This window comes from Gorilla gorilla, chromosome 14, assembly GCF_029281585.2.
Source record: "Gorilla gorilla gorilla isolate KB3781 chromosome 14, NHGRI_mGorGor1-v2.1_pri, whole genome shotgun sequence".
Taxonomy (NCBI): Eukaryota; Metazoa; Chordata; class Mammalia; order Primates; family Hominidae; genus Gorilla; species Gorilla gorilla.
The window spans coordinates 22,042,073-22,185,418 of NC_073238.2; the positions used below are offsets into that span (position 1 = coordinate 22,042,073).

General features: G+C 48.7%; 1 protein-coding gene and 2 pseudogenes across 1 annotated transcript; 2 read left to right on the forward strand and 1 right to left on the reverse strand.

Moving 5' to 3' along the window:
- The first annotated feature begins 7,788 nt into the window (after positions 1-7,788).
- On the forward strand, positions 7,789-53,659 carry LOC129526951 (uncharacterized). Its single transcript, XM_055362949.2, has 14 exons — positions 7,789-7,881; positions 25,889-25,947; positions 26,416-26,440; positions 29,387-29,473; positions 36,017-36,078; positions 36,540-36,573; positions 38,786-39,141; positions 39,614-39,635; positions 39,911-39,952; positions 44,111-44,463; positions 44,936-44,957; positions 45,233-45,274; positions 47,953-47,994; positions 52,579-53,659. The coding sequence occupies exons 4-14, from the start codon at positions 29,458-29,460 to the stop codon at positions 52,602-52,604; spliced, it is 1,017 nt and encodes a 338-aa protein (XP_055218924.2). The 5' UTR covers positions 7,789-7,881; positions 25,889-25,947; positions 26,416-26,440; positions 29,387-29,457; the 3' UTR covers positions 52,605-53,659.
- A 17,511-nt stretch (positions 53,660-71,170) lies between these two features.
- On the forward strand, positions 71,171-74,621 carry LOC129527190 (palmitoyltransferase ZDHHC8-like; annotated as a pseudogene).
- A 2,772-nt stretch (positions 74,622-77,393) lies between these two features.
- LOC129526960 (coiled-coil domain-containing protein 188-like) lies at positions 77,394-79,624 on the reverse strand (annotated as a pseudogene).
- Between the last annotated feature and the right edge of the window lie 63,722 nt (positions 79,625-143,346).

Genomic DNA, 143,346 nt, shown 5'->3' on the forward strand with positions numbered 1-143,346 from the left:
CAGACACTTCTCAAAACAAGACATTTATGCAGCCAAAAAACACATGAAAAAATGATCATCATCACTGGCCATCAGAGAAATGCAAATCAAAACCACAATGAGATACCATCTCACACCAGTTAGAATGGCGATCATTAAAAAGTCAGGAAACAACAGGTGCTGGAGAGGATGTGGAGAAATAGGAACACTTTTACACTGTTGGTGGGACAGTAAACTAGTTCAACCATTGTGGAAGTCAGTGTGGCCATTCCTCAGGGATCTAGAACTAGAAATACCATTTGACCCAGCCATCCCATTACTGGATATATACCCAAAGGATTATAAATCATGCTGCTATAAAGACACATGCACACGTATGTTAATTGTGGCACTATTCACAATAGCAAAGACTTGGAACCAACCCAAATGTCCAACAATGATAGACTGGATGAAGGAAATGTGGCACATATACACCATGGAATACTATGCAGCCATAAAAAATGATGAGTTCATGTCCTTTATAGGGACATGGATGAAGCTGGAAACCATCATTCTCAGCAAACTATCGTAAGGACAAAAAACCAAACACCACATGTTCTCACTCATAGGTGGGAATTGAACAATAAGAACACATGGACACAGGAAGGGGAACATCACACACCGGGGACTGTTGTGGGGTGGGGGGAGGGGGGAGGGATAGCATTAGGAGATATATCTAATGCTAAATGACAAGTTAATGGGTGCAGCACACCAACATGCCACATGTATACATATGTAACAAACCTGCACGTTGTGCACATGTACCCTAAAACTTAAAGTATAATAATAATAATAATACATTTTAAAAAAGAGAATTTCTTTGTTAGTTTTCATCACAATGATTGATCTGTCTAAAGCTGTCAGTGGGATGTTCAAATCCCCAACTATTTTTTTTTTAATTATACTTTAAATTTTAGGGTACATGTGCACAACGTGCAGGTTAGTTACATATGTATACACATGCCATGTTGGTGTGCTGCACCCAGTAACTCGCCCCCACTATTATTGTGTGGCTGTCTAAGTCTTTTTGTAGGTTTAGAAGTATTTGTTTTATGAATCAGAGTGCCCTAATGTTGGATGCCTATATTTTCAGGATTTTTATGTCTTCTTGTTGAACTAAATGCTTCATCATTATGTAATGCCTTTTATTTTTTTTTTTACTGTTGTTGGTTTAAAGTCTGTTTTATATGACATAGCAATAGCAACCTCTGGTCTTTTTGTTTTTCATTTGTATGAGAGATCTTTCTCCAACCCTTTCCTTTCATCCCATGGATGGCATTACATATTAGATAGGTCTCTTGAAGATAGTATATGGTTGAGTCTTCCAACTTACCACTCTGTCCCTCTTAAGTGGGGTGTTTGGACCATTTACATTTAAGGTTAATATCGATATGTGAGATTTGTATCTTGTCATTGTTTTGTTAGCTGGTTGTTTTGTAGATTCAACTGTGTAGTTGCTTTACATGGTCTTTGGGCTATGTATTTAAGTGTGTTTTATGTTAGCAGGTTTTATTTTTCATTTCGATAAAGAACCTCTTGTAAGGCTAGTGTAATGGTAACAAATTCTCTTAGCATTTGCTTGCCGGGAAAGGATTTTATTTCTTCTTTGCTTATGAAGCTTAGTTTGGCAGGATATGAAATTATTGGTTGGAATTTATTTTCTTTAAGGATGCTGAAAATAGGCTCCTAAGATTTTAAGGATTGTAAGGTTTCTGCTGATAGGTCTACTGTCAGCCTAATAGAGTTCCCTTCGAAAGTGACCTGACCCTTTCCTCTAACTCCTGTTAAGGCTTTTATTTTCATGTTGACCTTGGAGAATCTGATAACTGTGTCTTGGTGATTGTTGTCCTGTATAGTACTTCACAAAGGTACTCTAAATTTCTTGAATTGGCATGTTGGCCACTCTAATGTGATTGAGGATATTTTTGTGTGGATTATATTCCCAACAACTTTTCCAATTTTTTTTTTTTTTAGATGGAGTCTCGCTCTGTCCCCCAGGCTGGAGTTCAATGGCACAACCTTGGCTCACTGCAACCTCCACCTCCCAGGTTCAAGCAATTATGCTGCCTCAGCCTCGCAAGTAGTTGGGACTACAGGCATGCACCACCACACCTGGCTAATTACGTACTTTTAGTAGAGACTGGGTTTCTACATGTTGATGAGGCTGGTCTCGAACTCCCAACCTCAGGTGATCAGCCTGCCTCAGCCTCCCAAAGTGCTGGGGTTAGAGGCATGAGCCACCATGCCCAGCCTGTTTTAACTCTTTGATTATCTGAATCTTCCAATTCCCCCCAACCACCAGTGAATTATTTCTGCTAATTATTTTTTGTTTTTGAAAAGAGAATGATGGAAACCCACCCTGTTCCAGTGGGAGAGTACAGGGATTCCCTGGAAAGACTCTGGCTTAGAGCCCTCAGACCAGAGTTTAGGTCCAGGGGTCCACTTGGTGACTCAGGAGAAACCCTGGACCCCACCTCAAGGAATCTTGGATCCCCCGGTGGGGGTCTCAGAAGCAGGAGGCTGCTGGGCCACGGCAGGGACAAGGCTTTCTCCGGCACCCCCATGCAAGGTTCCTCCATAGAAAGAAATCATGTTGCCCGTTGCGCAGCAGGCATGCCATCCCAGGCCCCTGAGACCCCCAGGGGACATCCCCGCTCTGCCAACCGTGTGAATACACTCTACCTCCCAGCCTCTGCCATGTCACAGATGACTTGAGGCTTCAGATGAGTGACTCCCCAGAGTCACATGGGCCTATGCTTGGGTCCCAGCCTCTTCTATGACCCTTGAGGTGGCTCTCAGCACAGGAGGCTGATTTCTAGGCCTCTATGTGCTGTTCTGTGAATGGGACAGGTAACAGACCTCTATGGCAGGCATGAAATGCCAAGCGCCCACCACAAGGCCTGGCAATAAACTCTCAGGAAATTCAGGTCATTCTCTGGGAGTGGCCACAGATGCTTCTCAGAACCCCAACCTCTGGCACTGCTCCAGCCCATGCTGGACCCTTCATCATCCAGGTGTCCCAGGCCCACAAGTATCTGACACCTCAGGTGGCACTTGTGGCCCACTATGTGACCCTAAGCATACCTCCATGTTCTCTGGGCTGAGTCTCTGAGCCAACACAGCTCTGCAGAGCCCAGGCTGTGGGCTCCAGCCCCTGACCTCCAGCTTGACTTACTAAATGTAATCTCCAGGGCTAATTTTAATCCTGGGCAGGAATTGGACACATTCCCATGGCTAGGATGAGTCTCTGGAGGCTGGAGGTGACACCATCCCACAGGACCCAGTGCCAAGATAATCCCCCAAATGACCCCTATGCCTGTGGTCTCATGAGAGCAGGGACTGGGGCTGAGCTTGGGACTGAGTCTCTTGAGCATAGAAGGCTCAACTAAACCCCTTCTCAATCTGTCTCAATCTTAGTTATAGGGACACTATGGCTAGTGCAGAGGTCACGTGACAGGGGAACCCCAAGAGGCAGGAAGTTGGGGGCCTTTCTGGACTGATGTCCTAGAGCTGAGACAGGAAGTGAATTCCATGCAGAAGAAGCAGCAGGTACAAGGATCCCAAGGGGGAGAGAAACAGCAGTGAGGTTGGAGTGGGTGGGGAGGGCAAGAGGCCGCAGAGGCTGGGCCACACTGGGCCTTCTGAGCTGCAGGAGGCTCTGGGTTTTAGTCTAAGAGCAAAGACGAGCTATGAGAGGGTTTTGAGGAGAGAAGGGATGGGGCTGATTTATCATTTTAACACGCAGCTCATGGCTACCGTGGAAAGCAGGACTATCAGGGCTGGGGTGGAGATGGCAGGAGGCTGGAGATGAGGTCAGGGCTGTGTCCATCTGAGCAGAGCCTGTGGCGGTACCCTCTCTGTGCTGGTCTGTACCTCACACTGTAAGTCACTGGATCCCACGGCTTATTTGGCCCTCCAGAACATCAGGAGGTCCCCCACCAACTCTGGTGCGAGGTGACAGGTGCAGATGAGTTGATGCGGGGCTTAACTCTCCTGACCCCCCATGACACGGGAACTCTCCTGATCCCATCACCAAAGAACCAAGCTGTCCCCCACTCTGCCCCTGAGAGATCAAGCTCTAATCATGGCCTCCCTTGCTCACACATTCTCCATGGTTCCACATTGGCCTTGTGAGAAAATTTCTGCATCCAGCCTGACATTCAAACACCTTGCCCTAATCAGCTCCTGCCTACTTCTCTCTATCTTTGACAAATATTTCTGTCTAGAAGGTCCTTTTTTCCCTTCTTCACATAGCCAACTCCTATTCACACTTCAGAACTCAGCTCAGGTCAGACGAGGTGGTTCATGCCTGTAATTCCAGCACTCTGAGAGGCCAAGACGGGAGGATTACTTGAACCCAGGAGTTTGAGACCAGCCTGAACAACATGATGTAAACCCATCTCTGCAAAAAATACAAAAATTAGCTGTGTGTGGTGGCATGTGCCTGTAGTCCCACCCTGAAGTAGGAGGATCAATTGAGCACGGAAGGTCAAGGCTGCAGTGAGCAGTGATTGTGCCACTGCATTTCAGACTGAGCTACAGAGAAAAAAAAAACTCAGCTCAAGAACAAGCATTCCTCCAAGAAGCCTTCCCTGTTGTTCCTCTGGAATCCCACAGTCCCCATCCTTCCCCTGTAGTTCTGACCCCATGGGGCTGGCAGTAGATATATCCAACTTTGTCTCCCCTAGACTAGACAGCCCTCTAGATCAGGCCTAGGAGTGGACAGTAAAATTTAGAGAGTGCAACAGGTGAAGAGAGACGTGACTGACTCCCTCCTCTTTAGCTTCCCTTGACAGCTTCCTCTTAGACTGCCCCAGCTGATATCCTGCCCAGAAACACACATGCTCTGCAAATCCAGCCACTAACCATTGACCTGTCTTGGACTCAAGTGTGAAGAGCCAGCCAAGGAATGCAGACCTGGAAGCCTAGGGTGTATGTGTGTGTATTTGTAGTCAAGTGACAATCCCACCCAAGCTCCAGACAGACCCCGGCGACCCATTCTGCAGATGTTGGTGAGGTTGGTATTTCTGTGGAGGTGTCAGCAAAGGTTGAATGTGCCAGGCATGAGGCAAAGGCCAAGGTTTAGGGGGACTTCTACACACCCACCTGCCCCCTTGCCTTGTCCAGCCAGAAAGCAGAGAGCAGTGGCATCTGCCCAGCACAGAGGCAGATGGGTGGATCCACTCACCTGAGGATAGAGCAGGGAAGATGGGACAGGAGAAATCCAAGAGGGCTTCTCAGGGGAGGAGGCGTGTAGTTTGGCTTAGATACAGAGGCTAGACAGGGGCCTGAGCAGATGAGTAGGGGACTGGACATTTGAAGTCAAGAGTCTTGCACCTCCTTACCCCTTTCTTTGCACCCTCATACTCGAGCATTTATTAGCAACTTGTGCTAACCACTGAGCTAAGCTGACCTCCAAGTAATTAGAAAGCTTAAGTAAACCAACATCTGTAGATGAGAAAGGTGAATGAGGACCTACTGTTACAAAGGCAAGGTAATTTGAGGCTGCAATGAGCTATGAGCAACTGTGTTCCAGCCTGGGAGACAGAATGTAAAAAAATAGTAATAACAGAAAGTATACATCAATCTCAATTTTTTTTTAAAAAGGCAGATGGTTTTACAGCTGTTTTATCAAAACTCAAAGAACAGGAAAGCCCAAATTATTTCAACAAAGTCAGACCTTTTAAACAGATGATAGCTGCCCAAGTCATTTTTATGAAACTTCTTTATATCAAAACCTAAGTCTAAAAAGAGAAAAGTGTTGACCTTGATACGGGCTGTGTTAGGCAGAGATTTCAATGAAGTCCTCTCTGAAGAGGTGACATTTGATCTGAGTCCTGAAGCACCAGAAAGAGGCAGCCAAGCCAGGAAGAGGCAGGAATGGGAAGGTCTAGGGAAAGACTGGTCCTGGCAGGCGGAACTGCAGTGGCAAAGGCCCAGCGGTGATCAGGAGCTTGGCATTTGGAAAAATAAAGAGTGTGTGTGACTGGACAGCGTGAGCAAGTGGGCAGAGGAGGGGATTGTGATACGGTGTGCACTGGTCAGGCCACCTAGGTCCTGGAGCCCACAGTGAGAAGCATGGGCTTGACTCTGAGGGCAAAGGAGAGCCACGGAGAGTTTGGGTAAAGGGGAAAGTTGGCATTTAATTTTATAGCTTTTTGAAGTTTGTTTTGTTTTCTTAGAAACAATGTCTCAGTCTGTTACCCAAAATGGGGTGCAGCTCAAAATATTTTCCAGTTTATCTTGTGATTTTTTTTTGATCCAATGATTTAGAGGTGGGTTGTTAAATTTTCACATATTTTCAGATGTCCAATATTTCTTACTGTTGTTAGTTTCTAATTCTGTTTCAGTCAGATAACTTACTTGTTTTCCCTGTCTCTCCTGTCTTCTGATCCTGTTTTTCCATTGACTACCATTTTTAAAATAAACTTATTTCAGTGTGTCATTTACAATCCTATTTTAATTTTTTGCTCTATCTCTGAAGTGGTTGTTCCAGGGATTATAATGTGCTTTTCCATTTTTCCAACGAATGAAGAACGAAGTGATGGACTTCTTGCCTCTGCCGGGGCTCTGAAGCGCTGCTCCGAGGCGGTGGATGGAGGGTGTCAGGCGTGACATCAAGAGCTCTGCAGCCAGGGCCTGGGGCAACCTCCCGCTCCACCTCCCCGGAGCCTCGCAGCCAGCATCCCCAGGGGCCCGTGCGCCCCGGCCAGGCGGGACCTCAGCGCTGTGGCGGCCGCAGACCTCACCTGGGCAGGCCCCGGGCTGCATGCGGACCGCCGGGCGCCCAGGACCCTAGAGGCAACCAGCGGTCTGAATCAGCACAGCGGCCCTGGGGAATGGATGGTGTACAGGGGACAAAGCTAAACATGTCTTTCATTTTGGAGTGGGGAAAAAAGAAAAAACGGAAATGAAAGATAGAAAATGTGTGGGCTCTCCGTCCTTTCCTTTGCTCCTGAGCGCTCTCTGGGGTGGGGGGCTCAGCGAGCTTCAAGAGGTGGCCGAGATTCCCCCACCTCGCCCCCAGATCCCCGGGAGAGGTCAGCACGGCCCCTCCCGTGGGTGTCACAGAGACCGATGCGGGTCCCGCTCCCCGGGAAGGAGTGGGTCTGGATCCAGTCCGCAGGACCCCCTCGCGGACGCTGACGCAGAATGGAGTTGAGGTGGGGGCAGCGCTGGACCCCAGGGTCCCTGCCTGCCTCCTGGGGAGCCCGGTGACCCAGGCAGCCCTGGTGAGGCCGCAGGAGTCTGGGCCCTAGCGACAGCCCCGGGCTCCCACAGGACGAATGTAGACGGTGAGGCCAAGGACGTCCTGCTGCCCTCGGGAATGTCCCTCCAGCCCCCAGCTTTCCGTGGCTATTGGGCCCCCTCTGCAGAGGCGCAGGGGAGCCCACCCTGGATCCTGAGGCGCCGAGCTTGAGGGACCCCAGAGCTCCAACCAGGCCGCTTTTTTTGCGGATGTGAAGCTGAGGTCCCGAGGAGGGCAGGGGCAGGTCCCGGGCACTCCTCAGACAAAGGGAGCCGATTTAGTGGCTGGGGTCACAGGAGGGGCTTCTGCGACCTCTAGGGCCCTAGTGCCCGGGAGAATGAGAGACTGGGGGCCTTTCGTCCACCCCTGGGGCTGGGCAGACGCTCAGCCTGTGCAACCCGAAGCTGCTTCTGCCCAGTCCCAGCCGCGGCCCCTTTAAGAGGGGGTGGTGCTTCAGCCTGGCGCCAGGGACGCTGCCAGCACGCAGGCCCCGACGGAAGCCGAGACTGCGCTTCGTGCGAGGCCCGGGCAGCATCGGCGGCGTGGTCAGAGCGAGTCTCGGAGAAGATGTGGTGGCTTCCGTTTGTTGGTGGAGGAGGTGGCAGGCCTCGGCGGTAAGTGGAGGGGGATGAACCCCACCTGGAACCCTCTGGGTCTCCCTACTCCTTCTCGGCCGCTCCCTGCTTTCGGGCCCTGACTTCTAAGTGGGCCATCTGGGCCCGAGTCGTCAGGGTCGGGGCGGTTGTGGGATCCTGGCCTCGGCAGCGTCCACACCCCCGCCGGGAAGGCTATGCCCCTGTCCGACCCGCGTCCAGCCTATAGGAGCGCCCTGGCCCAGAGCCGGCGGTGAAGCGCTGGGCTGGGTCCTTCCGAGCCCCACGGGCCTCTGAGCTGGGGTGTAGGGTTATTTTTTATGCCTCAGGACCTTTAGAAAGAGACCTCGCTAGAGCAGGGGACATCTGTAGTTTCAATTCTTTGAGGAGCTTCCAGCTATTTAACTGTTTTCCATGGTGTGTACCCTAATTTTCATTTCCACCTACAGTGTATGAGTTCCCCTTTCTCCAAAACCAAACCCCCATTCCAATTTGTTTTTGTTTTTGTTATTTTGAGACGGAGTCTCGCTCTGTCTCCAAGGCTGGAATGCAGTGGCGCCATCTCGGTTCGCTGCAACCTCCACCTCCGGGTTTCAAGGAATTCTCCTGTCTCAGCCTCCTGTGTAGCTGGGACTACAGGCGCCTGCCACCACGCCTGGCTAATTTTTGTATTTTTATTTTTAGTAGAGACGGGGTTTCACGATATTTGTCAGGCTGGTCTGAAACTCGTGACCTCAGGTGATCCGCCCGCCTTGGCCTCCCAAAGTGCTGGGATTACAGGCGTGACCCACGGCTCCCAGCCCCTCCTATTTTTAAAAAATTTTTCTAGGAATATTCAATAAGTGTGAGATTATCTGCGTGTGGTTTTGAATTACAGTATTCTAATGAATAGTTAATTTTGAGGACCTTATCTCTTATCTGTTGTTCGATTTTATATCTGTGCAGAATTGTCTGTTCAGGTTATTTGCGAAATATTAGATTGGATTCTTTTTCTACTTTGTAGTGTTTTTTGTGTACACGTTAGTTGACAACTCCTTATTAATTACATGATTGCCTGAAATTTTTGCATAATCTATGGGATGCTTTTTTATTTGGAAAGTAGTTTTCTTTGCTATGCAGAAACTTTTCACGTTGATGTAGTCCCATATGTTTTTTTTTTTTTTTTGCGTTTTATGCGTGTCATAATGGTCACCCATATTAGAAAATATGCATCAGTAACAAAGCATTTAATTGTCAATGAGGTTTTTCTTCCAGGGTGTTTGTTTCTTTTCCTGTTTGCAAAGGTTAGCAGAGATTCAAGTGACCCAAAATATATGCTCAACCTGTGTTTTACTTAAAAACATTTTGTGGTTTATGGTATTTTGTTTTGGCCTTCAGTTGATGGGGGGGGGGGGGCGGTTGATTTTCATACATCGTGTAAAATAAGGGTCCTGTTTCTGGCTTTTGCATCCGGATATCATTTTTCTCAAAGGTATTCATTGATCAGACTCTGCCTTCCACGTTGTGGTGTTCTTTATCAAAGTCAGTTGACTGTGTCCATATTTGTATTGTTTTTGTCCTCCCTGTTTTTGTCCATAGTTCTAGGTATTTCTTTTTATGCAAGTACCATATATCTACTGCATAACTACAACTTGGCAATTTAATTTGATATCAAGGATTGTGGGTTCTCACTTTGATTGTATTTCTCAGGATTCCTTTAGATATTCATTGCTTTTGTGGTTCCCTGTGATTTTTAGCACTATGTATTTATTTCTGTTAATTTTTTTACAACATAAAGGGCCATAATTAGGGGTACATTTTTATACATATAAATTGGGTAATGATCAAATCAGGGTACTTAGGATCTCTATTCCCTCATACAGGTATTATTTTTGTGTAAAGAGAACATTCAAAATTCTCCTTGCTCTTTAGAAAAATGTAATACGGTTAAGTCCAGTCACCAGGCTGAGGAGAACACTCAGATTTATTCCTTTAATGTTAACATAACTTTGTTTCCATAACCAATCCTTCTCCATTCCCCTTCTGTCTCCCAGACTCTGGTAACCAATATTGTGCTTTCTACTTCTTTAAGATAAACATCTTAAGATTTCACATGAGTGGTATCATGCAGTGTTTGTCTTTCTAGGCCTAGCTCATCACATTTAACATAATGTTTTCCAGGTTCATCTGGGTTGCTCTAAATGACACTGTTTGATTATTCTGATAGCCGAAGAATATTCCCCAGTGTATGTATGTGAGAGTTTCTTGATCTCTTTATCTGTGGGTGAACAGGTAGGTTGAATGTATAGCCAGTAGTGGGACTGCTAGATGGTATGGTATTTCTTTTTTTTCCTATTGTTTGCAGGACCCCCAACTGTTTTTTATAGTGTTAATACCAATTTACATTTCCACAAACAGTCCCCCTTTCTGGAAATTCATACCAGGAATTTTCTTTTTAAATATTTTAATCTTTTTGTGATGTTCATTCTAGTTGGAGTGAGATAAGATCTGAGTGTGGTTTTGATCTACATTTTTCTCATGAGTAGTAATGTTAACCACGTTTTTATAAATGTTGAATCTGTTTTCTGTCTTCTTTGCACAAATATCTACTCAGGTTATTTGCCCAATTTTGGTCTGGTTATTTCTCTGTTGTTTTGGTTTTTTGCCAGCTGTTAGTGTTACTGGCTTGTGCCTTTTCAAAAGTAACCTGTTATCCACTGTATGTTTGCCCAAACTTTTCTTATAAGTTTTAGTATGCCTTTTCATTTTGTTCGTTGTTTCTTTCCTTTTTTGGGCACAAATTCTTCAGTTTGATGCGGTCCCACATGTGTATAATTTCTTGGTTAGTGTGCTATTGGTTACTAATCAACACAAAAAAATCAGTGCCAAAGCAGTCCATTGTCAGTGATTTTTCCCTTGTATTTTTGTTACTTTTTGCAAACCATGAGCATACATCCAAGTTTCCCTAAATAAACACACACTCGAGGTTGTGTTTATAAGAGCTTTATGGTTGCAAGTTTTGTGAATTATTTCTGTATTATTTAGTACCACACTTTTTGTATTATTTAGTACACTAAATATATTTTGTATTATTTAGTATAAATACAAATAATACAAAATAAAAATATTTTTTATTATTTAGTACACACTATTTGTATTATTTAGTACCACACTTTTTGCAAACCGTGAGCATACATCCAAGTTTCCCTAAATATACACACACTCGAGGTTGTGTTTATAAGAGATTTATGATTGCAAGTTTTGTGAATAATCTTTAATCCTTTTGAGTTAAAGTGTTTTTTTTTTGGTACCACAAGAGTCCTGTATTATTTAGTACCACAAGAGTCCTGTATTATTCTTTTGCATATGGATATCTAGTTTTGGAAACCTTCCCCATTGTGTTGTTTTGGTGGTGTTTCGAAAAATGTGTTCACTCTGTGTAAATTTGTGTTTATTATTGAGCGCCCTCATTTTGCTTACTGGTCTGTGTTTCTCTGTGTATGCCAGTAACATATGGGTTGGTTAACTAGGGATTTTCGTTTAATTAGAACTCAGGGAATGTGATGCAGCCCATATGGTTTGTATTTCTCAGGATTGCTTTAGAAATTCAGGGTGTTTCATATTTCCACATAAATTTTGGCATTGTTTCTTTGTATTTCTTAAAACACTATTTGCCGTATACTAAGTGTATATAAGTAGAGGGTACAAGGAAGATTTCGATACATGTATATGTTGAGTAATGAAAAAATCAGGTTATTTAGCATCTCTTCACCTCATAGTTACTACTTTTTGAGTGGTGACAACATTCAGAATCTTTCCTTCTAGCTACTTTGAAATATATGATACATTTTTATTAAGGCTAGTCACTCTGCTGTAGAATAGAAGACCAGAATTGATTACTGTCATCTAAGAGTAACTTTGTACCCATTACTGATTCCTTCCCAGACCCTCTCCACCTCCCCAGCAGCCTCTGGTAATCCCTATTGAACTTTCCACTTCTAGGAGATAAAGCTTTTTTCAGTCTACATGTCTGAGATCACGTGGCATGGGACTTTCTCTACCAGGCTCATTTGTTGGACCTGATGTTCTCCAGGTTTTTCATGTGGCTGCAGATGGCAGGATTTCCCAAAGCTTTATGGCTGAAACATATTCCGTGGTGTATCTGTATGGCAGTTTCTTCATCCCTGCAGCTGTGTACGGACAGGTAGGTTGGTTTTGTACCTTGGCCACAGTTAGGAGTGCTTTAGTACCCATGGGAAGGCGGGTAACTGTCTTCAACCTAGGGATTTCAAGTGCTTTAATTGTGGAACCAGTGATGGGGCTTCTAGCTGACATGGTAGTTGTACTGTGAATTTTTTCAGGAACCTCTAGCTGTTTTTCATAGTGTGTATACTAATTTACATCCCCACCAATAGCATTTAAGAGGTTTCTCTTCTGTAAGTCTACACTGGCTGTCACCTTTAAAAATTTGTGTTTTGTTTGTTTTTGGTAGTATTCATTCTGAGTGGAATGAGATGGACTCTTAGTGTGGTTTTTGTGGACATTTTTGTGAGGATTGGTGATGTCGAGAAAGTTATTTGAGAAATCCCCACATCATTTTCCATGGTGTCTGAACTAGTTTGCATTTCTACCAACAGCAGACCAGCATCCTCTCCTCCTCTGCCTCGCTGGCATTCATTCTTGTGGACTGTGTCATAATTGTCATTCTGACCAGTGTGAAATACTATCTCATGGGCCTTTTGCTTTGCATTTCTCTGATGATTACTGAGGTAGAGAAATGTCCTGTCCGTTGGTTGCTATAAACCTTCCTTTGAGATGTGTGTTTTCATGCCCTTTGCCCTTTCTTCACTGAGTTTTTGTTTTGCTGATTTATTTGCTTAACATTTTTGAGGTAGATCCTGGATATCAGACTTCATGAGATGCATACGTGGGGACATTTTCTCCCATTGTGTAGGCTTTCTGTTTACTCTGTTGGTAATTTCTTCTGCTGTTCAGCAGCTCTTTTGTATATTAGGTCCCACTTGTCAATAATTGTTTTAGTTGCACTTGCTTTTGGGGACTTAGGCATATCCATGCTGTGCCAAATCCTCTGTTGGGAAGTGTATTTCCTAGGTTCCCTTGCAGGCTTTTAATAGTTTGAGTTCTTGCATTTACAGCTTTCATTCATCTTGAGTTAATTTCTGTACATGGTGAGACACAGGGGCCCACTGTTTTTCTTCTGCAACTGGCTAGCCATTTTATCCCAGCACCATCTATTGAGAGGGGGGAGTTCTTTCTCCAAAGCTTGTTTGTGTGGTTTTTGTTGAAGATCAAGAAACAGTGTCAACCTGGTGTTTGATGTCCAATGTTCACCAGGCTCCAGGTGGACACCTCTAGAAATAGATCTTTACAGATGAGAATTTGGAACTGGTTTGCTGACCTGTTTTAGTCGGAATGAATTCCTGACCTTCTTGTCAGGAGGAGACAGAAACCTGATCATCTGTAGTGTACGGTGGTGTTGTGATTACTTAAATCATCAAATGTGGTTATTGGGAATGATGTGTTTTTTCAAGTGGTATATGAGAGGTAAAATTGCTATTGTAGTTGACTGTTGCAGTTATAATTTTGTCAACATGGTCTGTAAGAGTGCAATGGAGTCGGCCCGGCGCGGTGGCTCACGCCTGTAATCCCAGTACTTTGGGAGGCCAAGACGGGCCGATCATGAGGTCAGGAGATGGAGACCATCCTGGCTAACACAGTGAGACCCCGTCTCTACTAAAAATACAAAAAATTAGCCACGCGTGGTGGCACACGCCTGTAGTCCCAGCTACTCGGGAGGCTGAGGCAGGAGAATCACTTGAACCCGGGAGGCAGAGGTTGCAGTGAGCCGAGATTGTGCCACTGCACTCCAGCCTGGCAACAGTGGGAGACTCAGTCTAAAAAAAAGAAAAAGAAAAAATAGAATCTAATGCCTGATGATCTGATGATCTGAGGTGGAACAGTTTCAGCCCAAAGCCATCCCCACTCCGTGGAAAAATTATCTTTCACAAAACCAGTCCCTGGTGTCAAAACTTTGGGGACCACTGCTGTAGGCAGTTATATCACAATAGTAATATCTAAACATGGGAAAGATACAGTAAAAACATAGTACATTGGGAGACCGAGGCGGGCGGATCACCTGAGGTCAGAAGTTCGAGACCAGCCTGACCAACATGGAGAAACTCCATCTGTACTAAAAATACAAAATTAGCTGGGCGTGCTGGCGTGGGCCTGTAATCCCAGCTACTCGTTAGGCTGAGGCAGGAGAGTCACTTGAACCCCAGAGGCAGAGGTTGCAGTGAGCCAAGATCGTGCCATTGCACTCCAGCCTGGGCAACAAAATAAAACTCCTTCTCAAAAAAAAGACAGAAAGAAAAAAATATATGTATATTACAAAAGTTAGAGAGAGTGGTACACCAGTATAGGACACTTAGCATGAACAGAGGTTGCAGGACTGGCAGTTGCTCTGATGAGTCAGCGAGTACTTGGTGAGTGAATGCGAAGGCCTAGGATATTACTGTACATAACTATAGACTTTATATGCACTGTACACTTAGGCTACACTAAATGTATTTAAAATTTTTCTTTCTTTAACAAGTTCATCTTAGCTTATCGTAACTTTATAAACTTTTAATTTTTTTAATTTTTTGATTCTTATAATAACACATGTTAAAACAAAAACACATTGAACAGCTGTACAGAAATACTTTATATCCCTATTCGATAAGCTTATTTTTATTTTTTATGTTTTAAACTTTTTTCTTAAAAACTAAGATACAAACACACACACTAGCTTAGCCCTGTAAGGGTCTGGATAATCAATATCACTGTCTTCCATCTCCAAATCTTGTCCCAGTGAAAGGTCTTCAGGGTCTTCAAGGGCAATAACATACATGCAGCTGTCATCTTCTATGATAACAAGGCTTTCTTCTGGAAGAACTCCTGAAAGACCTTCCCGACGCTGTTTTATAGTTAATTATTTCTAATGAGTAGAAGTACTACACTCTAAAATATGAATAAAATGTATAGTATTGTAAATACTGTTGATCCTTGAACAGTGCAAGGGTTAGGGGACCAGCTCCTGTGCAGTTGAAAATCCATATATAACTCTGGGCTATCCCCAAACTTAACTACTAATAGCCTATTAACTGCAAGCTTTGCTGATCAAATAAACAATTAATGCATACTTTGTTAATTGTATACTGTATTATAATAAAGAGAAAAGAAAATTCTATTAAGAAAATCATAAGGAGGAGAAAATATGTTTACTGTTCATTAAGTGAAAGCGGATCATCATAAAGGTCTTCGTCTGCATATTCATGTTGAGCAGCCTGAGGAAGAGAAGAGGAGAAGTTGATCCTGTTGTCTCAGGGATGGGAGAAGCAGAAGGAAATTTGCATATAAGTGAACTTGTGCATTTCACATCCATGCTGTTCAAGGAGCAACTGTACATAAACTAGTCACGTGGTCATTTATTATCATTACCAAGTATGACATATGGTACATAATTAGATGTGCTAACCTTTAATGCCACTGACAAATGTAGTGGGTTTGCTTATACCAGCCTCACTGCAAACACATGAGTAATGCGTTGTGCTATGATGTCATCATGGCCACAGTGTTACTAGATGGTAAGAATTTTTCAGCTCTGTTATCTTAAGCGACCACCATTGTATGCAGTATAGCATTTACCAAAAAACCATTATGCCACACAGGACCATATTTGGGGCTTTTAGTGTCTCCTGTCCCCAAGATCCTTCTATTCAAAATGTGAGCTCATGCATGGTTTAAAATTTGTGATGGTGTGCAGTGGACACATGGGGGATTGACATATTTTTTTCTTTACTTTTGAATAGTTGGATTTTTTTTTTTTCAAGACAGAGTCTCACTCTGTCGCCCAGGCTGGAGTGCAGTGGCGCGATCTCAGCTCACTGCAAGCTTGCAAGCTCTACCTTCTGGGTTCATGCCATTCTCCTGCCTCAGCCTCCTGAGTAGCTGGGACTACAGGTGCCCACCACCAGGCCCAGCTAATTTTTTATATTTTTAGTCGAGACTGGATTTCACCATATTAGCCACGATGTTCTTGATCTCCTGACCTCATGATCCACCCACCTTGGCCTTCCAAAGTGCTGGGATTACAGGTGTGAGCCACCATGCCCAGCCGAAGATGACTTCTTAAAATAGACACAAAGTATGAAAATACTTGTAGCCCAAGTAAATTCTTATTAGAGGGAATCCACTGAAGAGGAGTAATCATATGCATACAATGACATGTTATATAATAGATGTTAGTCAGCTGATACTTGTTCAATGGGCTCATGGACAAATGCACATAATATTAAGGTTAGAAGGTATTCATGACTTTACATAATCAAATTGTATCTGGACCAATGTAGAACAACTAAGACTAATATGACAGCCTTCCCTCAGGGGCTACCCAGTCAACTTGCAGATTGACGACATTGAAACCCATCCCTCAGGGATTTTGTTCTCACCGAAATAGACACTTATTCTGGGTATGAACTCACCCTTTACATTTGCAATTGTTCTGCTGGTACTACCATGAGTGAACTTAAATAATTTGTTATTCACCATCATGATATCCCATACAACATTGTTTTTGACTAAGGAATTCATTTCACTGCAAAAAAAATATGGTATTAGGCTCATGTTTGTGCAATTCATTGGATTTACAACATAATCCCCATCACCTAGAAGAATCTGACATGATGGAATGGAATCATGTAACTCAGTTAATGCTTCCAGCTGGTAAACAACACATAGTGAGGTTGGGATGTTGTCCTACAGTGTGTGATGCTCATATGGCCGTTCTGGAGACTTGTGTCCGCAGTGAGGTGGATGGGGTTGGGGGCCTCTCGGCTGTAGTACTCATGGATCAGCACAGAGTGCTCTGTGATGTCATGGCCTGCAGCGTACCACCCCAAGATGAGCTCATTTGGAGAAACTTTTTATGCAGTTCATACATGTTCTTAGCAAATTCCATGTCAACAGCCAGTTCATCTGACTCATTGTGTGACACTGAAAAGCAATTGGTGACCTCCACTGAGTGTTTGTTGACAGTTCCCAACAGGGTCCCGATAACTCGGGCAGCACCCTTGTTGTGTCTCTCGTAGCTGTCCACAGTGGAGGCGAAAATGACTGGGTGCAGCCTGACCAAACGGCCACCAGGGAAGGGCCCTGGAAGAGCAGGACCAGGCAGAGCGGGTGCTGGGGTCTGTGCTGGAGCTTGCGCTGAGGCCAGGGTCTGGCTTTAGATGACAGGTTTCATTAAGTGGAAGCTGAAATACCATTTGGGGATATTTAGTTCTTCTTGAAACTAACGGTAAAGAAAACAGCAGACCTATTAACAGGTAATTGATCTAGAGATAGCCAAGGTGAAATTGGGTTTCTCTATTCAGTAGGGGCAGGGACACTATGTGTGGAACACAGGATTATCTCAGTCATTCCATGTGTGATAGTACATGAAAGAGATGAGCAGTTGTAGTGCTGTTCACTGTGCAAAAGTATCCCTTCTTCCTAATGTGGGAGGGCTGCTTTTGCAAATATGTCTGTGCTATTTCTCACTGGTCCTGTCTCTTCTGTTCTTGGAATCAAACTCAGTCCATGACAGATCCCACTACTAGCTGAATTTCTTTATTAGTCCTATCACAAATGAAATTTTGTATGAGCACCTCAGGGGATTTCTTTAATTTTGCAAAAGTATGTCATCCTAATTTATTATTTTTTTCCTAAGATCTGGCAATGAGCATCGGTTCTCTGCTTCCTATCTTACCCTGCTCACTCACAGCTGCTTCAGGTGACCTCCTCTTTAGGTTCAGAGTTATGGCTGACCTCTGCTTTAATCAAAACAAATGTATTTTGGTTTCTCATTTTGTTTATTGCTTCTATCTTCAAATTAGAAATCCTAGAGCTCATTAGATTTACTTTTATGTTTATTTTTGAAAGAGCATCCTGCTCTGTCACCCAGGCTGGAATGCAGTGGTACAATGACTGCTCATTGCGGCCTTGACCTCCTGGGCTCAAGTGATTCTCCTGCCTCAGCCTCCCGAGTAGCTGGGATTACAGGCACCTGCCACCACACCTGGCTAATGTTTGTATTTTTAGTAGAGACAGGGTTTCACCATGTTGGCCAGCTGGTCTCGAACTCCTGATCTCAGGTGATCTGCCCACCTTGACCTCCCAAAGTGCTGGGATTACAGGTGTGAGCCACCGTGCCCAGCCGATTTTTATGACCATGAATGGGGACAGATTTCTTAAACAGATCACAAAGAGCCATAGTTTTAAGGGAATAAATTGATAAATTAGACTATATTCAAATTAAGAATTTCTGTTTATTAAGAGACACCACTAAGTGACAAGACAAGTTGCAGAGTGGAAACAGATCTATGAACACATAGAACTGACAGAGGGCTCACATCAACAATATGTAAAGAGCTCTTAAAAATCACTAAGAGAAAGAACAATGGGTAAAACACTTAAACGTGTAATTTATAAAAGCAAAACTTGAATGTGTTCAGCTTTCTTAATATTCATGTAAATGCAAATTAACATCACAACAGGATAACATATCCTCCAAAACGGCTAAAATGTAAAAGATAGAACACCAAGTGTTGGAGAGAATCTGGAGCAACAAGAACTCTCATCACTGCTGGAGGGGATATACTGTGTTTGGCATTGAATAAAGGTTCTAGAAAGGAACACATTTAGGACTCAGGTATTTCACTCTTAGGATAACAGAAACGCATGCACATCTGCATCAAAAGACATCTATGGAAATGTGTGTGGCATCATTCTCTGTCATTGGAAAAATATCTTGAAACAAAACCCAAATGTGACTTCTGTTTTCCAGCTTGGAAGCTGTCACTCCTGTCCTCACAACAACAACAAAAAACACCTTGAACAAACTGAAAATTACAACTTTTCTTAGATCCATCAGAGACTTGAGGTTAACAGGGCAAACCATTATCCCCCAAATTGGAGAGGCAGTGAGTCCCAGCCTAACAGGATCGGAGGCTGGCCACTGGAGCCAGAACCACGGTGGGAAGACTTACATGTAAACAACAAATCGCTGGAGGCTCCATGCACATAAACTTGAGAATTAAGAATTAAGGGAGCCCAGTCTTAGGGGGCCCTACACTTTCATGAACCTCCAAGGGCTCTGCCAGACGCTCTTATGCACATCAGAGAAAAATTCCCTCTTGCTTCCCACAGGGAAGGGGAAAAGTAACTACTTTGAAATACGCCCTGGGTGTTCCGTTCTCCTTAGCAAAAGCCTGCCCCAGGGAAACTATTTCACAAGAGTCTAACCACCTTGGGCTTTAGCAGGGCCTAACACATGTTAGAATAAGAATAAAAATTGCATCAAACTTTTCTTCAGAACCCATGCAAGCAAGCAAGAAAATTCCACCAACCTAAAATTCTGTATCCTGCAAAATTATCTTTCCAAAGTGAAGAAAAATAAAGACTTTCTCAGACAAACAAATTTGCTGTCAGTAGATCTGTCAAAATGTTAAAAGAAGTTATCCAGAGAGAAGAAAATGATACAGGCTAAAAACTTGGATCTACATAAAGAAAAAAGGTTTTAGAGAAGGAAGAAAGGGGCTTCCTGCCTCCCTCCTCCATGGGGCACTGGTGCTATGCCCAGCACCCAGATACCCCTACCCAATGCTGAATAAGAACACAGAGCACCGTGAATGGCTGGCTCTAAAAGGAAAAGTGGAAGACTTGTGTTCTCAACCCACAGCTGCTACTGCTACATTTAAAGACACTGCAGTGAACATTGTAAGTTCTCTGGCTCATGGAGGGAGGAATCTATTCCAAAGACTCTGAGAAAAACTGTAAATTAAACAAAAATATGGTGAAAGCTGGTTCCTGAGCTTTATTGATGTTAATAATGCACCTTATTGGCCAGGCACAGTGGCTCATGACTGTGATCCCAGCACTTTGGGAGGCCAATGTGGGAGGATCACAAGGTCAGAAGATCGAGACCAGCCTGACCAATCTGGTGAAACCCTGTCTCTACTAAAAATACAAAAATTACCTGGGTGTGGTGGCACGTGCCTGTAATCCCAGCGACTCAGGAAGCTGAGGTAGGAGAATCGCTTGAACCCGGCAGGTGGAGGTTGCTGTGAGCTGAGACGGCACCAATCCACTACAGCCTGGTGACAGAGGAAGACTACCTCTCAAAAAACAAACAAACAAAAAAACAAAAACAAGAAAACAAAAAACTGGTCACCTTTTCACCATATACAAAAATTAACTCAGGTTGGATTAAAGATTTAATTTTAAGACCTCAAACTACAATAATCCTAGAAGAAAAACTTCAAAAGTACCATTCTGGATATGGGCTATGGGAAATAATTCATCACTAAGTCTTCAAAAGAAATTGCAACAAAAGCAAAAGTTGACAAATGGGACCTAATTAAACTAAAGAGCTGCCCACAGCAAAGGAAACCATCAGCAGAGTAAACAACCTACAGAATGGGGGAAATTATTCACAAACTATGCATCCAACAAAGGTCTAATATTTAGAATCTATAAGGAACATAATTCAACAAGCAAAACACAACCCCATTTAAAAAGGGGCAAAAGACATAGACACTTCTCAGAAGGAGACATACATGCAGCCAACAAACATGAAAAAAATGCTCATCATCACTAATCATGAGGGAAATGCAAATCAAAACCACAATGAGATATTATCTCACACCAATCAGAATGGCTATTTTTAAAAAGTCAAAAAAAGAAAAAACAGCAGATACTGGCGAGGATAAGGAGAAAAGGGAATGCTTATACACCTTTGGTGGGAATGTAAGTTAGTTCAGCCACTGTGGAAAGCAATTTGGAGATTTCTCAAAGAACATAAAACAGAACTAACATTCAACCCAGCAGTCTCATTACCGAATATGTATCCAAAAGAAAACAAATCATTCCACCAAAAAGACATATGCACTTCTATGTTTATTGCAACACTATTCACATTAGCAAAGACATGGGATCAACCTAGGTGCCCATCAACAGTGGACTGGATAAAAATGTGGTACATATAGACCATGGAATACTATGCAGCCACAAAAAAGAATGAAATTATGTTCTTTGAGGGAAAATGGCTACAGCTGGAATCCAGGAAGTGAACTAATGTAGTAACAGAAAACAAACGCCTCATGTTCCTATAAGTAGGAGCTAAATTCTGAGTACCCATGGACATGAAGATGGTGACAATAGACACTAGGGACTGCTAGGAGGGGGAGGGAGGAAGGAAAAGGTTGAAAAATTGCTGAGTACCATGTTCAGTACCTGGGTGTTGGGATCATTCACACCCCAAACCTCAGCACCACACAGTACACCCAGGTAATAAACCTGCACATGTAGACCCTGAATCTAACATAAAAGTTGAAAAAGAAAAAACAGAATGGAATCTCTGTTTATTCTCAGCGTATCAGTTGTGCCTCTCTTCAATTTGAAACTCTCACTATTGGCTACATTTGGGGGTGCCCTATTTCCCATCTCATAACTTATTTTAAGAAGCACAGCATAATAGTGTGTGGGCTTTGGATTCAGTTTTTGAAACAAAACACTGAGCCTTCAATGACCTTCCTGTACATGTAAAAGCACACCTGTCTGCATGGTAGCAGTTGGACCTCACAATGTGGATTGTGCCTTCACCCTGGAATGTTTATGCCCTATCGCCATGGTGATGGGATTAGGGATCTCCTGCCCTTGGTCCTAAGTGCCACTGTCTGTGCTGAGTTTTTCAAAGGTCAGAGCAGATTGAACCTTTGTGGTTTCATTTACCCTGATTTTGATTTTTCTTATGGGGAACCTGTGTTGCTGCATTCAAGGTATGTTCATACTGGCCTGTCAAATGTGATCTTTTCAAATTACTAGTTAATTCTTTCAAAATATATTATTTAAAAAATTATCGTCTGTATTTTCCATCTGCAGTTATAAATATGTTTCATGGTTATGTTTTATTCCTCAATTTATATATTTGATTATTGTACCAAGCAGAGTAACTTTGAAATTTTTCTTCATTTAAAAAATATGTGTCTTGGCTCAGGCCTGTAATCCCAGCTCTTTGGGAGGCCATGGCAAGAGGATCACAAGTTGAGGAGATCAAGACCATCCTGGCCAATACATTGAAACCCTGTCTCTACTAAAAATACAAAAAATTAGCCAGGCATGGTGGCAGCTGGTGTAGTCCCAGTGTGAATTGGGATTCAGTTTATTCTCAGATTCCCAAATATTATATATATATATATAAAATATATAAAATGTAATTATATATATAATTATATAATATATATGATATATTATATAATTGTATATATAATATAGATTATGTAATATATATATTATATATATTATATAATCTATATTATATATTATATTATATATATTATATAATCTATATTATATATTATATTATATATATTATATAATCTATATTATATATTATATTATATATATTATATAATCTATATTATATATTATATTATATATATTATATATATTATATAATCTATATTATATATTATATTATATATATTATATATATTATATAATCTATATTATATATTATATTATATATATTATATATATTATATAATCTATATTATATATTATATTATATATATTATATATGTATAATATATACATAATTTCCTTTTACATCCTGCATCCTTCAACGTTCCATCCCCCACCCCACAGATTAATTATTCCCTAGGGGAGAATATGGCAAAGTCTAACCTAATGCAGTTTTTAACCTAATTAAGAACCTATGAAATCATTACTTTCCAAAACTTTGGAACAAAGCCACAGTAGTATGGATGGGTTGGAGGCTTTTCCCACAATAAAATGTACCTGTCTTTGTTTTTAACATGTTTTTCCCTTCCTCTCTTCTTTTTTTGTGAAATGTATATTTACTTTAATAAATTTGTAGTAATTCATTTCCATTCACATATTAATTTTTTAACGTAATAAGAATGTGTATTGTCTACGTGTGAAATAAAACACAAATTTATTTTTATGCTTTGGGAGTTATCCAAAATCATGGAATTGTCAATCACAGTCAATCACCCAACCTACTCACCTTTCCAGTGTAATCTTAGTCCAATTTTTTTTGTTATCCAATGAGATGCAGTATTTCAACTCAGAAAGATAAATAGAATGAATTGGTAGAGACTATTAACTAAGAACATACAGTTTTATTTATACTCAGAAGCAAGTAGATTATGTACATATATATATGAAGATAAAAATTAAAAGGATAATTGTGTAAATTTGCCTGTAGAGAGCTTTGAAATCCTGTTTACTTGTTAATGCTGTTTTGATGTATTGTGTGACTTTGTTCTCCCGACCCATCATCCAGAGCTCTCTGCAGGAGCTAAGTGCTCATCAGTTCCATGACTTGGAAACTGTCTAAGTTTAGAGGCACTTGTATTTGTTAGTAAATAAGGCAAGATGATATTGTTTCACAGGTTTTAGTGCAGAAGACTGAATAGATAAGCTGCTCCACCCAGTACACTGGTGTTCATTTCATGGTCATCTCATCTGTTAACCATGGATATAAAACACTTATCTTCAATGATCTTCCTGTACATGTAAAAACACACCTGTCTACATGGCAGCAGTTGGACCTCACAATGTGGATTGTGCCTTCACCCTGGAATGTCTGTGATGCCCTGTCGACCATGGTGATGGGATTAGGGATCTCTTGCCCTTTGCTCTGCCACTGTCTGTGCCAGCCAGGCCACTGGGCCATTGTGGCAGATGGTGATGCCCTTTGTGTGGAGTGCACTGAGTGTGCGCTGAGGTAGACACAGTACTTTTGACAACTTTATCTGCTTCTTTCAAAACTGGGTCTGTATTATGATAAAGTGGTCGGTTTTAGGCCAAGCAGGTGTATGTCATAGAACAATGGCTTGGGAGTTCAGAATCCTGGGTGTGAATAGCCTCTGAGCCTTATTAAGCTGTGAAATCTAAAGCAAGACATTTCCCTGATAAGCCTCATGAGCACTTATACTGTACACTTTACCTACATCAAATCATTCGGCCATCACCACAGACAAATGGCATGATTGATTTACTATCACGTTTCGCTGGGCAGAAAAAGACAGAGATGAATGTGCCCAAGCTTATGAGCCCCTCAGCAAAAGAGCCAAGATGGGAACCCAAGCATACAGCCCCAATGCTGAGGCTCTGAACTACTGACCTGCCCTCAGCACTCAGCCTTGGGATCATGAGTCACTGTGCAAGGGAGTTCCAACATCTGCCTGTATGTCTGGAATGATCTGAGCCTGTAGAGTTCCTACACACTGGCCACATTATAGGGTGGTGTCTGTGGTCACACAGCTCAGGGCAGGTATTAGTACATGAATAGCTTAGCTGTGTCATAGTCTTTATGTGAAAGGCACATAAAAGCCCAAATGCTTTTGAACTGTTCACGGATTTTGAGTTGGAGGACAACACTTGGGACAACCGGTCACATTCCTTCAGTGCGCGGCCACTCCTCAGCACATATCCCAAAGCCGGTAAATAATGGGAAGACCCTGTACTGATGTTTGATGGTGTTATGAACTTCAAGTGACCCCTATAGAAATGTTAAAAAAAAAAAAAGTCTGTGAGCTACACAACCTGGGGACAAGACAAGTAAGAACACAAAATACCACTAAATAATGAGCCTCATGTGTCACCCTGCTTGCAACTCCCTTGGCAGCTGGTTTGAAGAGCCTCAGTGCTCACCAGGGGCCATCTCCCTGCTCTGCCCTCTCTCGCTGTGGGTTGCCTGGGCTGAACATAGTCACATGATGACTGCAAACACAGGGCAAAGGAAGACTGAACAGAAAATGTATGGTTATAGTGGTTATTTTAAAATATAAGTATTTCAGTATTTTCTAATCTTTAATGATTATTTTTAGGGGAGGTTTTTTTTTTTTTTTTTTTTTTGAGACAGAGTCTTGCGCTGTTGCCCAGGCTGGAGTGCAGTGGCATGATCTCAGCTCACTGCAACCTCTGCCTCCTGTGTTCAAGCGATTCTCCTGCCTCAGCCTCCTGAGTAGCTGGGACTACAGGCACGTGCCACCACGCCTGGCAAAGTTTTTGTGTTTTTAGTAGAGACGGGGTTTCACTCTGTTAGCCAGGATGGTCTAAATCTTCTGACCTCATGATCCACCCGCCTCGGCCTCCCAAAGTGCTGGGATTACAGGCGTGAGCCGCCACACCTGGCCTGATTTTTTATTTTTTATTTTTTTTGAGATGAAGTCTCTGTCACCCAGGCTGGAGTGCAGTGGTGCAATCTCAGCTCACTGCAATCTCTGCCTCCAGGTTCAAGGGATTCTCCTGCCTCAGCCTCCTGAGTAGCTGGGGTTTTTTTTTTTTTTTAGTTGAGATGGGGTTTTACCATGTTGGTCAGGCTGGTCTCGAACTCCTGACCTCAAATGATCCGCCCCCCTCCACCTTCCAAACTGCTGGGATTACAGGTGTGAGCCACTATGCCTGACTGATTATTTTCATAACCAAGAAAAGAAATAAATACAATTAATGCTGCTGCATGGTATTAAATCTAGTTTTTAAAAAATTCACACATAAACAAGGCAGAACCCTATACCCTCCATGATAAATGCAGTAGCAGTGTATGTGGGTCTGTGGAGGTTGAAAGGGACTTGGTAGATGTCAAGAAGGTAGTGGCAGTCCTGCTGGGCTTTTAAAGGGTCTGAAGAAGTGACAGGATGCTGTGGTTGAATCCTAGCATGTATTTTAGCATTTGTTCATTTGGAGTTTGATTATTTCACTTTGCTTTCATTTGCCATTACCTGGAAAGCCAAGGGCTCTACTCTCATTTCCTTGCTGCTGTTTCTTTGCCTTCCTTGGTCCGTGAAGAAGATGGTCCAGGAGAAGCTCATTCCATGCTTGTTAACCAGGCACACCCCTAAGTTCCAGTCCCTGAGTCATTCATGAGTAGCACTGCCAATGAACTGACAGCCATGCTGTGTCCCTCCACATCCCCTAGGTGACTCGAAGAAGCCTTCCAAAAAGCGTGTGAAAAGGGAGCCCTACTCTACTACCAAGGTAAAGTAGCCTGTCTTTGCCTAAGATGTAAATGTTGTTTTCTTGGATCCTTTATTTTTCAGTTGATATCAGCTATGGGAAAATTATCCACTACATTATAGATGTTAGATAATATTTCCTTGGGGATGGAGGAGGTGTATTTTACCAACTGACACCTGATTCCAGAGGACGTGCAAAATTGGCAGCGTCAGATAGTACACTGCGTGTTAAGGGATGTTTTCTTCAGGAACAAGCTTTCCACTTTAGATAAGAATTCTGCAATTGCTACTCAAAAATTACCTAGACAGAAACATTCTTCAAGAAAAGCTCCTGTGCTTTCCTAAGGGAACTCTACTCTAGAGTTGGGGCTTTTGACTTGAACCTTATTTCCAATCTTGGTTACCCAGAGTTTCCAAGTGAACAAAAGACCTGTGTGAGCCATCCATAGCATAGCCTGATTCTCAGAGTGTTTTCCTTCTCTAATTACAGGTGACTTCAGGGAGCACATTCAATGGTACGTATTCTGGAATCACTCACTGGTTGTTAGAAAAGGGTTCTACAGGAAATCTGGAGCTTAACTGCTGGCTTTTGTCTGGAGAGCCTCCATGATCCAAGACATCTGGTGGGAATGAGGATGTGGGGTATAGTAAAAGAAACTGGTTTTCCAGGTGACATACTCTTTTTATCTATGTATAGTTTCTGGGAACGTGTTCACATTAGGTTGTGTGTGGGTATGTGTGTATTAGGGCGGGGGTGGGGTGAGGTGGTCTGTGTGCAAGTCTGCATGATTTGCTTGTGAATGTGTGTCTATGTGTGTTTCCCCTAGGAAAAAAATGTTGTGTTTACCCAGCACAACTCTCAGTGCCATTTTTCTTAATTTAACAAGTCAGACCACATACTTTACTTACATTAGTTCACACCTCATCATCATCATGCCCATATGTTGTGAGCTTGTTTATTGAGCCCACATGCCAGATGGAGAAACTAAGCCACATAAATAAATGTGCCCTGGTTCACTTGCTGCATAGTGAAGAGTCAAAATGTTTACTCATACGATGCTAATATTGAAGGCCTGAACTACAACCTCTATTTATCAGCCAGTGAAGAGATCACTATTCACCATGCAAGGGAGTTCCAGCACCCTCTATGCCTGGAATTACCCATGCCTGCAGAGATCCCAAATGCCATCCCTCACATAAGAGAGCCTCATGATCTTATAATCCAGGTAGCTATGTAGACATCTTCCTGCAGGTGTCACATAGTCCTTAGTGTGAAACCAACATAGAAAGCCCATGTTTCTGATCAGATCACAGGTTCTGAAACACTAAGGGAGGCACTAAGTAGGACAATGTGGTGCCTGTGTGTCATAGCTGGGTCTCCTCAAGACATGGATCAAGTCCAGTAAGAATTGGGGAGATGCTTTAGAGTCTTGATGGAGTTATCACCACAAGCCCTCTGAGCTACACACTTTAGGGATCATGACCATTAAGTACTCAAATTACCATTTGGTTGTTATCCGGGTATCCGTCATCCTTGTGGCAACTCTCTTGTGAAGCTGGTGTGGACAGCCTCAGTGCTGGAGCTGTGCCTCCCTTCTGAGTGGACCCTTTCTGTGTTAGCAGGTGGGTACAAGCATGGGGGTCAGCACACTCAGTGGATTTACACACACAGCATTGAAGAGTAAGGCTGGGCTTCGTTATTTATACATTTTCAATAAATGATGATCTTCATAACATAAAATCAATGATGTAGTACACTAGAATACTGTCCCTAGTATTGAATATTGTCTCTCAACAAAGGGTTGCTTAAAGTCACATGACAGATTCCATTCAACTGATGAGACATGCTGTAGCAGCAGTTAAAGCAGTCATTTGAAAAGGCTTTTACTATAAACTTATGTGTGAGCCTGAAGTGGGGGATAAAAGAGGTGATTAGCTCCCCTGTGCCATGTTTCTATTATGTGCGTGGTGGAGGAAAATTACACAGGAAGGTGATGGAGAGAACAGAGCAAAGGATTGGACTGGTCCATTGAACCCATAAGACTATGTTGAGGTTAGTGAATGAGACTGGTCATTTTAGGTCAAATTTTACCCAGAGCTGGTGCAGCCACTGCCCATTCTTAGCCAGACCTTATTGCAGGCAGCTCTGATCAATAGTCAAGGAGGCAGTGGGGGTTGCAGACTTAATTCATTAAATCACCAAAGCACCAGCCCACACGGCCACTTTTCCAGTTAATTCACAGTAGCTTGCATATTCAGGTTTGATCAGTGGAAGCGAAGTTACTCTTTGCAGACCCATCTTTTGACAATCATTTTGCAGTGTCAGAAGGTCTGAGCAGCCTCGGGAGGCAAGCAGTCCCTGGTCCCTCTGTGTAGTCACTGGAGGAGACAGTCACTGAGAGGCAGCTGGCAGGGTGAAGGGAAAGGGGAGGCAGGCCACAGAGATGACAGCCTTTAAGCTGTCATACTGGGGAGGTCAAGGATCTGAAAGAGGAAGGAGAATTCTTTATCATTAAGGACCTGTCCTTATCTCAGGCATTTCCTCCAGAGCATCACCTTTGTCCACCCACACACCTTGGGCTAGGAGGACTGGAGAAAGACAGTGAAGGGTCTCTTGGGTCTCTGGCACTGGGCGTGATGAAGAGGTGGCAGTCTTTCAGGAATCTCTCTCTCTAGGGAACCAAATACATTTCCCATCTCAGGTCCTTCACTCAGCGGGGTTGAGGTTCTGCTTGTCACTTATCATCTCTGAATGTCAGCACCCTCAAGTGTAAAATCTCAGCCACAGCCCCTCCTCTGCACCCCCTGCAGGGCTGATGTTCTCCATAAACCATAAGGCATCATGCCCACGGAAAAGCTGAACAGGAAAGCATGCTCCACTGCCCCGGAGCCATCCAAGTTCCCCCTCCATATTCTGCCACTGCTAAGTGTCCAGCTTATTCCTCCTGGTATGTAGTAAACACTTAGAGAACATTACTGAAGTACCAGTCCTCTCTAAAGTTTTCCTGTATTTAGTGATTTTTTAGCCCTGTACTGTGATACTAGAAGTAAGGCCTAAATATGGCCTAAAAAGTATTGCTAAAATTACATTATGACAGTGCAGAGAACTGAGGGCAGAGGGAGGACATGAGCTTGCTAGGTCCACATGGCTTAGTGGAATTTGAATCCGGGCCCCCACTCTGCACCAGCCCTGTACTCACAGTCATCCTGCTGTGTTCTCCTTTCCAGGAAGGCACTGCCCACACAGTCTGTCTGATAGAGGTGTTGAGTGCTCACTGAACTCTGTGATCTTCCTGAAACCCAACTTTGATTCAGTGGGCTCTGCTTGGAAGCTTGTAAAGAAAAGGATCATAAGTTTAAACTTAGAACAGATTACCACTATTTTCCCTCTGGTCTTCTGTCAGCAAGATGTCAACAGCCCTATCTATTGTAAATGCATTAACCAGCATCTTCTCTGATAGAGAATACAGGAAGATATGCTGTGCACACCAACCAGTGTCAGAGACCTCATGGCTCCCCGGTAAAGAAGAAGATGTACCCACAAGAAGGTACTGTGGAAGTTCATTAATTAAGTTGGTTCAAGAATTGCAATTGCGGGGAGTATTCAGTGTCCCATATGTAAGAGGAAACTATGAAGAGACTAAGCCATATTTTTTAATATGTCAGGATTCTAATTTGCCTGGTCAGTAAATATTGTTACAACCACAAAAGTAAATATCTACTTAAAAGTCAATTTGGGTTCATGTTTAATGATAGACAATGTTTCAAGTTAATGTCTAGAACTTACCTGGTTGTTAAACATAAGCATAGATCTCCCTGAAAGAGTAGTGCTATATTATTATTTTTCAATTAATATATTTCTTTGGAGAGTTTTAAATTGACATAAAAACTGAGCATATGGCCAGGCGTGGTGGCTCACGCTTATAATCGCAGCACTTTAGGAGGCCAAGGCAGGTGGATCATCTGAGGTCAGGAGTTGGAGACCAGCCTGGCCAACATGGTGAAACCCCATCTCTACTAAAAATACAAAAAAATTAGCTGGGTGTGGTGGCAGGCGCCTGTAATCCCAGCTACTCAGGAGGCTGAGGCAGGACAATCGCTTGAACCCGGGAGGCAGAGGTTGCAGTGAGCCAAGATCATGCCATTGCACTCCAGCCTGGGTAACAAGAGTGAAACTCCATCTCAAAATAAATAAATAAATAAATAAAAATTGAGTATATAATACAAGAAGTTCCCATGTTATTCTGTCTCCTCACCCTCACTTCCTAATTTCACCTATTAGTAACATCTTACATTACTGTGGTACATTTGCTAGAATAATGAGAAAATATTGATACATTATTATCTGAAGTCTATATTTGCATAATGTTCATTCTTTCTGTTATACATATATATGAATTTTGAAATATTTAAAACATTAGTTCACCCTTACGGTCTCATAAAGAAAATGTTCACTTCCCTAAAAATCCTCTCTTCTCATTAATCTCTGTCCTCTTTCTCCAGAAACCTTGGCAACTATTAATATTTTTACTATCGCTTCAGCTTTGCCTTTTCCAGAATGTCATATAGTTGGAATCATATATTATGTAGTTTTTTCAGATGAATTTATTGCACTAAATTGATGTACGCTTTAGCTGCTTTCATGTCTTTTTTATGCCTTAATGGCAAAAAATGGCACATTAAATCACCAAATAATATTGCATTAAATGAATTTTTGTCTTTTTATTCACCTGTTGAAGAATTCAGTAGATTTCATGAGAGAAACCATCTGGGCCTGGTGCTTTCTTTTTCGAAATGCTCTGAATGTGAATTCAACTTATTTAATAGACATAAGTTTATTCAAATTAGGATTCTACCGTGACCTTGGGAAGATTGCCTTTCAAGGAATTGATACATTTCACTGAGGTTATCAAACTGCGGTCATAGAACTGTTCATAATATTCTTTTTAATGCCTAACAGTTCAGTAGAGATGGCTCTTCTTTTATTTCTGAAATTGGTCATTTGTGTTATCTTCTTTTTCTTGGTTAGCCTGCATATCAATTCATTCATTGTAATGAGCATATCAAAGAACCAGCTTTTGGTTTTATTGATTTTCTGATGATTTCAGTGTTTTAATTTTATTGATTTCTGTGATGTTGTTTATTACTTTTACTTGCTTTCCATTGCATTCCTCTATTTTCTACAGTTCCCTAATTGAAACATGATATTACTGATTTTAGATCTTGTGATTTTTAGTATATTGCATCCAATGCTGTAGATTTCTCTCTAAGGACTGCTTTTGCTACATCCAGAAATCTTGCCAAGTCACATTTTCTTTTAATGTAGTTAAAAGTATTTTTAATTTTCTATTGAGACTTCTTCTTTAACCCATGAGTTATTTAAAAGTGCATTGCTAATTTGCAAATATTTGGGGATTTTGTGGCTCTTTTACAGTTGTTGATTTGTTGTTGTCAGGTATGTGTTGCAAAAGCAGTCATCTACCTCGTCTTGCCACCACCCAAGATGGCCCAGGATTTGGGCTCTCCCTGAGTGAATCTTTGGCAATCTGCCAACCTGATGTGGTCGGCCTCCTTCTTTAGTCTGAGCTTGCTTTCTGCTTAGAAAGGGCCATTCTCAGTTCTAGCAGGGAGTTTTCCCAACATTGAGAAGGTGGCATTCTTACTCCCCAGTGCAGCCTGCACCTCTGACCAGTGGTCAGCAGACAGGACGGAGGTCCTCATTAGACAGAGTTCAGCGGGGTCTCTGACCAAAGTGCATCTTCAGAGTCTGCACCTACCCACTGTGACCACGGGCAGGCTCTGAGTCCTAAAGCAGGAGGAACTGTGCGACCATCCTGATTGGAAATTTGTGAGGATAACCGTGTTACTCAAGTAAGGTCTTTGGAAAGTGTCGTATTACTACTGTTTGTGAACTGCTTGTTGGTGGCCTGGCTGAGCCACACACTTTATGAAAACCAGGACCCCTCAGCTGGTGTGGGTGTCTGTGCAGCCTGAGACCCTCATGTGAACAGCCTCGTGGCAGCTGTCTTTGCCCCTTGCCACCATCAGTGTCTCCTTGTTCCTGGGCACTGCTTTCTCTGATGGTGCTCCATTGTTTTCCTGCACCTCAGTGTCTACAGCTTGATGTCTCTTCTGCAATCTAGGTGAGGGGGCATCAATAACAGTTCTGTGGCACTGCCCTCCTTCTTAGCTTGTCTTGCTCTGTCTTAGGCTCCCTCAAAGATCCCACCCTTCAGGTTCTTCCACAGGTTTCTTACTGAAATCCGAGCAGAAATCTATGACCAATATGACCAATCCTATACCCACTGAAGACATGAATGAAGAATTAAAACAATTCTCCATGGACTCTACCATATAGATCCCTAGAAGTAATTTCTAAAAAAAGAAAAAAAATCAAGGAAGATGTAATAGTTTTCCATAAATTAGAATACCCTACATGTACAATTAAATGAAATGGCTAGTATAGTCTTGAAACCAAAACCAGATAAGGTAAATTAAATTCTGTGATATTTTAAAATACTGTAAATTCTGACTAATGTGCATTAATCTCAAAATATGAAATGGTGGATTAACATTGAAAATGCAATAAATAAAATTAGCTAACTCAAAAGGTTAATGGAGAGAAAATGTGATTATTGCGATAGATTCAGGAAGTTCATGGATAACATTCGCTATATATTTACAGGACAATTATCTTATAAACTTTAAGTGACCTGTGACAACCATTTGAATTAATGCTGTTGTAACAGCATAACTCTTGGCTTGTTAAAAACCTGACAAGAATTTCCGTAACATTAATTTATTTTTAACACCTATATTGGGTGTGAACCCACCATAAAGTTTGCCCACTGAAAAGGTCTACAATTTGATGCTTTATTAAATTGATACTGTGTGCACCCAACACCATGATCTAATTTAAATATGTTTCCCTCACCCAAGTTCTCTCTTGCGCACTGGCAGTGAATCCCCACTCCCATCTCCAGCCCTAAGCAATACTGCTATGATAGTCCATCTCCATAAATTTCCCGCTTGTTTAATAGAAATGGACATATATATATGTATTTGGAACCTGACTTCTTTCATTTAGCATACTATGTTTGAAGTTAATTGACGTGTTAGCACGTGCTGGTCATGTGTTTTCCTTCATAGTCTGCTGTGTTTACTCATACAGATAGTGTTTATTCATTTATCAGTTAATGGACATTTAATTATTTTTGTTTTTTTCTATGATGAGTAACGTAGCTTTGAGCATCATACACATGACATTTTGGTCATTATTATTATTTTTTTTTGAGACCCAGGCTGGAGTGCAGTGGCACAATCTCGGCTCACTGGAACCACCGCCTCCCAGGTTTAAGCAGTTCTCGTGCCTCAACCTCCCGAGTAGCTGGGACAACCGGCACACGCCACCACACCTGGATAATTTTTGTGTTTTCAGTAGAGACAGGGTTTTGCTGTGTTGGTCAGGCTAGTCTCAAACTCCTAGCCTCAGGTGATCCACCCACCTCTGCCTCCCAAAGAGCTGGGATTATAGGCATGAGCCACTGCGTCCGGCCTAATTTTTTTGAGAAACAAGAGAACTGTTTTCTAAATTAGCTTTGCCAATTTATATTCCTACCATGATGCATAGCACTAATTTTACTGTACAATGTATGGTAGGCCCCAACATGTAAGAAATGATGAAAGTAACACGTAAAGATTAGTATAAAACAAATGAGATTATCATTGTTGCTATCATCTTTGTCAAATTCTGAAAAAAATCTGAGTATATTTTTACATAAATATGCTTGGCAACATAGCTGACAAAAGCATTATCAGTTATATTTATCAGTAACAAAGACATAAATCTGAAGGGGAAAACACTTGTACTAACCATACAATGTCAGAATTAACATAAAAATTCTGCTGGTCACTTTGGACTACTTAATTGTCTGAGGCAGTGTTTTGTAGACAAAGGAGCATCTATGGAGCACCTGAAGTAGGGGATCAACAGAACTTGGGTTTCAAAAGTTATCTGGGTTTAGAGTGTGAAACTTTGTTGGAGGACACACACCTTGCGTGAGCGAGGTGCCTTGGTGTGTGTGGACATGTTGGAGGTACAGCATGATGGCCTAATCTTGAAGGTAAAGGAAGGCTGCTAGCAAGACTGGCATCTGGGCTTGGCTGTGTGTGTTTTCTATTGTGGGAAAATATGTATAATAAAATAATCATTTGAACCTTTTAACCAAAGTGTGCACTCAGTGGCATTCAAAATATTCACAGGGTTGCATACCCAACACCACTATCTACACCCACAATTTTGATGATTTCTTACAAAAACCTTGTCCACAGTAGGCAACATAGCACCTTCCCCCTATTTCCAGCCCATGGTGATTCCTATCCTATATTCTCTTGTATGAATTTGATTATTCTAGGCACTTCGTATAAGTACAATTGGACAATATATTCCTTTTGTGTCTTGTCGTATTTCACTAAGCATAATGTTTTCAATGTCCACCCATGTATCATCTATCAAAATTGTGCTCCTTTTTTACAGATGGATGATGTAACACTGCATGCAGACCACCTTGCTTTTACTACAATCATTTGTTCATTGATGGTTGGATTATTTCCACCTTTTGGCTCCTGTGAAAAGTGATGCTACAAACATTAGTATACAAACATCTGTTTGATTTCCGTTCTCTATTCTTTAAGAGTAGAATTCCTGGGTCTAACAGGAGTTCTGTATTGAAACTTCTGAGCCACTGCAGACTGGTTTTCACAGTGGCTGCAACTTTATCCATTTCTAACAGCAATGTATCGGGGTTACAATTCCTTTACATCCTTGTTCACACTTATTTTCCTTTAAATAATCCTAGTAGGTGTATATTGGTGTCTGCTTGTGTTTTTCATTTGCGTTTCCATAATGACTAATGATCCTGAGCAGTTTTTCCTGTGCTACTATCTGTGGCTGTATCTTCTTTAGGGAAATGTATGTTCGAGTCTTTTGCCCATTTTTAAAGAGTCATCTGATTTTTATTTAGTTTGTTGTTGTAGATTTTTGGGAGGTTTAACATATATTCTAAATTTTATTTTCTTACATAATAAATGATTTGCAAATATTTCCCCCTTTGTGTAGAACTTTAGATTCACAAACTTCATTAATTTGTATGAAATCCTCAGCAGTTGACCCCAAACAGATAAGACTGAAGCAGTATTTTAGGAATAGTTGAAAGTATTATCACCACAAAACATAGGTGTAATCAAATCCTGCAAGCTACACGTAAGGCACAATGATAAAGCAGCAAAGGGCTGTTTGGTGATTAGTTCACCACACTTGTTGGAACTGTTTGTGCTGCAGAGTTAAACCATACCAGCATTCAACCCATGTCTCCTCTCTTGAAGTAAACTGTCCTATGTTGGCTGGCCTGAACAAGCATAGATAGTCTCCATCCTCAATTAATATGCATGCATGACAAAGAAAAGGAGGTCTGGATGAAAAAATATTGTGTGATTATAATTATGCTTTAATTAATTTTAAAGGATATAATTTTGGTATTTCTAATTCTCTCATCAGCGGTCATAACAAAGGATTAGTGAATAAATACAATAAACTGTTTTGCCTAGAATTGAATCCAATTTGTCTGTTAAACTTTGCTTTTGTTCAAGTGCAAAATGCTAAAACACATAATAACTGCAGTGACAGCCACTGTGGATCCACAGAGGTAAAAATGGTCTTGGGACATCAATCCTACAAGCTAATATTGTTGTATAGGGTTTAGAAAATCATTTAGCTGGGTTTCAAACCTCACAGTGTCAGCGGTGGGACTGTCATCAAATTATAGCGTGTGCTTCAGTGCCATTTGTAGACTGACTCATTGCCATTGCCTTAAGTTGCCATCAGCAAAATGCCAGGGACTCCATTTCTTGCTCCTCGGCTCCTCGTTCTTGCCTGTCTTTCCATGAGGGAAGATTTTCTAGCAGCAGCTCAAGCTGTGCTTTTAATGAAACATATCCACACACACTGTCCTGTTGTCCACATTAAGCAGAGCTCCCTGAATAGCTCATGAATAAAAGCATCTATGACTAACCGTTGCTCTGTGTCCTCCTAGCCTCTGAGGAGCCTCCAGCTCACAAGGACAGAGGAGATGGAGAGAGGCCGGTCGACGCGAGGGTAAGGTTGCCTTGCTTTCCCTGAAATAGAAATGTTCCTTTCTTGGCATCTTTCTTTTTCAACTGACTTTACATGTGAAAAAATGACAATGTCCATGACAGGTATTAAATGCAGTTTTCTGAGGGGGTGGAATAAGTGACTCTTAGCAACTGATATGTAATCTAAAACGGCATTTAGCTGTGACGGCTTCAGGTTGTAGACTGTATCCTTGGGTCCTTGTCCTTGGAAGCAATGTCTTCTTGGATTCAGTATTTTGCACTGGCCAACCTATGTGGACCTGAGAGATCCACCATCCAGAAGTTGATGTCTTTTACAGTGTGTATCCTACCCTTGTTTGGGGAGCCTTGAAGTTGACTACACTTTCTGATCAAGTTTTCAATATTCATTGAGAGAAACAGAGCCTTGTGCAAACAATCCACAACACGACGTACCCCTCATAAAGTCTTGTTTCTGTATTGCAGGTGGTGCAGGTGGCCCCTCTGAGGTTTGGCTCTGGTAAGTATTCTGGAATTACTTGCCAAGAAAACAATCTGGATGCCAAGAAAAGTGTGACATCTTTGCAGGTTTCAATGTGAAGAGCCACCCTGATCCTGGGATCGTGATAGGAATAAGCATAGGGGAAGTGTTTTTTTAAAAACCTGAATTCCCCAGGGAAAAGTTAAGGCCAATTTTTGAGGAAGCAGCTGTGCTCCCTTTTGGGTGGTGCTGAGTTGGGTGCTTGAGGATTGGTGGTGTCTTGTGTGAGGCTGCATCGTGTGGTGTGAATGTGTGTGTTTCTGTACAGGTGAGGCTGTGTGTTTTCTCAGGAGAGATTTCCCATTTATACAGCACAATCGCCAGTGTCCACTTCTAACAATAAAATCCACCCTCACTCTACTCTGTCTGTACAGTGACTCCTCCACCCTCAACAGAGCCATTCCTGGGTCTGGCTTCTTATCGCCACTGCTCAGGTGGAGAACCTGAAGGGCCAAGGGAGTGGCCCCAGCTCCAGAGTTCCTGAATGAAAAAGTGAAAACACAAACCCAGGAGTGTGGGCCAGTGCTGACGCTGGCATGCACTTAGTCATGGGGGTGTTCACCACCACACAGGGAGTCCAGCATTCATGTATAAGCCCTAAAGCACCGAGCTCAAAAGGCCCCAGACACTGCCCATCATCATAAAGGGGCCTCCGTGGTCACACAACCCAGGGCAGTTATAGGCTCATCTCCCCACGGACTGGCATGGTCATCAGTGTGTGAAAAGCACAAAGATCCCGAGGTGTTTGGGTCAGCTCACAGATCCTTTTTTTTTTTAACTTTTATTTTAAGTTCAGGGGTACATGTGCAGGATGTGCAGATTTGCTACATATGTAAATGTGTGTCATGAAGAGTTTGTTGTACAGATTTCATCACCCATATATTAAGCCTAATATCAGCTATTTTCCCTGATCCTCCCCCTCCTCCCACCTTCCACCCTCCAGTAGGCCCTACGCTCACAAATTCTAAGAGGAGTGGGGGACCACGAAGGCCAATGTGGCCTACTTCAGTTGTGAAGTTAATTTGCTCAGCAACTGGACAAAGCCTATAAGGATGGGTGATGTATTTTAGTAGATTTAGTAATATTACCTTCCCAAGCCCTAAAATGCTCAAATCCTGCCAGCTGAAAATGGTGAGGAGGGACAGATAGGAACTCTTTGCGGCACTTGGTTATTAGCCTGGCTTCCATCCCCTCATGGCAACTGTCTTGTGCATGTGGGTTAAAGACCCTGAGCCTCAAGCTAAGCATCCTCCATGAGGAGCCATCTCACTATTGACTGGCTAGTGCCGTGTATGGCCACCAGCCCAACTGAAACAAAATGTTGCTTTAAAACAAGTGTAAATCTCATACAACAGGCAAATGCAGAAGCAGTGTGGTCTTGCAAGTTGCAAAGAGGACAGTTACAATTTTGCTGGACTTCAACCTGGGTAGAAGACATGAGCGAACTCTCACTGAATCATGGCAGAGTTGAAGGCCACTTGTAGACTATTGCGTATTACACAAGGTGACCTTTAGCTAGTAAGCAAAGGCCTCTGTTTCTCATTTCTTCCCTGTTCATCTTCTTGGTCATCCTTCTTCTGCAAGGGAAAAGAGCCCGAGCAAAAGGCAGTTTCAATATTAATCTGATCAAGGTTTTGTACAGTTTATTATCATCCAGGTAATCAGGTGCAACCTGCTCTGCCTACCAGCCCCCCACCCCTGTTCTGTGTTTTCATTTAATAAATATTTTGGTCTACTCACTATGTGCTAGATTTTCTGGAGACCGCAAAGTAAATGAGATAGAATCTCTATGTTGACAGCTAAGTTAGATTTAACATAACTGACAAAAATTAAAATTTCTGATGTCTTGTCAAAATATTTTGTATGTATGAATGCATACTGAATGTAAAGTGGTTAACAAAAAAAATCACACTTGCACTCATGGAAGGCTTTTCATGAATTTGTCAATTTCTATTTTTTTATATTTCCCCACTTCACTGGATAATGCATATCTGAACCTGGAAACTGATTCCCACTGCAGAAAGTGTTCTGAGTCATGTCTCTTGGCTTCACTAGTGCAGGTCCACCTGGGAGGATGGCCTAGCATCAGCTCAGCCCATGCTGTGATCAGCCACCTCCATGCACCCACACCAAGCAAGCTCCCTGGGTGATTCACCACCAGGGCACTGACCTTTACTCTGTGTTCTCCTAGCTCTTTGTTGGGGTGCTGTACAAGACATCTCTGAAGAAGACACTGTATACGACATCTGTAATGAGGATGCTGTAGACATCTCTGATGAGGACACTGTAGATATCACTAATGAGGCTCCTGTACATGACATCTCTAATGAGGCTGCTGTATGTGACATCTCTAAGGATGCTGTAAACATCTCTGAGGCTGCTGTACGTGACATCTCTAATGACGCTGTAGACATCTGTAATGAGGCTGTTGTACATGACATCTCTAATGAGGACACTATAGAAGACATCTCTTATGAGGACACTGTATACGACATCACTAATGAGGATGCTGTACAATACATCTGTAAAAAAGAAGATGCTACCAAGGTAAGACACTTTCCTTTGTCTTGAACAGAAATGTTGCTTTCCTGGCTTCTTTCCAGTCAGATGTAGACATGAACATCTGCCAATGTGGGTTATTTATGCCATCTGCAATTCCCTTGGTGTGGTGCTATTGATTGGCAACCTCTCATCAACCCATGCCGGGCACACTGGGGCATGGTAGATGGCAGCATCCACGATCCACTGCAATGTAGAGGTGTTTCCCTCCACAGCAGTTTTCCCCTGTGGATTAAGAGTTATGAAACTGCCAATCTAAATGCACTTTAAAGATACATTCTGTGGGAAAAGGTGTTGTCTTTTCCACAGGTGTCCTCCGTGCTAGTTTTGGGGGACTTCGATCTTTGACTCAATCACTATACCCCTTCTAATTTTCTCAAGTTGTTGAGAGAATATCAGATCTGTGTGACGTGCATGGCAACATTTCACCCTCCTAATGTTTTCTTTTCTGTAACTGCAGGAGCCATTGACACTGGAGAACGGTACGTACCCTGAAATAACTCACTTCCTGAGGGAAAAACTTTGTCTCTAGGGTACAGAAACCTGATTCTGGGCTCCTTTTGGGAAGGAGGATTTGGGGTCTGGTGAGACAAATGATTTTGCAAGAATAAAACAATGTCCAGAGAGGCTATAGGGATGTCTGTGAAGCAGAGGAAACATCAGGGGATCCTGTGTGAAGCACCCGGGCTTCAGCTGGGGTGGGAGGAGTGGATGGGCCTCTCTCTAATGACTTATCTTGATGTTTGTGTTTCTACAGATTTGATTGTGGAGAGCATATCTGATGATGAGGATTTTGCAGGTAGGTAACTACTTTCCATGTAAGATCCAATGGGAGAGAGTTCCCAGGGGCCTTTGGGGTATCCATGCTCCTTGGGACGTTGAGGGAGGAGGCATGAAATCAAAACAAAAAAGGAAATATGTGTCAAATTGTATTTGGTCTTTTCCAGGTTTATTGGCATAATAGTAAGAACTGTCTCTCTGGGCTATGAGGGTGCTGTGTTATGTGAAGGTGGTCTTTCCCAGAACACCTGGCCTTTTCTTTTCTGCCTCTGCCAAACAGCCTTTAACAGCCTTTGGGTTGGATTAGTCAGCACTCCTTGGGATTGTGCAGAAGAGGTTTGGGGTCACATCGAGTGTCACCTGTGGTGAACAGAATCTGAGGGACACAACTCTCTCACAGGCACTTCCTTCAACCTGGAGACAGAGTTCTCCCGGTGTGTGCCCAGGGGTGGAGGAGAAATTGACAGTCTGCCTCTGAACTTTTAGGACTTTCAGAAGCACTCATGTTTCCATCCTCGCTGTTGACTCCTAGCTTAAAGGGAGCTCCCGGAGTGAATGAGGAGGCAGGATGGGACCCTGGCAGTTTGACGGCAACACCTGTTTTCCTCTGCACTGGGCCATGGAGGACATTACACACCTTGGTGAGAATCAGGAAGTGAGGCTAATCACATCTGAAATTGAGATGGGCCTTGAGTCATATAAATAATTTGGAAAAGATGCATTTTATTACCCTATTGAAAGAAACCATTTATGGCCAGGTGCGGAGACCTGTAATCCCAGCACTTTGGGAGGCTGAGACGGGCAGATCACAAGGTCAGGAGATTGAGACCATCCTGGCTAACACAGTGAAATGCCATCTCCACTAAAAATACAAAAAAAAAAAAATTAGCCAGGCGTGGTGGCAGGCGCCTGTAGTCTGAGCTACTCGAGAGGCTGAGGCAGGAGAATGGCATGAACCCAGGAGGCGGAGCTTGCAGTGAGCCGAGATCACGCCACTGCACTCCAGCCTGGGCAACAGAGCGAGACTCCATCTAAAAAAATAAAAATAAAAAAGAAACCATTTATTTCTCACTCCAGCAGGATAAATGGTTTTCAGTATCCACTTAACTGCTCATTGACTCTTACTGTAGATGAGGAGGTGGCCAGCAGCCCCTGCCCTCCCCCCATCATAGGCCCAGGGTAATCAACAATTGACCGGATATAATGGAAGAGTGGTGCATTTGGAGGTATCTGTATTAATGGGACCCACATGATGTGGGTGAGAGCTATTAGGGTGAGAAAAAACCTGGGAACCCAATGAAATATTTAAACATTAAACAAAACATTGTTGAAATCTCCATTGTACTTTAGTAGTTGAAGTCATGCTTGTGGTCATCACTGCCCTTCCCAAACATAACAAGCTACTTAATATCACATGGACCCGTGCCTTGAGGAATGATGATCAGTTTGTAAAATGTCAATAAAACAATTGTTTGCCTCTATAAGCCACAATATTTCATCCATATATTTCAATTTCCATGTGTAAGTATAGTTCAAATGTCAGAAATTTATTATTATCTAGTAGAATATGCATGGTATATCAATGATCAATAATTATCATACTATTTCTATTAACAATTATTTGTATGATGAAAAAAGCAGACTCCCATTCTTGGATTTTTCTCAGTTTGCACATATTAGCACGACAGGGCCATGTCCACATGATATGTGCCAGCAGGAGGCCAGGACCAGAGGCTTTTCTTGTTAGCTAAGATTTCTAAATGTATTACATATTCACGGTTAGAAATAACTCTAAATATCATAAAGGGTTAGCAAGGAAGTTTCCCTTCCACTCTGAACTTCCAAACACCAAGTCAACATTTTTGCTTGCATATCATTTCTACAATCTATGTGCAAGTAGAAACATGCGCCTGGAATGCATGCTGATGCATGATCATGTTTACACAAAATTCTCTGCCCCCTGCATATATATATATATTGCCCCATATATAACTGGGCAATTCACCTTAGTTATCATTCCACATTTCAAATGTAAATGCATTGTATTGTTTCAGAGCTATAAAGTACTGCACCCTATGACTATTCCCAAAATTACTTAAGCACCCATTATGGGTATCCATTTGTTCTGCTTCCAGTCTTGCTTTTACAACTAATGTGGTAGTGAATAGCACTATGTTGAGTAGAAGTGGTGAATGTGGGGCCAGGCGTGGTGGCTCACACCTGTAATCCCAGCACTTTGGGAGGCCGAGTCAGGCGGATCACAAGGTCAGGAGATTAAGACCATCCTGGCTAACACGGTGAAACCCCGTCTCTACTGAAAATATGAAGAATTAGCCAGGCGTGGTGGCGGGCGCCTGTAGTCCCAGCTACTTGGGAGGCTGAGGCAGGAGAATGGCGTGAACCTGGGAGACGGAGCTTGCAGTGAGCCGAGATCATGCCACTGCACTCCAGCCTGGGCGACAGAACAAGACTCTGTCCCAAAAAAAAATAAAAAAGAAAGAAATGGTGAACGTAGTGGGCATCTTTGTCTTGTTCCAGTACTCAGGGGGAATGCTTTCAACTTTCCCCCATTCAGGATAATGTTGGCTGTGGGTTTGTCACAGATGGCTTTTATTACCTTAAGGTATGTCCCTTCTATGCCGATTTTGCTGAAGGGTTTTAATAATGAAGAAATGCTGGATTTTCTGAAATGCTTTTTCTGTATCTGTTCAGATTATCGTGTGATTTTTGTTTTTAATTTTATTTATGTGATGTTTTTTTTTTAACTTTTATTTTAAGTTCAGGGGTACATGTGCAGGATGTGCAGGTTTGTTACATATGTAAATGTGTGTCATGAAAGTTTGTTGTACAGATTATTTCATCACCCACATATTAAGCCTAGTATCAGTTATTTTTCCTGATCCTCCCCCTCCTCCCAACTTCTGTCCTCCAGTAGGCCCCACACTCACAAATTCTAAGAGGAGTGGGAGACCACGCAGGCCAGTGTGGCCCACTTCAGTTGTGAAGTTAATTTGCTCAGCAACTGGACAAAGCCTATAAGGATAGGTGCTGTATTTTAGTAGATTTAGTAATATTATCTTCCCAAGCCCTAAAATGCTCAAATCCTGCCAGCTGAAAATGGTGAGGGACAGATAGGAACTCTTTGCGGCACTTGGTTATTAGCCTGGCTTCCATCCCCTCATGGCAACTGTCTTGTGCATGTGGGTTAAAGACCCTCAGCCTCAAGCCAAGCCTTCTCCATGAGGAGCCATCTCACTATGGACTGGCTAGTGCCGTGTATGGCCACTAGCCCAACTGAAACAAAATGTTGCTTTAAAACAAACGTAAATCTCATACAACAGGCAAATGCAGAAGCAGCATGGTCTTGCAAGTGTAAAGAGGACAGTTGCAATTTTGCTGGACTTCGACCTGGGTAGAAGACATGAGGGAACTCTGTCACTGAATCATGGTAGAATTCAAGGCCACTTGTAGACTATTGCATGTTACAAAAGGTGGCCTTTAGCTGCTAAGCAAAGGCCTCTGTTTCTCATTTCTTCCCTGTTCATCTTCTTGGTCATCCTTCTTCTGCAAGAGAAAAGAGCCCAAGCAAAAGGCAGTTTCAGTATTAATCTGACTGAAGTTTTGTGCAGTTTATTATTATCCAGGTAATCAGGTGCAACCTGCTCTGCCTACAACCCCCCCACCCCCGCTCTGTGTTTTCATTTAATAAATATTTCGGTCTACTCATTATGTGCTAGATTTTCTGGAGACCACAGAGTAAATGAGATAGAATCTTTATGTTGACAGCTAAGTTAGATTTAACATAACTGACAAAAATTAAAATTTCTGATTTCTTGTCAAAATATTTTGTAGGTGTGAATGCATACTGAATGTAAAGTGGTTAACAAAAAAAATCACACTTACACTCATGGAAGGCTTTTCATGAATTTGTCAATTTCTATTTTTTTATATTTCCCCACTTCACTGGATAACGCATATCTGAACCTGGAAACTGATTCCCACTGCAGAAAGTGTTCTGAGTCATGTCTCTTAGCTTCACTAGTGCAGGTCCACCTGGGAGGATGGCCTAGCATCAGCTCGGCCCATGCTGTGATCAGCCACCTCCATGCACCACACCAAGCAAGCTCCCTGGGTGATTCACCACCAGGGCACTGACCTTTACTCTGTGTTCTCCTAGCTCCTTGTGGGAGTGCTGTACAAGACATCTCTGAAGAAGACACTGTATATGACATCTGTAATGACGCTGTAGACATCTCTGATGAGGACACTGTAGATATCTCTAATGAGGCTCCTGTACATGACATCTCTAATGAGGCTGCTGTATGTGACATCTCTAAGGATGCTGTAAACATCTCTGAGGCTGCTGTACGTGACATCTCTAATGACGCTGTAGACATCTGTAATGAGGCTGTTGTACATGACATCTCTAATGAGGACACTATAGAAGACATCTCTTATGAGGACACTGTATACGACATCACTAATGAGGATGCTGTACAATACATCTGTAAAAAAGAAGATGCTACCAAGGTAAGACACTTTCCTTTGTCTTGAACAGAAATGTTGCTTTCCTGGCTTCTTTCCAGTCAGATGTAGACATGAACATCTGCCAATGTGGGTTATTTATGTCATCTGCAATTCCCTTGGTGTGGTGCTATTGATTGGCAACCTCTCATCAACCCATGCCGGGCACACTGGGGCGTGGTAGATGGCAGCATCCACGATCCACTGCAATGTAGAGGTGTTTCCCTCCACAGCAGTTTTCCCCTGTGGATTAAGAGTTATGAAACTGCCAATCTAAATGCACTTTAAAGATACATTCTGTGGGAAAAGGTGTTGTCTTTTCCACAGGTGTCCTCCGTGCTAGTTTTGGGGGACTTCGATCTTTGACTCAATCACTATACCCCTTCTAATTTTCTCAAGTTGTTGAGAGAATATCAGATCTGTGTGACGTGCATGGCAACATTTCACCCTCCTAATGTTTTCTTTTCTGTAACTGCAGGAGCCATTGACACTGGAGAACGGTACGTACCCTGAAATAACTCACTTCCTGAGGGAAAAACATTGTCTCTAGGGTACAGAAACCTGATTCTGGGCTCCTTTTGGGAAGGAGGATTTGGGGTCTGGTGAGACAAATGATTTTGCAAGAATAAAACAATGTCCAGAGAGGCTATAGGGATGTCTGTGAAGCAGAGGAAACATCAGGGGATTCTGTGTGAAGCACCCGGGCTTCAGCTGGGGTGGGAGGAGTGGATGGGCCTCTCTTTAGTGACTTATCATGATGTTTGTGTTTCTACAGATTTGATTGTGGAGAGCATATCTGATGATGAGGATTTTGCAGGTAGGTAACTACTTTCCATGTAAGATCCAATGGGAGAGAGTTCCCAGGGGCCTTTGGGGTATCCATGCTCCTTGGGACGTTGAGGGAGGAGGCATGAAATCAAAACAAAAAAGGAAATATGTGTCATATTGGATTTGGTCTTTTGCAGGTTTATTGGCATAATAGTAAGAACTGTCTCTCTGGGCTATGAGGGTGCTGTGTTATGTGAAGGTGGTCTTTCCCAGAACACCTGGCCTTTTCTTTTCTGCCTCTGCCAAACAGCCTTTAACAGCCTTTGGGTTGGATTAGTCAGCACTCCTTGGGATTGTGCAGAAGAGGTTTGGGGTCACATCGAGTGTCACCTGTGGTGAACAGAATCTGAGGGACACAACTCTCTCACAGGCACTTCCTTCAACCTGGAGACAGAGTTCTCCCGGTGTGTGCCCAGGGGTGGAGGAGAAATTGACAGTCTGCCTCTGAACTTTTAGGACTTTCAGAAGCACTCATGTTTCCATCCTCGCTGTTGACTCCTAGCTTAAAGGGAGCTCCCGGAGTGAATGAGGAGGCAGGATGGGACCCTGGCAGTTTGACGGCAACACCTGTTTTCCTCTGCACTGGGCCGTGGATGACATTACACACCTTGGTGAGAATCAGGAAGTGAGGCTAATCACATCTGAAATTGAGATGGGCCTTGAGTCATATAAATAATTTGGAAAAGATGCATTTTATTACCCTATTGAAAGAAACCATTTATGGCCAGGTGCGGAGACCTGTAATCCCAGCACTTTGGGAGGCTGAGACGGGCAGATCACAAGGTCAGGAGATTGAGACCATCCTGACTAACACAGTGAAACCCCGTCTCCACTGAAAATACAAAAAAAAAAAAATTAGCCAGGCGTGGTGGCAGGCGCCTGTAGTCTGAGCTACTCGAGAGGCTGAGGCAGGAGAATGGCATGAACCCAGGAGGCAGAGCTTGCAGTGAGCCGAGATCGTGCCACTGCACTCCAGCCTGGGCATCAGAGCGAGACTCCATCTAAAAAAAAAAAAAAAAGAAAGAAACCATTTATTTCTCACTCCAGCAGGATAAATGGTTTTCAGTATCCACTTAACTGCTCATTGACTCTTACTGTAGATGAGGAGGTGGCCAGCAGCCCCTGCCCCCCATTGTAGGCCCAAGGTAACCAGCAATTGACTGGATATAATGGAAGAGTGGTGCATTTGGAGGTATCTGTATTAATGGGACCCACATGATGTGGGTGAGAGCTGTTAGGGTGAGAAAAAGCCTTGGAGCACAATGAAATATTTAAATAGTAAACAAAACATTGTTGAAATCTCCATTGTACTTTAGTAGTTGAAGTCATGCTTGTGGTCATCACTGCCCTTCCCAAACATAACAAGCTACTTAATATCACATGGACCCGTGCCTTGAGGAATGATGATCAGTTTGTAAAATGACAATAAAACAATTGTTTGCCTCTATAAGCCACAATATTTCATCCATATATTTCAATTTCCATGTGTAAGTATAGTTCAAATGTCAGAAATTTATTATTATCTAGTAGAATATGCATGGTATATCAATGATCAATAATTATCATACTATTTCTATTAACAATTATTTGTATGATGAAAAAAGCAGACTCCCATTCTTGGATTTTTCTCAGTTTGCACATATTAGCACGACAGGGCCATGTCCACATGATATGTGCCAGCAGGAGGCCAGGACCAGAGGCTTTTCTTGTTAGCTAAGATTTCTAAATGTATTACATATTCACAGTTAGAAATAACTCTAAATATCATAAAAGGTTAGCAGGGAAATTTCCCTTCCACTCTGAACTTCCAAACACCAAGTCAACATTTTTGCTTGCATATCATTTGTACAATCTATGTGCAAATAGAAACATGCGCCTGGAATGCATGCTGATGCATGATCGTGTTTACACAAAGTCCTCTGCCCCCTGCATATATCACTGGGCAATGCACCTTAGTTGTCATTCCACATTTTCAAATGTAAATCCACTGTATTGTTTCAGAGCTATAAAGTACTGCACCCTATGACTATTCCCAAAATTACTTAAGCACTCATTATGGGTATCCATTTGTTCTGTTTCCAGTCTTGCTTTTACAGCCAATGCTGTAGTGAATAGCACTGTGTTGAGTAGAAGTGGTGAATGTGGGCATCTTTGTCTTGTTCCAGTCCTCAGGGGGAATGCTTTGAACTTTCCCCCGTTCAGGATAATGTTGGCTGTGGGTTTGTCACAGATGGCTTTTATTACCTTAAGGTATGTCCCTTCTATGCCGATTTTGCTGAAGGATTTTAATCATAAAGAAATGCTGTATTTTCTCAAATGTTTTTTCTGAATCTATTCAGATTATCATATGAGTTTTTGTTTTTAATTTTATTTATTTGATGTATCACATTTATTGACTTGCATATGTTAAACCATCCCTGTATCCCTGGTATGAAACCCACTTGATCATGGTGGATTATCTTTTTGATATGCTGTTGGATTCAGTTAGCTTGGTTGTAGCATTTCTTATTATTCCATCTGTGGAATGTATTGGTTTAAGTAATGAAAACATGTTCTATCTTCACTGCTTCGCACCTTGTGTTTTTTTAACAGCCTTCCCAATAGGGCAGCATAAAAGCAGGAGCCTTGCTAGTCTCCCGTTAACCTGGAATCCCCCCTTCTCTGCAGCTCCCTCACTGGACAGGATAGACTGGGCACCCAGGCCTCAAGGTAAGGACACACACTGTCACTTAGAGGTCCAGTGTCTGGAAAGGCCAACCTTGGGGGGGTGCTGCCAGCTTTACAGTGACAGAGGTGTTGGGAGGGACTGACCACCAATGCATAAGGCTGTGCTTTGTTGGTGACGTAAAGGATTATTTCTCAAATTTTTGGGGAGGGACAATCCCAAGGCCTCCCCTGGTCCTGGTGCTGGCTCTGCACAAAGGCAGTAAGACAGGGATGCTGGTAAGGCCTGACCTGTTGCGATGCTGGGGAGGAAGGTGCTGGGCTGAAATTCAGGAGGCTGAGGATGCAGCAGTCCCATAGGAGGTACATGACCTTCAGGATACATTTTCTTCATTGATGATCAATGGAAATGAGAAATCACTGACTATTTTTTCTATCATTGGAATCTACTCTCTACTGCTTGTGCTGTTCCTGTCTTTTGGGGAAGATGGAGGATCAATCAGTGTGTGCTGCACTGAGTGGAAGGAAGGAGAGCTGAGACAAAAATTAAGGGAGGATGAGAGACAGGGGGGCCCTTCATCCAGGTGCTTGCAGAGTCTTCCTGAGGAGGAAAGCCCCATGGCTCCCTGGGGAAGGAGCAGGGAGGGCTGCATGACTCCCACAATGAAGGGTGTGGTATGTCTGAGGACAGCTAGGCTGTTCTGTTAAGAGTCAGTGGCAGAGTGAGAAGCAGCAAGGCCAGGAGGGTGGCTGGAGGCCAGGCTGTGGATCATTCTTCATGTGATGGAAACAGCCGGAGCCCAGTGGGCTGGGAGGTGCTGGACACGGTGGCTGATGACAGAACAATGTGGAGAGAAGTGTGATGTGTCAAATCCTTACTTTGTTCTGGGCATTGTGCTAAACGTGGCTCATCCCACTTAGGGGCCGAAAGTTGCAGAGGTTTAGGAAGCTCACCCATGATACCGGAGCCCCCATCTCCTGCCTTAGGGCTGTCCCCCTTCTCACCCAGCCACCACCTGTTTTGGGGCAATACACAGAAGTGGTAACCTCTTATGGATAGGCAAGTAAATTCTGCTGTTTTTGTTATTCACAGAAAAAAACACTGGCTTGAGTGGGTTGGGAAGGTGACATACCAGAAGCATTTCATCTGGTTATTTCTATTAACGTGAATCCTATAGTATTGAAATACATAGGTTAGCATTTTTGGCCAATTTACTCAGCATTCTGGGTTAAAGGCTTTTATTTAATTAATTAATATTTTTATGTTTGAGACGGAGTTTCACTCTTGTTGCCCAGGCTGGAGTGCAACAGTACTATCTCGGCTCACTGCAACCTCCACCTCCCAGGTTCAAGCGAGTCTCCTGCCCTCTGCCTCCTAAGTAGCTGTGATTATAGGCTCATGCCACCATACCCAGCTAATTTTTTGTATTTTTGGTAGAAATGAGGGTTCACCATGTTGGTCAGGCTGGTCTCGAACTCCTGACCTCAGGTGATCCGCTCACCTTGGCCTACCAAAGTGCTGGGATTATGGGCATGAATCACCACGCCTGGTGTAAAGGCTTTTAAAACTCACTTGTATAAGTTGACTTAGTTTTCTTTAACCTTGTAGAAAAATACAAAAATGGCAATCTTTTTTATCACACAAATAATGTCTTTTTAATAGTGACTTTTTCTAATTGATATATTATGTACTTTTCATTCACTAATTATGAATTGCTTACATTTGAAGTGTTTTATGAATTAATATTTACTTGCATAGATGAAGATGACTAGTCATAGGCATTTTTACTAACCATACTCATTAAGCATAGCATGGACTCATGTGATGTCAAGGAGCTATTTTATTTGGTAAAAGGAAAAAGCCCAAGAATGAATGCAAGAACTGAAACAGTGGAGACACCTAGAATGACTTGTCTAAGATCTAAATCATTTTGTTGTCTTCCCAGTGTACCTATTATCCTGATCATTGTCATCAGCACTGATTGGGTCCTTTTAGCACAGATTTCTCAAAGTGGGCAACTCCATAACAGTTGGAAGCTTATGAATTCATATAATTTGTAAGAGGACAATTTGGGAGTACCTATTTTAAAATTCTAATAACCTGGTAATTTCATCCATGTCTAGGGTATTTTATGTAAAATATTTCCACAATTAGGAGAAATATGTCCATGGTGATTTTCTATGTAGCAGTGTTTTAATAGAATGGAAAATTGTTACAAACCAAATTTCCATCACAAAGGAAATAGTAATACACTGAATAATAATACAGCAAATATTATGCAGGCTTTAAACATCAAAAAGGAGCTCAACTTCTGACTTCCGATGATGGTGTTGAAGTAGGTCACAGCTGGTTTACATTTTATTTTCATGTGGGAACTCTGGAAGTCTGCCTTAGTGATTTTACATGTAGCTAAATTTAGCTAATGAAAAGCTATTCGAAGTATGGCAAAATGGAACTTTAAAACAGTATCTTGTCAACAACCAAGAGGACCTGTTTCACATAAAGCCCACGCATTCATCTGCCTGTTCATCATTCTGTCTGTCCACACAGGCATCATTCATTAGTGGAACTGAGCGCCCACTGTCGAGCCGACAAGCCCATAACCTCCCTGTTCCTAGTCACACATTAATTCTTCAACAAATCCCTTTTGATAGATTGTGATTAAGCTTAGCTGCTATTTCCAATTGCTTCCCCAAGCGTACTTCTCACTGTTCTCCCATCACACCCTCCAGCCCATCCATGCAGGTTTCCTTTGCTTTTCTCATCTTACACCAAACTCCCTATTTTTACTCCCACTTCTACCTCCTCTCCAAGACAAAACAAACAAAACTAGTATTTTAAAACTTAGTTGTAATCTTCCTTCATGAAAATTTCTCCAACAGCCACTCCCATGGCCCTGTGTGTTCCGGATTTTTTTAAATATTGGCTATAAGGTTGAGCAAGTCAGGATATGCTTTTTTGGGGTACACACTGTTTTGTTTGTATTGATTCTTCCTATTGGAGGCGTGGTCATTGCCTTCTCCTCTGGGGAGTTTATGCCAGTGCTCTTCAATAAGATTGGCAGGCAATTTTTCTTTTTGTACTTAATTTTTTGTATGGTATTGAGATAATATTCTCATCAGATTAATTGAAAGTAGCCCCCTTCATTAATTTTATGGAAATGTTTTAATCGGATTAGAATGACAACTCCATTGTAATTTTGGATTTAGCCAATAATAGTATTACGGCTCTGTGTGTGAGAGAGAAAAAGAGAGAAAGGGAAAGAAAGAGACAAAGACCGATACTTCTTAACTACTGATTAAATTTACATAGAAGCTACTGAACTATTCAGGATTTTTATTTCTTCATGAGTTCATTTTAGAAAATTATACTTTCTAGGATTTTGTCTATTTTGTACACATTTTAAAATGTATTGGCATGATATCCATATTCATATGTTTACATACATAATAAATACATATGTAGATTTGAATACATATGTTTATTCATAATATCCACTGATTGTTTTGTAATCTCTGCTACTTCTGTGGTTATGTCTTCCTATGAATTTCTGATATGAATTTTGATTATTTCCCTTTTTTCTTGATAAATCTCACTAATGACTTTTGTATTAGACTTTTCTGGAAAACAACTGTTGGCTTTGTTACTTCTCCCTAGTATTGTTCTTGTTTTCTATTTCATCAATTTCTCATCTGTTATCCTTCCATTACATTATCTGCGTTTATTCTGATGTTACTTTTTCTAACTTGAGTTGTATGCTTAATTAACTTTCAGCCTTTCTGAGTTTCCAGTGTAAACAACTAAGCTTATAGATTGCTCTCACATAATGCTCTTTGCTGCATCTCACAATTTTCAGTTTGCACACATTTTGTTATTTATTCATAAGAATTATCTAATTGCATTATGATTTTTACTGACATTAAAGTTTAGAAGTATGCTCTACATTTTCTACTGTTGCAACCAATGTTCTTGTGCACGAGTCTTTTCAATTTTTGCCAGTCTCCTTTAGGATAGATTTTAAGATGTCGGATTGTAGGTCAAAGTGTTACTGCTTTGCAACTTTGCTAAATGTTGCCAAATCCCTCTCCACAGGTGCCTAATGGGGCTTTCTTAGCAACAATGTGTGTACAGCCACACTAACATAGTTACATGTGGAACTTCTAAAATTTTGTCTCTAAAGTGGTATTAAGGTGATTTTTTAAAATTTTTTCAATGAGATTAAAAGCCATTTCTGTTTTTTTCCTTTATATTATTTGTTCATGTCTCTAACATGCTTACATGTGATTGTTGGTATTCTTCTTCCCTATATTTAGAGACTTGTTATATTTTAAGTATATTAAAACCTTTGTGATATGCCTGGCCGTGTTTTTTTCCTGTTTACCATGTATCTTTTGTACTTTTTTAAATTGAACTTCATGTCACGCTGAGGTTTTTTATTTTTATGTAACAAAACATTATAATTTCATTGTGTTCTCAGGGGTTGTTCTACCCCTTTCAAGGCTGCTGTTGACTTTCTACAGTAATATGTGTGGCATTGATGACAAGCAGCCAGTGTCTCCCATGTTTTGTAATAATTGATCTTTCTTTGTTTCAGATAACCCTGAGAAATATATTGACTGTCTCCACAGGGCTTATGATTTCTTCTCAGGTTTGAAAAATGCCCCCAGATGAGCAAGACGGGGCTGCCACATTGATGGAGCAGCTGCGGGACACACCCAAGAAACCTCCTGGAGAACACAGGGGACATTCACGGCTGGAGGCTGCATCTATGGCCGGGGTTTTCATCCATGAGCTGGGGACTTCATCCATGGGCTGAGGACTTCATCCACTACTGGGGACTTCATCCATGACTGGAGACTTCATCTGCGACTGAGGGCTTCATCCATGGGCTGGGGGCTTCATCCATGGGCTGGGGCCTTCATCCATGGGCTGGGGCCTTCATCCATGACTGGGGGCCTCATCCACGGGCTGGGGGCTTCATCCATGGGCTGGGGGCTTCATCCATGACTGGGGGCTTCATCCATGGGCTGGGGGCTTCATCCATGACTGGGGGCTTCATCCACGACTGGAGACTTCATCCATAGGCTGGGGGCTTCATCTACAGCTGGAGACTTCATCCACAGCAGGGGCTTCATCCTTGGCTGGTTTGCCCGATCTGTATCTGAGCCACAGATACAGATTATTAAACAGATAATAATTTTACTGACTTTCACTTTTATCGTTTTTGTTATTTACAGTTTTTGTTTCAAAAGTTGTTTGTTGATAATTTAATGAAATAACGAAACCAGAATTATCCCCTTTTAATTATTTCCTTGTGTCTATATAGAAAGAGTGGATTTAAGAAAATATTGAGATGCCCCTGTCTGTGTTTGTGAATTGGAGAGTTGGCCCTAAAACCTTTCTCTGGTAGCTTTCCAGAAGATTGCCCCACCTTACACTTGCTTTCTGTGGGTTCCAGAGGCTTCCATTTGAAAGGAGCCTCTCTCCCCACTCTGCCTCAGCCCACACCAGCTCTCCTGTAACCCACTGACTTTGTAAACGCTTTCTTCCACCTGCACCTCATTGAATTCAAGACTTTGGAAAATAGTCAAAAATTCTAAAAAGGTGGAAATGTGTGTGATCTGGAAATCCCTGCTGTAATATTTTTAATGGAATCTACTGGAAACTATTAGTTTATATTTTAAATAAAACCATCCCTTAGCACTAGAATATCAAGCCATTCATTTTTTAGCAGAACTTTGAGATATAATTTAAATACCATAAATTTCACCCCCATACAGTGTACAATTCAGTGGTTTCTAATATATTCACAGAGGTCTGCAAAAATTACAATTTAGTTTTAGACATTAATATCATTTATTGACATCCTTACATGCATATAGATGTAGATATATGTAATTTTAATATCATCTTGAATATTATAGTATTTAACATTGTACTATAATAATATCTGTGTTTTTATATTGCTGTTTTATGTTGTTATTTTGAATGACGATGATCTCCAGGTACCTTTACACAGGTTTAAAATACACCTTTTTACAACTCGAGAAATTAAATTGTTTCTAGCAAATCACATAAGAAACACATATGCTATTGTTATAAAAATTCAAATACTGCTTAGGTCTATGGAATGAAATGTATCACTGCCAGCGCCCTGCCCACTCAGTCATCCACATCCACTTACACGCAGATAGACATGCTCATGTTTTTACATGATGTAATACTGCTTTGTGTGTTGTTCCCTGACTGGCTTTTCCATGTAAAATAGAATGTGGTGATCATTGCTTATGAGTGCATATAAGTCTCTCTCATTCTTATTTATAGTTGCATCATTATTCAACAGGGTATTTGACCATAATTTGGTCACTTTTTCACTGTGGAATTTTTATGTTGGATTCAGTTATTTGTTACTGTTACCTATACCTGTATATTCATCTTTTTGGTACCTTAGTTAAGTGAGTTTTTTCTTTTATGACTGATTTCTAAAAATAAAATACTGAGGCAAAGTATGAATCTTTAATTTTTTTTTTTTTTTTTGAGACGGAGTTGCGCTGTGTCGCCCAGGCTGGAGTGCAGTGTCGCGATCTTGGCTCACTGCAAGCTCGGTCTCCCAGGTTCATGCCATTCTCCCGCCTCAGCCTCCCGAGTAGCTGGAACTACAGGTGCCCCCCAACACCTGGCTAATTTTGTTTTTGTATTTTTACAAATAACACAGGGTTTTACCGTGTTAGCAAAGATGGTCTCGATCTCCTGACCTCATGATCTGCCTGCCTCCGCCTCCCAAAGTGTTGGGATTATAGGCATGAGCCACTGCGCTGGGCCATATTTTGATAAAAAATTAAAAATCTGTGTTTCAAAAAAATTTAATGATACTATACTCCCACCATCAGTATATGAGAGTTCCTATTTCCACACACCCTTAATTACAGAGGAAATTACCAAAGCTAATCTTGGCCAATTTTATGATTGAGAAATATTTCTACTTTTAATTTGGATTTCTCCACTTATTAGAGAGATTGTGCATTTTTACGTATGTTTACTGGCCATTTGTATTTCTCGCTGAGAATTTCATAATGATATGTTTTACTAGTTTTCTAATTCATGTAATGATATTCTTTATATATTCTGCACATTTATTCCATATAATTAGCAAGTTTGTTTCTTAAGGTCTGTGTCATAACTTTTATTTTATTTATATTATCTTTGTTTTGAAGAAACTTTCATTTTTACATAGTCAAATTGTTGAACATTTTCCCTGCCATTTCTGGATTTTGTGACTTGCTTTCAATAGTATGTCCTTTTGGGGCTTTATTGATTTGTTTTGTTTAAAGAACATGCTCAAATCTTACATTATTTAGTAGTTTACTTTCTCCCATTACAGTACATGGACATCACTAATTCCAACTAATGTAGATCAAATGTATCATTTGGATTTCTGTGTAGTAATGCGCATTATAGATAAGTTCTGATTTCTTTATTCCCTATTAGCTGGATATTAAGGTTGTTTTTAAAAATTCCCACCACTAATGACTTTTCAATAATCATCAATATACATGGATCCCGTTGATGTTTTTGTTTTATATTTCTTATTTTCTGTAGTATAGGATTCTTAAAGTGGTGTAACTGACCTATGGTACATTTTAATTATAATTTTAATTATACTGGCAGATTATTTTCCAAAAAGTTGATCAATTCACACTCTTATCAACTACATAAGTAAGCCTCTTCCTATGTAGGCTAAATAACACTAAAAGATTTTTTTAATAAAAATGCTAATTTGGCTGGTGAAAAATCCCATAGGTGCTTTAATTAATCAATTTTTTCTATTTCAATGAGTTGCTTATTCATAACCTGCGTGTGTGTGTGTGTGTGTGTGTGTGTGTGTGTGTGTGTGTGTGTTTCTATTTGGCAGTTTATGGTTGGAAACACTCCTAAAAAAGGAAATCTAAAAAACACACAAAATACTAAAATATATTTGATGAGTAAGAATTAAATTTCTGCATATCCGAAAAATTGCTAAAAATATTAAAATTGTAGTCAAAATAGCTCATGAAACAAAGCAAACAAAAATACTAAACAAAAGAAACAGGCCAGGCGCAGTGGCTCACACCCAAAGTAATCCCAGCACTTTGGGAGGCCAAGGCAGGAGGACTGCTTGAGTCCAGGAGTTCGAGACCAAGGTAGGCAACACAGCAAGAACCCATCTCTACAAAAAAATTAAAAATTAGCCAGGTGTGGTGACACATGCCTGTAGCCCTAGCTCCTCAGGAGACAGGTGGGAGGATCACTTGAGCTCAAGAGATCAATGAAGCCATGTTAATGCCACTGCACTGCAGCATGGATGACAGAGTGAGATGCTGTCTCAAAAAAAAAGGAAAAGAATACTCTAGCTTCACTTCCCCACCACAGAGATCTAACTGGCAACTATCCACAGATGGGAATACCCTCAAGAATATATATCCAGAACACAGGTGGAATGTTGCCCAGGCTGGACAGAGTGCAGTGGAGTCATCTCGGCTCACTACAACCTCTGCCTCCCGGGTTCATGCAATTCTCCTGCCTCAGCCTCCCGAGTAGCTGAGATTACAGATGCCCACCACCACACCCAGCTATTTTTTTTTTTATTTTTAGGAGAGATGGGGTTTCACCATGTTGGCCAGGCTGGTCTTGAACTCCTGACCTCAGGTGATCCACCTGCCTTGGCTTCCCAAAGTGCGGGATTACAGGCGTGAGCCACCGTGCCCAGCCTACTGTCTATTGACTTTTGACAAAGGCACAAAGAACATGCCAAGGGGAAAGAACAGTGTATTCAATAAACGGTGCTGAGAAAAGTGGCTATTCATATGCAGAAAATAAAATTAGACCCTTGTCTTACACCATGCCCCAAAGTCAACCCAAAATGGATCAAAGACTTAAACATTAGGCTGGAAATTGTAAAATTACTATAAGAAAGCACAGAGGAAAAGCTCCATGACACTGACCTAGGCAATGATTTTTGGGTATGTCCCCAAAAGCACAGGCAACAAAAGCAAAAATAGAAACAGGATGGCATCAAACTAAAAAGCTTTTGCACAGCAAAAAGAACAAGTAACAAGGTAAAGAAACAACCCACATCGTGAGCAAAAATATCTGCAAACCATACGTTAGAAAAGGGGCTAATATCCAAAATATATGAGGTACTCAATCAATTCAACAGCAAAAGAACAAGTAAGCCAATATAAGAATGAGCCCGGGCGCGGTGGCTCACGCCTGTAATCCCAGCACTTTGAGAAGCCCAGGTGGGCGGATCACGAGGTCCGGAGATCAAGAATATCCTGGCTAACATGGTGAAACCCCGTCTCTAGTAAAAATACAAAAAATTAGCTGGGCGTGGTGACGGGTGCCTGTGGTCCCAGCTACTCGGGAGGCTGAGGCAGGAGAATGGCATGAACCCGGGAGGCGGAGCTTGCAGTGAGCCAAGATCATGCCCCTGCACTCCAGCCTGGGCGACAGAGTGAGACTCCATCTCAAAAAAAAAAAAAAAAAAAGAATGAACAAAGAAACCAAACACATTTTTCAAAAGTAGACATATAAACAAACAGCTAACAGGTTCATGAAAAAATGCTACCTCAAAGGCAGGTCCTGGGACCAGTAACATCAGTATTATCTGGGAGTTTGTTCAAAAGGCAAAATATCAGGCCCCACTGCAGACCTGACCTGGAAGCTGCATTTGACAAGATTCCCAGGTGATCCATATGCACATTAAAGTTTAAGATGCTTACTATAGGCAGCAAGTACTGAAGAAGCTCTGGGGCCCGGAGCTGACTGGTGGCGACCTAAATCTTTAGGAAAATGCAGATTAAAACCACGGTGACACGCCACCTCCCTCTCATTAGAATGGGTTTTATGAACAAGATGGAAGGTAAGTGTTGGCCAGGATGTGGAGAAAGGGGAACCCTAGTACACTGCCGGTGTATAGTACAGCTGCGATGGAAAATGGCATGGAGGTTCCTCAAAACACTAAACATAGAACTATCGTGTGAGCCAGCAATCCCACTTCTGGGAATATATCCAAGGGAATTGAAATCAGTATGTTCAGGGATATCTGCACTCCCATGTTCACTGCGGCCCCATTTACAGTAGCCAAGATATGGAATCTGCCTAAGTGAATCAGCCTAAGATGAATGCATACAGAAAAGGCAGTGCACGTATACAACGAAGTACTATTCAGCCTTAAAAAGAACAAAACTCAGCCGGGAGCTGTGGCTCATGCCTGTAATCCCAGCACTTTGGGAGGTGGAGGTGGCAGATCACCTGAGGTTGGCAGTTCGAGACCAGCCTGACCAACATGGTGAAACCCCATATTTATTAAAAATATATATATATATATACAAAATTAGCTGGGCGTGGTGGCGCATGCCTGTAATCCCAGCTACCTGGGAGGCTGAAGCAGGAGAATCACTTGAACTAGGGAGACAGAGGTTGTGGTGAGCTGAGATCATGCCATTACACTCCCGCCTGGGCAACAAGAGTGAAAAAAAAGAAAAAAGAACAAAACTCTGTCATTGGGAATGACACGAATAAATCTAGAGGACACACTGCTAAGTGAAATACAAATACCACAGAAAGACAAATACCACATAATCTCACATGCAAGTGGAATCTTTTTAAAGTTGAATTTGGGCCAGGCGCCCTGGCTCATGCTGATAATCCCAGCATTTTGGGAAGCTGAGGCATATGGATCACTTGAGGTCAGGAGATTGAGACCAGCCTGGTGAACATGGTGAAACCCTGTCTCTACTAAAAATACAAATATTAGCTGGGCATGGTGGCGGGCGCCTGTAATCCTAGCTACTTGAGGCAGGATAATCACTTGAACCCAGGAGACGGAGGTTGCAGTGAGTTGAGATTGTGCCACTGCACTCCAGCCTGGGCGACAGAGTGAGACAACATCTCAAAAAAAAAAAAAAAAAAAAAAAGAAAAAAAAGTTGAATTCATAGAAGTAGAAGGTAGAAGAATGATGGTTACCAGAGCTGGCAAGGTGGTAGAACAAGGGAATGGAGACTTCCTCTTCAAAAGATACAAAGTTTCAGCCAAGCAGGAGAAAAAAGTTTTGAGATCTATTGCACAGCAGGAGACTACAGTCAATAATAGTGAATATTTCAAAATAAGAGGAAATTTGGTGTATCACCATAAAAGAATGCCAAGTAAGTGAGGTAACAGGTATGTTCATTAGCTTGACTTAATCACTCCATATTGTATTGTTAAGTTAAATTTGGTCTAAAACTGCCTCCACAATTCATATTAGCGCCAAACTGGAAAATCCAGCCACAGAAGAGTAGATGAGCAAATTATAGTACATTTGTACAAGGGAATACTATTCTGCAATAGAAAACAATGCAGCAACACCAACGAATCTCAAAAACATTAGCTACAAAAGAGTACATACTGCATGACTCCCTCTGTATGAAATTCTAGGAAAGGCAAAACTAGTCTACAGTGACAGAGGGCAGATCAGGGATTTCCTGGGGGTGGGTGGGGGAACTGCCAGCAAAGGGCTACAGGGATTTAAGTTAATGGAGATGTTCTGTATCATGATTGTAGAAGTGGTCATGAGGGTGCACACATTTCTGAAAATTCATCCAGCTGGACACTTAAAATGGGCATATTTTCTTGAATGTAAATTTTTCTCCATAAAGTTGATTTTATTTATTTATTTATTTATTTTTGAGATGGAGTCTCACTCTATCACCCAGGCTGGAGTGCAGTGGTGCGATCTCAGCTCACTGCAACCTCTGCCTCCTGGGTTCAAGTGATCTCCTGCCTCAGCTTCCCGAGTAGCTTCCAGTAGCTGGAATTTCAGGTGTGCACCACCACGCCTGGCTAATCTTTGTATATTTTAGTAGAGATGGGGTTTTGCCATGTTGGCCATGCTGGTCTTGAACTTCTGAACTCAAGTGATCCCCTGCCTTGGCCTCCCAAAGTACAGGGATTACAGGTATGAGCCAACATGCTCAGCCTATAAAGTTGATTTTAAAACAAGAGAAATCAACATCAACAATAAATAAATTAATTAATTAAAATAAAATAAAGCTGCCTCCACATATAGCACACTGTAACCTAACTTAATAGACATGAAAGGACAATAAATCTTGGGGCCCCAAGAAGCTAAAGGGAAAAGTCAAGCTGGGAACTGCTTTGGGCAAACCTGCCTCCCGTTCTATTGAAAGTCTCCCCTCTGCTCACTGAGATAAATGCATATCTGATTGCCTCCTTTGGAGAGGCTCATCAGAAACTCAAAAGAATGCAACCATTTGTCTCTTATCTATCTAAGACTTGGAAGCCCCCTCCCCACCTCGAGTTGTCCCACCTTTGCTTCGAGCTGTCCTGCCTTTCCGGACCGAACCAACGTTCATCTTACATATGTTGATTGATGTCTCATGTCTCCTTAAAATGTATAAAATCAAACTGTGCTCTGACCACCTTGGGCACATGTCAGGACCTCCTGAGGCTGTGTTATGGGCATGTGTCCTCGACCTTGGCAAATAAACTTTCTAAATTAACTGAGACCTGTCTCAGCTATTTGGGGTTCACATAGGTAAAAAAGCCAAACTGCAACCTAACCTGAGAATATGCCCTTGGAATAAGTAGCCCAGTCTCAGCCAATCACAGCAGCAGAGTTCTCGGCCCTTCACAGGATGCAAGCTGCCAAAAACGTTCAAATAATGCAACTGCAGAGCTGTAAACAACAGGCTATTTCTGCATGAAACTTACATTTTCTGGCTATAAATATTCCCTGCCCACTTGTGAAGCAGAGATCTCTGAACCACTTTTGGTTCTCACAGCTACCTGGTTCACGAATCTTTTTTCTGTTTAACTAAACTCTGTCAAATTTAGCCTAAGGCTTTTCTTTTAACAGTATACATATATCACACATCAGATTGTACTACATAAATGTAATTCAATTGTGATTTATAAATTTAAAATAGTATATATTTTTTGAGACAGAGTCTCACTCACCCAGGCTGGAGTGCAGTGGCATCATCATAGCTTACTGTAACTTGAAACTCTTGGGCTCCAGCAATCCTCTCACCTCAGCCTCCTAAGTAGCTGGGACTGCAAGTGCATGCCACCATGCCCAGCAAATTTTTTTTTTTTAATTACTGTAGAGATGGGGGTCTCACCATGTTGCACAGGCTGGTCTCAAACTCCTGGTCTCAGTGGATCCTCCTGTGTGATCCTCCCACCTTAACCTCCAAAAGAACTGGGATTACAGGTGTGAGCCACCATGCTTGGCCCAAAAATAATATATAATTTATTTTAAAACACTAGGTGATTTTTTTCAACTTTTATTTTAGAATCAGGGAGGGGGGGTACCGAGCAGGTTAGTTACAAAGGTTTATTGCATGATACTGAGGCGTGGGGTATGCCAGAACCCACCAAGGGGATATTTTGGTTGTCAACTACCTGAAAAAAGTATCCTTTCAAGTCAACAGCTGCAGCAGTATTTTAAAAAATGGAAATGTAACAATACGGGTTAAATAAATTTTGACAAATTTATAAAATGGAATACTACAGTGACATTAAAATCATTTTAGACTGTTTAATCAAGATGGAGAAAACTACAATATTTTATTGAATAAAAAAAGAAATTATAGAGAAATCTTTTTTGGGTTTTTGAGACAGGGTCTTGCTCTGTCACCCAGGCTGGAGTGCAGTGGCACAATCTAGGCTCACTGCAGCCTCCACTTCCCACTCAAGTGATCCTCTGGTCTCAGCCTCCCAAGTAGCTGGGACTACAGGCAAGTGCAACCATACCCACCTAATTTTTTACTTTTTGTAGAGATGGGGTCTCACTATGTTGCCCAGGCTGGTCTGGAACTCCTGGGCTCAAGCAATACTCCTGTGTCAGCCTCCCAAAGTGCTGGAATTACAGGCATGAACCATCACACCAGCCAAGAAATCAGATTGTATGAACCCAGCTTTATAAAACATAAACTACTCACACATACTGGTGGTGGAGGGGGAAAAAACTGAGAGGAAATATACCAAAAATGGCATTAATGGGTAACTGTCAGACGGATTAGAATTCATTTTTACCTTTTTTCTTGATACATCTCTCAATTTCCAAATTTCCTGTAATTAATTAATATGCAATTTTAAAATAAGCAATAATTCATTTAGAGAATAGATTTAACATCTATATTCTCTAATTGCTTTTGTTGGCAATAGTGTTCCTATTCCAAGTTCAAAAAAATTTAAAAAGAAGTGTTCAAATATTTTTTCTTATTCTTTTCTTTTCTTTTTTTTTTTTTTTGCCCAGGCTGGACTGCAATGGCGTGATCTCGGCTCACTGCAACCTCTGCCTCCCGGGTTAAAGCGATTCTCCTGCCTCAGCCCCCCAAGTAGCTGGGATTACAGGCATGCACCGCCACACCTGGCTAATTTTGTATTTTTAGTAAAGACGGGATTTCTCCATGTTGGCCAGGTTGGTTTTGAACTCCCGACCTCAGGTGATCTGCCGGCCTCAGCCTCCCAAAGTGTTGGGATTACACACCCTAGGCCATGTGCTTTCCTATGCATCACCTCCATCCATCCTCAATAGCTCTGTGGCTTCGGCATTGCTATACCCATTGTGCATTTTTATGCGGGAAGTGGGGATTTGAAGTCATTTTGTTCTCCCAAGAAAACCCATGCTCTTGTCATGACCCCACATCAGACAGACTTCAGTTCAGATTCTGACTGTGACACTCATTAGCTGTGTGACCTTGGGCATATGTTTTAACTTCTCTGAAGCTCAGCTACTGGTACTAAAACAGGGGCAATGACAGAAACCGAGGTTATTAAAAGAATTGGAGAGTACACCTCTAGGGCTTTTTGATTGTAAACAACAGCAATATACTCTAGGGCTAACTTTGGAGAAGGATGGAAGACATTTATTAGAAGGATATGAATTAGCTCAAATAACTGAATGCAAAGCAAACAGCCAAGTCTTGGAAAGGGATGAGAGCCAGGCCAGCTGAAGAGATCTCAAGAATAGGGAGTTAACTGCCTTCCTTCTTCAGGGGATTCTTGACTGCATGAAGCAGCTCCGGTTGTTTTCAGTTCTGCGGCTCTCTGCTTGACACTGAACTTCCAGGAAGACAGGTCAGACTGGACGAGGCTGGGCCATGTGCTGCCTTCCTCATGGATGGAGAGCAAGGTGCCTCCATCCCCATGCCCACCAGGCCTGCATGCTGTGGGGAAAAGGTAGTTTCCACAACAGAAGCTAAGATGTAGACACTGTTACCAGGCAAGGGGGTCTGAATGCTGGGCAGGCTAAAGCCACAGTTGTCCACCACGGAGCTGATGCAGTCAGACATCCCAGCCCAGGACCTGGCACAAGGGAGTGGCTCCATAAATGCTTGCTTTTGCTGGTGGTGTTTTCACCTGACCTCCTGCGAGGCAGCAATTCCAGACCAGTAAATCACCGTGTAACAGTACATCTAGAAATCCTAGCTCAGCATTCTTCATAGGCGTGTCATGTTGTGATACACACAGAAGATGGTATTTGAGCAGCAAATATCTGAGGTAAACTGACAAGGTGCTCCTGCAGGAGGAGACTGGCTGGGAGGCTGTGGCCACCCCAGCCCTATCTGGCAGCCCTGGGAGCTCAGGGACTCAATACTGCACTTATGGGCGATGCACCCATGAAGAAGCCCAATTAGATGATAGAAATTCAGGCCCCCCGCTGACCGCCATTGCCTTGGTCCCAGCTCTGCCTGGCCCTCCCTTAGTCCTCCAAAAGTTTGAAAGAGGGTCCCCATGAGGGCCGAGGCCTGAGGCCCAGTAGAGTCAGCAGTGGTATCTCCGCCTTTGCCCCACCGATGACTGCCAGCTGTCTTCTGTCCACTAGCTCCTTAGGGCTTTCATTGTCAGGAAGTTCAAGCTTTTCAGGAAATAAAAAGGAACCTCTTTTTATTTTTTTTATTTTTGAGACAGAGTCTTGCTCTGTCTTCCAGGATTGAGTGCAGTGGCATGATCTTGTCATGACCCCATATTCCAAGTTCAAAAAAATCAATAAATTAGGTCCAAGTGATTCTTCTGCCTTAGCCTCCCAAGAAGCTAGGATTATAGGCACCTGCCACCATACCTGGCTAATTTTTGTATTTTTAGTAGAGACAGGGTTTCGCCCTGTTGCCCAGGGTGGTCTTGGTCTCCTGACCTCAGGTGATCTGCCCACCTTGGCCTTTCAAAGTGCTGGGATTACAGACGTGAGCCACCGTACCCGGCCCCAACCATGCATTTTTTACTTTGCTAGCTAGTGGCAGATAGCTGATCAAAACTGGTTTAAGTCAAAAACAAAAACAAAAACAAAACTGAGCATAGTGGCTGAGGCCTGGAATCCTAGCACTTTAGGAGGCTGAAGTGGGAGGATCACTTGAGCCCTGGAGTGCAAGGCTGCAGTGAACTATGATTGTGCCACTTGCACTCCAGCCTGGGCAACAGAGCAAGACCCTGACTCTAAAAAAGAAAAAAAATCATTTTTTAAGTAATATATAATGGCCTAGGAAAATTCCTAGCCTATTAAGTAGAAAAGTAGATTGCAAAGCAGTTTGATCAAATTTTGTTAAAAAGATAATACAGAAAAAGAAGCTATATGACACATGTACACAGAAAAATACAAGAAAACACATACATCAAAATGGTCACAATGATATGCTGGTGAAGATAATGGGTATTTTTATTTTTTGTACTTTTCTCTATTTAAAAAATTCTTTTACAATGAACATGAGTTACTTTTGAAATCAGAAAATTGGCCAGGCGTGGTGGCTCACACCTATAATCCTAGCACTTTGGGAGGCTGAGGCAGGCGGATCACCTGCAGTCAAGAGTTTAAGACCAGCCTGGCCAACATGGTGAAACCCTGTCTCTACCAAAATACAAAAATTAGCTGGGCATGATGGCGGGTGCCTGTAATCCCAGCTACTCAGGAGGCTGAGATGGGAGAATCGCTTGAACCCGGGAGACGGTAGTTGTGGTGAACCGAGATCACGCCACTGCACTCCAGCCTGGGCGGCTGAGTGAGTCTCCATCTCAAAAAAAAAAAAAAAAAAAAAGAAATCAGAAATTTTTTTTCTTTTTTTGAGATGGAGTTTCACTCTTGTTGCCCAGGCTGGAGTGAAATGGTGCTATCTCGGCTCACTGAAACCTCCGTCTCCCGGGTTCAAGTGATTTTCCTGTGTCAGCCTCCTGCGTAGCTGGGATTACAGGCATGCGCCATCACGCCCAGCTAATTTTGTATTTTTAGTAGAGATGGGGTTTCTCCATGTTGATCAGGCTGGTCTCAAACTCCTGACTTCAGGTGATCCGCCCGCCTCGGCCTCTCAAAGTGCTGGAATTACAGGTGTAAGCCACTGTGCCCGGCCCAGAAAGTATTTGTTAAATTGAAAATAAGACAGCATACTCCACAAATCTTTTACCAGCTCCATTGTGGACTGAATTAGATGATTCTCCCTATTGTTTGCTATGTGTCCAGTTATTTCTGGGCACTCTCCACCTCCCCAGGGCACTGCCCATCTCCCCAACCCAGGACCATTTCTCAACCTACTGCTCCTTCTCCTACTAGCGGGGTGGACTTTCCAACATGATCACCTACATTTCACCATAGATGGGATCCACTTGCACTCTCTGAGGTGCTCAGGCAGATTCCTTCCTTACGGAAGGAGGTCTGATATTTAATCACCCCATGCGCTAAGTACACACTTCATGTGCGATCCATCAGGATAACCCCACACAACCTGCCAGTTCTTTGTTTGTAGTGGGTGCCCAATAAATTTTTGAATGCATAAATAAAGCACTCAGATAAACAGACATTTTAGAGCTCTCTGGGGATGAGAAAAGAGAGAGCTATGGGAGTGAGAATTAACTTGATTGACTATGGCTGGACCTGGCAAAGAACAACTCAGAAGTATTGGCCTCACAATTAGTTTGCTCAGGCTGCTTAATCAATATTAAAAGTTTGCTGCTCCCACACAATTTTTCTAGGCTCTCCAACCCTGTGAGGATGTCAACAGTTGAAAAAGAACAAATAATGAGCCCAGCCTGTATTTGCAGGGGAGTGTTAAAACTGCCAGTGGAGCAGGATAGTTTGCTAAACAGCAAGTTGAGAACTTTCCCAAACTGGTCGGCAGCAGCATTGCACATAGAAGTCCCTTCTTCATTGACATGCGGCTAATTCTAGCCACCAGCATTCCAGTGGTATGGGGCAGTTTTGTGGCCTTTTGCTATTGAATTTGCCAGATGTGTCCAAGACGCAGTCTCATGGGCAGAATATAAACAACAAACCAGTATAAAGAAGTCCACAGTGATTCTCACCCTTCATAGAAATCTTCTTTGACTTGTTTTCTGGCCCCCTGTAAGCACTCCTTGTACCACACTCCCTAAACCCCATGGCTTAGGTTTTGCTATTTTGTATTTGTTTCCTCCTTCTCTGGTTGTTACATGTAAAAAGGTTGTGTTCAGGCAGGGGGCAGAAATTGCAGTGGAAATAATGCAGTGTGGAAAGCCAGGCTCAGTTACTTACCAGCCTTGCTACCTTAGCCAAACAATCATGCTCTCTGAGCTGTAGTTTCCTTCCTCATCTGTGAATAGACTTCTACTAACTCTCCTCACATGACTGTTTTGAGACTGAAATATTATAGGTGCAGAAATAAATGTAAACATAATATAAATGTATGAGGCCTGGCACAGTGGCTCATGCCTATAATCCCAGCACTTAAGGAGGCCGAGGCAGGCAGATCACCTGAGGTCAGGAGTTCGAGACCAGCCTGGCCAACATAGTGAAACCCCATCTCTACCAAAAATACAAAAATTAGCCAGGCATGGTGGCACGAGCCTGTAATCTCAGCTACTCGGGAGGCTGAGGCACGAGAATCGCTTGAACTCAGGAGACAGAGGTTGCAGTGAGCTGAGATTGCGCCACTGTATTCCATCCTGGGTGACAGAGTGTGACTCTGCCTCAAAAAAAATAAAATAAAATAAAATAGAATAAAATAGAAATAAAAATAAATAAGTAAATGTATGAGATTATCTTTCATCTGGCATGCAGTAGATTCTTAAGAAACTCAAGACAGTATTGCGTTGTGGAGTTATGGTGGGGGCACTAGATGTCAGACCTCTGTGTGCACTCAGGCAGATCAGTTTCACTAAGCTCTTGTGTTTTCATCAGGAAGGCAAAACGGTACTAAGGGGAATAATAAGGAACATCACAGAATTGATATGAGGGTGAAGTTAAATAATGCGGGCAAAGCACTTCCCAACAGTACCTAGCACATAGTGAGCACTTAATAAATGTAAGCTGTGTCTGCCGCTGCTGTGACCATCAGGGAGATGGGGAAATATGTCAATAAGAAATGTATATTGGCCAGGCACAGTGGCTCACGCCTGTAATCCCAGCACTTTGGGAGGCCGAGGTGGGCAGATCATCTGAGGTTGGAGTGTGAGACCAGCCTGATCAACATGGAGAAACCCTGTCTCTACTAAAAATACAAAATTAGCCATGTGTGGTGGTGCATGCCTGTAATCCCAGCTACTCGGGAGGCGGAGGCTGGGGCAGGAGGATCACTTGAACCTGGGAGACGGAGGTTGCAGTGAGCCAAGATCGTGCCATTTCACTTCAGCTTGGGCAATAAGAGCGAAACTCCGTATTAAAAAAAAATTGTATATTGGGGCAGAGAGCATGGACAGTTGGGATGTGGCAGGGCACAGAGTAGAAATGGGAGCTCTGTAAGCTAGCAGCTTCTGGCAATCAATCTGGAAGGCTTCATGGAGGGATGCACTTTCTAGAGCTCTTTGGATTATAGTTGGAAGATAAGTTGTCTGGTGCTATTAGAACAGGTATCCCAGGCACCCTACATGATTTGGAAGCTGGTTGTGTGGGGGTGAGGTGATCACCTGTTGGGAGGTTGAAAAATTCTGAAATAAAGAAGGTTGAGCTGAAGCTTGGTAGCCAAAATGTAAGCCTAGCAGGCTGGTGTAAAACTCTAAACAGAGCAGGCCCCAAGGAATGGTTAGAAAGTCTGAAATTTGGCTTGTAGTGTGGATGAAAGCACAACTGGCCATGTGTGGTTGAATGGTGTGTCACAGACTGAGTTAGGGACGAGCACTTTAGCAGCTATAGGGAGGGGTGAGCAGTGGGGTTTGTTGCTGAAGGCAGGAATTGTGGACAGCTCATGGGGTGAATGAATTATTAATCGAAGCTTTGTCTGATTATGAGGAAGGGAGAAGGAAGAGAAAGGGGTGCCTCTTGGAGAAATAGAAATTATTAACTACTTGGAGGTGGGGGGCTCCACACATAAGAAGAATATTCTTCCCTAAGAGATGAGGGACCCAGAAAGAAGACTGGATTCACCTTTACCAAAGGTGGGGTTGATACTGTCCCTGAAAGTAGGTGTCAGAAAGTCTATCTACTTTCAACTAAAGTTCTTTAAGATGGTGGATCATGCCCAAAATTGAAGAATATTTCCAGGTATTGCTATTCCCGTGCAAGGGATGATAGGATCACACACCAAGTGTGTGAAGGCTGTTAGACACCAAGTGCAGTCCAGTATCCTCATTGGACCAGATGACGAAACTGAGGCTGAGGGTTGGACTTACCTGCTCAAGGTCATACAGATATATTTGGTTCAATTCACTCTATATTTTCTTTGTCTTTCTTTTTTTTGAGATGGAGTCTCACTCTGTTATACAGGCTGAAGTGCAATAGTGTGATCTCGGCTCACTGCAACCTCTGCCTCCCGGGTTCAAGCGATTCTCCTGCCTCAGCCTCCTGAGTAGCTGGGATTACAGGCATGCACCACCACATCTGGCTAAGTTTTTGTATTTTTAATAGAGATGGGATTTCACCTTGTTGGCCAGGCTGCTCTTGAACTCTTGACCTCAAGTGATCTGCCCGCCTCCGCTCCCCAAAGTGTTGGGATTACAGGGGTGAGCCACCGCGCCCGGCCAACAAGTTCCCTTTAAATCCATCCTCCCTTCTCTCTGCTGGCGGGCTTTGATATGCCCACCGGGTTTCTCCATTGGCCACTTCGTGTGGCTTCTCGCCCCTTCCAAGATTTCCATCCAATCACCTCTTTCCTGTCTCCCGTTGGGCTTTGGGGAATGTACCATATGGACCATGCAGGGAGACGGAGAGGACAAAGGGTGTGGCGACAATTTATTTCTTTGCCTTTTGCACATATCCCATGATATTCTGGCAAGGCTGAGCGTGCAGGTACCAATGGGGTCCCTGAGGACGGGAGCCGCCGTGCCAGTTCCCGAGGTGCACTGAGATCTCTCGCCCCCGAGGTTGGGATCCTGTGGTCCGGCTCGAGGGCCTGAACGCCCGCCCTTCCTTGTGTCCGCCCCTCCCCCGGCTGCGCGGCTGCTCTGGCTGCTACTTATCTCGACCGACGCCGGGGCTGCGGGACAGGCGGTACGGGCCGGTCAAAGGGACGCCGGCGCTGAGGGACACCGCAGCATGAAGCAGAGGTAAGGATGGAGCTTCGGGACTCCGACTCGCGCCAACTGCCCCCGGGGAGCCCCATCCTGCTCGCGCCCGAGCTGGGGGTCTCGGGCCCCGGGCTGACCCCTGCGGGCGACTCTGGAGCGGGTGGCCCCGCGAGCGGACGTGCGCCGAGTCTCCCGCCCGGGCAGCGCCGAGACCCGGAACCGCCGCGGCGCGGTCACCTCCTTCCAGCGGCGCTTGTAGCCCTGCGCCCGGCGGGGGGCCGCGAGGAAGCCCTCGCCCCGCGTGCCCGTGTGGTCACCTCCCGCCAGAGAATGCGTGGCCAGGTGCGCCGGCGTGTCGGGAGTTCCGGGGCGGCGGGCGCGGGGAGGCCGCCCGCTTCAGGCGGGAGGCGGAGGAAGGAGGCTTAGCCCGGCGTTGGGCGGGGGTGCTTTTTGGGGCGGGGGAGGTCTCTGTCTTTAGCCGGGTCCGCAGGCTCGCGGCCGAGGCTCCGCCGGATCCTGCCTTCGCGGCCCGGCCCCCGGGGCCACCCGGTCCTGCTGTCCCGGCCTGGCAGTGGCGTGCGCCAAGGGTGGGCTCCTGCGACCCTGGCAGGTAGGTGGCCGAGAGGACCCTGGCGCGCCTTTACATTTGTGGGGGCGGTGGGCGCGGCCTGGCGATGGCAGCCGCCTTCGCCTCTGGTCCCCTTACCTAGCTGCCTTCCGAGGGGTCCGCGCTCTTGGAGGTCTCCCGGGCACACTGGAAATTCCCAGCTTAGAAACCACCTTGAGGAGCCCTACACGGAGCCGGGCTTGCCTGGCCTAGCAGAAAGCCGGCCGCTGCCGGGAGCCTCCGCCTGGCATGCGGCACTGGTGAGCCGCCACCCCGCTTGCTCAGTAGGTAGCCGGACGAAGGGGTCTGGCAGGCCCCTCAGGCAAGGCCTCTGTGCCGCATCCCGTTAAGGGGCGGGGACCAGCCCCGTATCTTGGTTGGTTTTCCTGACTCTGAATGCAGAGAAAGTATGTCCAAGAGTTGAAACCACATTTGTGTTCTTTTAATGGTGTTTAGTGCGGATGTTAATTGTGATTTATGTGAAATGGGTTGATGCAGACGAATGAAGGTCAACTGTAGACAGGTGGACAGCTTTTGTTTTTTTTTTGTTTGTTTTTTCTCTAAGCTTCTTTTTAGTGGGATGTGCATGGAGAGGATAACATTTGAATATCAGGCCACCAATGTGTATTTGGTTCCATCTGACACTTTGCTCCGTAGACAGTCGTTGTACCCCAGGGATGAGGATGAACTAGGTTTTAAGCTGAGAAAGACATCTTCTTACAGTCGCTGCCGCCTGCGGTAAAGCTCCGCCTTCTGGTTACCTGGCTGCACACAGGCCAGTTCGTTGTGGTTGCCTTCTGCTGTGAGCACATCGCTAGGGCTTCTAGGGGATGCTGTTCATTCCTTATTCGATTGCCAGATGTAATTCTCAGGTCAGCAATCCAGCCCCAGATTGTTCGAGTCCTATAGTGAGTTTTTCTTGTGCTCCAGGTTTTAAAACCTGCCATCCCTCCTTCTGGGCCACCCGGCCTTCTGGGCAGGCCTGTGGCTGGGCCCGTGCACCTAGACCAGCCCCATCCCTGGGGACCTCTCCCCTCAGGATTGATGTCCTTCCTGGAGAGAGTCACATGGTGGAGCAGTGAGTCTAGGCTCCTTGTCAAGGGTCTGAGTCTGCAGGCATGCAGGGGCCATGCCTCTCAGGAGGCGGTAGCCCTGCTTGGAGATGAGGGCTCCAGGTATGTCATCTTCCTGGGACTCCTGGGTCCAGTGGGGGATTGGGTCTGGTTGGCCAAGTGCATTGAGCCCACATTGGCCCTGATCCCCTTCTGGCTTTGTGGTTCCTGAGGCTCTTGTCCCTAGCCCAAGCCCAAGCCCATGCCCACGTGCCCATCAAAGAGGCTAGACGAGGCCCCTCCTCCCTGTGGTTGCCCTGAGTGGTAGGCCCCTGGGACTGCGTAGCTCAAAAGGCTGAGCCCTGGGTGTCTGCAGTAGCCAGCTGGGCCTCCCTCCCGATGCAGAGCTGCTGCCCCTTAGCCATGGATGCTCAGGGACAGGGCCATGGGTCACTATGTGGCTCTTATGGCTCCTTGAGGCCCAGTTCCTGAGGCCACGGTGCCAGGTGTGGCCCCTGTGGGTGCTGACTGGCGGCTGCAGGCAGGGTAGCAGGTGGGCAGTGGTGAGAATGCCTTCTCCCTACAAGTTCCAGGCCCCGATTCCCTGATCCTGGGGGACGACAGCATCCATAGCCTGGACTTTGTGTCGAGCCGAGCCTGGACCTCCCTGACTATGGGCCCGGGGGCCTGCACGCAGCCTACCTGCCATCCCCACTGCTCAGTGCCCCTGATGCCTTCTCATTGCTTTGCCCTTCCTGAGCCTCAAGGCCTCAAGCCGGCAGGGGGGGCACCACATGGCCCTGCAGCCCCTGTGCTCCGAGGGTGGGCCTCCCATGCCCCACCATAGCATCTTTGCCCCCCCATGCACTGCACTGCCCCCCCATGCCATGCCCTCCCATGCCACGCACTGCCCAACCACAATGGCAGCCTGACCTACAATAGTGTGCTCAACCCTGGCTCGCTTGGTGGCCACGCCTGCCTCGCCCATCCAGCAGTTGGCGTGGCCAGATACCACTCACCCTACCTGCACCCTAGGGCAACGGGTGACTCACCATGGCCCCTGCCCCACAGCTTCGGTCCCATGCTGGGCCCCCGGCCCTGGGAGCCCTCACCTGTGCGCTACGACAACCTGTCCAAGACCATCATGGAATCCATCCAGGAGCGCAAGGACAGGGAGGAGCGTGAGCGCCAGCTGCACTCCCAGGCCGACTCACTGTTCCGCGACTCAGGCGTCTATGACGCTCCCAGCTCCTACAGCCTGCAGCAGGCCAGTGTGCTGTCCGAGGGCCTCTGAGGTCCTATGCTGTGCTACAGCTCTAGAGATGACCTTGTGGCCTGGCCCAGCTTCGGCGGCACCCGCAACCCTGCCCTGCAGATGTCACTGTCCTCGCTGTCCAGCTCTGTGAGCTGTGCACCGCGGACGTCGTCCTCCTCCCTGCAGGCTGATCAGGCCAGCAGCAACACCCCGGGGCCCTGGCCCAGCAGTGGCTCACACAGGTCACCCGCACGCCAGTGCCTGCCCTCTCCACCCGGCACTCCCCACTCACCATCCTACATGGGCTCCAAAGCTGTTGCCTTCATTCACACTGATCTCCCAGAGCCACTGCCCTCGCTGACCGTGCAGAGGTGGGTGCCGGGAGGTGCGGGTGGGCTTCCTGGCACAGGGCAGCTGTCCAGCCATCTCCAGGGCCCCTCTTGGCTGGTCACTCATAGGTCATCCCAGGGGCCTGAGTTTTTCTCTGGGGATGGGACAGGGAGGATGCGCCTCACCCTGACTTGAAGGCCTTGGCTAGCCCGTGTGGCTCAGCTCTGAGGATGTCCTGGGCACGCTCTGGGGACAGGGTATGAGAATTTGTGTCCTGATCCCAATGACTTGTTCTTCCAATGCTGGTACAGACCCAGCATGTGGGAGGCCATGGGGCTTTCTCTTTGGGGCCAGTATCATGTGGCAGCCTGGGCCTCCTTCAGGCTATGGCTCTGGCTTTCTGGGTCACAGTGGCCCTGTCTACCCAGTGCTTTCCCTGGGCCTGCTTTGCTGCATCTCTAGGAGGCTGGGGCTGAGGACATTACCTAGCAGCAGAATGTGCCACCCTGGGCGGCCAGGCCCTGGCCCTCCCTGTGGGACATAGTTCTAGGAAGCAGGGGCTTCCCTGCTCGTAGGTGGGGAAACTGAGGACTGGAGAAAGCAGGCTGTCTCCAGGCACCCAGCAGGTTGGTAACTGAGAAAGCAGGGTCAGCTGGCTTGCAGGCCCAGGCCCAGGTAGGAGAACTGCACACCTGCTGGGGCCAGGACCCATGCTGTGGACGCATGGTGTCCTCACGGCATCTGTCGTCTGTCACCCCATCTGGGCCTGGAAACCTCAAGCACAGGCTCCTGACAACAGGTTTCCTGTTGTCAGATGCGGCCCTAGGGGGAGAGCCCAGCCCCACCCAGGCCAGCCCAGGCCACTTGGCCACAAAGGGGCTGAGAGCACAGCAGTCCAGCCCTGAGGAGGCCTCCCCTACCCCACAGGGTAGGAGTCTGTTCAGCTTTTGTGGAGTTGGGGAGGAGGCTGCCATTGGGAGTGATGAGTGGGGAGCCCGAGACCTAGAAGTGGGCAGCATTGCAGCCAGGCAGGGATCGCAGCCCGGGGACAAAGGGCTCTCGCCTCGAGAAAGTTTAAGCAGCAAGGATAGAGCTGCTGTTGGTCAGCGCTGGTGGGCAGGAGGGCAGCCCCTCATTTTCCTGAGAGAGAGCAGGAATGAGGCCAGGCAGAGTGGCCGGCCGGGCTCCCAGTACAGAGCAGGGCAGGGGCTCCATTCAGTGCCCACCTGGCTGCCCCATGCTCTCTGGCCAGTGCTGCCTAGGGACCCAGGGACTCCGGAGGGTGGTGGCAGTTCTGAGGATACCTGTCTGTCCTGAGATGGCACAGCCACTCCCCAGGCAGGCTCTGCATCTCCCTCCTACTTTCTGGGTGAACCCTCCGAGCCTAGAGGGCAGGGACTGCCTGGGGCCCCATGACATGGCTACACCAGTCCACGTCTGCGTCATCTCTGTCCTGCTGCCTCCTCCATCCTCTGTCCCCGTGTTCGTGTGTTCACCATATGCATGTGTGTATGTGCTTGTTCTGATGCAGGGACCACCCTCAGCTGAAGACTTCCCCAGGTAAGCTTAATGGGCAGTCCCTGGGCCTGGCCCGGCTGGGACCTGCCACAGGCCCCCCAGGGCCCTGTGCCACATCTACGTGGCACACGCTGGTTAAGAAGGTGTCTGGCATGGGTGGGACCATGTACGAGATCTCGGTGTGAGGACTGACCGCCACCCATCCGCCATGGTGCCACGGGGACCAGGATCCCCCAGCGCACACCCCCTCCCCACCAACTTCTCTGCCCCAGGGACCCGAGGCCACCCCAGCCTGTTGTGGACCCATCGGTGGGAGAGAGTGCCACACCGCCACAGCTTGCCCCAAGCGCTCTGCCTGCCCGTCCACTCATCTGCCCATGGGGAAGTTGGCTCACTGGGCCAAGGGCCACTGGGCTGGACTGTCTGGGCTTGTCCCATGGCTGGGGCAGTGAGGGGGCCCAGTCAGCCTCTTTGGGGCACCTTCTCTCAGCCAGGCTTGGCCCACTGCCATCACCCATGCACCCCAGGTCATCGCCAGGCCAGCCCCCAACGGTCCCCTTATGGATGGGTCCCAGAGATCGACAGAGGCACCCAGGGCCCCCACCATCCTTCTGACAGAGCCTGTGGGTTCCTGGACTGAGTGTCCCCAGCCAGGCTACTCCTAACCCGTTGCCTTTCACGGACCCCGCTGGAAGCTGGTAGCTTGGCAAGGCCGATGCTTCTGCTCTGGCCTGCTCTGGGTGGTGGTGGATAGGTGGACAGATGGCCAGCCATGTGTCAGTGCTCCGGCCATCGCCGTCCCTTTCATCAAAGCCTGAACCTTTGTTTATGCTCTTATGGGAGGCAACGGAGCAGGTGGGAGCAGGCACTGGGGTGATGCTGCCATGGGGCCTGTGACACCCAGAGCCCCCTCCCCAGCCCTCAGGCCCTCCCTGCCAAACTGGAGAACCCCGCCCCAAGGCATGCCACGTCCCCAGCCTCGGCCTGGCTGCGGTGCTCACGCCATGGGAAAGCACACTGGGGAGGGGTCAGTGCTTCCCTTGGTGTCAGGGACCTGAGATTAAGTTCACAACAGCGTCCGCTTGTGTTGTTTCTGTCTTATGTTTTTATATCTACATCTGTATATCTATAATTTTATTAAAAAAGAAAACGTTATTTTGATTCTTTCCTTGGGCAAGGCCAGGGCTGTTTCTGCGGACTTGGGCTGAGTCAGAGGCTTGGGAGGAGGGGGTGGCCGATGGTCTGTGGCTGGGAAGTGTGAGGGTTTCTCGCCTTGGGTCTGCATCAGTTCTGGCAGTGACAGGGTGTTTGGGGGAAAGACTTGGGTCTGCCGCTGCCCACAGCATAATCCCAGGAACCCAAGAGCTTGGGGAGATGAAATGGGGGTGCATAGGGGCCACCTGCTGGCTCAGGGCCCTGTAGGGGCTGCTGAACCTGCTGGAACTCTCCTGCCTGCCAAATGCCAGGGGCAGCGCTGAGGGAGTGTGAGGGGTGCACAGCTGTTCGGGTCTGAGACATCCTGGGCTGGAGCTATCTCAATGCGGGAGGAGTGCGAGCTCTAGGGCCCCGAAGCTGGTGCCGTGCTGACCAACTTTCTGCTGCTCTTTCACGGATGCCATGGCCCACAGGGGGTGGATTGGCACCTGCACCCGTGGATGGGGGCGGCGTGGCCAGCCTTGGGTGCCTCCTGGGCTGCACCTGTGCTACCTTGGCCACCCAGAGGACCACCCACCACTGCGGGCCCCCTGGAGCCTGGTCGCCGGGGCACCCCCGTGCGGGGCCATGTGCTGCCTGCCCTTGGCTGCCTCCAGTCTTTTCCCCAGCCTCTCCGGGCCCCGGGCCCTAGCAGGATGACAAGTAGGCGGCTCTGGGGTCCGGGACAGCCCAGCTGGGGACCCAGGAGGTCAGACTGTCATGGATCCTGGGGCAGGGCTGGGGGTGGGCTGGGCTCTCTGCTCCACCAGCCACAGCTTGACAGACTCCCAGCCTGCCAGTGCCCGAGACCCTGTGTCCATGTGACCTCAGGGAGTCCCCCACCTGCTGCAGGGGGTCCAGCACCCCACAGGGGGCAGCCCCAGAGCTGTGGGGACCAGCATGACCTTTGCCCAGCCTCCCTGCCCAACCAACCCCTTTAGACTAAGCCACTTCCTCCTCTAGGAGCCCAGGCCTCCATGGATTGGGCTGGGTGGGGGAGTCTCAGGTTGCCCCCGAAGGTCTCTGCACTCCTCCTTCCCTTCCCCTGACACATGAACAGATGACTTAACTTCCTGGAGCCGCCAGCCTGGTGAGCCATTGGCCCCTGCCTGCCACCAAGGTCCTGTGGTCATGGCCAGCTCTGTCTGAGCCCCACTGGGGCTGCCTGCACCCAGAGATGATGCTGCTGGGAGCTCAGAGGGCCCGAGGCCCAAGTCCTGTGTCCTCTAGCAGTGGTACAGCCTATGGCAGTGTGGCATCCCGGCCAGCCCTTCTCCAGCACAGGGTCCCTGTCCCTGGTTTACCTTGGGCTGTGGCTCTATTTCTCCCATTTTGGGATGAGAAAGCCACAAAACCATTCTCTATTGTTCTTAAGGGTACCCCTGCTAATTAATTCCCCAGATAAAATTTTTGGTGTTGATCTCCACCGTTCTGTCTACCAGTGTGGCCCCCTGGACTGGACAGGACCCTGGGTTGGGGAGGTGACAGGACCTGGGCAGGGAGGGTGGTGGCCAGGAAGGGAGGGGGGTTGCATGAGGGGCATGAGGTCAGTGGATCAGCAGGTTCAGCGCTGAAAACCTGACCTCTGAGGTCCCCGGGAGGGCCTGGCCCAGGGGGCAAGACCTGAGGACCCCCCAGTCCTTACTGCTATTGCTTTTCTGTGGAGACCCTCCTAAGATGCCTTGGGGGTTCAGAGCCCCGTGCAGAGGGGCTGCCTTCTGGAGGGCAGGTGGGATGTGGGGTGGGAAGCCGGCCCTAAGCTGGGGTCTCCACCCTGAGGGACCCTCGCTGCCGTATCGCCCCAGTGTCCCTTCCCCAATTTCCACAGAGACGTGCTCACCGGCTACATATGTCATGATTCTATGTCCAGCCACAGGCCCAACCCTCAGGACAGACCCCGCCTCCACCCTCCTCTGCAGCTTCTGGCAGGGATGGTGCACAGTGGTGCCATGTGCAGGGGGCTGGTGCAGCCACCGGGCATCTGGGGCAGCGCTGGTCGCCTGGCCACCTCCTCGCTGGGGCCCCATGCCTCCAGCCTAGAAGGACAGGAAGCCATCCACCTCAAGGCACAGGAGGGGGTCCAGCAGGGCCCGGAGCTTCCAGACAGTGGCACGGCTCAGCAGGGGCAGCACCAGTCCCTCGAAGGGCCTGGGGTTCACCATGTACACGCAGGCGACCAGCAGGGTGCCCAGCAGCAGCCTCAGGATCAGCAGCCTACGGGCAGCGGCAGTCAGGGCCAGGGACACGCAGGGGGCCTGGGGTCTGGGCTCTGCCACACAGTCACCTACCAGAGCTGGCCTGCCAGGCCCTTGGAGCTTTCCAGCTTTGGCCTCCCTTTCTGTTGGGGAGGGGAGCCCACCCCGAGGGTCCAGGCTGCGGGCAGGGATCCCTGGTTTTGGGAAACCCTCCTCAGACAGGGCTCCCCCCACCGCAGCCCTGGCCCCTTCCTCCTGGACAGGCTCCTGCAGCCACTTTTCAGATGCTCCCCACCCTGGACCTGTTCTGCTGGAGCTCATTTTTCCCCCTCGCCCAAGCAGGGTGCTGGGAGGGGGGCTGGTCTCCAGACCCAGAGTGGGGCATGGGGGGCTCACTGCCATGCTCGCCATCTGCGGCTCCTTCCTGGCCTGAGTGTGGCACTGGGCCCGTTCCCTGCAGAGGCCTCACTGTCAGGACCCCATGCCCTCCACCCCCAGCCTGGCACCCACCCCTGGCTCAGTGCTATGGAGGTGGAGGGGGGGGTCAAGGATGTATCTGCCTTGTCCTGACCAGGACCCCTTCCGAGACCCTGCTCAGTCGGCCCAGCCCCTGACCCTGTGTTACCTGAGAATCCCCAGCTGGATGTTCTCCATCTGGTCCAGCATGCCCCAGATGTCCTTCTTGAGGTTCTGGGGGCCAGAGGAGGTAAGCACATTAGGCCCCTGGCCCTGCCCTCCCCGGCCTCTTGCCCGCCGGGCCCCGTCCTTCTGGGTGCTGCCCTGTGGGGACCTACCAGGAACCCAGTGGCCTGGTTGTTCAGGGCCATGGGCATCTCAGGCACGTTGTCCCACACCTGGAAGAAGGTGGGGTCACACCTGAGGAACAGAACCCACTGGGAGGGCCCGCAGCACCCCTCCCCCTCAGCCAGGCGGACACCTCTGTGATGACCATCTTCTTCCTCTCAAAGCACAGGCGGATCTGCTGCAGCTCGTTCTGAGGGTGGGGCCCAGAGTGGGCTTGGGCAGCATCAGCAGGGTGGCCAGTACCTCCCCGCCGGGCCCACTGGCCTGCTGCATGAAGACCTCCCTCCCTAATGAACCCCTCAGGCCCACCTGGAGTGTTGCATGAAGCTTCCTCCCCCCACAGCCCCTCCCCCAGGCCCACCTGGGACTGCTGCACGAAAACCTTTTGCCCCTGGGACAGCTGCCGCCACAGCAGCTGCAGAGGTGCCCTGTTCCCCAAGGGCTGCGTGCCAGCCAGGTCGGGGGGCTGTGGGAGAGCCCCCAGATCAGCCCCAAGGCTGTGGGCTAGTGGGGCGTTGGCTGCATGGGATCCCTGGGCCCTGTACTTACCCAGGCCAGAGCAGTGCAGCTTGAGTGTTTGGGACACAGGGGCAGGAACTGCTGCCCTGGCCCCAGGAGGGCCCCCAGCTGCTCCCGAAGGTCCTGGTTCTGCCTTTTCTGGGGTGGGGGGCAGAGAGAGGGGACTGCCTGTCATGGCAGCTCCTGGGGCTGGGGCTGGGGTAGGGGTGCCAGGTGATAGGTGGGTGCTCACCAGGCTGTGGTTCTCCTGCTCCAGGAAGGACTGTTCTGCAGAGCCCAGAGGCCCACACTGAAGCTGGGACAGGGCTGCCTTGGGCAAGGACAGGACCCCTCCCTCCGGTGATAGGGGTGGGCATGGGCGGGGTCTGAGACCCGAGCCAGTGAATCCCCCCTGCCTGGGAGCCCCCTGGTTCGACCCTGGGTGCAGGGGCCAGCCCCACCCGAGCCCTGACTCCAGGTCTCCTTGTCTCAGCCCCTCAGGGTTTCTCGCTCTCTGCTCCTCACTGGACAGAAAAGATCCTGGCAGCCTCGCCCTCCACCCTGGGTCCCCTCCCCCCTCCCCCCGCCCCTGGGACTGGGTGAGGTCTCTGGGACTGCACTGAGTGAGCAGAGGAGATGGGGCCCAGGCAGGGCCACCCTACAAATCCCTGTCAGTGCTGGTCCAGGCCTCCATGGCTGCTGGAGGCTGCGGCTGGGGGACACTGAGGGTGGGGGTGGCTGCAGGGGCCCAGGGTTTTCAGCCCCTCCATCCCTCCCTGCAACCCCTCCTGACCCCAGGTCCAGGCTCTGGCCTGGCCCGACCTGCTGCCCTCTTATCGAGAGCTCTGGGTGACCCACTGGCTCCCAGTCACAAAGGCCTGGGTGCAGCCAGGGCGGTCACAGTGGGCCCCTTCCACCTGGTCCTGAAGCTGCCCTGCCTGATGACCTCACTGCCTCTGACCCACTGACCCACCATGTGAGTTTTTTTTCTTTCTTTCTTTTTATGGGAAAGGGCCTTGCTCTGTCACCCAGGCTGGAGTGCAGTGGCACAATGGTGTCTCACTGCAGCCTCCAATCCCTGTGCTCAGGCAATCCTCCCATCTGAGCCTCCCAAGTAGCTGGGACTACAGGTGTGTGCAACCATGCCCCGCTAATTTTTAAATTTTTTGCAGAGATGGGGGGTCTCCCTGTGTTGCCCAGCTGGTCTCAAACTCCTGGCCTCAAGCGATCTCTTGCCTCAGCCTCTGAAAGTGTTGGGATTACGGACATGAGCCACTGCACCCAGCCTGGTTATTTTTCTTAAGATGTAAAACAGATAATACACACACAATGTGGATTCAAAAAATACCAAACAATAAAAATGGCGCCGAAGCCTTTCCCACTTCTATCTCCTGTCCCTGCAGCCAGGAGCCGCCTCTTTAAGCTCCTCCTGGAGGTGGGCTGCCGTCCCCTGCCCCTCATCCCCACGGAAGAGGTCATTCTGTAGCCCAGCTTTTATTTTTACCTAATGTATCTCTGAGGTTTTAAAACATTCTTTTCTAGCTATGTATTGAACATTTATTTTATGCCAGATCCAGTACATGCCATTGTTATCCTCTGTTTACAGGTGGGGAAGCTGAGGCAGGAAGCCCTTTAGTCACTTGCTGAAGGCCATGCTGTTACCCGTGGGACCGGATTTGGGCAGCCAAAGAGCACTCATCCGACAGTGGGGCCGGATTCACACCCCGAGCCCGTTCCCTCCTGCTCCCTGGTGCTCCTCATGCCATCGGCCCCACTGCCTCTCACTGCCCATGAGTCCCTGTGCCCGTGTCCTCCTTCTTGAACCCCTCAGCCCTCAGTTAATCCTCAGAAAGCTGGCTCGGAGAAGTCCTTGTGTGGTAGGAACAGAGCCGTTCCCTCCTCTCCCAGTGTCCTGGCCCCGCTGCAAGGTGACTTTGCCCCTACATCAAGAGGCGGGTCCCAGTCTCCGACCCTGGGATATGGGCCGGCCTGGGAAGCACTTGGCCAATGGGCTGCTCCTAAGCTGCTGTGGGCAGAGGTTGGCACAACACTTGTGTGCTGGGTCTGGACCTCTCTTGCTTGGCTCTGCAGACTGTCTTCCCTGCAGGAGGCCTGGGCTGGGCTGTAGGATGAGAGGCCATGGGGCAGGAGAGGCTTCTGTTGTCCTGGCCAGTCCCCAGTTGCCTGAAGATGAGTGGACAAGCAGAGCGAGAACCCCAGAGAACTGGCCCATGTGGCAGGAAAGTTGCCGGCCATGTACCACCGAGCCCCGGGCTGTCATGGTTGTTTTGCCACTGAGTTTTGGAGTGGGCTGTGACGTGGGAGGAGACATTGAGAGACATTGCCAGGCACGGTGGCTCATGCCTGTAATCCCAGCACTTTGGGAGGCCGAGACAGGCAGATCATGAGGTCAGGAGATCAAGACCATCCTGGCTAACGCGGTGAAACCCCATTGTTGTGGGAAGTCAGGGACCCCAAACGGAGGGACTGGCTGAAGCCGAGGCAGAAGAACATAAATTATCAAGATTTCATGGACATTTATTAGTTCCCAAAATTAATACTTTTATAATTTTTTATGCCTGTCTTTACTGCAGTCTCTGAACATAAATTGTGAAGATTTCATGGACATTTATCACTTCCCCAATCTATACTCTTATAATCTTCTATGCCTGTCTTTAATCTCTTAATCCTGTCATCTTCATAAGCTTAGGATGTATGTCGCCTCAGGACCCTGTGATGATTGCGTTATCTGTACAAATTGTTTGTAAAACATGTGTTTGAACAATATGAAATCTGGGCACCCTGAAAAGGAACAGGGTAACAGCAGTTTTCAGGGAACAAGGGAGATAACCATAAGGTCTGACTGCCTGCAGGGCCGGGCAGAACAGAGTCATATTTTTCTTATTGCAGAAAGCAAATAGGAGAAATATTGTTGAATTCTTTTCCCAGCAAGGAATAACCCGGGGAAAGGAATGCATTCCCAGGGGTAGGTCTATTGACGGCCGCTCTGGGAGTGTCTGTCTGATGCGGTTGAAGATAAGGGATGAAATACGCCCTGGTCTCCTGGAGTACCCTCAGACTTGCCAGGATTAGGAAATTCGAGCCTGGTGAATTCTAGTCAGACCGGTTGTCTGCTCTTGAACCCTGTTTCCTGTTAAGATGTTTATCAGTGACAGTTCGTGCCCAGTGGGACATGGAACCTCATCAGTAATTCTAATTTTGCCCTCGCCTTGTGGTCTGGCTCTGCCTCTCTGCCCTTGTGATCTTTTATTGCTCTTGGAAGCATATGATCTTTTGACCCACTCCCTATTCATACACCCCTCCCCTTTTGAAATCCCTAATAAAAACTTGCTGGTTTTGCAGCTCAGGTTGCCATCATGGTCCAACAATATGTGATGACACCCCTAGAGGCCCAGCTGTAAAATTTCTCTCTTTGTACTCTCTGTTTCTCAGACCAGCTGACACTTAGGGAAAATAGAAAAGAACCTACGTTTAAATATTGGGGATGGGTTCCCCCGATACCTTGTCTCTACTAAAAATACAAAAAATTAGCCAGGCGTGGTGGTGGGCACCTGTAGTCTCAGCTACTCGAGAGGCTGAGGCAGGAGAATGGCATGAACCTGGGAGGCAGAGGTTGCCATGAGCCGAGATTGTGCCACTGCACTCCAGCCTGGGTGACAGAGCGAGACCCCATCTCAAAAAAAAAAAAAAAAAACAAGAGAGGCCTCACAGGACTAGAAGCATCTTACCCTGACCTCACACCTGCTGGACATTGGGCTGAGGAGAGAATCGGGGAAGAGGGCATTTTCCAACAGGACTGAAAGGCCAGTCGTGGTTCTTGGTGGTGAGAGCTAGCCAGGCCGCTGGCCTTCTCCCCTGAAGCCTGCAGGGTCCCTTCTGATCCCTGCACCACTGGGGGTCACACCAACTGCGGGTGTTTCCTCACCGCGCTGGGCACTTGGTAAGCACGTTCTGCCTTGAGACCTGGCATTTCTTTGATAACATTTCTTCTCGTTTCCTGCTCATTCTGGAACTCCTGTCAGTCAGATGTTGGGCCTTTTGAATAGATCCTGTGAGTCTTCTTTCTACCTTTGCTTATAGATAAGACTTTCCTTGAATCCAAACACACACACTCACTCTCTCTCTCTGCTTTTTAAAAAATTGGTTTTGGGGCTGGATGTAGTGGCTTACACCTGTAGTCCCAGCACTTTGGGAGGCTGAGGCAGGCAGATCACTTGAGGTCAGGAGTTCCAGACCAGCCTGGCCAACATGGTGAAACCCCGTCTCTACTAAAAATATAAAAATTAGCTGAATGTGGTGGTGTGCACCTGTAATCCCAGCTACTCAGGAGGCTGAGGCAGGAGACTGGCTTGAACCCAGGTGGCGGAGGTTGCAGTGAGCCAAAATCACACCACTGTACTCCAGCCTGGCAACAGAGCCAGACTCTGTTTTAAAATAAATAAAAAATAGGTTTTGGATTTTAGCAGTCCTGTTTTTCATTTCCAAGACATCTCTAACATTCCCCAAGCTCCCCTCTTCTTGTTCCAGAGAATTCTGTTCTGCTCTTAGGGATGAAGTGGGTTTGGAGGAAGGCAAGTCTTTTGCTTTCTGCATTTTCTCTCATGGTTCTCTTTTGTTTACTTAGTCTTGGAACTTCCCATGAGACTCAGTGCTCAAATGTCTGGCTTTTCTTTCTTTTTTTTCTTTTCTTTTTTTTTGAGACGGGGTGTCGCTCTGTCGCCCAGGCTGGAGTGCAATGGCGTGATCTCGGCTCACTGCAAGCTCCGCCTCCCAGGTTCACACCATTCTCCTGCCTCAGCCTCCTGAGTAGCCAGGACTACCAGTGCCCACCACCACGCCCGGCTAATTTTTTTTGTATTTTTAGTAGAGATGGGGTTTCATCGCATTAGCCAGGATGGTCTCGATCTCCTGACCTCGTGATCTGCCTGCCTCTGCCTCCCAAAGGGCTGGGATTACAGGCATGAGCCGCCGCGCCCAGCCTTTTCTTTCTTTTTGATTCCTGTTTATAGGGGAGGCAGGCAGAGCTGCCCGGCACTCCTCTCTCCTTGTTAACTTGAGAAAGCCGGACACCCAGGTCTTGGAAGGGAGGCCTCCTGCCTCCAGGTGGCATCTCAGGCTGCAGGGCTGCAGTCTGGAGTGGGGACAGTCCTGGCTCCCACTCGTCTCAGGCTGCAGGGCTGCGGTCTGGAGTGGGGACAGTCCCGGCTCCCACTCGTCTTGGGCTGCAGGGCTGCGATCTGGAGTGGGGGCAGTACTGGCTCCCACTCGTCTCGGGCTGCAGGGCTGCGGTCTGGAGTGGGGACAGTACCAGTTCCCACTGCTGTCCTGCCATGCTTGTTTGCAGCAGACGTCTCCTCATACCAGTGATGAGGCCACTGCTTGCTAGCCACTTGCCTTCTTCCTACCAGGGTGTCCTGCTATGTCAGCCTCTGCTGTCCACTTCAAGAAGTGTCTCGAAAGATCTTGTCTGCAGATGGCCTCGCTCCTGTTCTCAGTGCCACGTGGGGCCTCCCCAGCAGAGGTGGCTGGATACCTGGCCCTGGCTACTGGAGGCTGTTTAGCTGCCAGAGGGCGGCGGCAGCCTTCAGGAACCTCCCCTGGCCTCTGCCCTGTTCATTCCTTGCTGGAATGTCATGGGTCTTAGGATGTGCTGAGCACAGAGACCCCATGGGGCAACTTGGGATGGGGGCTAATGAAGGCCTCTTGGAGGAAGCCTGAGGTGAGGTGGCCCTGGGGTGGGGTGGAGGAGGCCTTGAGCAGCAGGGGAGAGGGCTGCCCCCTGCTCTCTGTGTCCCTGAGTGAGTGGGGTGGGAGGATGCACCCTGCTCTCTGTGTCCCTGAGTGAGTGGGGCAGGGGCTGCCCCCTGCTCTCTGCATCCCTGAGTGAGTGGGGCGGGGGGCTGCACCCTTCTCTCTGTCCCTGAGTGAGTGGGGCGGGGGCTGCCTCCTGCTCTCTGTGTCCCTGAGTGAGTGGGGTGGGGGCTGCACCTGCTTTGTGTGTCCCCAGCCTGCTAGGTGCCCCACAGGGGCCAGGATGCTGAGGAGGAGGAGGTCTTCACAGAGACAGGTGGCTCCTGTAATAAGGAAGACAACACTGGCTTCCTGGATGAACAGCAGGGCGGGGTCCTTAGGTCCCACCGTAGGTGCCCAGGCCCAGATGAGCTTCCCCAGTGGCCCCGAGGGGGCGCCCAGGACCCCCTGAATGGCCCAATGGCCTCCCGTCACCCTTGACCCTGGGCACTACCCTCCTTGGCCTGGAAACCCCAAGCTCCCTGATGCCCCCGTCCCTCTCCCCGCCTGTGCCAGGGAAAGCTGCTGCTGTCTCAGTCAGCCCTGAAGCCCCTCCTCCCCCAGCCTCTCTCACCCCTCCCTGTGATCCTTGCCAATCACCCTGAGCCCGAGAAGGTGGGGGACTCTTGGAGAGACGGGGCCCTGGATCCCCAGCCCTGGGGTCCCCCACTCACGGGGTCATATACGCTAACAAAGGCCAAGCACCCTGCCAAGCGGTGTCCTGGATTGGGGTGGGCATGGGGGTTCGCCCCAGGTCCAGGCTCCAGGATGTCGTGCAGGACAGGGCGCGGCTGCGGTGGGGGCACTGGCTGGAAGCCGGAACTCCCAGGCTCGAGGGCGGAAAGTGTGGTCAAAGCAGCGTGCTGGGAGGGCCGTGGCCCCGTTGCCAGGCAGCGCCTCCCTGGACATCATTTGCAATGGAAGCCGCTTCCTGCCCATGTTGCCACAGCGTCCAGATGGCCTCGAGGAGCCTGGTTCAGAGGGTCTGCCCTGTGCCCTTGCCCCTCCTCTGCTGCCCAGGAATGGGTTGGGAGGACAAAGAGGAGGAGAGGCTGGGGCACCCAGCATGGAGACCCGAGTCCTTCCTGCTGGAGCCGGGCTGCAGTGCAGGGCAGGGGCCAGATGGGGCTGTTCTGCTGTCTGCATTGCCACCTTGATGTTCCATGCCCTAAGCTCATTTTATTTATTTTCTATTTTTATTTTTTAAAACAGGATCTCACTCTGTTGCCCAGGCTGGAGTGCAGTGGTTTGATCACAGCTCATTGAAACCTCCAACTGGGCTTGAGGGATCCTCCCACCTCAGCCTCCTGTGTATTGGGGACCACAGGTATGCGCCACCATGCCCAGCTAATTCTTTGTTATTTTATTTTTGTGGAGACTGGGTCTCGCTATGTTGCCCAGGCTGGTCTTAAACTCCTGGCTCAAGTGATCTGCCCGCCTCAGCCTCTCAAAATGTTAGGATTACAGGTGTGAGCCACCTTGCCTGTGCTTGGCTGTTCCGAAGCATATCTCAAAAGCCAGGAAACAGGCCCTGAGTGGATGGAACTCGGGGTCACTGGGCTAGCCACAGCCCTCAGAGGACCCTATCTCTGTGCCCCCTCCTAACCTGGGCTCTTGGCCCACACCCACGCAGGTTGCCTGTCAGGGTCTGCTCCCTCTCCAGCCCTCAGAACTGCCCTATGGGGAGGGTTGGGGGGGTCCCAGAAAACCTGGCAGAAATGGCCATGGGCCCTGGCATGGGCACTACCCTTCATGTCCTCCCAGGGCCTGAGCTGTGGCCTGAGGTGTGAGTGCTCCTTTGCCTCAGGAGGGGAAGAGGTGCATGGTGGCCTTCGGTCAGGGCCCATGGGGCTCCAAGGGTGGTCTTGGGCCTCCCAGGTTCCCCTAGACTCACAGCCAAGAGGACGGGTCTGCGGGGGCCTGTGTGAGGTATGCGGTGGCCTGCAGAGTGCCCCACCCTGTCCAGGGCCAGGGTGGCAAGTGGACACATGCCCCGAGTGCTGGGCAGCCTCCCCTGCCTTCCCACCCTGTGGGGCACCCCCGAGGGGACAGAGAACTGATGAGGGCTGGGTCCTGGGAACAGGGTGTGGGGGAAGGGCAGAGTGCTGGGGATGCTGAGCCCATGACCTCCCTGTCCCTGGGGCCTTCCCATGTCAGAGGTGAGGCTCAGAGAGGTAAGGGCTCACCCTTTGTCTGCCCTGTCCCCAGCATGGCTAAGCCGCTCCCAGGGTGCGGGAGATGGCAGGCCATTTGTCTCCCTCCTGGGTGAGGCTCTGGACATGGCTTCTCACATTTTTTACTTAGGAATCAGATATAAGAATGTCACCTCTCATGGACAATGTGGCCCCAGTAAATGACTGTCAGCCGGGGTGTCCAGGGCTCCAAGGCCCCAAGAGGTGGCCATGCTGGGACTGCCAGGCCCCTGGCTCCAGGGTTGCTGGGGCTGAGCTGAATGTGCCCACCCCTGCCCAGGCCCAGGCTCCTCCCTGTGAGGAGCCCACCGGCTTGGCCAGTCCGCCTTCTTGGCACTCCCTGCCCACCTGTCCCTTCTAGTCGGACAGTGGAGTCTGGGGAGACAGTGTGGTGAGTGCCTGATGGTCGGTGCCAAGGTCATCTCCCAGGTCCTTGCTGGGGCCAAGAGCGAGGACTCCTTACCGGTCCCCTTCGCTGTCCTGTGCCTGCCCAGCACCTGCTGGGGACTAGGCTGCCTATTGGAGCAGGAAACACAGTGCTGGGCTGTGAGCTCCCAGGGCCTGTCTCTGTGTCCCAGTATCAGGCTCCTGGGTTGAGAGAGAGACGTGGGGTGGGTGGGGAGCAGGTGAGGAGCGGCAGGCCCCCTGGAATCCCTCCATGGCCGCCCCTTGGTCTCTGGGACTTGTGTGCGGCAGGTACGGGCTGGAGCTGTGCTGCAGTTCCCAGTTTCACCACCAGAAGGCACTACGCCCCTGCAGACTCAGTGCCCAGAGCAGGCCAAGTGGTTCGGGAGCTGCAGCTGGAGCATCCAGCAGGGGAAGCTCTGGGAGGTCAGGGGCAGTGCTGGGGGAGCCCCTTCCCCACTTGGATCCGAAGTTCTCATGGGGACCTAGGGCAGGGGCTGACCGGGTAGCCAGAAGTTCCCTTGCTGAGTCTAGGGTGTCTATCCCACATTTCACATGGAGACGAATCATCCCAGACACCCCGGCACTGTCCCGGGGTGGTTTGCCACCCCTCCCAAGGGGCAGGGCTCCTGTCTTGGGGCCTTCCCAAGCATAGTAGCCTTCGGGCAGCCCCGGCCTGGCCCCAGGTTATCTCACTTGTCAGTGGGCAGCTGGGGCTGGGGGAGGGGTCCCAGCTCCTGTCCAAGGTCATGACTGCCCCTGACCAGGGTGTGGCAGCCGCTGTGGCCTGGGTCAGTGAGGCCGTGGACTGAGGGTGGCCCAGGTGTAGGCGCTGCTCTCAGCTAAGAGAGCGCTCATCTGGAGGAAGAACCAGGAACCAGAGGGATGGCCGGGTTCCCAGCGTGCAGGAGGCCAGCTTAGGGTCAGCAGGGGCCCCCTGCAGGGACTCCAAGAGGCAAACCAAACCACATGAAGAGTCACCTGAGAGGGAATGATGGAGGCTGGGGAGGTGGAGCCCCCACCTCCAACTGCTGCCTCAGCCCCCAAAGCAGGGGAGGGTGGGAGGCTGGTCCTGGCTCTGCCCTGGGAGATGCCACCTGGGCCTTGGTCTGGGGAGGAGGGCTGGCTGGGAGGCTCGATACGGCCACTGCTCTGGAGTGACCACACCATTTCCACCCTGCTTGCCTCATTCTTCTCATGGGGGCCTCAAGGAGACACACCAGAGGTTTACTGGGGACAGGGCAGGGGAACAATCTCAGTGCTGGCCTTCTGGGGCCCTGCATCCACTCTGCCCCTTTCTGACCTGGGCTGGGGCCTTTGCCCTCCCCCTGGCCTGGAGACAGAGCCCTTTTGGAGGCCCTCAGGCCCGACAAGCCTGTTCCTTGGAGCCAGGCTGTGGGCTGGGTGTATCCTGGTGGGATGGGGGATCTGGGGCGTGGGGTGGGAGTGGGGCTGGGAGTAGGTTGAGGTTGGTGCCTCAGGCTCTGTGGAATGGGACTGGGATGGCTGCAGACCCTGGGCTTTGGGGTCTGAGCCCAGCCCTGTCCCCAGGCAGGCTGCCCCCTGCAGCCCTGGATTCCCATGTTGGTTGGAGTTGCGATGAGGGGTTCTGGGGCCGCCTTTGCTTCTGTCCAGGACACACAGCTGAGAAGTCATGGTCTGCTGCCTGACTGGGGGTTTCAAGCCCCACTGGAGCATCCAGGCAGGCCCTTGGGTGGCAGGGCCTCGTGGGGGCAGGAGGGGACCCTGGGAAGTTGGGAACCAGGCCAGGGAGGGAGAGAAGGCAGGAGCACAGTTGTGGGTGTAGGCACCCACCCCATCCCGAATGGTGTTCCTCCCGGCCCACCCCACTCCAGTCCTCTGGGCCAGCTGCCAGAGGGTTCTGCTTGAGGCCACCTGCTTCCTCAGAAGAAGGTCTCACCTTCAGAGCCAGCCTTTGAGGCTCCTGGTGACCTCAGCCTGTTGCCCTTGACCCTGAGTTCACCTAGATCAAGTGGGAGGCCACTCTTTGGGCCTCAGTTCTCCCATTCCCAGGGAGCAGGTCCTCTGTCCCCTGACAGCACCCCTCCTCGCTGTGCAGCCACCTCTGCCAGGGTTCTGACCAAGCAATGTTCCCCAGGGGGTGGCTCTGGGCCCTCAGGCAACCAGCCATGCTGGGAGGGGTGGTGAATAGTGTCACTCGGGTCCTTTGCTTGAAGTTGGCTCTGCTGAGTGCAGCCTGCAGACATTTTCAGGAAACTCAGTCCACAGGCTGGAGGCTTCTGCTTCCCCACAACCCAAACGGCCTCCAGCCAGCCAGAGAGCCATGAGAACCCAGCCACTAGCAACTGCCAGCAGGAAACCCACTACCAGCCGCTCACAGATGGACAGCCCATCCCGGTAGCTGGCCCCACCTCCCCGCCCCTCTGCTGACCAACCCAGCAGCTCCTTGGGTGGATGTGGCCACCCTGCTGCCCCCACCTGCTCCTGGACCCTGTGCCAGGCGGTGGCTTGCCTCAGTGGGGCCTCGCCTCCCCCAGAGCCGCTCTGCTGCCTGACCTTGTGATGTCTTGGGTCCTCTGGACACTGGCACAATCGGGTGGGGTCAGCTTTGGCCAGCAGGTGGGGGGCAGGTGGGTAAATCCTCCCTCTCTGCCATCTCTGCTTCCTTCCTCCTGCCTGGCTTCCCTGCCTTTTCCCCACTCTGGCTCCAGGGTTGCACTGCTCAGAAAGCTGTCGCTGCCCGGCTGCACACAGGCCTGATTTTCTTGGGAGTCTGGGCTAAGATTCTGACTGGCCCTTCCACCAACCACCCACACCACCACCCAGCTAGCCAGCAACAGGGCCAGGAGTGATCAGGAGGGGGCCCACCTGACCACCCACCTGGTGCCTCCAGCTGGCCAACTCTGCCCGCTCAGGGCCGTGAGCTGGAGGTGCCAGGAGCCTCCCGGGAGGCAGTGTGAGGCATTCTTCTTAGTAAGTCCCTCATCGATGATAAGGGCAGTATCAGCCCCTCTCTGATGCGCAGTGAGCGGCTCACCATACAGGGGAGACGTTTAATTTATCTTGGGAACTGGGCACAAGTTATAAAAATGGTAATTTCTTGGAGATTCAATTACGTGTTTTCATTGTTACCCTCGGTAATCAAGGAAACAATTTTTTATAAAAGGCTGTTGGATGATACTGATCTCAGGAAAGGATCTGGGCCGGGTGGGGGCTTTGGGGATGAAGAGGAGGGCAGTGTCTGCTGGGGGCAGGCAGGGCAAGTGGAGCTGAGCTGTCCAGCCCACCAGCTGTTCCAGCCCTCCAACTCCTCCATTCCTCTCTGGCCTCAGTCTTCCCATCTGCCGATGGGGCCATCTCCGGTAAGGAGGGTCTGGCAGGGGCTGATGAAGTGAGGCATGGCTCCTGGGCCATGAGGGTGGCTGTGAGGGTAGCTGCGTCCCTGCCCCTCCCTGCCTGGTGCCTGAGCAGTCTCGTCCCTCTCCTGAGGCCTCTGCAGGGCATAGAGAGGGGTTCCTCATGGAGTGCGGACCTGATTTTTTTCCCCAAGTGATGTCTTGGCTCTAAATAACATCTCCAGGATTAATGGTGCCAGCCCCCAACAGCACCAGGTGATTGAAAAAATGGTTTTATGGATCCGTGGGTGAAATTGAACTTGCATCTGAGGTGTATTTCCAAGATGGGATTTTCCTCCCTGGGAGAGGCGGTACATTCCACACTAATTATAACAGCAGCTCCTCGACATTCATCACCGATAGTGGGGGGGACACCTGTCTGGGGCACAGGGGCAGGGTGTCCCTGGGGTCACCTCCAGGCCCCCTAATCTCAGCAGACCCTGAGGGGCTGCTTCTAAGAGATGCGCCCTCACCCAGTACAGGGCCAGGGAAGGGGGAGGCGGGAGCCCCCAGGAAATGAATGAGCTCTAGCTGGGCTGCACCAGGGAGGAGGCTGGAAGGAGGCCCCAGGCTGAGGGTAGGACCCGGCTAGTGCTTGCCCAGGGACCCACAGGCCCCTTGCTGAGCAGACTCCAGCGAGGGGCCTGGCCCATCTTGTTGCAAGAGGCTGGAGTCCTGGGCTGAGCTGGGCAGTTGACCTTAGATCTGACTCTGTCTCCCCTGAAATTCCTTTTACCCCAACTCAGGCTCCTGCAGCCCAGCCCAGCACCCAGCCAGGATGGGCAGGAGGAAGCCCTTCCTCCGATGGGCCCTCACCGCGCCCTGCCTGAGGGGCCTTGAGCCCCAGGGCTCTTGTCTCAGCACTGGGCCGTGGAGATTCGGGAACTATGGGAGTTTGGGGATCTCGGTGGCTGAGGGCTGTGCTCATGAAGGACTCCTTGAGTTCAGAAGATGAGGCTCACCTTCTGCACAGTCAATAGGTCATTGTCATGGGGACACTGACCACCAGCACCAACCTCCATCCCCCGCCGGGCGCACGTGCCTTCATCACCCATTTCCTAGGTGAGTACAGGGGCTCAAAGAGGGACAGGGTTCCTGAGGTCACACAGCAGGTGAGCAACAGAGCCAGTGAGGGCCTAGGGGTGTCCTGCCAGGGGCTGAGGTGTGCCCACATGCAAGAATCCAGGGGTCCGTGGGCCAGGGCCCTGCCAAGAGTTAGGGGCTGAGGGAGGGAAGGGGGCATTGCCAACCCTGCAGCCCCTGCCCTGGGGGGTAGGAGGGAGATGACCCTCCAGGGGCCTGAGGGCAGGGTGGGCCCATGCCGTTCCCTCCCACCTGCCACGGGTGAACCTGACAGGAGTGGCATCCTGAGGGAACCTCCTGGAGTAATCACTCCACATGCTCGCGGTAAATATTGGGCCCTTCTTCCCCTCCCAGTAAAATGAACTTATTTACTTTTAACTAATATTAAATGTTCTCTGTGAATTCAAGATACTGACTGGCCTGTCAGGCTCAGTCCACGCTCTGCTTTTCCTGCCTCTGGGGACCACCCCCAGGCAGGGAGGGACCAGGCAGCCCTGGGGAAGCAGAGAAGTTGTTTCTCCAGGAAACTCCGGGAGGCGGAGGTTGCAGCGAGCTAAGTGAAATAACCAATTGATCATAGACAGATGGGTTTTTTCCCCCCTGGACTTTCAGTTATATTCCATTGATCTGTATGTTTTTCTTTATGCTAGGACTTCACTGTCTTATTATAGCTTTGTAATGTTGGGAATGAAATTTTTGGTGTTGCAAAAAAAAAGAATTAATGTGGGAACAAATGATCTCTCAGCAAGGCGAGCTTTAGTTTCTGCAGAAAGGGTGCTACTCAATAGCTGTCCAGCCACGGGAGCACACCGAACAAAGGAGAAAGAGTTACTTATAACCTGACGTGTCTACCCTACTGCTGTGTCCAGTTTCCATCGGCTGGAATAGGACCTCACATTTTACACTTTACCCAATTGGTTATTAGTTTAAAACGTTCTTAATTAGCGCAGGCACGGTGGCTCATGCCTGTAATCCCAGCACTTTGGGAGGCCGAGGCAGGCGGATCACCTGAGGTCAGGAGATCGAGACCATCCTGGCTAACATGGTGAAACCCCATCTCTACTGAAAATACAAAAAATTAGTCAGGCATGGCATCGTGTGCCTGTATTCCCAGCTGCTGGGGAGGCTGAGGCAGGAGAATGGTGTGAACCCGGCAGGCGGAGCTTGCAGTGAGCCAAGATTGGGCCACCGAACTCCAGCCTGGGTGACAGAGCAAGACTCCGTCTCAAAAATAAATAAATAAATAAATAAATAAATAAATAAATAAATAAATAAAAATTTCTTAATTAGGTAAGGGGAATAGAACAAAGAAAGAAAAGCAAGTTAGGCAGGGATAGTTAAGGAAGCATCTCCAAATAAGGAATGGCATGCACTATGGGCTGGGGCTTGTGTAGTTCTGTCCAGGCATGCTGGAGCAAGCTAGGACAGCTGATTTGGAATATATATATATACACGTATATATACGTGTATATACACGTATATATACACGTATATATACGTGTATATACACGTATATATACACGTATATATACGTGTATATACACGTATATATACGTATATATACGTGTATATACACGTATATATATATGTGTATATGTACGTGTATATATACACACATACATATAATATATAAGTATATATATACACACATATACTAACAGTGGATAGCAATCTTATAGTAAGAAATTGTGACTTTTTACAATCTTTGAAGAACTTTCCCATTTCTCACAGTAATGTTTAGAAATCAGGAAGTGTGAGTCTTCCAACTTTGTTCTTTTTCAAGATTGTTTTGTTATTCTGAGTCATTTGCAATTACATGTGAAATTTAGAATCAGCTTGTCACTTTCTACAAAAAAGCCAACTGAGATTAATCCCTTCAGGAGGGCAGAGCCCTCATTACTCAATCACCTTTTAAATGCCCAACTGCCTAATAGTGTTACAGTGGGGATTACTTTCCAGCACATGAACTTTTGAGGGACACATTAAAACCGTAGCATTTTGTCCTAACTCCCAAGATCCATGTCCTTCTTACATGTAAAATACATTCCTTCTATCCCAATAGCTGAGGCTGGAGTGCAGTGGCACAATCTCTGCTTGCTGCTGCCTCAACCTCCCAGGTTCAAGTGACCCTCCCACCACAGCTCCCCAAGTAGATGGGACTACTGGCATGTGCCACCATACCCAACTAATGTTTGTATTTTTTGCAAAGAAGAGGTCTTGCTATGTTGTCCTGACTGGTCTTGAACTCCTGGACTCGAGCAGTCCTCCCACCTCAGCCTCTCAAAGTGCTGAGATTACTGTAGGCATGAGCCATCTCACCTGGCCAGCCCTAAAGTCTTCACTTATTTCAGCATCAACTCAAAAGTCCAAAGTTCCAAGTCTCATCTAAATCAGATATAAATGAAACCCAGGGCACGATTCACCTTGGGGCAAATTTCTTCCAGCTGTGAGCCTGAGAAAGCAAATTACCTTCTTCCAAAATGCAGTGGTTGGACAGGATTAAGACAGACATTCCCATTCCAAAAGAGAGAATTAAGAGGAAAAGAATAACTGGCCACGAGTAATCCAAAACCCAATAGAGAAAACAATACTAAATCTAAAAGCTCCAGAATAATCTTCCTTGACTTCATGTCCCACTTCCTGCTGGTGGGACACGGATGTGGGTGATAGGCCTGCAAGGCCTCAGGCAGAATGGCCCTGTGGCTTTGCTGGGCTCAGCTCACACTTCAGCAATTCCAAGAGTAGCATGCACGCTGGTAGCACTACAGTTCTGGGGTCTTGATGGCATTTCTACTCCCGTGGTTCCATTAGGCATTGCCCTGGTGGGGACTTTCTGTAGCAGCCCCAGGCCCACATTTCCACTCAGCATTGCCCTGGTTGGGGCTGTCTGTGGTGGCTCCACCCCTGTGGCAGGTTTCTGCCTGCGATTTCACGCTGTCCCAATACATCCTTTGAATCTAGGTGGAGGGCCGAGTGCAGTGGCTCACGTCTGTAATCCCAGCACTTTGAGAGGCCGAGGCGGGTGGATTGCCTGAGGTCAGGAGTTCAAGACCAGCCTGGACAACCTGGTGAAACCCCTTCTCTACTAAAAATACAAAAATTAGCTGGGCGTCATGGCTTATGCCTGTAATCCCAGCTACTCAGGAGACTGAGATAAAAGAATTGCTTGAACCCGGGAGGCAGACGTTGCAGTGAGCCGAGATCACGCCACTGCACTCCGCTCCAGTCTGGGTGACAGAGCGAGACTTCGTCTTAAAAAAATAAAAAATGAAATCTAGGTGGAGGCTGCCATGCCTTCATAGCTCTTGCATTCTGTGTGCCTGCAGAATTAACACTACAAGGATGCCACCAAGCTTTATGGTTTATGTATTCCAGAGCAACTGGTCAAGCTGAGCCTGGGGCCCTTTGAGTTGGGGTTAGATTGTCCTGTACTGGAATGCACGAAGCAAGAGTCCCAAGGCATCCCTGGGCTGCAAACCCATGGAGAGTGCTCCGGGCCCATCCTACCATTCTATCCTCTTACTACTGTAGGCCAGTGATGCAAGGGGCAGCCTTGAAGACCTCTGCAATGCCTTCAGGGTTTTTCTCCTGTTGTTCTGATGATTAGCACCTGGACGCCTTCTAGCATACTAATCTCCATAGCAAAAGGTCTCTGGGACACACCCTTGGTATTCTCTCCTGAATGACTTTTTCACTCACACTGAGAGTTTTCCAAATCTTTCTGCTTTGCTTTCCTTTTGATTTTAAATTCTGTCATTAAGTAATTTTTTTCCCTCACAAAGCTTAACATAAGCAATATAAAAGGAGCCATGCGTGGCCGAGCACAGTGGCTCATGTCTGTAATTCTAGCATTTTGGGAGGCCAAGGCAGGAGAACTGCTTGAGTCCAGGAGTTCAAGACCAGCCTGGGCAACACAGTGAGGCATTGTCTCTCTCTCTCTCTCTTTTTTTTTTAAGTAGACTGAATGCTTTGCTGCTTAGATAGTTCTTCTGCCAGATAACCTAATTCATTGCTCTTAGGTTGTGAGTTCCATAAAGCCCTCTGGCATGGACAAAATCCAGCCAAGTTCCTTGCCAATTTATAACAAGGATGGTCTTTATTCCAGTTTCCAATACCTTATTTAGCTTTCTGTCTGAGACCTCATCAGAGTGGCCTTTACTGTCCATATTTTTTTTCTTTTTTTTTTTGAGATGAAGTCTCACTCTGTCACCCAGGCTAGAGTGCAATGGCACGATCTCAGCTCACTGTAACCTCCGCCTTCTGTGTTCAAGCAATTCTTCTGTCTCAGGCTCCCAAGTAGCTGGGATTACAGGCGTGTGCCACCACGGCCAGCTAATTTTTTTGTAATTTTATAGAGATGGAGTTTCACCATGTTGGCCACGCTGGTCTCAAACTCCTGACCTCAAGTGATCCACCCAGCTCAGCCTCCCAAATTGCTGGGATTACAGGTGTGAGCCACTGTGCCTGGCCTACCATGCATATTTCTTTTTTTCTTTTCTTTTTTTTTTTTTTTTGAGACAGAGTCTTACTCTGTTGCCCAGGCTGGAGTGCAGTGGTGCGATCTCGGCTCACTGCAACCTCTGCCTCTCAGGTTCAAGCGATTCTCCTGCCTCAGCCTCCTGAGTAGCTGAAATTACAGGCGCCCACCACTACACCTGGCTAATTTTTGTGTTTTTAGTAGAGACGGGTTTTTACCATAATGGCCAGGCTGGTCTCAAACTCCTGACATCAGGTGATCCACCCACCTCGGCCTCCCAAAGTGCTGGAATTACAAGCGTGAGCCACTGTGCCCAGCCCCTACTGTCTATATTTCTAGTAGAATTCTAGTCATGACCATTTAAATAATCTCTAGGAAGTTTCAGACTTTCCTTAGTCTTCTTGCCCTCTTCTGAGACCTCACCAGAATTACCCTTAACGCTCATTTCATGGTAATACAGGTTTTTTCTAGTCCGCTCCTTCAAATCCTTCTAGCCTCTACCCTTTTTCCAGTTCCAAAGCTTCTTTCACAATTTCAGATATTTATTATAGCAACAACGCCACTTCTCAGTGACAGATTTATCTTAGTCCATTTTCTGTTGCTATAACTGAAGAGCTGAGACTGGGTAATTTATAAACAAAAGAAATTTATTTCTTATAGTTCTGGAACTGGGAAGTCCAAGGTCAAAGGGTTGCATCTGGTGAGGGCCTTCTTGCTGTTGGGGACTCTGCAGAGTCCTGAGGCAGCATAGTGAGAGGGCTCATGAGAGAGGGCCAAACTAGCTTTTTATAACATACACACTCTGATAGCTAATCCCCTCCAATGATATCCTGTTAATTCATTAATACATTCATGAGGGCAGAACCTGCATTACCCATCACCTCTTAAAGGCCCCACCTTTCTTTTTTCTGAGACAGGATCTGGCTCTGTTGCCCAGGCTGGAGTTCAGTGGTGCAATCATGGCTCACTGCAACCTCAGCCTCCCAGGGTCAAGCAATACTCCCACCTCAGCCTCCTGAGTAGCCGAGAACACAGGCCCATGCCACCACACCCAGCTAATTGTTTTTGTATATTTTGTTTCACTATGTTGCCCAGACTGGTCCCAAACTCCTGAGCTCAAGCCATCCACCCATGTCAGCCTCCCAAAGAGCTAGGATTACAGGCGTGAGCCACAGTGCCTGCCCCTGCCCTGTTTTGTTTTTGTTTTTGTTTTTGAGATAGGATCTCGCTCTGTCACCCAGGCTGGAATGCAGCAGTGTGATGATGGCTCACTGCAGCCTCAAACTTCCAGGCCCAAATGATCCTCCTGCTTCAGCCTCCCGAGTAGCTGGTGTTACCGGAAAGGGGTCCAAATCCAGACCTCAAGAGCGGGTTCTTGGATCTTGCACAAGAAAGAATTTGAGGTGAATCCATAAAGTAAAATGAAAGCAAGTTTATTAAGTAAGTAAAGAAATAAAAAAATGGCTACTCCATAGGCAGAGCAGCAGCATAGCCTGCTCAATCTGATTCGACTTATTTATTTATTTATTTATTTATTTATTTATTTATTTATTTATTTATTTTGAGACAGAGTCTCACTCTGTTGCCCAGGCTGGAGTGAAGTGACGTGATCTCAGCTCACTGCAGCCTCTGCGGTTCAAGTGATTCTCCTGCCTCAGCCACCCAAGTAGCTGAGATTACAGGTGTGCGCCACCATGCCCAGCTAATTTTTGTATTTTTAGTAGAGACAGGGTTTCGACTTGTCCAGGCTGGTCTTGAACTCCTGACCTAAAGTGCTCTGTCCACCTCAGCCTCCCAAAGTGCTGGGATTACAGGCATGAGCCACCGCACCCAGCCTATTTCTTGATTATATGCTAAACAAGGGGTGGATTATTCATGAGTTTTCCAGGAAAGGGGTGGACAATTCCTGGAACTGAGGGTTTCTCCCCCTTTAAGACTATATAGGGTAACTTCTGGACATTTTCATGGCATTTGTAAGTTGTCATGGCACTGGTGGGAATGTCTTTCAGCATGCTAATACATTATAATTAGCATATAATGAGCAGTGAGAACAACCAGAGGTCACTTTCATTGCCATCTTAATTTTGGTGGGTTTGGCAGTCTTCTTTACCTAATCCTTTTATCAGCAAGGTCTTTGTTACCTGTACCTTGTGCCAACCTCCTATCTCATCCTGTGACTAAGAATTCCTGGCCAGGCGCCGTGGCTCACACCTGTAATCCCAGCACTTTGGGAGGCTGAGGTCCGTGAATCAGAAGGTCAGGAGTTAGAGACCAGCCTGACCAACATGGTGAAACCCTGTCTCTACTAAAAATACAAAAAAATTAGCCAGGCGTGATGGCGTGCACCTGTAATCCCAGCTACTCAGGAGGCTGAGGCAGGAGAATTGCTTGAACCTGGGAGGTGGGGGTTGCAGTGAGCCAAGATTGTGCCATTGCACTCCAACCTGGGCAACAGAGCGAGACTTGGTCTCCAGAAAAAAAAAAAAGAATTCCCAACCTTTTAGGAATGCAGCCCAGTAGGTCTCAACCTTATTGTACCCAGCCCTTATTCAAGATGGAGTCGCTCTGGTCCAAATGCCTCTGACAATGGGAGTACAGGCATCCACCACCATGCCCAGCTAAGGCCCCATCTCTTAATACTGTTACATTGGGGATTCTGTTTCCAAAACGTGAACTTTTTGAGGACACATTCAAATCATTGCATGGGAAAGCATCCAGTCTTTTCTGCATTAAGTATGTTAGCTGTAGGTTTTTCATAGATGCCCTTTATCACTTGAGGGAGCTCCCTTCTATTCCTACTTCATGTGTGTTTTTGTCGTGAAATAATGTTAGAGGTTGTCAAATGCTTTTTCTGCATCTATAGAGATGATTGTGTAGTTTTTATAATTTATGCTATAGATATTATGTGTTGTAAAAATTGATGTTTGTATGCTTAGCAAACTTGGCATTCTGTGACATAACCCACTTGGTCATGCTGTATATGTTGTTGGGTTCTAGCCCTTTATTTATTTCTTTATTTTTTGAGACAGAGTCTCGCTCTTTCACCCAGGCTGGAGTGCAGTGGCTCCATCTCGGCTTACTGCAACCTCTGCCTCCCAGGTTCAAGTGATTCTCCTGCTTCAGCTTCCTGAGTAGCGAGGATTTGAGGCACCCACCACCATGCCCAGTCTAGCCCATTTTAAAATTGGGTAGTCTTCTAATTATGAGTTGTAATATTTACTTGTATATTGTGGATACAAGTCCTTTATTAAATATATTATTTGAAAATACTTTCTCCCAGGTTTTTCTTTTCATCATTTTATAAATGAGTCTTGGCCGGGCACAGTGGCTCATGCCTGTAATTCCAGCTCCTTGGGAGGCTGAGGCAGGAGAATCATTTAAACCTGGGAGACAGAGGTTGCGGTGAGCCGAGATTGCACCATTGCAGCCTGGGCAACAAGCGCAAAACTCTGTCTCAAAAAAAAAAAAACAAATTTACCCGGGTGTGATGGCATGCGCCTGTAATCCCAGCTACTGAGGAGGCTGAGGAAGGAGAATCACTTGAATCCAGGAGGTGGAGGTTGCAGTGAACCAAGATCGCACCCCTGCACTCCAGCCTGCAGGACGGGAGTGAGATTCCATCTCAAAATAAATAAATAAATAAATAAATAAATCTTTTTCAGAACAAAAGTTTTTCATTTTGTTGGAGTCCAATTTATCATTTTTTTTCTGTTATGGATAATTTTTTTGTTGTCATGTCTAAGAACTTTGACTAACCCAAGATCACAAAAATTTTCTGCTGTGTTTTCTTCTAGAGATGTTATAGTTGCTGTACTTAAGTATAGGTCTGTGATTCATTTTTAGCTCATTTTTCTGTATATTTTGAGATAACAGTGTAAATTCATCCTTCTGCATTTTGATACCCAACTGTCTCAGAAGGATTTGTTGAAAAAACTATTTTACTTATCAAAATGCCTGACACTTTGTCAAAAATCAGTTGACCATAAATGTAAGGGTTTATTTCTGGACTCTTGATATTGTCCCATTGATCTATGTCTAGCTTTTCACCAGTACCACATAGAGCTTTATAGTAAGGTTCGAATTTGGATTGTGTACATTTCCCCAACTGTTCTTCATCCAGTTTTTTTTGGCCCACCTCAGCCTCCCAAAGTGCTGGGATTTTAGGTGTGAATCACTGTGCCCAGCCCATCCTTTTACTTTCAATCTAGCTATGTCATTACATTTACAATGAACTGCCTTTTACACAGTATATATTTGGATAATTTTTTTTTTTGAGATGGAGTCTTGCTCTGTTGCCCAGGATGGAGTGCAGTGGCACCATCTTGGCTCACTGCAACCCAGGTTCACACCATTCTCCTGCCTCAGCCTCCCAAGTAGCTGGGACTACAGGCGCCCGCCACCACGTCCGGCTAATTTTTTGTATTTTTAGTAGAGACGGGGTTTCACCATGTTAGCCAGGATGGTCTCGATCTCCTGACCTCGTGATCTGCCCACCTCAGCCTCCCAAAGTGCTGGGATTATAGGTGTGAGCCACCACGTCCGGCCATATTTGGATAATTTTTTATCCACTCATTCAATATCTGTCTTTTAATTGATATATTTAGACCACTTACATTTAAAGTAATTATTGATGTGGTCAGGCTCAAGTCTGCCAGTTTATTATGTGTGTCTTTTTGTTTTATCCCTCTGTTTATCATTATGTTTCTTTTTCCTTGCCTTTGTGTGGATTATTTAAACATTTTTTAGAGTTCCAATTTGATCCGTTTCATTGGTGCAAAAGTAATGCTGGTTTTTGCCATTGGTTTTGGTTTTAATGTAATGCCGTTACATTAAAAGTAATGGCAAAAACTGGCCAGGTGGGGTGGCTCACACCTGTAATCCCAGCACTTTGGGAGGCCAAGGCAGGTGGATCACTTGAGGTCAGGAGTTCAAGACCATCTTGGCCAAAATGATGAAACCCTGTCTCTACTAAAAAATACAAAAAAGAAAAAAATCAGCTGGGCATGGTGGCACACACCTGTAGTCCCAGCTACTCGGGAGGCTGAGGCACAAGAATCACTTGAACCCAAGAGGCAGAGGTTGCAGTGAACGAATATTGCACCACTGCACTCCACCCTGGGAAACACAGCAAGACTCCATCTCAAAAAACAAAAAGGAATGGCAAAAACCACAATTACTTTTGCATCAAGCTAATATTTATAATGTTTTTTGAGTGTATTGCATTGTATAGCTTGCTTAGTGATTGTTCTAGGCGTTACCATATATTTATATAATTCATCACAGCCTAGTGGTATCAAAGTTCCAATCTGAGTGAAGTGTAGAAACCGTACTTCCCAATTAGGTCTCTTAATGCTCCCATTTTTAAAGTATAATTGCCTTAAGTATTTCCTCTACATACATTGTGCACCACATCAGAAGGGTATGATAGCTTTTGCTTCGGTGATAGAATATAATTAAAAATCACCAACTGGCCGGACACGGTGGCTCACACCTGTAATCCCAGCACTTTGGGAGGCCGAGGGGGATGGATCACGAGGTCAGGAGATCGAGACCATCCTGGCCAACATGGTGAAATTCCATCTCTACTAAAAATACAAAAATTAGCTGGGCGTGGTGGTGCATGCCTGTAATCCCAGCTACTCGGGAGGCTGAGGCAGGAGAATTGCTTGAACAAGGGAGTCGGAGGTTGCAGTGAGCCGAGATCATGCCACTGCATTCCAGCTTGGTGACAGAGTGAGATGCCATCTCAAAAAAAAAAAAAAAATCATGAACTGAAGGATAGTTTACTTCTGTTTTTACCCACTCCATTGTACTTTCCGTTTTAGAGGCCCTAACCTTCTTCTCTGATTATTTTCTTTCTGATTGGAGAACTTCCTTTAGCCATTCCTTAATGCCAGGTCTTCTGTTAAAAAATTATCTTGGTTCTTATTTATCTGAGAATGATTTTATTTTTTTCCGTTATTCCTGAAGGATAATTTCACTGGCTATAAAATTTGGGGCTGACCATTCTTTTCTTTCAACACTTGGGAAATGCCATACCATTTGTCTCCCGTCTCCATGGTTTCAGATGAGAAATCTACTGTCATTCAAATTAGTGTTCCTTTAGAGTCAATGTATCATTTCTCTCTGGCTGCTTTTAATATATTTCTTTGTCTTTGTTTTTTTTTATTTGTTTGTTTTTTGTTTTTTTATAGACAGAGTCTCACTGTGTCACCAGGCTGGAGTACAGTGGCATGATCTCGGCTCACTGCAACCTCCACCTCCCGGGTTCAAGCGATTCTCCTCCCTCAGCCTCCTGAGTAGCTGGTACTACAGGCGCACACCACCATGCCCAGCTAATTTTTGTATGTTTAGTAGAGATGGGGTTTCTCCATGTTGGTCAGGCTGCTCTCGAAATTCTGACCTCAGGTGATCCACCCGCCTCAGCCTCCCAAAGTGCTGGGATTACAGGCGTGAGCCACCGCACCCAGCCGGTCTTTGGTTTTTAAAAGTTTAATTATGATGTATCTTGATGTGGATTTCTTTGAATTTATCCTATTTGAGGTTTATTCAGCTTTTTGTGTGTATCTGTTTATGTCTTTTGCCAAACTGGGAAGTTTTCAACCACTATTACTTTGGATACTATTTTAGTTCTGTGCTTTTTGTCCTCCATTCGGGCAATCCAAAGATACAAACGTTATTTCCTTTGTTATTATCCAACAGATCCATAACGCTATTCAATTTTTTTCAGTCTTTTTTATGCTCTGTTGTTTAGATTGAGTAAATTCTATTGATCTGTCTTCAGGTTCACTAATGATATTCTCTGTCATCTCAGCTCCACTACTGTGTTTATCAAGCAAGGTTTTTATTTTGGTTATTGTATTTTTTTCAATGTATAAATTCTATCTGGCTCTCTCTTTTTTTAAATCACATCTATTTCTTTGCTGATATTTTCTTTTTCTTTCTTTTTTTTGAGACAGTGTCTTGCTCTGTCATCCAGGCTGGAGTGCAGTGGCCCAATCTCGGCTCACTGCAGCCTCCACCTCCCAGGTTCAAGTGACTCTCCTGCCTCAGCCTCCTAAGTGGCTGAGATGACAGGCATGTGCCACCATGCCTGGCTTTTTTTAGTAGAGGTGGGTTTTCACCATGTTGGCCAGGCTGGTCTTGAACTCCTGACCTCAGGTGATACACCCACCTCAGCCTCCCAAAGTGCTGAGATTACAGGCATGAGCCACCATGCCTGGCATGAGATTTTATACTTTTACATTTGTTTCAAGATAATTTATAATTACTATTGACCTTTGAACATGACTTTGAACTCTGTGGGTCCACTTAAACACAGATTTTTTTTTCAATAAAAGTTACACCAAATGTGCCTGCCTTACTTTTCTCCCCTTCCACCTCCTCTACCTCGTCTATCTCGGCCACCTCTGAGATAGCAAGACCAACCCCCTCCTCTTCCTCAGCCTACTAAATATGATGACAATAAGGATGAAGACCTTTGACCTTTATGTTGATCCACTTCCATTTAATGAAGAGTAAATATATTTTCTCCTCCTTATGGTTTTCTTAATAACATTTTTTTTCTTTTGAGACAGAATCTTACTCTGTCGCCCAGGCTGGAGTGTACGGTGGCATGAGCTCAGCTCACTGCAACCTCCGCCCCCTGGGTTCAAGTGATTCTTGTGCCTCAGCCTCCTGAGTACCTGGGACTACAGGTGCATGCCACTGCACCTGGCTAAGTTTTGTGGGTTTTTTTTGAAATAGAGTCTCACTCTGTCGTCCAGGCTGGAGTGCAGTGGTGCAGTCTCAGCTCACTGCAACCTCCACCTCCTGGATTCAAGTGATTCTCCTGCCTCAGGCCCCCAAATAGCTGGGATTACAGGCACATGCCACCACGCCCAGCTAATTTTTGTATTTTTAGTAGCGATGGGATTTTGCTTTGTTGGCCAGGCTGGTCTTGAACTCCTGACCTCAAGTGATCCTCCCGCCTCGGCCTCCCAAAGTGCTGGGATTAGAAATGTGAGCCACCACACCTGGCCTGATTTTCTTAATAACATGTTCTTTCTCCAGCTTACTTTATTGTGCAAATACAGTATTATAATACATATACAAAATATGTGTTAATCAACTGTTTATATTATTGGTAAGGCTTCTGATCAATAATAGGCTATTAATAGTTAAGTTTTTGGGGAATCAAAAGTTATAGGTCGATTTTTGATTGCAGAATCAGTCAGCACCCCAACCTCCATGTTGTTCAAGAGTCAACTGTATTATCGAAGCATTTTTATAATGGCTGCTTTAAAAACTTTGTTCAATAATTCCTACGCATAATTCATCTTTATATTGGCATCTGTTGATTATCTTTTCTCATTCAGATTATAATTTCTCTTTTTCTTTTTATAATGGATTTTTCTTGTTGTTGCTGTAGTCTGGACATCTTGGTTATGTTAGGAAACTCTTTTTTTATTTTTTTATAGACAGGGTTTGACCAGGATGGTTTTGAACTCCTGGCCTCAAGGGATGCTCCCACCTTGGCCTCCCAAAGTGCTGGGTTTACAGATCTGAGCCACTGCATCAGGCTGGGAAACTCTTGATCTTGTTGAAATCTTGTATTTTAGCAGACAGTCACTCTGTTTAGGTGTAAGTTCTGGCCTACTATTATGGGCTTTAGTTCTAATGACAGCCTAGTTTTCTGAGCCTTGCAATGCTACCCTGATCTGCTTCATTCTTCTGGTGATGCTGAGGCTCCCGCTCAAGCCCTGTTGGTGCCATATGCAGGGGAAGAGGTGCTGTCCTGTGTCACCTGCTGAGGACCTTCTGGTGGGGTGGGGACAGACAGAAGCCACTGGGCCTGGCTCTCCCTGTGCTACTGGGTGGAGAGCAAGGAAACAAGGGAATTTCCTGCTGTTGCCACTGCAGTTGGATGGGACCACATGTCAGTGCCTGGTTGTGGAATGGAGGCTGCCATGGCCCAAGCTTCACTGCTGCCAGCAAATCAGGTTGCCCAGGGGGCCCCAGCTGTGGAGTGGGGATCAACCCACTTTTTCTTTTTTGAGACGAAGTCTGGTTCTGTCACCCAGGCTGGAATGCAGCGGTGCCATCTTGGCTCACTGCAACCTCCACCTCCTGGGTTCAAGTGATTCTCCTGCCTCAGCCTCCCAACTACCTGGGACTACAGGTGCATGCCACCATGCCCAGCTAATTTTTGTATTTTTAGTAGAGACGGGCTTTCATCATGTTGGCCAGGCTGGTCTTGAACTCCTGACCTCAGGTGATCCTCCCACCTTGGTCTGCCAAAGTGCTGGGATTACAGGCATGAGCCACCTTGCCCGGCCTCAACTCCCTTTTACAAGTACATATATTAGCTGGGCGTGGTGGTTCACACCTGCAATCCCAGCATTTTGGGAGGCCAAGGCGGGCAATCACCTGAGGTTAGGAGTTCGAGATCAGCCTGGCCAACATGGTGAAACCCCATCTCTACTAAAAATACAAAAATTAGCCGGGCATGGTGATGCACACCTGTAATCCCAGCTACTCAGGAGGCTGAGGCAGGAGAATCACTTGAACCCGGGAGGCGGAGGTTGTGGTGGAGGTTGTGGTGAGCCAAGATCATACCGCTGCACTCCAGACTGGGTGACAGGGCCAGACTCTGTCTCAAAACGAAACAAACAAACATATATTAGCAATTTAACTCATCCTAATAAATGATGGCCACAACGAAATTATGAGTTTGTAGGGTCAGTTTTAAATTTTCCTCTAAGACACGTGGAATGATTGATAGGAAAAAATGTTTATTCTCGAAAATCACTGTGTGAACATTCAAGACCACCTTGGGAAACCGGCCCTATAGCACAATGAAGCTTGGTATGCCCTGTCTGACAATGGCATGAGTAGAAATAAACTCCCAAATGATCTAAGGCCATGTGGTGCTGAGAACACTCTAGAATGCGTTTTGGATATGGTCACTTCACCATATTGCAAGCCGAGATGATAACTGGGTTAAAATTCTGAAAGCAGCCTAGGTACCCATTAGTGCAGCCTGTGGAAGCTGAATGTCTCACCTCAAGCAGCAGGCCAAATGCTCACATGCTTGCACACTTACCTGCTTATACGCTGACCCGCTTATGTGATCACCTGCTCACACATGCATGTCTTGCACACTTACCACTCATGTGATTGTCTGCTTACATGTATACTCATTTACAGAATTTCTGTCCTGGTGCGGTGGCTCACGCTTGGAATCCCAGCACTTTGGGAGGCTGAGGCGGGTGGATCACCTGAGGTCAGGAGTTCAAGACCAGCCTGGTCAACATGGAAAATCCCCCGTCTCAACTAAAAATACAAAAATTAGCCAGGCATGGTGGCGGGCGCCTGTAATCCCAGCTACTTGGGAGGCTGAGGCAGGAGAATTGCTTGATCCTGGGAGACGGAGATTGCAGTGAGCCGAGATTGCCCCATTGCACTCTAGGCTGGGTGACAGAGCAAGACTTCATCTCAAGAAAAAGACACCAGAATTTCTGTCTACACAATTACATACCCCTGACCTGGTTCTATGCTTACTCACTTACATATTTATATATTCACCTGTTTGTACATTTCCCTGCTTACTTGCTGCATGCTTACCTCCTTACATGTGTCCCTTTTACATCAGTCTCACATGGTAACACAATTACATGCTTTCTTGTTTATCTGGTTATCCCGTTACATGCTTGCTTATTCCCTTACATAGTCACACACTTCCTGCTTACACATATTGACATAATCACACACTGTATGATTACAAGTTTACACAATGACATCCTTACCCACTTATACAGCTCCAGATCTGCCAGGGCCCAACTGCAAAGACACCAATTTGGAAATGCAAGGGGGTTGGATTTCAGAGAAGGCAGGCTCCTAGTTAGCAATCAGGCCGACTCTCATCCCTGGCACCTGACTCATACCAGCCTTTTCTTGCAAGAGCCCCATCTATTGGCCGGGCCCGGTGGCTCACGCCTGTAATCCGAGCACTTTGGGAGGCCGAGGTGGGCAGATCACAAGATCACGAGGTCAGGAGATCAAGACCATCCTGGCTAACATGGTGAAACCCCATCTCTACTAAAAATACAAAAAATTAGCCACGCATGGTGGCAGGTGCCTGTAGTCCCAGCTATTCAGGAGACTGAGGCAGCAGAATGGCATGAACCCAGGAGATGGAGCTTGCAGTGAGCCAAGATTGTGCCACTGCACTCCAGCCTGGGTGACAGAGTGAGACTTCATCTCAAAAAAAAAAAAAAAAAAAAAAAAGCCCCTGTCCACACCTTCAGCAGTTGCCAACATATTTCCCATGGTCTGGACGTTTTTGTGGGATTTTTTTTTCTTCAACTCCACATATGTCACGTTGGAAGGAAAACAGCCAGCATTTGAGGAACTTGTGTATTCATGGCCTTGTGTGGCACAGTGTGTAGATTCTCCTCCCCAGCCTTTTGGTGACTGGCCTGATCAGCTTCACAGGGCTCCATCTGGTGTGAGCCAGAGCTGATTGTCAGACTGGAGGGTGCTGGCTCCGTGGATGACAGGGATCTTCTTCAGGGAAGAACATCCTGAGTGTGGTTGGTGCAGAGAGGGGAAAGCACTGGATCACGAGTCCACAGACATGAATTCAGTATCGGTATGGACCTCTTCAGAGCTGTGCAGCCTGGGGGAAGTCACTCTTTCTCTCTGAGTCTCCATGTCTTCGCATGAGAGAGGTGGGTAACTGGGGACATAGAGAGGCAGAGACTGGGTCTTCCTGCCTTTATATATATATATATATATATTTTTTGAGATGGAGTCTCGCTCTATCGCCCAGGCTGGAGTGCAGTGGCGTGATCTCGGCTCACTGCAAGCTCCACCTCCCAGGTTCATGCCAGTCTCCTGCCTCAGCCTCTCGAGCAGCTGGGAGCGTATAGGCACCCACCACCATGCCTGGATAATTTTTTGTATTTTTAGTAGAGATGGGGTTTCGCCATGTTAGCCAGGATGGTCTCGATCTCCTGACCTCGTGATCCACTCACCTCAGCCTCCCAAAGTATTGGGATTACAGGCGTGAGCCACTGCACCCGGCCTTTTTTTTTTTTTTTTTTACCTTTTTTTTTCTTTTTTCTTTTTTTGAGACGAGGCCTTTGTTGTGTCGCCCAGGCTGGAGTGCAGTGGTACAATCTTGGCTTACTGCAACCTCCACCTCCCAGGTTCAAGTGATTCTCCTGCCTTAGCCTCCTGAGTAGCTGGGATTACAGGTGTGTGCCACCACCACACTCAGCTAATTTTTTTATTTTTTTTTTATTTTTTTTGAGACAGAGTCTTGCTCTGTCACCCAGGCTGGAGTGCAGTGGCGTGATCTTGGCTCACTGCAACCTCTGCCTCCCAGGTTTAAGCAATTCTGTGCCTCAGCCTCCCAAGTAGCTGGGATTACAGGCACGTGCCACCACTCCTGGCTAATTTTTTAAATTTTTAGTAGGGATGGGATTTCACCATCTTGGCCTCAGGTGATCCACCCGCCTCGGCCTCCCAAAGTGCTGGGATTACAGGTATGAGCTACCACACCCAGCCCTTCTGCCTTTATCTTCTGTCCTCAAGTTCTGGCATGCAAAAGAAAAAGACCCTCAGTGAATGCTTTTCAGGTGCAATAAGACGTCAAGACATTTCTACATCACTGAACACTAAACAAGTAGCCTAAAAGCCAATGAGCACTATTCTGAAAGTGAGGTCCCTCTATCTGCATTAGACTCATTACAGTGTTGGTTAAATACAGACTCCTGCAGGAGTTTGGGACCAGCCTGACCAATATGGCAAAATCCTGTCTCTACTAAAAGTACAAAAATTAGCTGGGCATGATACCACATGCCTGTAATCCCAGCTACTCAGGAGGCTGAGGCAGGAGAATCACTTGAACCTGGGAAGCAGAGGTTGCAGTGAGTCGAGATCATGCCACTGCACTCCAGCCTGGGCAGCAGAGCAAGGCTCCATCTCAAAAAAAAAAAAAAAAAAAAATACAGACTCCTGGACCCTAGCACCACTGGGGATAGGACCTGAGAGTCAACAATCTAACGGCTTACATAGAGTCACTTGCCTAGAGTCATGCGAGGCAATTTCTGCTGCTCCCTTTTCTCCATGTGATGGGTTCTTGTTCATCCTTCAAGGTGAACTCCAATATCACCTCCACCACAAAGCACTCCTTGACTGACCTCAGACAGAACTAATTGCCTCATCCTCTCTGGGCTCACAAATGAACTATGTTATTCACATTTGTGTCCCTGGCACCTAGCCCAGGACTTAGCACATAATAGATGCTTATGTTTAAAAAAATTCCAGGCCAAGTGTGGTGGGTCACACCTCTAATCCCAACACTTTGGGAGGTTGAGGTGGGAGGATCACTAGAGCCTAGGAGTTTGAGATCAGCCTAAGCAACATAGGAAGACCCTGTCTCTACAAAAAAATAAAAAAATTAGCCAGGTTTGGAGGCGTGAATCTGTAATGCCAACTACTCGGGAGGCTGAAGCAGGAGGATCACTTGAGCCTCGGAGGTTGAGGCTGCAGTGAGCTATGATGGTGCCACTGCAAGTCCTTGTCTCAAAAAATAAATAAATAAAAATAAATAAATAATTCAACCTCCCATCTCTGGCCCATGAAGACCTCAGTTAGTCTGATCCTCCCCTTCCTACCTCTCTTCCACACCGCCCAATTCACCTCTTCCTACTCTGCTTCTCATTATCCATGCTCCTACCACAGTGGCCTTCATTCTGTTCCTTAAACTAGCCAAGCTACATCCAGCTTCTCAGGCTTTGCTGCCTGAAGAAAGCGAAGGGGCCCCCCAGTGACACCCTTTCTCATCATCCCATTTTATTTTTATCACATGTGTATCATTATCTAATAATTTCTTTTTTTTTCAATGTATTTATTTTCTATTTCTCCTCAGGGAACATAGGCTGATTGATGAGATGAGAGAGCTTTATGAGTCTAGCTCAGTGTTTCTTAAGCAGGTTTGATCTTTACGCCCAGGGGGCATTTGGCAGTGTCTGGAGACACTTTGGGCTGACACACCCGGGCGCTGCTACTGGCATCTAGTGAGTAGAGACTAGAAATGCCACGAAACATCCTACAATGCACAGAACACCACAAAGAATTATCCAGCCTTGAATAACAACAGTGCCACAGTGAAAGTAACCCTGGTCTAGCTTGTCTCTGATGCCCTAGCACCTGGACTGGTGCCTAGCAAATTGTACGTGGCTCAAGCTCGAACATTTTTGCTGCATGAATGAATGAAATGTTTGAATTACGTGTTGGATTTAATTTTAAAGCTGGAAAGGTCCTTAGAGAGCAATTAAACCACAAGTTTTTATACTCTGCTTCTGGAAGCCTCAGGCGATGGGGCAGAGTTTCAAGAATTCCGCTTGCCAGGAAGAATTTTTAGCTCAAAGCTCAAGATGTAAACTTTAGGACTATGGTCTGTTTTATATATTGAGGTCCCAGTAAAATTGTCTGACAAGTTCTACCGCTTAAACAAACCGGACAAACTGTTGTTCCAGACCAGCCCCTTCATTGCACTGAGCTGAAAGGAAGCTCCCGGGGAGTTGGGGGTTCCTCAATGTCACACAGAGAGCCAGGTTCAGGTCTCCTTGAGTGTCCAGCTGGCCTTGGTCACAGACTTGCCATGGCTCTGTGATTCACCAAAGACACAATTTAGGAGCAAGACAATGTGGTATAGCAGTTACTAGCCCAGCTTCAGAGCAAGACGGGGTGGGTTTTCATCCTGGATCTGCCTACAACCAGCTGTGTGGCCTTGGAGGTCCACTAACCCTCTCTGAGCCTATTTCCCCTGAGGATCTGTGAGATGGAGAGAATAATAGTACCCTCTTCATAGGGTTGTGATGCAGATTTGAAAAGTTGGTCAGGTGCCATGGCTCATACCTGTAATCCTGGTGCTTTGGGAGGCTCAGGCAGGAGGTTCACTGGAGCCCAGGAGTTGGAGGCTGCAGTGAGCTATGATCATGTGACTGCACCCCAACCTGGATGACACAAGACCCTGTCTCTAAAAATAATAATAATAAGACCAGGCGCAATGTCTCATGCCTGTAATCCTAACATTTTGGGAGGCCGAGGTGGGCAGATCACCTGAAGCCAGAAGTTTGAGACCAGCCTGGTCAACATGGTGAAACCTCATCTCTACTAAAAATACAAAATTAGCCAGGCATGGTGGCACATTCCTCTAATCCCAGCTACTCGGGAGGCTGAGGCAGGAGAATTGCTTAGACCCAGGAGGTGAAGGTTGCAGTGAGCTGAGATCGTGCCCCTGCGCTCCAGCCTTAGTGACAGAGCGAGACTGTGTCTCAAAAATAATAATAATAATAAATTAAAATTAAAAAATAAAATTAGAGTATGTGAAAAATGTTTGGAACAGTGTTGAGTGCATAGTAAGTGCTATATGTAAGGTGACAAATTCATCGCAATTTGCCTGGGTCCTTCCCGGTTTTAGCACAGAAAGTCCTGCATCCAAGGAAGCCCCTCAGTCACATAAAGCAGGACAGTTTGTCATTCTAGCTATATGTGTATGTTTGATGTGTTTTTTTTAAGAGATGGGATCTTGCTTTGTGGCCCAGGCTGGAGTACAGTGCCTCAGTCATAGCTTACTGTAGCCTCAAACTCCTGGGCTCAAGCAATCCTTCCACTTCAGCCTCCCAAGTAGCTGGGACTACAGGTACCATGCCCAGCTAGTTTTTTTAGAGAGAGATGGGGTCTCGCTATGTTGCCCAGGCTGGTCTCAAACCCCTGGCCTCAAGCGATCCTCCTGCCTCACCCTCCGAAAGTGCTGGAATGCTACGCGTTGAGCCACCACACCAGGCCTGATATTTTAAACAAAACTGTACATTACTGATCAGTAAATGTCTCTATTAATGTTCAGTTTGATTTTTCATTACTTGGTACTTTTCATGAAGGAAGGATTACTGACTAATTAATCACAGAGATGAGAGAGCAGGGAATATCTTTAACCTACTTTCTAATAATGAAGTTGGTCATTTTCTATCCATTCACACAAGGGGACACACAGCACCTCTATTTGGAAAACACTTTCTTAGCAGTTGGTTTGTTACTAGATTGCCTCAAACAAGAGAACTCTTGTTTCTTTTTTCAAAAAGTCTACTTTTCAAACAGTTGCCAACTTCAGACGGAATTTTCCTCAGTAAGATTGAATCTTAGGCTTGAAAGAAGTTTAGAAAATGTCTAAACCAACCATGACATTTCCCAGATGGGACAAGTGAGGCGCAGAGAAGGCTACTAATTTTCCTGGAGTTACACAGCAGCAAAAGATGGCTCTAAGACTCAGGGCCAGGGTTTGAACTCCTGGGCCAGGGCTTTTTCAGGGGTTCTCAAACTGGGTTCCACACCCAATGGCAGGTTTCCTAGAGAAGTGGGTAGTGAGGGAACGAGAGGGAAGCTACATCACTGGGCAACCTCTACCCCTCCTCTTTCCATCCCATAAGCTCCACTTTGACCATTTTGTACATCGACCTTCAACTTAAGGACCCTCTGCAACAGGGTTCATCTCTGGAAAAACTCTTTTTGAAAGCCACTGTTATGTCATAGGATTTACACATTTTCTTCCCTGGAAAACTTTTGTTCCCATGGAGAAAACTTAACTTTTTCTTTGAACCACATTCTCCCCCTCTAATGGATTTTTACATATTTGGAAAAACAGAGGCATGCATGGGCCTTTTACAAGCCAGCAGTTAAACTGAAAGGCTCATTCGCTTGCAGGAGAGCTGGGTGACTCAGGGCATCGGTAACAACTGGCCCAGATGTGAAATCTCCTGCTCATTGCTTAGAAAAATGTTTAGAAAAATGCTGCTTTTTGGGATCACTGGACGGAAGCTGCAGTGAGGGCCCAGGAGAGCCCCAAGGTCGACAGTTCCGAGGGAACAGGATGGAGGGGGGCGAAGGGTGGTGAGACCATCTAGAACTCAAGGCTAAGCAGTGCAGGGGGCTGATGGTAAGATATGCCTTTCCCCCAAGTGTCTCATTTTAAGCTGAAACAGACAAGATCCAAAGCCAGGAAAATATCCGGAATGGACCCCCAAAGTGGAAGAAAGACAAGAAACACAACAAAGCCAAGTGTGCAGCCTTTGTCCATAGGGATCCTGGGCTCTGCATGGAGTGAGTCTAGGCTTAAAGGAAGGGCCAGGAGGCAGAAGCTGATTCCCCAGAGCGGAAGGGTGAAAGCCTGGACTTGATACTTGGTGGAACTGGATTTGAATCCCAATTCGGCTACTCACAAGCTGTGTAACCGTGGGCAAGTTATCCAACCTCTCTGAGCATCCTTTTCTCATTAGCAAAATGTAGACTGTCGTGATGCCTACCTTATAGGGTAGTGAAGGGTTAGAAAATAGAACAGTACTGCGCCTTACAATGCACCTGTGCCAAGGAAATAGTTATAGCCACTAATTATTTATTTATTTATTTATTTTTCTTTTTTTGAGACAGGGTCTCACTCTGTCACCCAGGCTGGAGCACAGTGGTGCCATCACAGCTCACTGCAGCTTCAAACTCCTGGGCTCAAATGATCCTCCCACCTCAGCCTCCTGAGTACCTAGGACGACAGGTGCACCACCATACCCCGCTAATTTTTATTTTTTGTAGAGATGGGAGGGGGGTGGGTCTCACTATGTTGCTCAGGTTGGTCTTGAACTCATGGTCTCAAGCAGTCTTCCCACTTCACCTCCCAGAGGGTTGAGATTACAAGTGTGATCTACCATGCCCGACCTACTAGCCATTATTTATTAAGGACCTACTAGGTTCCTAACTGTGTTCACCTGAGCCTGAGTTCCTCCCCACAGGCCTGCTCAGCCTCTGTTTACCAGAGATTCTCCCTGATGCTGAGAGATGTTTAAAGTAGGGCTGACACAATTCTTATGTGGAGCCAAAATAGATTTGGGTCAGAGGACACCCTGGGACACTTGGTCTTTTGACATAGGTGGCTGTGTTTGGCCAGCTGCCAGCACACAGTAGGGGCTCAAGAAATATGAATGAGTGACTCCATGGAATAAAAGTTAAAGACTGAATGTTGATGAATGTCTCCTTCTGGATGGTGAAAAAAAAAAAACTTCAAGAATTCATGAACATAATGTTGAAATAAGCCAGACACAAGAGAATTTTCTATGTGGTGGCATTTGTATAAAGTTCTAGGACAGACAAGATGAATCTATGATGAGAGGAGCCAGAACAGTGGTTGGCTAGGGGCTGGAAAGAACAGACAAAGTTGTTCCTTGTCTGCCCAATATTTGTTCCCTGCTCTCTTGCCACTAGTGTAGCCACTTCATAAAGTTCTGGTCAAGGAGATGTATGTGGAACTGTTGGGTGACCATTAGAGAAAGTGTCTTATAAGGGCTGGTTCATACTATTTGCCCCCTTGGTCTTATCTTCTTCCATCCTGCTCTCTGAATATAGATGTGATGGCTGGATCCCTTGCTGCCATATTGGATCATGAGGACTAGGGCCATAGACTAAGGTTGGAAGAGCTAGGAACTAGCCCCCTAACAACTCCATGAAGCTATCATACCAGACCTGAACAGCTCACTGCTCAGCTCTGGACTTCTTTTATATGAGACAGAGAAATGAATATCTCTCTTGGGTGAGCCACTACATTAGGCTGGGGTTTGTTTTGTTTTTACATTATTATAAAGGAATAACTGAGACTGGGTAATTTATAAAGAAAGGAGGTTTAATTGGCTCACAGTTCTGCAGGCTGTACAGCATGGCACCAACATCTGGTTAGCTTCTGGTGAGGTGTCAGGAACTTACAACGATGGCAGAAGGCACAGTGAGAGCAGGCATGCCACATGGCAAGAGAGTGAGCAAGAGAGATGGGGGAGGAAGTGCCACACACTTTTAACCAAGCAGATCTCATGTGAACTCATCACCAAGGTGTTGGGACTAAGCCATGCCATTCATGGTGGATCCACCCCCATGATCCAAACAGCACCTCCCACCAGGCCCCACACCCAACACTGGGGATTACACTTTTTTTTTTCTGAGATGGAGTCTCGCTCTGTGGCTCAGGCTGGAGTGCAGTGGCTTGATCTCGGCTCACTGCAACCTCTGCCTCCCGTGTTCAAGCAATTCTCCTGCCTCAGCCTCCCGTGTTCAAGCAATTCTCCTGCCTCAGCCTCCTGAGTAGCTAGGATTACAGGCATGTGCCACCACACCTGGCTAATTTTTTTTTCTTTTTTTTTAGATGGATTTTCGCTCTTGTTGCCCAGGCTGGGGTGCAATGGCATGATCTTGGCTCACCACAACCTCCCCCTCCCAGGTTCAAGTGATTCTCCTGCCTCAGCCTCCCGAGTAGCTGGGATTACAGGTGTGCACCACCATGCCCGGCTAATTTTGTGTTTTTGTTTTTGTTTTTTTTTTAGTAGAGATGAGGTTTCTCCATGTTGGCCAGGCTGGTTTCGAACTCCTGACCTCAGGTCATCCACCTGCCTTGGCCTCCCAAAGTGTTGGGATTACAGGCATGAGCCACTGCGCCCCGCATTTTTTTGTATTTTTAATGCAGACAGGGTTTCACCATGTTGGTCAGGCTGGTCATGAACTCCTGACCTCAAGTGATCCGCCCGTCTCGGCCTCCCAAAGTCCTGGGATTACAGGCATGAGCCACCGTGCCCGCCCTAGGGATTACATTTCAACAGGAGATTTGAAGGGGACAGATATCCAAACCATATCAGCACTATCATTTGGAGGTTTTCTGACACATGCAGTTGAACCTGTTCTCACCGCCCAACAGCCCCAGTGAGGTTAGTAGTATAGTACCATTACTGTTGTACAGAATAGTCACATAGCTGGAAATCGGGAGAGACTTGGGTGTGAATTGCAAGCCATGAGGGTTGTTGAGGGCATTCCTTCCATGGAGGTGACGGGACACACATCACTGTCTTCTCATGCGCAGTTCCTGGAGTCCCCAGACAGCACAGTTCATTATCACAGGACCAAGGGAGTCACTATCATAGCCCCAACAGTTGAGCCCTCACCCACATGATGTCATTGACCTCTCCCACAGAGAATGGGTGGTGGAGTCACTTCCCTATTTTACACCTGAGAGAACTGAAGCTGAGGGTGCTGAATTCACTTACCCAGAGTCACTACGAAAGGGCACAATTGGGGTTTGAGCCAGGGGCCCCTGCCAGCAAAGCCCCTTTCTTAACCCCTCAGCCACATTACTAGCTCAGAAGCCATGGAGCCTAATTTTCCATGAGACTCTGAGACCTCCTTTACATCCCCTGGAAATGGCTGGCCAGCTTTTATTTGCATACCTCCAACAATAGAGAGCTCATTACCTTACAGGCCTGCAAAAGAGAAGATTGGAAGGATGTATTCTAATTCCCGTCCCAGCCTCTTTCTCTTGAATGGCCTCAGTCATCCTGTGACTCCCTCACCCTGGGCATTTTTTCCCAGAAGTAGTTTTTTCCCCTCCTGTCCAGTCCCTCAAGTTTAGTAGGAGAGGGCATTATATCTTTACAGTGGGTTTCCTTTCTCTCTCTCTCACCATTCACTGTCTCTTTGAAAAGGAGGCAAGGCCAGGTGCAGTGGCTCATGCCTGTAATCCCAGGACTTTGGGAGGCTGACGTGGGCAGATCACCTGAGGTCAGGAGTTCCAGACCAGCCTGGCCAAAAATGGCAAAACCCCATCTCTACTAAAAATACAAAAATTAGCCGGGTGTGGTGGCATGTGCCTGTAATCCCAGCTACTTGAGAGACAGACACAGTGCAGAGACAGACACAGTGCAGAGACAGACACAGTGCAGAGACAGACACAGTGCAGAGACAGGCACAGTGCAGAGACAGACACAGTACAGAGACAGACACAGTACAGAGACAGACAGTACAGAGACAGACAAAGTGCAGAGACAGGCACAGTGCAGAGACAGGCACACTGCAGAGACAGACACAGTGCAGTATCATTCAAGGCCAGCCTGGCCAACATGGTGAAGCTCTGTCTCTATTAAAAATACAAAAATTAGTCAGGCATGATGGCGGGCACTGTAATCCCAGCTACTCAGGAGGCTGAGGCAGGAGAATCGCTTAAACCCTGGAGGTGGAAGCTGCAGTGAGCTGAAATCACGCCATTGCTCTCCAGCCTGGGTGGCAAGAGCTAAACTCCATCTCAAAAAAAAAAAAAAAAGTCCAGAAAAGGCGAATCCATATAGACAGAAAGTAGATTGGGGTGCCTGGGGCTGGGGTGGGAGTGGGAATTGACTCGAAAATGGTCATTTGTTAGGGGGTTGGAAATGCTCTGAATGTCCTGAAACTCGATGGTGGTAGCGGTTGCACAACTTTATATATTTACTAAAAAATCACTGAACTATGTACTCACAATGAATGAACTACATATTATATTAATTATGGCTCAGTGAAACAGTTTTTTGTTGTTGTTGTTATTGTTTTTTGAGATGGCTTCTCACTCTGTCACCTGGGTGGTAATGTAGTGGCAGTATCTAGGCCCATTGCAACCTCCACTTCCCAGGCTCAATTGAACCTCCCACCTCAGCCTCCCGAGTAACTGGGACCACACATGTGCACCACCACACCCGGCTAATTTTTTGTATTTTTTGTAGTGCCAGGGTTTCACCATGTTGCCCAGGCTTGTCTGGAACTCCTGAGCTCAGGCAATCCACCCACCTAGGCCTCCCAAAGTGCTGGGATTACAAGCGTGAGCCTCTGTGCCCAGGCAAAATAGTTTTATAAAAAGGAGATTGAGACTCTATGTGGTGGCTCATGCCTATAATCCCCGCACTTTGAGAGGCTGAGGTGGGCAGATCACTTGAGATCAGGAGTTTGGGACCAGCCTGTCCAACATGGTGAAAAGCCCATCTCTACTAAAAAATACAAAAATTAGCTGGGCGTGGTGGCACATGCTTGTTATCTTAGCTACTTGGGAGAGTGAGGCAGGAGAATCGCTTGAACCCAGGAGGTGGAGGTTGCAGTGAGCTGAGGCCGTGTCACTGCACTCCAGCCTAGGTGACAAAGAAAGACTCCATCTCAGAAGAAAAAAAAAAGTAAAAAAAGAGATTGATGTGGGAAAAAGAATAAGACGTTAAGTGAAAAAAAGTAGAATGCCAAACAAAATATACCGTAATTCCCTTTTATGTAAGAAATAAAAACCTCCATAGGAACATGAGTACATATATCAATAAATGCAGAGAAACCTATCTTGAAAGCTCTACCTCATACTTTTGGGAAAGGGAGCAGGAATGGGTGGCTGGAAAGGGGGGCTTTTACTTTACAGTGAAAGTTAATTCTTTGGGTAATTTTTTTAATTAAAAAAAAATCAAGCCCCCAAAAAGAAAAAGAGGCTGTGTGCTGTGGCTCATGCCTGTAATCCCAATACTCTGGAGGCCAAGCTGGACAGATCACTTGAGTCCAGGAGTTCAAGACCAGCCGGGACAACATGGTGAAACCTTGTCTCTTAAAAAAATAATAATAATAAAATTAAGAAAAGAAAAAAATGCAAAAGATAGCAGTAGAGACTCCATCCCCCAGCACCTTCTTTTGTAATTATTGGGCCCACATATTTAGGGAATTGGTATTTTTAAGAAGTAAAAACGTGTGGCTGTGTCTAGACTTAGGAAGTACTTAAGGAATGATCTAGTCCAGTATATTTGTTCTGCAGGTGAGGCACCTGAGGTCCAGGGAGGGACTGGGGCCTGTTCAATGCCAGAGCTCATTGGGCCTGGGCTGAAGTCCAGGTCTTAGATGAAGCTCCCAGCTCTGCCCCCGCACTGCACTCTGCACAGATTGTTTCGTGTCTCCAGGAAAGGGGAGTTTATAAATTTGGCCACATTTTGGAACAACAGAGCCATAAATGGACATGACCGAGGGAGGCTGGGAGGTACCTGATCTTTGAGGCTGGGGGCGGGGATGGGAAGAGAGGACAGGTCGGGCAGGCTCAGCCACAGCCAAGATTCCTGCATCCAGGGGAAAATAATATGGAGAAAGGAGCCAGTCCAGCGGGAGGCCGAAGTGAAGCTGGTGAATGTGGAGGGCCAGGCCAACCAGGTTCAAACACCAGCCTCCACCCCCTCCCCCACCACCTACAGACTTTGGGCAAGTGCCTTCACCTCTCTGAGCCTCAGTGGTCACCAAACCTAGTGAATGGCAAGGACATCTGGCAAGTGTGTGAAAATGGCAGATGGCCAGGCCCCAACTCCAACTTGCAGAGAATCAGACTCTTCTAGGATGGGGCTTGGATACTCTGATGTAGCTAGAGAACTGGAGTTCAGGAGTCAGTGACGTTCAGGCACTTCAAACAGGCTTTGCAAATCATTATTATTTTATAATTATTATTATTTTTGAGACGAAGTCTTGCTCTGTCCCCCAGGCTGGAGTGAGGGGCACAATCTCGGCTCACCGCAACCTCCACCTCCCAGGTTCAAGCGATTCTCCTGCCTCAGCCTCCCGAGTAGCTGGGACTACAGGACACACCACCGTGCCCAGCTAATTTTTGTATTTTTAGTAGAGACAGGGTTTCACTGTGTTACCCAGGCTGGTCTTGAACTCCTGACCTCAGGTGATCCACCCGCCTCAACCTCCCAAAGTACTAAGATTACAGGCATAAGCCACCACGTGTGGCAGCCGGGTTTTTTTTTTTGAAGCAGGGTCTCGCTTTGTCACCCAGGCTGGAGTGCAGTGGCTCAATCATACCTCTTTACAGCCTCAACCTCCCAGGCTCAAATGGTCATCCTGCCTCAGTCTCCCCAGTAGTTAGGACTACAGGCACGCACCCCATGCCTGGCTAATTTTTTTTTTTAATTAGCGACTCCTTCTCACTATGTTGTCCAGGCTGATCTTGAACTCCTGAGCTCAAGCGATCCTCCCGCCTCAGTCTCCCAAAATGTTAGGATTACAGGCATGAGTCACCACACCCAGCACCAAAATCATTATTTTGATTAGACTCTGTTCCCTATAAATGGAAATCCAGACTTCATAGCCTGGCATTCGGTACGTCACAGCAACCTCTTAAACAGAGCCATAAACTTCATACACTACCTGACCATCCCTCATCCCTCAGTTCCTTCAACAAGCACATTGAGAGTGCCCTCTCTGTAGCCCCAGATAAAATTGGGTCTCTGCCCTCCCTGGGGGTCCTAAGTGGGAATAAATTAAATTCCACACCCTGAGGTTCTCTTGTTTTTCAACCACTTTCTTGCTCACACCTCCGAACCCCACTTCCGTGGGGGAAAACCCATGAACAATCTCCTCCTACCTAAAGCTTTCCTGGTTCTCTGCACCCCCTGGCTGAATCACCATTTACCGTGGGGTCTACCCTTCTCATAAATGAAGGAGTGAGTGAGTGAATGAACAAATCCCGACTAATTTGCCTCTGATCCCTAGCACTCTGTTTGTGGCCAATAATGTTTGTTGAAATACAATGGAATATGGATTTTCTAAGCCAGTTTTGATCTGAATGCAACAACCACTGAGAAACATTGCCAGTCAACCAAAATTTATTGAGTAGCTACTACGTGCCTGGCACGTGGAAACAAAGCAGATCATTACAGATATAGTAAGAGTTACAAGTGCTATGGGAGGGAGAGAGACTGAGAGGTGCTGTTTCATATGGAATGGTCAGGGAAGCCCCTTGGAGGAGGTGGCATTTGAGCTGGAGACTTGAAGACTGAGACAGGCAGCCTGCAGAGCCCTGGAACGGTGACTTGATATGGGTTTGAGCAGAGCTTTCTGACTTCTGGGTGGCGAATGGAGGTGGGGTGGGGGCAGTGGCCGGAGCCAAGTGACATGATGAACAGTGGTGTGGAGAGGTGGGGCCAAGCCACATGAAGAAAGACACCACAGGGGGCGTCTGCTGCTAGGGTGGGATCACTGGCCTTCTTCCAAGCTTTAGGCTATTTGATTCTCTGAGCTTTATCTGTGTTTTAAACACACACACAGAAGCAAGTAAAGAAAAGAACCCCGCCTCCCCCTGCCCCAGAGCCTCAGAAGTTGGCTAAAGCCCACAGGGTTGTTTGTTTTGTAAAAAAATATGTTTTCCACTGAATCTTCAGTTTTTTGTTTCCAGCAGCTGGCATCCACCCAAGGGAACAAGTTAGCTGGGACAAAGGGGGCTTCCATCCCTCTGTCATTGTCCTCTGGATCACAGCTCGTGGCTGCTAAGAGGGTCATTTCCTGTGGCCGAGAGGCAGGGCTGAGAAGGTGAAGTGTGGGGCCCAGGCCTTCCCACGGATGCAGGTGGGTCAGCTGCATTTCCCCACAGGACACTGCTCCAGGGGAGGGGGTGGGGCAGGAGAAAGGCAGTCCCTGAGGTCAGGCTTGCAGCTCTGGCCCAGCAGTTCAATATTAAGTCAGTTACTTGAGGTTTAACAACACCATGGAGCAAGGCTCCAGGCTGGTCCTCAAGAAGATCCTATTGCACTGATGTTGGAAAGTCATTTGTTTTGTTTGTTTGTTTGTTTGTTTGTTTTGAGACAGAGTCTCCCTCTGTTGCCCAAGCTGGAGTACAGTTGCGCGATCTCGGCTCACTGTGTGATCACTTGAACCCCCTCTGTCTCCCGTTTCAAGCGATTCTCATAGCCTCAGTCTCCCAAGTAGCTGGAATTACAGGTTTGCACCACCATGCCTGGCTAAATTTTTGTACTTTTAGTAGAGACAGGGTTTCGCCATGTTGGCCAGGCTGATCCTGAACTCCCAACTTAGGTGATCTCCCTGTCTCGGCCTCCCAAAGTGCTGGGATTACAGGTGTGAGCCACAGCACCTGACCTGGAAAGTCATTTGTGTAGGATGAGAGGTACCCAGCCCATACACAAGATGGTCGGGGCACATGATTTGAAAACCCATCAAATTCAGGCCACATGACCTGAGAATGAGGTGAGACTGAGCTGTGTCTGGAAGACAGAAAAGCCCTTCTGCCACTATAGACCAGAGCAAGGGGCTCCAGGCATGGGAACCACTGAATTCCATGTCTCTGCAAGCCACATGTATGCCCAAATTCTGTTGAATTTCTAGGCTCAGCCCCTCCTGGTTATAATCTGGTTTCTCACACTGGCTCTCTGTCCCCAGAAAGAGGAAGAAGGGTGCCAGGGCAGTGTCCAGCCCATATCCATCTGACTCCTCACACACTGATATGGTTTGGCTGTGTCCCTGCCCAAATCTCAACTTGAATTGTATCTCCCAGAATTCCCATGTGTTGTGGGAGGGACCCAGGGGGAGGTAATTGAATCATGGGGGCCGGTCTTTCCCATGCTATTCTCGTGATAGTGAATAAGTCTCATGAGATCTGATGGGTTTATCAGGGGTTTCTGCTTTTGCTTCTTCCTCATCCCTCTTGCCGCCACCATGTATGAAGTGCCTTTTGGCTTCCGCCATGATTGTGAGGCCTCCCCAGCCATGTGGAACTGTAAGTCCAATTAAACCTCTTTTTATTCCCAGTCTTGGTATGTCTTTATCAGCAGCACGAAAACAGACTGATACACACACCTATGAGTTTTACATCAAGATCATGTGCCTTCCTCTCAGGCCATTCAGCCTTGTTCATAACCTCCAGTCACCATGGCCTGCTTCAGACTCCTCCTTCCTGCCTCAGGGCCTTTGCCCATGACTTCCTCTGCCTGGATCTCAAGTCAAAGTGCTCAAGACACCCTAAACTTTTCCTCTCAGAGCTAACTCCCAACTGACAATAGTGATTTGTGTAGTCATTCACATGATGTTGACTTCCTCCAAAGCACCATTGAAGACATTCCAAAAAGTGAGACAGACACAGTGGCTCACACTTATAATCCCAACTATTTGGAAGGCCAAGGCAGGAGGATTGCTGGAGCACAGGAGTTCAAGACCAGCCTAAGAAACATAGTGGGACCTTGTCTCTACAAAAAAAAATAAAGAATAAAAAAATTAGCCAGGTGTGGTGGTGTATACCTGTTGTCCTAACTACTCAAGAGGCTGAGGCTGGAGGATTCCTTGAACCTGGGATGATCACTTGAGCCCAGGAGGTGAAGGCTGCAGTGAGCCATGATCACGCCACTGCACTCCAGCCTGGGTAACAGAGTGGGACCCTGTCTCAAAAAAAATTAAAAAGAGAGAAAAAGCGAAAGGAAGCGAGTGGTTGGTATTTATGGACCAAGCCTGAAAACGGCACATGTCCCTTCTGCTCACATTTCATTGGCTGGAATCAGTCACATGGCTCCCCTAACAGCAAGGGAGGCTGGGAAATGTGGTCTAGTACAGTGTTGAAGAGGAGGATGTGGACCACAGTGGGGTAAGGTGGTTCCTCAAAATGAGAAGAAAGGGGTGATGGGGGCACGGACAGGCAAAAGGCCCACTATGCACTGCACACAGCCTCCATAACCCCACCCAGGGAGGGGAAGGCATGTCTCCTGGGCCTCTTTCTGCCTTTTCCTGTGGGTGGAAAACTCATTAGTGGTCAGCCTCTGGAGCAGATACCGCCCATACGCCCCTGATGATACCTGTACCCATCAAAGGCTTCTTACTGTGAATGTAACTGCTTGACTGTGTTGTTCTGACCTCAGGAGCACACTTGGGCCTGTCCTCGGGCAAGCGGGAAGGCTGAGTTCCAGAAGCAGCCCTCAACCAGTGAAGGATGAGAAGTTGGTGGCTAGATACTCCAGCTGCCTTGCTCCTTGGTTGGGATGACTGTCTCTGAGCTTTCCCTAGTGGGGTTGAACTCCAGTTGCCTATCGAAGTGTGCTTTCAATTCATTTATTGAATTTATTGGCTGCTTTCCTTTTCCCATCTCACCTCCCCACTCCCCTGCAGGGGATTCCCTGGGATCACCTCCCAGACAGATTACTTGAACTTCAATACTTGTCTTAAGACCTGCTTCTGGGAGGACCCAAACAAAGGCAGCTCCACAAGGGCAGGGACAAGGGATGGTGACGTGGACTCTTATCCCCTTCCTCCTGTCTTGTGCTTCATGCACCCGCAATCATTCTTTTTTTTTTTTTTTTTTTTTGAGACAGGGTCTCGCTCTGTTGTCCAGGCTGGAGTGCAGTGGTGCGATCTCGGCTCACTGAAGCCTCAACTTCCCGGGCTAAAGCAATCCTCCCATCTCAGCCTTTCAAGTACCTGGGACTACAGGCGTGTGCCACCACACCTGGCTAATTTTTTGTATTTTTTGTAGAGACGGGGTCTCACTGTGTTGTCCACACTGGTCTCAAACTCCTGGGCTCAAGAGATCAGCCCACCTTGGCCTTCCAAAATACTGAGGTCACAGGTGAGAGCCACTGTGCCTTGCCAATCATTCTTTTTATTAGTGTCTAGAAACACACAAAATACATGTTGATGGGTTGGTCATCTTGGCTAGAACTGCTGCAGACTTACCAGGGAGAGGGCCTCACGCACTTGGGGAAAAAAAAGCCTTGGAGGATTTATCTACTCATCCTGTTTCTTTCCCACACACAGGAAATCCTGGGCAGGCAGAGCTTCCTGACCCAGGGGGAGCTGGTAGCAGCACTGGGTCAAGAATCGCCTCCTCCTGAAAGGAAATGTTTGGGCGGTCCAAGGGAATCCACACTGCCTTCCTCACAGCCTGGAGAAAGGGAAAGTTCAAAGTTCTGGATTGTAATCTCCGCTCTGCCACTGGTCTCGTGTATTATTCTAGGCTGTGCCTTCCCCACCCTTGGGCCTTAGATTCCCATCTATGAAGTACAGAGATAACAGAATAAATGTGCTCTAGGGTATGTTAGAATTGCTGCATTCTGGCTTTGCACAATGGCTCATGCCTGTAATCCCAGCACTTTGGGAGGCTGGGATTACTATCTCAGACTTTCTGTGGGTCAGGTATTGGGAATGGCTTAATTAGGTAGTTCTGGCTCAGAATCTCTGAGTTAATTTCTGCCCAGGATTTTTTTGGTTTTTGGGTTTTTTTTTTTTTTTGAGACAGGGTCCTGCTCTGTCTCCACAATCTCCACTCACTACAACCTCCACCTCCCAGGTTTAAGCGATTCTCCTGCCTCAGCCTCCGGAGTAGCTGCGACTACAGGTGTGCGCCACCACACCCAGCTAATTTTTGTATTTTTAGTAGAGACGAGGTTTCACCATGTTGGCCAGCTGGTTTCAAACTCCTGACCTCAGGTGATCTGCCTGCCTCAGCCTCCCAAAGTGCTGGGATTACAGACGTGAGCCACTGTGCCTAGCCTGTGCCCAGGTTTTAATTTATAAAAGTGACTAAATGACAACACAGAGAGGTCAATGCCATTGAAAGAAAAGTTTACGTGACTTACAGTTCCCTAAAAATCAGAGGTATCGCATGCCAGGCAGGGCCACAAGGAGAAGCACTGGCGTCAGTCAGTCGAGAGGCAGAAAGGAGTAAGAAGGCATAGCCACAGGTTTATTTTGTTTTCCACAGGAAGGCAAGGCAGGGTGTGGTAAACAGTTTAGGACTGCCTAGTTTGAATCATTCCAGAGAGCTTTGGGGAATAGGGGCTGTTCCTAGTTGCCTGGTACCTGGCCCTAGATTGATTTAGGGCAGGGTGTATGAGAATTGGAAAAAGGAGGTTGAGGGTATGGACTTGAAATTCATTGGTTTGTGTATAAAAGGTGGGCTCACTGACAAGTTGTTCACTGTCTCTAGAAATTACCTAGCCCTAAAAGTAGAAGTCTCTTTCCAGCCAGCAAGCCCTCCCTTAAATATGTCAAAAACAACATAAAATATGAGAAAATGTCCAGTTTGACATAGATTTAATATAAACAATGATGCATTAGTACTCACACCCCAAAAGGAGTCCCAGATGGGCTATTTTTATCCCTTAAAACATACACACACACACATGGAAACACACACACACTCCAAGAAAATGAAAAATGGTGGGGGGCAGTGGCTCACACCTCTAATCCCAGCACACTGGGAGGTTGAGGCAGGAAGATCACTTGAGCCTGAGAGTTCAAGACCAGTCTGGACAACATAAGGAGACCCCCATCTCTACAAAAAATTTTTAGGCCAGGTGCAGTGGCTCACGCCTGTAATCCCAGCACTTTGGGAGGCCGAGGCAGGCGGATCACGAGGTCAAGAGATCAAGACCATCCTGGCCAACATGGTGAAACACCATCTCTACTAAAAATACAAAAATTAGCTGGGTGTAGTGGCATACGCCTGTAGTCCCAGCAACTCGGGAGGCTGAGGCACGAGAATTGCTTGAACCTGGGAGGCAGAAGTTGCAGTGAGCCAAAATCACGCCATTGGCAACACAGCGAGACTCTGTCTCAAAAAAAATAAAAATTATCAGGCATGGTGGTGGGTGCCTATAATCGCAGCTACTTAGGAGGCTGAGGCAGGAGAACTGCTTGAACCTGGAGGTGGAGATTGTAATGAGCTGAGATCATGCCATTGCGCACAAGCCTGGGTGACAAGAGCAAAAACACGGTCTCAAAAAAAAAAAAGAAAAATGTTTTTGAATTAGCCAGGCATGAGGGTGGGTGCTCACACCTGTAATCCCAGCACTTTGGGAGGCTGAGGCGGGTAGATCACTTGAGGTTGGGAGTTCGAAACCAGCCTGGCCAACATGGCAAAACCCCATTTCTACTAAAAATACAAAAATTAGCCAGGCCTAATGGTGTATGTCTGTAATTCCTGCTACCCAGGAGGCTGAGGCACAAGAATCACCTGAACCCCGGAGGTGGAGGTTGCAGTGAGCCAAGATTGTGCTACTGCACTCCAAACTGGGTAACAGAGCAAGACTCTGTCTCAAAAAAAAAAAAAAAAATTAGTCAGGCATGGAGGTGCATGCCTATAGTCCCAGCTACTCAGGAGGCTGACAGGAGGATCACTTGAGCCCCAGAGTTTCAGGCTGCAGTGAACCATGATCATGCTACTGCACTCCAGGATGGGCAACAGAGCAAGACCTCTTTAAAAAAAAAAAAAGAAAAAAAGCTGTGCACGGTGGCTCATGCCTGTAATCCCAGGAGGGATTGCACGAGGTCAGGAGTTTGAGACCAGCCTGACCAACATGGTGAAAACCCATCTCTACTAAAAATACAAAAATTAGCTGGGCATGGTGGTGTGTGCCTGTAATCCCAGCTAGTTGGGAGGCTGAGGCAGGAGAATCGCCTGAACCCAGGAGGCAGAGGTTGCAGGGAGCCGAGACTGTGTCACCGCACTACAGCCTAGGCGACAGAGCAAGACTCCATCTCAAAAAAAAAGAAAAAGAAAAAGAAAGAAAGAAAGAGAAAGAAGAGAGAAAAGAAGCACTCCAGCCTGGGCAAGAGAGCGAGACTCCATCTCAAAAAAAAAAAAAAAAAAAAAAGACCAGCCTGGCCAACATGGTGAAACTCCGTCTCTACTAAATATACAAAACAATTAGCTGGGCGTCGTGGCAAACGCCTGTAATCCCAGCTACTCAGGAGGCCCAGGCAGGAGGATAGCTTGAACCTGGGAGGTGGAGGCTGCAGCGAGCCAAGATTGCACCACTGCACTCCAGCCTGGGCAACAGGGAGAGACTCAATCTCAGGAAAAAAAAAAAAAAAAAAGACCAGCCTGGCCAACGTGCTGAAACCCCATCTCCATTAAATATACAAAGAAATTAGCTGGGCATGGTGGCACATGCCTGTAATCCCAGCTACTCGAGAGGCCCAGGCAGGAGGATCGCTTGAACCCGGGAGGTGGAGGTAGCAGCAAACCAAGATTGCACCACTGCACTCCAGCCTGGGCAACAGAGCGAGACTCCATCTCAGACAAAAAAAAAAAAAAGAAAAAAAAAAGACCAGCCTGGCCAACATGGTGAAACACTGTCTCTACTAAATATACAAAAAAATTAGTTGGGCGTGGTGGCACACACTTCTAATCCCAGCTACTCGGGAGGCCCAGGCAGGAGGATCGCTTGAACCTGAGAGGTGGAGGTTGCAGCGAACCAAGATTTCACTACTGCACTCCAGCCTGGGCAACAGAGCGAGACTCCATCTCAGAAAAAAAAAAAAAAAAAAAAAAAAAAAAAAACCAGCCTGGCCAACATGGTGAAATACTGTGTCTACTAAATATACAAAAAAATTAGTTGGGTGTGGTGGCACACACTTGTAATCCCAGCTACTCGGGAGGCCCAGGCAGGAGGATCACTTGAACCCTCGAGGTGGAGGTTGCAGTGAACCAAGATTGCACCACTGCACTCCAGCCACTACACTCCAACCTGGGCAACAGAGCGAGACTCCATCTCAGGAAAAAAAAAAAAAAAAAAGACCAGCCTGGCCAACATGCTGAAACCCCGTCAGTACTAAATATACAAAGAAATTAGCTGGGCATGGTGGCACACGCCTGTAATCCCAGCTACTCGGGAGGCCCAGGTAGGAGGATCGCTTGAACCCGGGAGATGGACGTTGCAGTGAACCAAGATTGCACCACTGCACTCCAGCCTGGGCAACAGAGCGAGACTCTATCTCAGAAAAAGAAAAAAAGAAAAAAAAAAAAAGACCAGCCTGGCCAAAATGGTGAAACCCCATCTCTACTAAATATAGAAAAAAATTAGCTGGGCGTGGTGGCACATGCCTGTAATCCCAGCTACTTGGGAGGCCCAGGCAGGAGGATCGCTTGAACCCGGCAGGTGGAGGTTGCAGTGAGCCAAGATTGCACTACTGCACTCCAGCCTGTAGAAACGCAGGCACCATTCTGGGTGAGAACATGGTCCATGAAAAGGCCTGCCAAGCCAGCCCAAGCCTTCCCCACTCTTGGGCCAAGCCAGCCGGCCTCCCAAGCCAGCCAAGCCAGCGACCCACCCAAGCCAGCCAAGCCAGCCAGCCACCTAAGCCAGCCAAGCCAGCCAGCCAGCCAAGCAAGCCAGCCAGCCATCCAGCCAAGCCAGCCAAGCCAAGCAGCCAGCCAAGCCAGCCAAGCCAGACGGCCAGCCAAGCCAGCCGGCCAGCCAAGCCAGCCAAGCCAGCCAAGCCAGCCAAGCCACCCAGCCACCCAAGGCAGCCAAGCCGCCCAAACAGCCAAGCCAGCAAAGCCACCCAGCCAACCAAGCCAGCCAGCCACCCAGCCAGCCAGGCCAGCCAGCCAGCCAGCCAGCCAAGCCAGCCAAGCCAGCCAGACCACCCAGCCAGCCAGACAGCCAAGCCAGCCAAGCCAGCCAAGCCAGCCAGCCAGCCAGCAAGCCAAGCCATCCAAGCCAGCCAGCCAACCAAGCCGGCCAAGCAAGCCAGCCAGCCAAGCCGGCCAAGCCAGCCAGCCAGCCAATCTAGCCAAGACAGCCAAGCAAGCCAAGCCAGCCAAGCCAGCCAAGCCAACCAGCAAGCCAAGCCAGCCAAGCCAACCAGCAAGCCAAGCCAGCCAAGCCACCCAGCCAGACAGCCAGCCAAGCCAGCCAAGCCAGCCAAGCCAGCCAGCCACCCAAGCCAGCCAAGCCACCTAGCCAGCCAGCCAGCCAAGCCAGCCAAGCCACCCTTCCAGCCAAGCCAGCCCAGCCACCCAGCCAGCCAAGCCAGCCAAGCCACCCTTCCAGCCAAGCCAGCCAAGCCAGCCAAGCCAGCCCGTGAAGCCAGCCAGCCAGCAAGCCAGCCAGTGAAGCCAGCCAGCCAAGCCAGCCAAGCCAGCCAAGCCAGCCAAGCCAGCCAGCCACCCAAGCCAGCCAAGCCACCAAGCCAGCCAGCCAGCCAAGCCAGACAAGCCACCCAGCCAGCCAGCCAGCCAAGCCAGCCAAGCCAGCCAGCCACCCAAGCCAGCCAAGCCACCTAGCCAGCCAGCCAGCCAAGCCAGCCAAGCCACCCTTCCAGCCAAGCCAGCCCAGCCACCCAGCCAGCCAAGCCAGCCAAGCCACCCTTCCAGTCAAGCCAGCCAAGCCAGCCAAGCCAGCCCGTGAAGCCAGCCAGCCAGCAAGCCAGCCAGTGAAGCCAGCCAGCCAAGCCAGCCAAGCCAGCCAAGCCAGCCAAGCCAGCCAGCCACCCAAGCCAGCCAAGCCACCAAGCCAGCCAGCCAGCCAAGCCAGACAAGCCACCCAGCCAGCCAGCCAGCCAAGCCAGCCAGCCAGCCAAGCCAGCCAAGCCACCCTTCCAGCCAAGCCAGCCCAGCCACCCAGCCAGCCAAGCCAGCCAAGCCACCCTTCAAGCCAAGCCAGCCAAGCCAGCCAAGAAAGCCTGCCAGCCAAGCCAGCCAAGCCAGCCAGCAAGCCAAGCCAGCCAAGCCAGCCGAGAAAGCCTGCCAGCCAAGCCAGCCAAGCCAGCCAGCAAGCCAAGCCAGCCAAGCCAGCCAAGCCAGCCGAGAAAGCCAGCCAGCCAAGCCAGCCAAGCCAGCCAGCAAGCCAAGCCATCCAAGCCAGCCAGCCAACCAAGCCGGCCAAGCCAGCCAGCAAGCCAAGCCATCCAAGCCACCCAGCAAACCAAGCCAGCCAGCCACCCAGCCAGCCAAGCCAGCCAAGCCAGCCAGACCACCCAGCCAGCCAGACAGCCAAGCCAGCCAAGCCAGCCAAGCCAGCCAGCCAGCCAGCAAGCCAAGCCATCCAAGCCAGCCAGACAACCAAGCCGGCCAAGCAAGCCAGCCAGCGAAGCCGGCCAAGCCAGCCAGCCAGCCAATGTAGCCAAGACAGCCAAGCAAGCCAAGCCAACCAAGCCAGCCAAGCCAACCAGCAAGCCAAGCCAGCCAAGCCAACCAGCAAGCCAAGCCAGCCCAGCCACCCAGCCAGCCAAGCCAGCCAAGCCACCCTTCCAGCCAAGCCAGCCCAGCCACCCAGCCAGCCAAGCCAGCCAAGCCACCCTTCCAGCCAAGCCAGCCAAGCCAGCCGAGAAAGCCTGCCAGCCAAGCCAGCCAAGCCAGCCAGCAAGCCAAGCCAGCCAAGCCAGCCAAGCCAGCCGAGAAAGCCAGCCAGCCAAGCCAGCCAAGCCAGCCAGCAAGCCAAGCCATCCAAGCCAGCCAGCCAACCAAGCCGGCCAAGCCAGCCAGCAAGCCAAGCCATCCAAGCCAGCCAGCCAACCAAGCCGGCCAAGCAAGCCAGCCAGCCAAGCCGACCAAGCCAGACAGCCAGCCAATCCAGCCAAGACAGCCAGGCAAGCCAAGCCAGCCAAGCCAGCCAAGCCAACCAGCAAGCCAAGCCAGCCAAGCCACCCAGCCAGGCAAGCCAGCCAAGCCACCCAGCCAGACAGCCAGCCAAGCCAGCCAAGCCAGCCAAGCCAGCCAAGCCAGCCAGCCACCCAAGACAGCCAAGCCACCCAGCCAGCCAGCCAGCCAAGCCAGACAAGCCACCCAGCCAGCCAGCCAAGCCAGCCAAGCCACCAAGCCAGGCAAGCCAGCCAAGCCACCCAGCCAGCCAGAGAGCCAACCCAGCCAAGCCAGCCAAGCCAGCAAAAGAAGCCAGCGAGCCAAGCCAGCCAAGCCAGCAAGCCAGTCACCCAAGCCAGCCAAACCAGCCAGTCACCCAAGTCAGCCAAGCCCGCCAGCCACCTAAGCCAGCCAAGCCAGCCAGCCACTCAAGCCAGCCAAGCCACCCAGCGAGCAAAGCCAGCCAAGCCAGTGAAGCCAGCCAGCCAGCTAAGCCAGCCAAGCCAGCCAGCCAAGCGAGCCAAGCCAGCAGGGCCAGCCAAAGAAGCCAGCTAGCCAAGCCAGCCCAGCCAGCCCAGCCAGCAAGCCAGCCAAGCCAGGCAAGCCAGCCAGCAAGACAAGCCAGCCCAGCTAGCCAGCCAGCAAAGCCAGCCAAGCCAGCCAAGCCACCCAGCCAGCCAAGCCAGCCCAGCCACCCAGCCAGCCAAGCCAGCCAAGCCACACTTCCAGCCAAGCCAGCCAAGCCAGCCGAGAAAGCCTGCCAGCCAAGCCAGCCAAGCCAGCCAAGCCAGCCAGCAAGCCAAGCCATTCAAGCCAGCCAGCCAACCAAGCCGGCCAAGCAAGCCAGCCAGCCAAGCCGGCGAAGCCAGCCAGCCAGCCAATCCAGCCAAGCCAGCCAAGCCAGCCAAGCCAGCCAAGCCAGCCAAGCCAGCCAAGCCAACCAGCAAGCCAAGCCAGCCAAGCCACCCAGCCAGGCAAGCCAGCCAAGCCACCCAGCCAGACAGCCAGCCAAGCCAGCCAGCCACCCAAGCCAGCCAAGCCACCCAGCCAGCCAGCCAGCCAAGCCAGACAAGCCACCCAGCCAGCCAAGCCAGCCCAGCCACCCAGCCAGCCAAGCCAGCCAAGCCACCCTTCCAGCCAAGCCAGCCAAGCCAGCCGAGAAAGCCTGCCAGCCAAGCCAGCCAAGCCAACCAGCAAGCCAAGCCAGCCAAGCCACCCAGCCAGGCAAGCCAGCCAAGCCACCCAGCCAGACAGCCAGCCAAGCCAGCCAAGCCAGCCAAGCCAGCCAGCCACCCAAGCCAGCCAAGCCACCAAGCCAGCCAGCCAGCCAAGCCAGCCAAGCCACCCTTCCAGCCAAGCCAGCCCAGCCACCCAGCCAGCCAAGCCAGCCAAGCCACCCTTCCAGCCAAGCCAGCCAAGCCAGCCAAGCCAGCCCGTGAAGCCAGCCAGCCAGCAAGCCAGCCAGTGAAGCCAGCCAGCCAAGCCAGCCAAGCCAGCCAAGCCAGCCAAGCCAGCCAGCCACCCAAGCCAGCCAAGCCACCAAGCCAGCCAGCCAGCCAAGCCAGACAAGCCACCCAGCCAGCCAGCCAGCCAAGCCAGCCAGCCAGCCAAGCCAGCCAAGCCACCCTTCCAGCCAAGCCAGCCCAGCCACCCAGCCAGCCAAGCCAGCCAAGCCACCCTTCCAGCCAAGCCAGCCAAGCCAGCCGAGAAAGCCTGCCAGCCAAGCCAGCCAAGCCAGCCAGCAAGCCAAGCCAGCCAAGCCAGCCGAGAAAGCCTGCCAGCCAAGCCAGCCAAGCCAGCCAGCAAGCCAAGCCAGCCAAGCCAGCCAAGCCAGCCGAGAAAGCCAGCCAGCCAAGCCAGCCAAGCCAGCCAGCAAGCCAAGCCATCCAAGCCAGCCAGCCAACCAAGCCGGCCAAGCCAGCCAGCAAGCCAAGCCATCCAAGCCACCCAGCAAACCAAGCCAGCCAGCCACCCAGCCAGCCAGGCCAGCCAGCCAGCCAGCCAGCCAAGCCAGCCAAGCCAGCCAGACCACCCAGCCAGCCAGACAGCCAAGCCAGCCAAGCCAGCCAAGCCAGCCAGCCAGCCAGCAAGCCAAGCCATCCAAGCCAGCCAGACAACCAAGCCGGCCAAGCAAGCCAGCCAGCGAAGCCGGCCAAGCCAGCCAGCCAGCCAATGTAGCCAAGACAGCCAAGCAAGCCAAGCCAACCAAGCCAGCCAAGCCAACCAGCAAGCCAAGCCAGCCAAGCCAACCAGCAAGCCAAGCCAGCCAAGCCACCCAGCCAGACAGCCAGCCAAGCCAGCCAAGCCAGCCAAGCCAGCCAGACACCCAAGCCAGCCAAGCCACCTAGCCAGCCAGCCAGCCAAGCCGGACAAGCCACCCAGCCAGCCAGCCAGCCAAGCCAGCCAGCCAGCCAAGCCAGCCAGCCACCCAGCCAGCCAGCCAGCCAAGCCAGCCAGCCAGCCAAGCCAGCCAAGCCACCCTTCCAGCCAAGCCAGCCCAGCCACCCAGCCAGCCAAGCCAGCCAAGCCACCCTTCCAGCCAAGCCAGCCAAGCCAGCCGAGAAAGCCTGCCAGCCAAGCCAGCCAAGCCAGCCAGCAAGCCAAGCCAGCCAAGCCAGCCAAGCCAGCCGAGAAAGCCAGCCAGCCAAGCCAGCCAAGCCAGCCAGCAAGCCAAGCCATCCAAGCCAGCCAGCCAACCAAGCCGGCCAAGCCAGCCAGCAAGCCAAGCCATCCAAGCCAGCCAGCCAACCAAGCCGGCCAAGCAAGCCAGCCAGCCAAGCCGACCAAGCCAGACAGCCAGCCAATCCAGCCAAGACAGCCAGGCAAGCCAAGCCAGCCAAGCCAGCCAAGCCAACCAGCAAGCCAAGCCAGCCAAGCCACCCAGCCAGGCAAGCCAGCCAAGCCACCCAGCCAGACAGCCAGCCAAGCAAGCCAAGCCAGCCAAGCCAGCCAGCCACCCAAGCCAGCCAAGCCACCCAGCCAGCCAGCCAGCCAAGCCAGACAAGCCACCCAGCCAGCCAGCCAAGCCAGCCAAGCCACCAAGACAGGCAAGCCAGCCAAGCCACCCAGCCAGCCAGACAGCCAACCCAGCCAAGCCAGCCAAGCCAGCAAAAGAAGCCAGCGAGCCAAGCCAGCCAAGCCAGCAAGCCAGTCACCCAAGCCAGCCAAACCAGCCAGTCACCCAAGTCAGCCAAGCCCGCCAGCCACCTAAGCCAGCCAAGCCAGCCAGCCACTCAAGCCAGCCAAGCCACCCAGCGAGCAAAGCCAGCCAAGCCAGTGAAGCCAGCCAGCCAGCTAAGCCAGCCAAGCCAGCCAGCCAAGCGAGCCAAGCCAGCAGGGCCAGCCAAAGAAGCCAGCTAGCCAAGCCAGCCCAGCCAGCCCAGCCAGCCAGCCAGCCAAGCCAGGCAAGCCAGCCAGCAAGACAAGCCAGCCCAGCTAGCCAGCCAGCAAAGCCAGCCAAGCCAGCCAAGCCACCCAGCCAGCCAAGCCAGCCCAGCCACCCAGCCAGCCAAGCCAGCCAAGCCACACTTCCAGCCAAGCCAGCCAAGCCAGCCGAGAAAGCCTGCCAGCCAAGCCAGCTAAGCCAGCCAAGCCAGCCAGCAAGCCAAGCCATTCAAGCCAGCCAGCCAACCAAGCCGGCCAAGCAAGCCAGCCAGCCAAGCCGGCGAAGCCAGCCAGCCAGCCAATCCAGCCAAGACAGCCAAGCAAGCCAAGCCAGCCAAGCCAGCCAAGCCAGCCAAGCCAGCCAAGCCAGCCAAGCCAACCAGCAAGCCAAGCCAGCCAAGCCACCCAGCCAGGCAAGCCAGCCAAGCCACCCAGCCAGACAGCCAGCCAAGCCAGCCAGCCACCCAAGCCAGCCAAGCCACCCAGCCTGCCAGCCAGCCAAGCCAGACAAGCCACCCAGCCAGCCAAGCCAGCCCAGCCACCCAGCCAGCCAAGCCAGCCAAGCCACCCTTCCAGCCAAGCCAGCCACGCCAGCCGAGAAAGCCTGCCAGCCAAGCCAGCCAAGCCAACCAGCAAGCCAAGCCAGCCAAGCCACCCAGCCAGGCAAGCCAGCCAAGCCACCCAGCCAGACAGCCAGCCAAGCCAGCCAAGCCAGCCAAGCCAGCCAGCCACCCAAGCCAGCCAAGCCACCAAGCCAGCCAGCCAGCCAAGCCAGAAAAGCCACCCAGCCAGCCAGCCAGCCAAGCCAGCCAGCCAGCCAAGCCAGCCAAGCCACCCTTCCAGCCAAGCCAGCCCAGCCACCCAGCCAGCCAAGCCAGCCAAGCCACCCTTCCAGCTAAGCCAGCCAAGCCAGCCGAGAAAGCCTGCCAGCCAAGCCAGCCAAGACAGCCAGCAAGCCAAGCCAGCCAAGCCAGCCGAGAAAGCCTGCCAGCCAAGCCAGCCAAGCCAGCCAGCAAGCCAAGCCAGCCAAGCCAGCCAAGCCAGCCGAGAAAGCCAGCCAGCCAAGCCAGCCAAGCCAGCCAGCAAGCCAAGCCATCCAAGCCAGCCAGCCAACCAAGCCGGCCAAGCCAGCCAGCAAGCCAAGCCATCCAAGCCAGCCAGCCAACCAAGCCGGACAAGCAAGCCAGCCAGCCAAGCCGACCAAGCCAGACAGCCAGCCAATCCAGCCAAGACAGCCAGGCAAGCCAAGCCAGCCAAGCCAACCAGCAAGCCAAGCCAGCCAAGCCACCCAGCCAGGCAAGCCAGCCAAGACACCCAGCCAGACAGCCAGCCAAGCCAGCCAAGCCAGCCAAGCCAGCCAGCCACCCAAGCCAGCCAAGCCACCCAGCCAGCCAGCCAGCCAAGCCAGCCAAGCCACACTTCCAGCCAAGCCAGCCAAGCCAGCCGAGAAAGCCTGCCAGCCAAGCCAGCCAGCCAGCCAGCCAGCCAAGCCAGACAAGCCACCAAGCCAGACAAGCCAGCCAAGCCACCCAGCCAGCCAAGCCAGCCCAGCCACCCAGCCAGCCAAGCCAGCCAAGCCACACTTCCAGCCAAGCCAGCCAAGCCAGCCGAGAAAGCCTGCCAGCCAAGCCAGCCAAGCCAGCCAAGCCAGCCAGCAAGCCAAGCCATTCAAGCCAGCCAGCCAACCAAGCCGGCCAAGCAAGCCAGCCAGCCAAGCCGGCGAAGCCAGCCAGCCAGCCAATCCAGCCAAGCCAGCCAAGCCAGCCAAGCCAGCCAAGCCAGCCAAGCCAGCCAAGCCAACCAGCAAGCCAAGCCAGCCAAGCCACCCAGCCAGGCAAGCCAGCCAAGCCACCCAGCCAGACAGCCAGCCAAGCCAGCCAGCCACCCAAGCCAGCCAAGCCACCCAGCCAGCCAGCCAGCCAAGCCAGACAAGCCACCCAGCCAGCCAAGCCAGCCCAGCCACCCAGCCAGCCAAGCCAGCCAAGCCACCCTTCCAGCCAAGCCAGCCAAGCCAGCCGAGAAAGCCTGCCAGCCAAGCCAGCCAAGCCAACCAGCAAGCCAAGCCAGCCAAGCCACCCAGCCAGGCAAGCCAGCCAAGCCACCCAGCCAGACAGCCAGCCAAGCCAGCCAAGCCAGCCAAGCCAGCCAGCCACCCAAGCCAGCCAAGCCACCAAGCCAGCCAGCCAGCCAAGCCAGCCAAGCCACCCTTCCAGCCAAGCCAGCCCAGCAACCCAGCCAGCCAAGCCAGCCAAGCCACCCTTCCAGCCAAGCCAGCCAAGCCAGCCAAGCCAGCCCGTGAAGCCAGCCAGCCAGCAAGCCAGCCAGTGAAGCCAGCCAGCCAAGCCAGCCAAGCCAGCCAAGCCAGCCAAGCCAGCCAGCCACCCAAGCCAGCCAAGCCACCAAGCCAGCCAGCCAGCCAAGCCAGACAAGCCACCCAGCCAGCCAGCCAGCCAAGCCAGCCAGCCAGCCAAGCCAGCCAAGCCACCCTTCCAGCCAAGCCAGCCCAGCCACCCAGCCAGCCAAGCCAGCCAAGCCACCCTTCCAGCCAAGCCAGCCAAGCCAGCCGAGAAAGCCTGCCAGCCAAGCCAGCCAAGCCAGCCAGCAAGCCAAGCCAGCCAAGCCAGCCGAGAAAGCCTGCCAGCCAAGCCAGCCAAGCCAGCCAGCAAGCCAAGCCAGCCAAGCCAGCCAAGCCAGCCGAGAAAGCCAGCCAGCCAAGCCAGCCAAGCCAGCCAGCAAGCCAAGCCATCCAAGCCAGCCAGCCAACCAAGCCGGCCAAGCCAGCCAGCAAGCCAAGCCATCCAAGCCACCCAGCAAACCAAGCCAGCCAGCCACCCAGCCAGCCAGGCCAGCCAGCCAGCCAGCCAGCCAAGCCAGCCAAGCCAGCCAGACCACCCAGCCAGCCAGACAGCCAAGCCAGCCAAGCCAGCCAAGCCAGCCAGCCAGCCAGCAAGCCAAGCCATCCAAGCCAGCCAGACAACCAAGCCGGCCAAGCAAGCCAGCCAGCGAAGCCGGCCAAGCCAGCCAGCCAGCCAATGTAGCCAAGACAGCCAAGCAAGCCAAGCCAACCAAGCCAGCCAAGCCAACCAGCAAGCCAAGCCAGCCAAGCCAACCAACAAGCCAAGCCAGCCAAGCCACCCAGCCAGACAGCCAGCCAAGCCAGCCAAGCCAGCCAAGCCAGCCAGCCACCCAAGCCAGCCAAGCCACCTAGCCAGCCAGCCAGCCAAGCCGGACAAGCCACCCAGCCAGCCAGCCAGCCAAGCCAGCCAGCCAGCCAAGCCAGCCAGCCACCCAGCCAGCCAGACAAGCCACCCAGCCAGCCAGCCAGCCAAGCCAGCCAGCCAGCCAAGCCAGCCAAGCCACCCTTCCAGCCAAGCCAGCCCAGCCACCCAGCCAGCCAAGCCAGCCAAGCCACCCTTCCAGCCAAGCCAGCCAAGCCAGCCGAGAAAGCCTGCCAGCCAAGCCAGCCAAGCCAGCCAGCAAGCCAAGCCAGCCAAGCCAGCCAAGCCAGCCGAGAAAGCCAGCCAGCCAAGCCAGCCAAGCCAGCCAGCAAGCCAAGCCATCCAAGCCAGCCAGCCAACCAAGCCGGCCAAGCCAGCCAGCAAGCCAAGCCATCCAAGCCAGCCAGCCAACCAAGCCGGCCAAGCAAGCCAGCCAGCCAAGCCGACCAAGCCAGACAGCCAGCCAATCCAGCCAAGACAGCCAGGCAAGCCAAGCCAGCCAAGCCAGCCAAGCCAACCAGCAAGCCAAGCCAGCCAAGCCACCCAGCCAGGCAAGCCAGCCAAGCCACCCAGCCAGACAGCCAGCCAAGCAAGCCAAGCCAGCCAAGCCAGCCAGCCACCCAAGCCAGCCAAGCCACCCAGCCAGCCAGCCAGCCAAGCCAGACAAGCCACCCAGCCAGCCAGCCAAGCCAGCCAAGCCACCAAGCCAGGCAAGCCAGCCAAGCCACCCAGCCAGCCAGAGAGCCAACCCAGCCAAGCCAGCCAAGCCAGCAAAAGAAGCCAGCGAGCCAAGCCAGCCAAGCCAGCAAGCCAGTCACCCAAGCCAGCCAAACCAGCCAGTCACCCAAGTCAGCCAAGCCCGCCAGCCACCTAAGCCAGCCAAGCCAGCCAGCCACTCAAGCCAGCCAAGCCACCCAGCGAGCAAAGCCAGCCAAGCCAGTGAAGCCAGCCAGCCAGCTAAGCCAGCCAAGCCAGCCAGCCAAGCGAGCCAAGCCAGCAGGGCCAGCCAAAGAAGCCAGCTAGCCAAGCCAGCCCAGCCAGCCCAGCCAGCCAGCCAGCCAAGCCAGGCAAGGCAGCCAGCAAGACAAGCCAGCCCAGCTAGCCAGCCAGCAAAGCCAGCCAAGCCAGCCAAGCCACCCAGCCAGCCAAGCCGGCCCAGCCACCCAGCCAGCCAAGCCAGCCAAGCCACACTTCCAGCCAAGCCAGCCAAGCCAGCCGAGAAAGCCTGCCAGCCAAGCCAGCTAAGCCAGCCAAGCCAGCCAGCAAGCCAAGCCATTCAAGCCAGCCAGCCAACCAAGCCGGCCAAGCAAGCCAGCCAGCCAAGCCGGCGAAGCCAGCCAGCCAGCCAATCCAGCCAAGACAGCCAAGCAAGCCAAGCCAGCCAAGCCAGCCAAGCCAGCCAAGCCAGCCAAGCCAGCCAAGCCAACCAGCAAGCCAAGCCAGCCAAGCCACCCAGCCAGGCAAGCCAGCCAAGCCACCCAGCCAGACAGCCAGCCAAGCCAGCCAGCCACCCAAGCCAGCCAAGCCACCCAGCCAGCCAGCCAGCCAAGCCAGACAAGCCACCCAGCCAGCCAAGCCAGCCCAGACACCCAGCCAGCCAAGCCAGCCAAGCCACCCTTCCAGCCAAGCCAGCCACGCCAGCCGAGAAAGCCTGCCAGCCAAGCCAGCCAAGCCAACCAGCAAGCCAAGCCAGCAAAGCCACCCAGCCAGGCAAGCCAGCCAAGCCACCCAGCCAGACAGCCAGCCAAGCCAGCCAAGCCAGCCAAGCCAGCCAGCCACCCAAGCCAGCCAAGCCACCAAGCCAGCCAGCCAGCCAAGCCAGAAAAGCCACCCAGCCAGCCAGCCAGCCAAGCCAGCCAGCCAGCCAAGCCAGCCAAGCCACCCTTCCAGCCAAGCCAGCCCAGCCACGCAGCCAGCCAAGCCAGCCAAGCCACCCTTCCAGCTAAGCCAGCCAAGCCAGCCGAGAAAGCCTGCCAGCCAAGCCAGCCAAGCCAGCCAGCAAGCCAAGCCAGCCAAGCCAGCCGAGAAAGCCTGCCAGCCAAGCCAGCCAAGCCAGCCAGCAAGCCAAGCCAGCCAAGCCAGCCAAGCCAGCCGAGAAAGCCAGCCAGCCAAGCCAGCCAAGCCAGCCAGCAAGCCAAGCCATCCAAGCCAGCCAGCCAACCAAGCCGGCCAAGCCAGCCAGCAAGCCAAGCCATCCAAGCCAGCCAGCCAACCAAGCCGGACAAGCAAGCCAGCCAGCCAAGCCGACCAAGCCAGACAGCCAGCCAATCCAGCCAAGACAGCCAGGCAAGCCAAGCCAGCCAAGGCAACCAGCAAGCCAAGCCAGCCAAGCCACCCAGCCAGGCAAGCCAGCCAAGACACCCAGCCAGACAGCCAGCCAAGCCAGCCAAGCCAGCCAAGCCAGCCAGCCACCCAAGCCAGCCAAGCCACCCAGCCAGCCAGCCAGCCAAGCCAGCCAAGCCACACTTCCAGCCAAGCCAGCCAAGCCAGCCGAGAAAGCCTGCCAGCCAAGCCAGCCAGCCAGCCAGCCAGCCAAGCCAGACAAGCCACCAAGCCAGGCAAGCCAGCCAAGCCACCCAGCCAGCCAGAGAGCCAACCCAGCCAAGCCAGCCAAGCCAGCAAAAGAAGCCAGCGAGCCAAGCCAGCCAAGCCAGCAAGCCAGTCACCCAAGCCAGCCAAACCAGCCAGTCACCCAAGTCAGCCAAGCCCGCCAGCCACCTAAGCCAGCCCAGCCACCCAGCCAGCCAAGCCAGCCAAGCCACCCTTCCAGCCAAGCCAGCCAAGCCAGCCGAGAAAGCCTGCCAGCCAAGCCAGCCAAGACAGCCAGCAAGCCAAGCCAGCCAAGCCAGCCAAGCCAGCCGAGAAAGCCTGCCAGCCAAGCCAGCCAAGCCAGCCAGCAAGCCAAGCCAGCCAAGCCAGCCGAGAAAGCCTGCCAGCCAAGCCAGCCAAGCCAGCCAGCAAGCCAAGCCAGCCAAGCCAGCCAAGCCAGCCGAGAAAGCCAGCCAGCCAAGCCAGCCAAGCCAGCCAGCAAGCCAAGCCATCCAAGCAAGCCAGCCAGCAAGCCAAGCCATCCAAGCCACCCAGCCAACCAAGCCAGCCAGCCACCCAGCCAGCCAGGCCGGCCAGCCAGCCAGCCAGCCAAGCCAGCCAAGCCACCCTTCCAGGCAAGCCAGCCCAGCCACCCAGCCAGCCAAGCCAGCCAAGCCACCCTTCCAGCCAAGCCAGCCAAGCCAGCCAAGCCAGCCAAGCCAGCCAAGCCAGCCAGACCACCCAGCCAGCCAGACAGCCAAGCCAGCCAAGCCAGGCAAGCCAGCCAGCCAGCCAGCAAGCCAAGCCATCCAAGCCAGCCAGCCAACCAAGCCGGCCAAGCAAGCCAGCCAGCCAAGCCGGCCAAGCCAGCCAGCCAGCCAATCTAGCCAAGACAGCCAAGCAAGCCAAGCCAGCCAAGCCAGCCAAGCCAACCAGCAAGCCAAGCCAGCCAAGCCAACCAGCAAGCCAAGCCAGCCAAGCCACCCAGCCAGACAGCCAGCCAAGCCAGCCAAGCCAGCCAAGCCAGCCAGCCACCCAAGCCAGCCAAGCCACCTAGCCAGCCAGCCAGCCAAGCCAGCCAAGCCACCCTTCCAGCCAAGCCAGCCCAGCCACCCAGCCAGCCAAGCCAGCCAAGCCACCCTTCCAGCCAAGCCAGCCAAGCCAGCCAAGCCAGCCCGTGAAGCCAGCCAGCCAGCAAGCCAGCCAGTGAAGCCAGCCAGCCAAGCCAGCCAAGCCAGCCAAGCCAGCCAAGCCAGCCAGCCACCCAAGCCAGCCAAGCCACCAAGCCAGCCAGCCAGCCAAGCCAGACAAGCCACCCAGCCAGCCAGCCAGCCAAGCCAGCCAGCCAGCCAAGCCAGCCAAGCCACCCTTCCAGCCAAGCCAGCCCAGCCACCCAGCCAGCCAAGCCAGCCAAGCCACCCTTCCAGCCAAGCCAGCCAAGCCAGCCGAGAAAGCCTGCCAGCCAAGCCAGCCAAGCCAGCCAGCAAGCCAAGCCAGCCAAGCCAGCCGAGAAAGCCTGCCAGCCAAGCCAGCCAAGCCAGCCAGCAAGCCAAGCCAGCCAAGCCAGCCAAGCCAGCCGAGAAAGCCAGCCAGCCAAGCCAGCCAAGCCAGCCAGCAAGCCAAGCCATCCAAGCCAGCCAGCCAACCAAGCCGGCCAAGCCAGCCAGCAAGCCAAGCCATCCAAGCTACCCAGCAAACCAAGCCAGCCAGCCACCCAGCCAGCCAGGCCAGCCAGCCAGCCAGCCAGCCAAGCCAGCCAAGCCAGCCAGACCACCCAGCCAGCCAGACAGCCAAGCCAGCCAAGCCAGCCAAGCCAGCCAGCCAGCCAGCAAGCCAAGCCATCCAAGCCAGCAAGACAACCAAGCCGGCCAAGCAAGCCAGCCAGCGAAGCCGGCCAAGCAAGCCAGCCAGCCAATCTAGCCAAGACAGCCAAGCAAGCCAAGCCAACCAAGCCAGCCAAGCCAACCAGCAAGCCAAGCCAGCCAAGCCAACCAGCAAGCCAAGCCAGCCAAGCCACCCAGCCAGACAGCCAGCCAAGCCAGCCAAGCCAGCCAAGCCAGCCAGCCACCCAAGCCAGCCAAGCCACCTAGCCAGCCAGCCAGCCAAGCCGGACAAGCCACCCAGCCAGCCAGCCAGCCAAGCCAGCCAGCCAGCCAAGCCAGCCAAGCCACCCTTCCAGCCAAGCCAGCCCAGCCACCCAGCCAGCCAAGCCAGCCAAGCCACCCTTCCAGCCAAGCCAGCCCAGCCACCCAGCCAGCCAAGCCAGCCAAGCCACCCTTCCAGCCAAGCCAGCCAAGCCAGCCAAGCCAGCCCGTGAAGCCAGCCAGCCAGCAAGCCAGCCAGTGAAGCCAGCCAGCCAAGCAAGCCAAGCCAGCCAAGCCAGCCAAGCCAGCCAGCCACCCAAGCCAGCCAAGCCACCAAGCCAGCCAGCCAGCCAAGCAAGACAAGCCACCCAGCCAGCCAGCCAGCCAAGCCAGCCAGCCAGCCAAGCCAGCCAAGCCACCCTTCCAGCCAAGCCAGCCCAGCCACCCAGCCAGCCAAGCCAGCCAAGCCACCCTTCCAGCCAAGCCAGCCAAGCCAGCTGAGAAAGCCTGCCAGCCAAGCCAGCCAAGCCAGCCAGCAAGCCAAGCCAGCCAAGCCAGCCAAGCCAGCCGAGAAAGCCAGCCAGCCAAGCCAGCCAAGCCAGCCAGCAAGCCAAGCCATCCAAGCCAGCCAGCCAACCAAGCCGGCCAAGCCATCCAGCAAGCCAAGCCATCCAAGCCAGCCAGCCAACCAAGCCGGCCAAGCAAGCCAGCCAGCCAAGCCGACCAAGCCAGACAGCCAGCCAATCCAGCCAAGACAGCCAGGCAAGCCAAGCCAGCCAAGCCAGCCAAGCCAACCAGCAAGCCAAGCCAGCCAAGCCACCCAGCCAGGCAAGCCAGGCAAGCCACCCAGCCAGACAGCCAGCCAAGCCAGCCAAGCCAGCCAAGCCAGCCAGCCACCCAAGCCAGCCAAGCCACCCAGCCAGCCAGCCAGCCAAGCCAGACAAGCCACCCAGCCAGCCAGCC

Bases quoted from the DNA above. Each gene is read 5' to 3' on its own strand.
- LOC129526951 (XM_055362949.2), top strand. The intron at 39,142-39,613 runs GTAAGACACTTT...CTGTAACTGCAG, and splicing joins AAAAAGAAGATGCTACCAAG to GAGCCATTGACACTGGAGAA. The intron at 44,958-45,232 runs GTACGTACCCTG...GTGTTTCTACAG, and splicing joins GCCATTGACACTGGAGAACG to ATTTGATTGTGGAGAGCATA.